Genomic DNA, 144179 nt, shown 5'->3' with positions numbered 1-144179 from the left:
TGGAGCAGAGTTTGGATATTTTTACATTTTTGCTGGCAATAAAAAAGAAGGATGATTTGAAAGATGATGCAGGAAAAACAATGACTTTACAACTAAACCAAAGGAGACTCTTTGAAGCAAATTTTTAACATCTATCCTTCCTGGAATTGTATCCAGGAAGACAGAGCTTGGAACACCAACAAATTGTTCCTTGTATTGTACATGTAGGAAACTAAAGTTTGGGAAAATGATCTTCCGTGAAAACAAAATTGTAAAATAACATGGTATCACTATTCTTGTGTAGAGATGAAAAAGCGTTCAAAGGAAAGTTGGTACGGTAGAAATCGTAAATTTTGGCTCTTAGATGATCAAAAAATCATAAACCTTTTATTCATGTAATATTTTTAATTTTCGTCCTGTATTTTGGTGTCATATATCCATACAGCACAGCATGATTTTGTGAAGTCTGTTGTAAAATTTTGAATTTTTTTCAATTGCCCAATGACCCTCTCCACATGAATTCTGACGTTTGATAGATGCCTGGATTCATCTGTATCATTTGCTACATCCTTTGTGTCTTTCCACGTGTAAATTTTGGGATCTTTAAATATGCTCCATGTTTTGCCTATTCATCTTCAATAAGAAACCCTCCATCTGCCAGATCATAATCACCAGGGTGTAGCTTCTTTAGGAAATCTGAATCAATTGTAATCTGCTTGTCAGAACTCTGCCCCCCCCCCCCATCCTTCAGATAAAAATGTGACTGCACCAGCAGGACTGATTCCAATGACATATTTAATTGTATTATTATGCTTAAAATTTGACAAAGTCTGAGCCCTTGCTGCTAGATTCTTTGGTCTTTCAATAAATATCTCCCTGCAATCAATAATGCAGATACCGTCTCTATATTTCTCCTGAAGGACTGGGAAAGATTTTCCTTGATTTCTATTTTGCTAGGCCACACAATTAAGTTCTTGAGGGATGAAGAGAGTCCTGGAAACCAGTTTCGAAACATTTTTGAGATCATGGTGTTTGTGCAACCAAATCTGTGAGCAATGTCTTTATTCACGAGGCCCTTTATTCAAATAAATGAATTTAATACATAGGTATTAAAGTGCCACTGAACTACTTTCGTGAGAATTTTGACAATGTGTGTTTTCTAATGAGAATGATCAAATAAAAGCTGCTGAATCGAATGGTGTAATTATTTCCTGCATATTGTTTCTATAACAATGTTATTTTAAGCTCTGAAGTGTCGAGTTGCGTGACGCTTTGTGCGAAAAAAAATGCGCGGCCAAAGAGGAATTTGAGGAATGTGTGACGTAATGTGATTTATACATAAGAACACACAGGCACTAACACATAGTTAGTATACAAGAAAATCGCGAACATGGAGGTAACCAAGAAGAAATTTAGAGGCGGGAAAGGAAGATATTGTGTTGCTGGGGCACCAAACGATACCAGCTGTATGAATAACAGTTACACGCCAGGGGTATCGATGCACATCTTCCCAAAGAACGAGCAGCAAAGAAGACAGTGGGTTTCTTTCGTTCGAAGACATCGCGCCGGCTTTACCCCATCCGCAACTTCCGCGTTGTGCTCTATCCATTTCAAACCAACTGATTTCGCCAGGAGGCTTGACATTGATCTCGGGGATTCAAGGGGAAACATCACACACCTAAGACGTCTTGAAACTGGTGCAGTTCCGACAATCGATGCAGCAGGAACCATCCCACCAAAAAATGAAACCGAGAGAGATCGACGTAGAAAGAAAAAGGTTTGTATAATAAGCTTTTAGTCAATATTAAAGTATAATAAGGTGGTTTCTACTAAAGAATTCATCTTAAGTTGACTTTAAAATTTGTGTATTCGTGTCATTTTATTCACTTTCAAGGATTTTTTTGGGCTGTAGGTCTATAAGGTTTATTTATTAGGTTCGTTATTCTGATCGCCACGATATCTTCTTAGGTATTACAAAGAACAATCGATGACGCTTCTATAAAAAAGCCACGGAGCACCGGTCCTGATCGTGAAGAAGCCAGAGTAGACCCGTTCGTTCTTCCATTAGAGCCTGGTCCAAGCGGGATTGGAATTAACGTGGCGGAACTGCCCTCTGATGAAGCGCTTTTGGAAACCCCAACTGATGAATTTTTGACATCAAGACAAATTTTTAGCTGCCTCAAGTGCACCGTGCTTTTTAAAAAACTTGTAGCATGTCAGAAGAGGAACAGTAAATTTAAGAAGGAGGTTGCTGCGCTAAAAGAGAGGGTAGAGGAATTGCAAAACGAGCAGGAATATGTATGTAAATTTCTTGCCTTTGTTTGCTAAAATTTTGACCAGATGATGTTGAAGGGCTGCCCAGGCCCGTCGGAACCGGGGGGGGGGGGGGCTGGGGGGCTGTTTAAAAATGATATTCCTGATAATTGTATAATTATTGTTTACCGTGGGGCTCCTGAAAGCAGGGATTAATTTCCAGTTATATAAAAATTTCAGCTACCAAGCTCTGATGATGATTACGGAGATGCTACTGAAAATGAAAGTTGCTTTGAAGAATTTGAAGATGACAGTGGAGATGAAGATGTCATGTACGATGTTATAGAATATAAGGCAAATTTAGATTCCAGTGGCAGTGATGCTGATAATGATGAAAAAGGATCTTCTGATCCAGAGTCCCCAGAAAAATTTGGAAAGGCTAATAGGAAGAGAACAAGAAATGCAATCAAGTAAGTATTTTTTTTAAGAAAAACTGAGTAAGAAATTTACAGTACCAAGATTTCGATTTGGGAACATTTTGAAACCAAAATTTTCAATGGTTTACATTGAGCCCTTTGTTTTTATTTGCTCTGCCAATGCAAAAGTCAGTTTAAATTCCTTTAAAAAATGGAGAACAATGGACACATGGTGTTTACAAATTTGTTTACAGTTTGGTGATAAAGCCCCTTTAACCATGTCCTAACCTGGTTAAGAATAGAATGAAACTCAAAGTAGAATTACATTCCCATCACTGAAAGCTATAATTGTCAAGCACTCCATCATTTTGATCCAGTTAGCTAATTATAGTCACATTTTTTCTACAGCATTGATGAGAATGTCCCTATCCAAGATGAGCCCAAATTCATTGTATTCCAGTCAATGTTGGTTGCACTATTCTCTTTGTTCTGTTTTAAATGTGGCGAAAAGAAACCAGCTCTTGAAGTCATAAAGTACGGAACAATGGTAAAGGTCATTCAAGCCTGTAAGAAATGCAAAGGGACCTTCACATGGAGCAGCCAGCCGTTAGTCCTAGGGCAGATTCCCGCTGGTAATATTTTACTAAGCTTTGCCACCCTTGCTGCAGGTGCATCCATCAGCAAAGTTCTGCTTATTTTGCGACACATGGGTGTATGCTGCTATACTGCACGAACTTTTTTCAAGCATCAGAAAAAGTTTTTGTTCCCAACCATTCTGAGTTACTGGGACAATTATAGAGAAAACATGTTAGCAGCCCTCAGACCAATGAAGAATCTTATCTGGAGCGGAGATGGCAGATTTGATTCCATGGGTCACAATGCAAAATATGGCATATATTCCATGTATTGCTCGTCCAACTCCAAGATTGTTCATTTTGAACTTCTGCAGGTTTGTTACTGGTTTTTGGTGTTTAAACACAATTTAATCAGATGTTTATATAGCTTCTGTAACAAATTGTGGATAATTTTCAATTTTTATTTTTGTCCACAGGCAAATGAGGCAGGGACCAGCAATGCCATGGAGTTGCTAGGGGCCAAGAAGTGCTTCGAAAGGCTTCAAAAAGAAAACATTGATGTTTCAGTGTTTGTGTCAGACCGCCATACTGGGATAGCTAAATGGATAAAGGACCACCAGACAAGCACCCGGCACTTTTACGACATTTGGCATGTGGCAAGGTCCATTTGTAAAAAGATTGCTCAAGCTGCAAAAGAAAAAGGTTTAGGGAGATTGCAGCATTGGATCAAGGGTATCAGGAGGCATTTGTACTGGTGTATTTTATCAACACGGCGAGGGTTTGGAGCACTAATATATGCCAAATGGACATCTATTATGAGACATGTTGCAGACAAGCATGATGGCCATGACAACCCCCTTTTCCCCAAATGTAAGCATCAGGATTTGGAGCAAAGGAAGTGGATTAAAATAGGTAGATATTTTTTGCTTTTTCTATTTTTCAGACCTTGCATTCATCTTTCAGGCCAAAACACAAATGGTGATGTCCCTTATTTGATGAACTATTGAAAATACAATACACATTAGAGTCATTGTGAATAATGAAATGAATAATTACAGCAGCAAAACATTTCAGTTTTGTGCCATCACTTTATTTTCCTATTAGAACCCTAGCAATGTACAGTACCACTGTTCTGTGTTACTTATAATCTACAATTAAATTTCAGGAACACCAGCATATGACAAGCTGGACTCAATTTTAATGAACAAAAGGATTGTGAATGATATAAAGAAACTTTCTCCCGATTTGCAGACAAGTTGCTTGGAAGGCTATCATTCACTGCTCAACCACTGGCACCCAAAAATGTTGTGCTTTTCATTTGTGGGATCGAAATGCAGGTTTTTGTCTTTTTCACAGTTCTGTTTGAAACTATTTCATTAAATAATTCTCTCTGTATTACATAGTGAAATTCGGTATCCCTGAAGGCTCACAGATTATTTGATGATTTTTGAAAGTCATTAAAATGTTGTGTTCATTTCCATTATAGGCCCACCTTAGTTTTGTGTTTATGTTATTTTATATTGTTTTCTCAACTTTTTCAAGGACAATACTTGCTGTTCTCCACTTCAATGAGAATATTCAACGGGAAAGACGAACAACAATAACAGGACAAAAATCCCTGCATGTGTCCTACCCAAAATACAAACTTGGTGATGAAGTTGTTCGCCAAGTAGCTGTCAACCCCACATACGGTGAGATCTAAATTACATAAAAATTCTGAATTATACTTTCCAGAATTATACTTCTCTGAATACTTTGAAGTAACTTTTGAATCAAGCTTAAAACTTTACCTCCCTTTTTTACAGGCTATGTCAGTGACCTCAGACAGATGCTTTTTTCCATGCCTAAAGACAGAATGAGTTCTGTGATGGAGAGAGAGAGGCAGAACTGATTCCTGATACACTTACAAGTCAGTTCCAGGACAGGGCAACAAGGCAAGAAGCCATTAAAACATGGGAGACAAGACAACGAGCAATTACAACCTTATTTCCTTCAGGTAATCTCAATATTCCTTTCTTCCAAATAAAGTTTCAATTAAAGAATGAACATATATTATGATATAAAGTATATTTGATATGAATCTGAGCACTTCCAGATATATCAAGTATATACTTGTAATCCTAGGAAACTGTATCATTATTCCAGATATTTTTCAATCTCTAGGTATGTTTATGTTGCATTTCAATTAGTCATTGCTTAAAACAATTGCAATCCACAAAATATGTCATCATTTCTTATCACTTATGTTTATGTTTGTGTTCATATACTATGATTTCCTGTTGCAAACGTTGGTGATAACAACTTGGTCACATTTTAGCTGAAGAGCAGGATATTCTGGCAGAACAGCAAACAATGCAAGATTCAACAGAAAGTGTTAAAGCAACAAAAAAGAAAAGTCCTTCTGTCCGTCATTGTAGAAAATGTGGACAGCCACGAAAGGGACATACATGTAACAATCCACCTTCAAAATAAAATTATTAGTTTATTTTGTTTAATTTTGTTCAGCTGCACAATAGGGTGAGGTTCTTCTTATGTTTCGGCTTAGTCGCTAAAATTTCCTAAATGTGGAACATAGGAGAGATAATGTACATACACTTTACATTATATACACAGGCTTACCTTAGAGCCCTTTTACACTGTACCAGTAAAAATTTGGATCCACAACAAAGGTAGAACAGGTTAGCATCCCATTAACTGTTTTATAAATTCTTAAAATTTTGGTTCCCTCTGTCTATGAAATAATCTTGTTCTGTTCTGTTATGAAATAACCTTGACACCAAGCTCCTGATGTTTGTCGTTGGATCAACAGCATTTCTCAGTTTTCGGGTTCCCTTTGTTGTGTGGACTTATAACCTTTTTTGGCTCCTGTTGGGAATTTTTCCCTGACAGATTTATAAATACAAGCCGGAAGAGGTCTGGTGTTGTCATACCCCAGAAAGCCAAACATCCAACGAATCAGCCATCTATATGCAACAGCTCTTAAAAATCTACAAAAAAGATGTAAATCCATTTACAATGAGTTTCAATATAACTATTAATTAGAGTATCATTTCAATGTGACATTTCTTTTGTGCAAATTCTAGACAATCAATATTTGCAACTGTCTAATTGAAGTTGACATTACAATTGACTATTATAATGTTTATACATATAATCATAACAATAATAATATGTGTTGGAGTACAATATCCTTGGAAATTATAACAAAAGTTCTCCTGGTTGAATGTGTTTTCATTTTTTCAATCTTCTAAGACCTTTTACTGAGCTTTTCTTCTTTTGAAATATTTACAGTTTTGGCCGTCAAAATTGAAAACTGATGATGTTATGTCCTTTTCAGCTTTGGCAGCCATAGAATATTTAAGTGCAGATTGAGTTTTTTTATATGAAAGTATTTGGCGAAGGGAATCTGTATCAATTTGATTTGGCAAATGTTTCTGTTATCAGCGGTTTGAGTAATAGGGAGTTTACTGTATTTCAATTATAGCAGATATAGGTCTAACTTTTAGTTTTAGTCTTATTGTAGATTTGTCTTAACAAATAGGCCAAGAAAGAATATTATAAACTTACTCATTTTCTGATTTATTTGCATGACGTCGGTAACGCTTACCATCCCTGGTTTTGAAAAGTGACCCCGCTAGTTTCAATACACCTTTATTTATTAAAGCAGGGAAATCTGGATGGTTAGTGATGCATCTTAACTCCTCTGCAGTACCTTCAAAGGTCAACTGCCCAATAGCTTGTGGTACCTCCCAACAACATCTGTATTCCCTGGATCCAACTAAGCTATCAACTGAGCATTTACCACAATCACACCTAGGGGTAAAAATGTTAATTCGATATTACTTGAGCTGAACCTCAGGATGTTCAAGATGTTAACTTTCTATTTTTAGCACTGTCTCGTCTACATTATACAGTAGTTTTTAATAAAAATGCCTTCAATGGGTTTCTTCAAAGTAAAAAAAAAATGGTGCAATTTTTAAACAACAGGACTGAAATCGGTGTAATATTGAGTCATGATGGCGATCCAGCAAAGTTTTAAAACTTTGTACTCAGTCACTCTGAAACACCATTTTCAAAATATCGGAGAACAATGGCCTGGCCTAGCCGTACGATAAAATAAGACCAAAATCCAAACTGCAAGCAGTGGAATCAACATATTAATAGCATCGTTTAAAGCTCCTTTTTAATGGCTTTGTGTGTCTTTGGACAAAATAGCTCGTAATAGCGTCTCTCAAACACAATTTCATATCAAAACCAATTTATTCTCGAGCAGTAGGCCTATGGCCTAATTTGCAGCGCTTTCCATCAGTCGCAGATCAACTCCAAATTATTAGTATTAAATCGTCAAATCGATGCACCTACCATTCATCTACTGGCATTATCCTCTCGAATCTAGCCTCTAGTGTTTCCAGTGGAATTCCATCAATGTGCGGCTCGTGATCGGCCAGTTCTTCCTCACTTGACGACGAAGCTAACGGCTCGTCTTGGTAGGGCTCCAAACTGGTGGACACGTCACCCAATCCTTCTGCTATTTCTTCACCAATGAGGGAAGACTCTTCGTCACTTATCATCGCAAAGGATGTCTCTGAATTATCCGTTTCAGACATAATATTCTTTCTCAAATTAATCTGCGTTCCGCTCTAACCCTACCAACAACACTAGGTTTCCAAGTGTTGTTATGATCGTATAAATCAGAATGCGTCACTCGCCCCAGGCCTTTTTCGCAAGACCATGGGGTAAAACTACCCCCAAAACAGGCATTTTCCTCCAGCAAAATCAAAAATTAATAACGGCAATCGATTCAGCGATGTTCAATCCCCATAATTAAACCTTAAAGTCCGATAGAGAAATTTTAGGCAAAAGTAGTTCAGTGGCACTTTAAGTTGTATGAAATTTTTTCAACAGGGCTAAGGTAGAAGGTATATCAATATCAAAAAAATGGTATTAAGTTGTATGAAATTTTTTCAACAGGGCTAAGGTAGAAGGTATATCAAAGACTGCTAAGGAATTAAATCTTTACTAAAGACTGTCAGCTTTAAGACAATAGACATTTTGTATCTTCCGTTATTTATGTATCTTTATATTACCAATCTGACCAAAGCTCACAAGTCTTTAACTTTTACTAAATATTTAAAAGAAACTGTTGTGTGAGCCCATAATGTGAGTTTTTTTTAATGGTGGTTTCTAACTTGGAATGATGGAATTAAATGAAAAATGACATGAAATATTTGCCAACAAAGGTGGTGCTGCCAAAACAATGGTCAACTTGTGTTTAAAACAAGAATAAAAATTTGTAAGATTCTAATATGAGATGTTTCAAACTCAATATTGAAAGATTTCTGCATCAAAATCTGCCATGTTGAGGGTTCTCATGTACTATTCAATACCTTTGCAGAAGTGAAAATCAGCTATCATTTAAATATTGATGGAACATATAATTCTGAATAGAAATCAGTAAAGTCTTTTTGCAGCTGAATCCAGAACTGTTCATCAAATACTATTTCTTGAAGAAGACTGCCATGCAGACAAAGAAAAAGCATTTTTGCAACTTTGTGGCAGCCATCTGAATCTGGCATTGGGTAAAATATTTATGGCTTGTTGACAATGTTGGAATATTGTTTTCTCTTTTGATATATGGAAGGTTGACTTCTGGGCTATTTGGTGATAAATGGCGAATGGTGAATGGACACTTGATTTCCAAGCATGATTTTCCACAACAATCACATTCTACTATGCGATCTGGACTTCCACCAACAAATGGGATTTCTTGGCAAAGAAACAATCCACACTCTTTGATGGTCACATTTCTGTGAGTTTTCCTGAAAATCTCTTCAAAACAATTGACAGCATCATTTTCCATAGACCTGCCATATTTCAGAGCTGGCAGATCTGAGTCTATATGTGAATTTCCTCTGACTTTAGCAAAGATGGATGTCAAATCAACTTCCTTTATAGCCTTTCGCACTGTTGCCCTGCGTGTTTTCACATCATGCCCTTCAGAGGCAGTTATTACATGTTTTCTGTAAGAAAACCACAATGGGTTTTCACTTTGGCCTTTTGTGACCTGCTCAATATCCAAAATTTCTTTCCTGGATATTTGGCTCACTGCCTGCAAGTATTCCTCTGCTTCTTTTGATTCAATGATCCGTTCATTGTGTGTTTTTACAATAATCTCTTCTTGTAACGGAGCAATTGAGGCAGGTTTTGGGAGAGCTGAAAATAAGATGCAATCTGACTCCTTGCAAATTGAAGTTACTGCATGTGCAATTTCCTCAAGGCTTAGAGAATAATTGCTTTTCTCTATTGGATTGAATCTTTTCTTTGGTGATGGGTTTAATGTAACCTTTGCTTTACCTCGTTTCACAAAGTCAGTCCTGCACAGTTTCATGTCTTTTATTTTCATTGGTTTGACAGTTTTGTTGTTGGGAAGCCATTCACATGCCTTTGATGTGCATGAAGGACTGTCCAGCCCCAATCGATTTGCTGCTTCTATGCGGAATAAGGCAGCTCCAACATAGTTGCACGTTTGGATCATACCATCCATACAGGTACAATGAGAGCTCATAATTTTTCCGCTCTGTTTCTCTATGCAGACCCATAATTTATGTGGTACATCATTGATTCTTTGTGATGGTCTGCATGTCCCTTTTAGGAGGCAGTATTTGCTTTCTCCGCTTATATTGTTAAACTGCAAGGGTAACAACCATCCTTGTGAAAAGTAACTGTAGGCCTTAGATGTTTTGTAGTCACTGAGATCTCTATTTGCTAGTTCACTTGGATGAAATTGTAAAAAGGCAAATATGTCTGGGTACAGAGTCATTGGCCAAAATTTTATACCCTCCTCCTTACTTAACCATTCACTTTCAAGGCGAAATGAATCTGGAATAACTCGCTCTTTGTCCACATTGAGTTTATGTTGGTAGTCATAATATACTTCTTTCTCCACTTCTTCAGCTGTTTTTACCAACAGGACATCATTCTCAATGGCAACAAATACTCTTGCAACAAGCTCTTCCTTCTTACCATTTACTTTCAAACCACAACGACGCAGAAAATTTTTAAGTTCCTCCACCTTCATGCTCGATATTCTTTCGATATCCATTTTCTTAGGCTTTCCTTGTTCGAAGTGAATGCAATGATAATGCTGCTTGTGGTCCACCAGAGCTAAGTACTGTCAAGAGCTTTAAAAAAAGCTGTTCCAAAGATAGTAGACCACAAGCGACAGATGAATCGTAGTAAAACGCAAGGAGAACTTTGTAAATATACGAGACTAGACGTTTATTTTCAGCACAGCGACGTATAGTTCTTGAGCTCGTACCCAGGCCCGAACGCTAAAACGAGGCAGCGGTTCGTTGAAGTGGTGTATTCTTTATATTTCTTGATATAAAATTCGGAGCTTTGATTTTTAAATGTTTCAAATATATTAACTATATGCAGGAGAAAGCTTCAAATCTATATGTTCTAAAATGTTATTGTCACACTTTTCACCTGGTTGCAAGTCATGCATGTGAGACAATTTCCAAGTCATCAGAGCAGCTTCTTCGTGATGTCTACAACTATTTTAAGAACTCTCCCAACAGGAGAAAATTCTTTCCAGAGTTTCAGCATTTCTTGAATTATGAGCCCCTGAATATTCTGAAGCCCTGCCAGACGAGATGGCTTTCAGTATCTGAATGTGTGACACGAGTTCTGGCTCAGTGGAAGCCTCTTGAGATGTTTTTTACCACAGAGGTCTTTGAGACAAAGCACCCACAGGCAGATCGAATCTTACAATCAATTAAATCACCATACATGCAAGCTACTCTGGAATTCATGCAATATGTCCTAGGTGATCTATCTGGGTTAAATATGTTGTTTCAGTCTAACGATTTCAAGCTCCACAGGTTCCTTCCTGAATTGACAAGAGTTCTCAAAATGTTCTGCAATAATTTTATGCATCGAGCTGCGTTTAAAGATCTGAAGAATTTAGATGTTGAAGACAAGGCGAACTGGGTTCCCTTGGAAAAGGTATTCCCTGGACTTTCAGCTGTTGAGACCATAAAAAGCCTGAAGCCACACGAGAAAGAAAGCTTTCTGCGCAGATGCCGTGATTGGTTTATAGAAGCCATAAAACAAATCCTGTCCCGCATCGACATTGAAGATCCTGTTCTCAAAGCCTTATCAAGCATTCATCAATCTGCCATAGTATGCGGGAAATCTTCTCCTGATGCTGCCTCGGTGCTGCAACAATGCCTTCCAAGAATTGCAGGCGTATGCAAACAAACTGTTGACAGGCAATGGCGCTCACTCTTGATAGACAAAAAAGTAATGGATGGTAATTTAAAAGAAATAAAGATTGAAGAGTTTTGGAAAGCTATAAGTAAAATGGAAAGCTATGAAGCCCTCGGAAATTTTATGCTTGAGATAACTGCTCTGCCTCAGAGCACCGCAGTTGTAGAGAGAACATTCTCTAAAATAAATTGTAACAGAACAAAATTGAGAAACAGATTGGCAGTCCGCACGATTGAGGCCTTAATCTGAGTTGGTGAAGGGTTTCCTGGATGGTTTGAAGTAAGTGCCAGGCTATCGTCTCTCTATTCCAGTGCCAGGGGGTCATATATGGAAAGGTGCAATATTAATGACAGGGAAGACATTGAGAACATTGAACAGTTTGACTGACTATTTACCTGAAGCAACTTTCCCTTTTTGTTGTGTTAATTGGGTAGATTGATTGCCTTTTCTTTGGTTTATATTTGTTAAACTGCTACTTGCATCATATTATTATTATTCTATTAAGGACCTTAGAGTATCACTGATACCCAGACTGATACCTATTCCACATTGGCGCATGCAGTTTAGGGCATTTTGGTTTGCTGACTAAAGCCCCGGTCAAATATCCAACATTTCACCCAACATTTCACTGAACATTTGATTTCATGATTTCATGAGTACATTCAAAGTGTATTTCACTTTATAGCAGAAATAATCATGAGCATTCTAGTTTGGCTGTTTTATTGGAATATGAGTTCCGTCAATGCAACCAACAACCCTTGGGAAGCCAAATTTCCTTTGAAACTGCAATGTGTGCCACGAAGCTCATCTTCTGATGAAGAAAATTTAATCAGCTGTGGTCCAAAAACATTTTTGATGACATAGCAAACCTTGCAAATGGCAGATGAAAGCATATCTGGAGAATATATTACTTGTCATTCGCAAAGAGCCTTCATGTTTTAAATAATCATCGCCAGTTTTTTAACAGAACCAACTGTGTTACCACAAAAGGAATCTTTATTAGGTTTTGCCAACACTGTTTGTTGCGACCTGGATTTTTCCAGTGCAGTGTCTTCTTTAGAATAAATATGTTCCTCAATTGCTGGTATCTGCACAAAGCAGGATTTTTTTCTTCATTTCCAAGAACGATTTCATGACGAAGGTTGTTTACTTGAAAGCAAAATAAAATGAAATGGCAAAACTGAGACTAAAACAATCAAAATAAATTTCAAAATAGACTTAGAACCTTTTCTTCAAATTATTGGGTGAATTGTTTGATCTGAATTTCCCTGTTAATGCACGTGCAAAGCCCTTTGGCTTTTTCAAGCCGATTTCAGAATATCTATGTGAAGGAGAGTAAAATTAGCACACACCATCAAATTTCAAGCCGACCTCAGTTTCAGACCGGCCTGAAATTGTTCATGTGAGGGGTCTTAGAAACCAGCTGCAATTTATGGCTTATTGCTACAGCTTCAGATGGTGCTACGCTGAACAGGAGGTTCCACAAGTTACACAAAGCATTAGATGCTGGCTCAGATAAGGATTATACCACAGAACAATCAACCTTTATGCACCTGACTACCTTCGAGAATGTTGGAGCAAACAAGTGTCTACATCAAAGTTACCTGCTACCAAAGTCTACCAGGTTATGAAAAGGTAATAAAATAGTAAATCCAAATCTTTATAGTTACAAAATTAGTCGTTAAATTATACTATCGTACAAAAATTCTAAGCATTAACTGAAAATGAGTGGTGAAAATCAGGGCATTTTTGAAAAAAGTGCTGGGGTAGGGGGGATGTGACTATTCATGATGAGCTTATCAGTAAATCTTCATTTGGTCCACAAAATCCTTCTTTTTGTCAGTAAATAGATCCTTGGGTAGGTGAATTTTCTTTACCCATATCTCTCTCTGTAAATCTAGCAACTAATAAAGTTGAGAACAGTTATAAAAATATGTTTTGTTTTAGAGGTAATGTAAGTTAGCTGGAATTTTTTTTAATAATCCTTCTTTCTGGATATTTACTAAGTCATTACTACTTTTTCTAGACTGACTATTTATATATTAATATTATATGCAACCAAGTGTAACCTACTTACAAACCTCACTATTACAAGGTAGTTTGTGTGGCGCACTTACATTGAAAAAACTATTAGAACTAACTACTCCCCTTTTATATTTTTTTTCTTTACTCGTTACTGCAGTTTTATTTTGTATAATACAGGCTATCCAGTTAAAAATTACCTAGGTAATAGTGAGATTTGTAATTGTAGTTTTAACTGGAATTCAATAAGAAAATTTCCTTTATTATTTTTAAAGACTGAAGTGATATTCTTCAAGACAGATAGGTCATAGACATTCTTCTTCAATTGATATTCTTCAAGATAATGTAGATATGTTTTCTCTACAGTTGCAGGAAATCCTAGATGACTTTTGCTCAAGCCAGTCATCAACCCAAGCAAGCAGTGCAGGTCCGTCTCAGGCAGAATCTGAATGAAAGACTGTGAATGAATGAAGTGACATGGAGCAGGATATTTGTGAAGATGAGAGACAGTCAATTAAAGAGGTTGAGATGAATAGGAAAGCTTTTGTTTTTTTTTCCGAAACCCCACTCAAAGTATGTCCCTGCCTCTAGCCCTGAGCCTAGTTCCTTGAAGGCTTTGGCACAGTTGAAGTGTCAGATCAGTTCCTTGACCTTCCAAAATCCCTGCTACCAAAGATTCAAGAGTCCATCTCAAATAATGTTGATTTGCAAAAGGAGGTAGCTCTATGCAGAGAAAAACTATGGACCTTATATGGTAGGAAGGATGCTGTGGCTCAATTTGATCCACATACCATAAAAGATTTGTGCATTTCTGCAAGTGCTTTTAAACTCTTTGACACGATAATGACTGCAATGTCTTCCAAAGAAAAGTCATTGTTGAGACAACATCAAAATGAGAAAAAAGCTGTGTCTGTAATATACATGTTTTTTTGGACAATCGCAAAAAGCCAACTGGTTTCAGAAGATCGTTGCACAAAAAACAGTTGGCAAGGGTCTTAGCGAGTCTGGTTTATCAGTTTGGAACAGCACTGGAATTGCTGTATCAAAATAAACCCAATGGAGGCACTTGAGAAAAACTGCAGACAGATATGAAGCTAGGGTACAGTCTTTCATTGATGATGCGATTGACAGAAAATGTCTTCTGGTCTTCATGGTCGATGATTACACCAACATTCACACCAAGCAGCGATCAAAGGACCAGGAAGCATCTTCTGCTAAAAATGGCAACATTACTTCTCAAGAGGTTCCCAACAATTTTTGCTATTTCTTTGAATGAAGAAAGCCATATAGACAAAGATGGTATCAGCATGACCATTCACAACAATTTCATTGAAGACAAGATGCCACAGTTGTTCTTGTCATTTGTCACTGCAATGCCACAGTGGGTCATGTCTTCATTCTTCAATCCTGCGATTAAAAGGCATCGATTGCAAACACACAATTACCAGGAAGACCAAGTAAATCCAAATTAAGAAGAATTGAACACTGCTGTTTTGTAGATGAAATTGAACAACCTTGGAGAAGCTCCAATGATTTTCTGAAAGCCTCATCTCAAGAAGTTAATCTTGGTCTTGACAAGTACCTTTATTCTTTTCTTTTCCCACAACCTGGTGACTTGGCTCAATTCTAAACGAGACAAAGCCAATATAATATTCCTTCAGATGTTCCACTTTTTAAAAAAAAAAATTATTCCAATGATTGGCCCTTTGCATATTCAACATTGGCCCTTTGCATATTCAGCTTAATGCAAGATAATGTCTATGTTGACTGAATATTGCATTTTTTCAGAAGGTGTATTCTTTTATCTTTGGTAAATCTTGCAGGACTCTATGATTGAAGAATTGCTTTATGGTGGGTCGACAAAAATTAGAGATCATGCCATCATTGCATTTTCTAACTCTAAAAATATACAGTACTTAACTCTTCTAAACATTGTTGATAACTATCTGCCACTTGTTTTTTCTATTTATTCTGTCAACTTCAAAACTGGACATACAGAGGAGTATATTGATGCAATTCTAAGGTGCTGGTTAATGTTCTTTTGTTTTAAAATACATAATTACTATAAAGCTCCTTTAGTATGGCTGAGTAATGTTTTATTTTGGAAATCAAGCTATCACCCTCTCCTTCATGCCATCACATGCCTAAAAGCTTTTGATGAGTACCCTTTAGAAAACTTTCACTCTATTTTGAGATCACGCACAAATAGGGCTGATGATGCTGAGCTAATAACATGAAAAAACAGAGCACTTGATGGCGAAAAGGCAACATCTGCAAAAATTACATCTGCTTTTGCAACATCACAGAAATTCAACTTCAGTAGTGCAAAACTAGGTGAGCTAAAGATGAGAACATGTGAATTTATCTTTGAGGTTCTTCAGGGTATCAAAGACCATCAAAATGCTGCAGAATGTGTGCAAAGATGTGCAAAATAGCAGAAAAGTATGACCTATAGGAAACTGATTACACATTTGTTTGGAGACGAAGAGGTAATTGCATCAAAGCTACTCCCAACTGGATTCCTGGGGAAAGAACCAGACCCAATAATGTTAGATTAATTTCATTGAAACTTTTGAACTTTTACAATAGAATATAAAAAATTTTTCTTCCTGGAATACCTTGAACAATTGTGAGAACTAGTTCTGAACTTTTATATTTTTATGCTATTGGCATAATCTTACAAAAAACATTCCACGAAAGCTATACAAGAACATTTCAACTGCCCCTGCCAAACTGATGAAGAAGAAATAGAAAAAAATTTCTTGGACAATTTATTATTATCCAGTTTACTGTATATGCTAGTCAAAATACCCTTCTGCTTTGGTCAACAAGTTTTGGCCAAGGGACCAACAAGCAATCGCCCCCCCCCCCCCCTTTTCCAGGTAAGATTTGTTGGCAAATCTGTGGTTCAGCTTACGAGGGCGATCCACCATCTAACAATATTTGTTAAAAGGAAGTCCTTCAAGACCTGAGGGGAAATTTGGGTATAATATCCGAACGCCTGTCTAACGTTTGAGGAAATGGTGCTTTATTTTCATTTGCAAATCGACCTTTCATATAGGACTACCGTGACTTATAGAAACAGACAAGAGAAAACATGTTTGACCAGCTAATTAAAAATATTAAGATAAGACTTGAAATCAATCAAAGCTTGCTTTTTTAAATTTCTCCTTCAGAGTATGAATCATAATGAATCATAAGACCCCTGCGGGTTTCGCTGCATGAGCTATTTAGCCCTTGTCTACTTGATTTATTGTCTTGTCTGCTCTCAGATTTTTTCTTCTATGTTTTTCTTTAAAAGAGGCCCTTCTTTCTGCAAAATTTATCCTGTTTTTGTCACATGCTAAAATAGCTAAGCTTGTTTGTTTAACTGAACATATGTGAAGCCGTTGCAAAACTCTTGCAAGTGATGATGCACCATCAAAAAAGGTCAATCTCCCTTCCCACCAATATCCTTACCATCTTTTTGTTTTTTCTTTCCAAAACTCACCATCACCATCACCAATAAAAGTGGTGTATCTTATTCCATATTTCTCTATATTTCTTTTAAATATATCCCGTAACCTTTCAACTTCCATGGCTCAAGATGATCCTTTAGGATCTATACTGCATCTGGATTCATGGTGGATCTGCCACTGCATGTAAGCAAGTAAATACTTGTTTAAATCATTTTTCTTTTCAGATGCTTTGCAATATTTAGACTTTACTTCAAAGTCCAAAACTTTGCGAGGATCATTGGAAACTGCAGTAACAACACAATTTAAAGAGGCATGTCTGAACTTCTGTCGTGTACCATCAAAGCTAGCTGTGAAATCTATTGAGCCACTTTGTTCTTTTACTTCATCAACAGCTTCCTTCATGCATGTTTCAGCTTCCTCAAGATAGGCATCATGAATATTGTCAATAAAACTGTTTTAGTTTTCCCGCAACATCGGTTTATGCATATTCATTATCATTGAATAAGTGTTCATAGCTTCTAAACTGCATCCAATGTTCCTGAATGCCATGACCATTCTCACATTGACTTCAATACTTCTTTTTTGTCTTATCAGTCACTGAATTTGAGCTGACAAATTCTTTTTCCCATGCACAACCTTGGCAAATCAAACAAAATGTTACAGCAAATCCTCTTCGTTTTTCTGGTAGTTCCGTTAACTTTAATTGAGTTAACACAACAATTTCATACTTTTGGCAATAATTAATTAAAAGCTCATAAAGAAACTCCTACTAAAATAAACAAGGTCTGTTAATGATGTCTTCTCATTGTCTACAATAATTTTATAAGCCCCCTCATACTATAAGCCACCCTCGTACTATAAGCACCCCCCCCCCCTCGAATATGCCCTCATCCAAAAATATCAACAATAAATAAGCATTTAAGGGGCTAATTCGAAGATTTACACTATGTAATATATATCACATGTGTAATAAAAATATCAAGCTTAAATTTTCACCATAAATCTTGATCTCTTTGTATAAATTCATCAATCAAACAGGTTGTTTTTTTACGGAGCATCTAATTCATTAAAAAAAACTATATTATTAGGAGCTATTGAATATAAATTAAAAATATTAGTTTTGGAATATATATTTATATCAAGTATCTGCATTCACTTACTTACATTAAAATCTAACTTACTTTGAAATTAATAACGGTAGCATGTATTTTCTATAAAAGATGTTTAGTTTCTGAATCAGATTTACAAAATATTCATTATTAAATGGAGTTCTGACAATTATCAAACCTTTAAATGTATATACAATGAAGTGACAATAAGGAGCACCAGATAGTCCCATTGTCATTTGGAATGGCAATGTGTGTAATAGCAATGTTCTCTTTTAAGCTCTGGATTTCCATTTACCAAAGAAACATAAAAGTTTTCATCAGCAATCAGGCCATCTGGGGTACTCTTCCTCTTGGTATTAGGACATTTGATTTCCAAGAGACCAGTACCAGTCTCTGTATTATCACTGACAAGGCCGTCAGGACTAGCAGCAAGCCAGAAAAAATAGGGTTGTACAACAATACCAGTTTCACGTACTGCTGCATCATGCCTCAAATTATATTTCAAGTACTCTTGATACTGCTTTCTGGCCACAGGTTCATACATTATCCCATGCTTGAAGGCATCTTTCACCAGTTCTGTTTCTGTCTTTGGATTTAGAAGCTGATTTGCCAAAGCTTCAAAGTACCGTTTGCGAATTAAAACTTTGCTTGCATTGCTGGAAGTAAGACACCCCATTCGCATTGCATGCCACTTTTTTCACTGTCTTTTTCTATTTGGTATGAATCTGCTTCTGAAATTCGTATTTCACCAAGAAACTCAATTTCTTTCTCTGTAAGTGTTCCCCATTCACTTGGCACAACAAGATGATCTGGTGGTAAGATCTTGGGTAATGGGGTATCAGAATGTGTTGTGTATTCACGATATTCAGAGCAACATATATTTTTGTAACAACTGTAATAGTTGAAAAATGCACAGGTGCTAGTTGATGAGCTAAAGTGGATCCAACTAAAAACTCTCCGAACCTTTTATTGCTCATTTCACTGAGGGAAAAATCAATGTGGTGAGCAAAACCAATTTTTTCATCTTTTTCAGCAAGCTTTGCTTCCATGTCCAATGCTCTCGTCTTTAGATCAGACTTGCTTTCGTTCAATCTTGTATCATATACTATGCATGATATTCCCCTCTTATCCCCCAACTTTTTAACAGTTTTTGTCATGACTGGCTCTTTTGTGACACCATTTTCTTCAGGAATTCCCCAGTCTTGTCTCACCGGTACACACTATCTCCTCTGGCACAATTATCAATTGATTCAACAAGTAATCTGCCAATTCAAAAAGTAAGGCCATAACGTGGTTGAAATATCTGCTCTTTCCGGCAGGACAAGAGCACTTTGATGAAACAACAAGGCCAGTTTCCCGATCCAGCGAAACTTTAACTCTGCAAATTTCTTTTTTCATGCTAGCCTTACATTTCACTTTGACATTGAAGTGGTTTCCAGAAACAGTGGTGAAAACACTATCAGCCGACAGCTGTCTTTACCACTAGATATTCTACGGATCTCTATCTCCTTGATGAATAAAAGTGGCATTTCCATCAATCTTTCCCCCCAAACGATATTTACATTAGATTCTACCTGAGATTTCGCAACTTTTTCGACATTTTTACAAGGAAACTTGAGACAGCTTCTGATATTGTCTTTATTTTATCTGAAAATTTGTATTCTCTTGTATTGTAGTATAACACAAATAGCTTTGATGCAACACATTCATTTTCTCATAATAGTCAATCATTATCTGCAAACAAACAACTCACTTTCGCATCTCTCAGATTTTGTCAATTGCAAATCAGTGTCAGTGTCAGCCAGGCACGATTGATCAAAGAAATGGGGGAAAATTTAACAACAGAAAGGTCAACAGAATGGGGGAAAATTCATGAGAAGCCAGCTTTGAACAAGTATAAAAAGGTAGATTTACCTGAATTATATTTGATTTCTAACATACTTCATGGAAATCAAAAATTATATTTGTAAAGACATGGGGGGAAATGAAGTGAGGGGGCAGTTAACGGTTCCATTTTGGCAACATTGGTAATATTAATCCTAGAACAGATAAATCTTCTGCATGAGTATATGACTACATACAGTGTTTTCTATCTCTCTTAGTGTGGTATGCCTACGAGAATAACTAAATAAACTGTTAAATAGGTGATAACAATAAGCTGGAAAACAGCTAAAATGGAAAAACATTGTTTGTACAAGGTTCTGTCTGGAAAGAGAAGTTTTTTGTTTATTCATGTAGTGCTTCCATTGAGGTTTTCTTAAATGTAGTAATTCGCAGTGGGTGACCAACCTGAAAACTGACATTTTTTGTTTGTATTTACATCATGCAAGACACGCATACAAACCTCACAGTGCAAGAATCAGGGTTGTAATCAACCCAAACTATCCATATGTTGGTGCTAGTGCAGATGCAACAAGTTCATGCCACTGCCATGGAACTGGCTGGGTGGAAGTAAAGTAACCATATACTGCACGGGAAGCCAGTGTCACAGAAGCAGTTGACTACTTTAAACATTTACTGGGGCCCTTCACCTAGACCACAGACACGTTTACTTCTACCAAATACAACTTCAGCTAGCCAGGACTGACTTGGAGTTTACAGATTTTGTTATACCAACACTTGCTGATATTTACATAGAGAGAATATCAAGGAAGAGGCCATAAAATCACAAAAATTTAATGCAAATGCCTAGTCTGCAGAAACAATAGACTTGCAACAGATGGTCAATGCACGTCAGATAAATGCAATCTTGTCAAGTAAGCAAGTTTGTATTGGCAGTAGTCAATCTTGCAAGTAGTCAAATGGTACAATGTCCAAGAATAATGTATTTCTGTCTCACACTGCCTATGACTCTTTCTACATTTGCAATGGACCTTTTTCATTTTAATTTGAACGGATCAAACTGTGACTTTGCTTTTGTGAAACTGGGTATTTTTAAGCATGCACAGAAAAGCACACAGCTGTCCTGAATATTGAAGCCTCGACCTGCTAAGACAAGATTGGCAGGAACATGGTTCTTCAGAATGCTGTAGTGCTCCATGATAAATTTATCTAATGACCGTCATCCACATCCCTTTGAAATGAATGATGTTGCGCCCTTAAGTGTTATACCAATTAGGCCCAATTATTTCTTTCTGCTTCTGCACAGTCCCGCTCTTCACAAGCAAGATATCTTCCATGATGAGCTCTGTCTGTGTGTGCACTTTTCGAATACCAAAATAACCCTTCTCTCCAAGAGCCCCTAAATTCTTTTCTTTATACCCTTGTAGATAATTTTGAAACTTTGCACGGTCAAGTAATCCTTATAGCAACGGTAACTACACCATTGCAACCATATCAAACAGACAGAGCGAAGAAAGCAAAGCAGTCAATTTTTCAAGGGTCATGCTATTTGTACTATACCATCATGCAGTTGTAAAGTGTTTTTCCAAATTTTTGATGAAACTGAAAATAAGGCTTTAATACAATTCAAAGGGTAAATAAGTCACAACCCAGCATATTTAAGAGCAAGAAGGCTGACAACAACAAAGAGAGATCAGATCAGAGATAAGCTGCTGGAGGGCCAACGGCCAGGAAACTTGTATAGAGAGAAGCTAAGAGATATAAAGGAGTTATAGGCAGCAGGAAATAGATCTGGTTGCAGAGTAACTTCGAAAGCATTCCAAAATTATTCTTCTGAAGCCAATTTGGTTAAGATAGATTTAGATTTGCTGGAAATGCAAATAAAAGCCTGTGACAAAAAGATAAGGGATGAGGCTGGTATCATGCATAAAAAGCACCATGCACATACCAAAGGTGCCTGGGTATGTCCAATCCTTTGACATTACTAATGAATCTCTAAGTCTTGTCATGCTACACGAGGGCAGCATACACTTGTACAGAGATGTTGCTCAGAAAGATAACCTTTTTGTAGATGCAACTAATCCATTCAGCAAGACACCACCAGTGCAGGTAGGTGAATAAGTCTCATCTATGCACACAGCTGGTGCTATAAGCAAACTCTTTATAATACTGCAAGAAAAGGAAAGATATGTATTTGGGAGAAATATGTCTTCAGTTGCTATAATGTCTGACTTAAGCATAGCCATATTACCCGCCATAGTATCTTATTTTTAAGGGCTGTCTTTGCCCACTTATTTGAACAGATGCTATGATTTTGTGTTTGGCAAAAACAAAGTCGAAAGCAATAGGGAGCCTTTAACACTTGCATTGGTTTGTGTCACACATCAACTGAAAACGCATGCCAAAAACATGAAAGAGAAATTGCAAAAGCACAGCAAAGAGAATTGTTGGTTTTTGGTGAATGTTGATTGTATTCAAGATGCACTAACCATAATCAAGCTGGCATATGTCCCTTTTATGTGTAGTCGAATAACGTCTCAGTTTGGGGTTGCTCTTCAACAATTAAGTGACACTGTAAATTATTTCAATGTTGAAGAGAGCTGCAATTAGAGTGACGTAAATTTAGATTCATAAGAAAACCTAACTAATCACCTTTCTAAAAATTAGCTCACAGCACATCTGGATTCCATTTTTGATATTGAACTAGAGGATTGCTCCAAATCATCAAAAGCAGATGATAACAATATTCTTTTCAACTTGCATGGAATACCTGTTTCCGTGGACACGCATTATGTTCAATTCAAGCTATAATACAAAGGTGAAGAATGCTTTGTTTGATACTAAAGACATGATAGGCAAAAAATTCCTTGACAGAACAAGTAGTAATTCTTACGCAGAAAATTACGTCAGTTTCTTCAAACAAAGCTTTCAAGATTCATCAGTGCCAGCTGATAGGTGCATCTATCATCACTTTTAAAGATCTGTGAGACTTGAGGAGCCAATGCACAGGTACGAATTAGAAAATTTGTTGCAAGGAGTAAGCCAATTTGAAGAGAACAACGCCAAAGTATCCTGTAGATACAGAGCTTTTTCTTGGTGTTGACAACGTTCTTGATGCAGAGGGAGAAGAGAGGTGGCAGAAGAAAAGATCTATCTTTTAAATCCCAAAAAGGTAGTGAATGTGGATGGCAAATATTAAAAGCCTCCTTCTACACCCACAACTTTTAGGCCTGCAGCTGCCCGAAGGAATTTAAATTTTAGGAGCAATAAGAGATCCCAAGTTTGCTCGACATTGGACAGAATACAATTTCAAGTATTCAAAGTCTAGCAATAGCCATCTGTTTAAGTCTTCATGAAACTGAGAAATGCTTACAAGATCTGCAGAAGAGATTTTCAGAACTATCTGATTGCCAGAAATCCCTGATCACCACACCTCTTTCACATCAACAGCAACGCTGATATTGCATTTGTTGTGAACCCTATAGAGCGACAGACCCATTGATGGTTTAGTGTAATCTTGTGAAGATTGGTACCACAATACCTGCATCGGGTTGGATGATGAATTTCTTTCAAAGATGATCCCTAGGTATCATGGTGACTATTGTATCAATCAAGTTTTTTTGTATGCTTCTAAACTATATGGGGAATCGTAACAAAGAAGAAAATGATGATTCAAGCCATGACATCAAGAAATTTCACAAAGAAATGTCAACTTTCGATAGTGACATACAGGAAGCGATAAAAAATCACAAATTATTGCCAGATGTGGTTGCAAAGTCCAACTTAAATTCAAAAACCTTGAATCATCTTCTTGGAATTGAAAACATGTCCTTCAATTTTTTGCTCAGTTCTATAAACCCTTTAGTGAAAGAGCTTCCAATGTTACTTTATCTCCAATCATTTGACCTAAAAGGATTCACTTGAATTTTATGCCTGCTTGTTAACTCAATACTTTGACGAAATTCCGAGTAAGTGAATGGTTAACGATCACAAAATTGTTTTCTCAGAGCTGTTTCATTGTATTAACTGCAAGAGTTTTGCAGGGTCATGCTACAGTAGCACAGTATTAGATGTATCTGTTCCAGACTCAAAAAAGCCAATCACCTTACCAGATCTAGTCTTGTTGTCAATGCATGGAAATTTTATTGAGAATGATGAGGCCATTACAAAAACTGTCTGCAATTTGACATGCAAACCATCTTATCTCATTGAAACAACTTTCATAAAGAGTTTTCCTACCCGGCTTGTAATAAAATTGAAGAGAGACAAATGGCAATCGAGTAGATGCAGTATCCTCAAGACGCAAGAACTAGCAAAGTATATTATGAATTGTTAAGATGAAACATCATATAACTACAAGTTGCAAACAGCTATTAGCCATTACACATTTACGAATACAGAAGGCAATTACACATGTCTTCTTTTCAACGATAATTCTGTTATGACCTACGATGACAAAACTGTTTTCAAAAGAAGAAATATTTACAACCATCTTAGTACATAAACAATTGTCAGCAAAGGAAAGGACTTCGCTGAGAAGTTTTGGTTTGATTGCTACGTCCAGCTTCTGATAAGTTAAATCTGGACGACACAAGGACAATTTGCAATAGCAATTACCTAAACAGAGATGTAATAACCCAATTTATTTTCGCAGTTTCAAGAAAACATGCGGATGTTCTTACAACATCCACGTTTATAGACCGATTATGAAGTGGCCAGCTCAATTTGGCTCAATGCAGATTGTAGAAAAAGACCTCCTTCAACAACACACAATTATTGCGCCAATTCATTGCTACCAAATTCATTTGATAGCAATGTATCCCCCGTTTCCTTTTGCCTAAATCAACAGAATAAACTCCACCGTGAGCCTCTTTTATAAAGCTACCCCCTGGAATATCGATGTAATAATTTTAGACGTTTTTTCAGGGAAAAACAACTTGAAATCATGTATTACTTTATCCAATAGATTGCAAGAATGAATCCGTTAACCAATAAAATTTCTTCATTGAAGCTACTTCCGCACATTAGCTATACGGGGGAAGCAAGAATTAGCCAATCAAACAGCTGTATATTATGCTTCCATAACAGCATACATTGTGTCAGTTGACAGCGAAGGTTCGCTGAATCAGATATTGGATATGCACGATTCTAAATCTACCTTCAATTAAAATCGAAAATTTCGAAGCCAGAGAAGAAGAAAAAGACTTTTAACGAAAGAAAAACTGTATCTACGCCATCTGAAAGTCAAATGTCGCTTGAAGCCGAGATAACAACACAGCAATTGGATAAAGTAGAGGTAGGTCATTCCTGTTTGACATGGTTAGGTTCCATGTTTTCTGCCATCGTTGTAAGGTTCAAAAGCACAATTCAGAAAATAAATATAAGAACATTTTTTATATATTATAGCATTTTTTCACATGATCTTCTTGTCCACGGGGTTTTCAAAGTTTGATAAACAATAACAAACGAGAAATGACTTAGTTTCATACTGATATAATAAGAGCACATTCCTGAATTTGCCATATTAATGATCAAATCATTTGATTTCAGTTCCCAGCAAGTAAAGAGACTTCTGCCAGTGAGAGAAAGCTGGGTGGTGCTGGTGCTACCTCGACAAATTCAGCGGTCTGAGCAGATTCAGAATAATTCATGTGTCATTTTTGGAAGCCCTTCTTGAATCTGTCGTTTGTCGAAAATGCAAATTTAAAAAAACTCTCCATCACGGAGGTCAGTGCCAAGAAAATGGGCCTAGCATCCTTCTTTGCCTTTCAATGTGACTTTTGTGCAATGGAATGTGAAATGTATTCCTCACCCCATTGTAAAGACTGCAGAACTTTTGAGGTCAATAGCAGATCACTGCTGGGGATGCTTGAGGTTGGGGCTGGCAAAAGAGGATTGGAAGAGTTTTGTGCATTTTTGAATATGCCAAATGCTATGACTGATGGAGCATATAAAAACAATTTACTAAAAGTGAAAGATGCATTGGAGCATTAAGCCAATGAAAGTATGAACAAGGATGCAGTGGAAGAACACTCAGAAAAAGGCTTAGAACCAATTGAGGTCACTGGGTGCAAAGCAATGTTCGATGGAACATGGAGAAAAAGAGGGTACTCTTCTTTGCAAGGAGCTGTAACTTGCATATCTGCAGCTACTGTCACATGCCTTGATTATGAGACCCTCAACAAAGCCTGCATTAGTTGTTTGAGGTGGGCCAAAAAACCTATTCCTGCAGGAAAAAAAGGATGGGAGGCAAACCATGTTTGCCCTATCAATTTTGCAGGGTCTGCACCAGCTATGGAGCCAGAAGGAGTGAAAAGGATTTTTCTGTGATCTGCTGAATCCAGGCACCTGCAATATACTGGATACATTGGTGATGGGGACTCTAAAGCATTTTCCCAAGTAAAATTGCTAAGACTATATGGAGACAAAAACATTACAAAAATTGAATGTGTAGGCCATGTTCAAAAGAGAATGGGAACTGCTCAACGCAAATTAAAATCTGCAAAGGGGAAACAAAAGCTAAGCGATGGGAGAACAATTGGTGGAGCTGGCAGACTAACTGGGGCCCTTATTGACAAGCTTGAAATGTATTATGGGCTTGCCATACACCGAAACAAGGACAATTTGAAAAAGATGCATGACGAAGTTTGGGCAGGCCTTTACAACTCGGCTTCAACAAACAAGCATCCCCAGCATCAGTATTGTCCCAAAGGACCAGATACTTAGTGCAAATTTTACCAAGACCAGGAAAATGGTATCCACCACAGTCACCAAAAAGAAATTGCAGATGCTGTTGCCCAAGAGCTCATCCCCATTTATTCCGAAAAAATGCTCAAAAGCTGTCTTGGTGGCTATTCGCAGAACAACTGTGAAGCTATTAGTCATTTAATTTGGTCGAGATGCCTCAAGAGTGTCTTTTCTGGAAGAGACCACTTGGATTCTGCCATTGCTGGGTCAGTAGTAGTGTTTAATGAGGGACTGAGTGCTATGGGAAATGTCCTGCTTCATCTCGGAATAGAGCCATGGAGTAGTACAATGACTTTCTTCTCGAAAATTGATAGAAAGTGCAAGCGCGAGAGTGCTGCCAATGCAATGATTACTTCAAAAAAAATTAGACAATCGAAAAGGAAAGCAAAGAAAAGGAAGGAAAACATAACTGCAGCAAAAGGAGGAGTTACCTGTGAGGCTGGTGGCTTCTAAAAAGACTTTAATAGATATTTGGTCTTGTTTTTTATCATGTTTATTTTTAAATTGATTTTTTTTAAAGTGCAAATTTGCGTGCATTAGTACTTTTGTGACACCTCTGTAGATTGCATTTTTAAAGATATCTGGATGAAATTTTCAGTAATTACTAACAACACTTGGAAGGGTGCAATGTAATTTCAAAGATTTGATATGTTGAAATAAATTACGAAAATTTTAAAACTATTTCATCTAATAAAATTTTGTTCCCATATTGCATAGTTCTACCCCTGCCCTGTCTACTGTGAGTTTTACAGATAAATGGTGCAACTGTTCAGGCTTGAGAACCGTCACAAAACCTATGGCAATTTCGTGACATTATACATGAAGTAGTCAGCATTTCCAAAAATTTCCTTTGGTCAAGATATAATTAGCATTGTTGTAATTTGGCCTAATTACAGCTTTATAGTGCTTTTGGTTTGAAAGATATTACTTAGCCTAGAGAGTGACCGTAAGTCAGAGAGAAAAATAATTATATCAAGTGGACTAAGCAGATGCCAAAGCCGTTGTGCAATGGCGAAAAAAAGTTAGAACTTCTAAGATTTCTCACGTCATATCTTAAAGCAAAAAAAGTAGGGCGCAAGCTTACAATGCCACTCATCTTCGCGGGTCTTCTAAGACCTGGAAGATTGAAAGGCATAGAATCGAAGCACTAGAAAGTTGCAGCCACAACGTTGCACTGCATGCAGCAAAGTTGGAAAAGCTTGTCATTGTTGTAGCTAACTATTTATATATATTAATTTTTTTTGGTATATGCACACAACATCGTCAATCCACAAAATACTTGGCTGATGAAAGTTGGCAAACTAAAAATGGTTGACATATGATTGGTTTCCAAAAAATGGTTCTGATGTGTGCAGTTTCTTACCTGCTTACCATAGCTTTACAGGATGTGATACTACAACAAAGTGAATTTGCCTCCAAAATTTGGAGATTCTCTCGCTTGAGCCGAGGACTTGATTAATGCTAGAATGTTCATGCAAACCACTGTATAAACTGTATGCTGGTAAATCAGAGGAAAGCCTTATTCAGGCATGATCAAAGACGTTTGCAAAACAAAACGCAAAGTCTAGTTCGCAGTTACTACCTGATTTTAAAAGCTTAGCTCAACATCTGAAGAGAGCTGACCTTCAAACATTTATTTGGAGTCAATTTTTACAGCACAGAGCAAAAGGATGGGTTTGAGCAGATTATGGTTACCACCAAGTTTAACCCGAAAATGCCAAAAAAAACAAAAAAAAGTCTAAGTCAAGAATCAGATTATCAAGCTGTTGACGACGAAAGCTATGACAAAGTTTGAATTTTCAGAGAAGAACCATCAAAGGAAAAAGACAGAGACGAGCTGCAAGTGATCACCCTTTCAACATATAAGATGCAGAAGATTAAAAAAAACAGGAAAGGAGTGATTCAGATTCGCAGACAGAATAAAGTGATGCTAGCTTCATCGCGCTGCCTGAATCAAAGAGTGAAAGTGGCAGTTCAGATTACTTTTTGCGAATTCTCCTTGTCAGTTATTTTCAGCAAATTTAATTCTGTTCCTTAAGTTAGTTACTTGTTTTCAGTTACTTGATGTTCTGTTCATTCTATCAGCTACAATATCTAACAGTTTTAGTTTATCCAGATATTTCACTTAAGTTATGTGACACGAAAATCTTATTTTCAATTTGAAAATAAAAAAATGCTGATTTTGACTTGAACTCAGTTATCTTGTCTTTTTCAGTAGATCAACTGGCCCATTTCAGTGAGATTCCTACTACAAACTCTACTGATATACTGGATATACTGGCTACTCATTTCAATGAAATTTCAACTACAAACTCTATCAGAATCTGTACTTCTCAATGAAACACGATATATAATTTCAGTTGATGACGTCATCACAAAAATTGAAAAGTGGCTAAAAATTAACTTGCTATATGTCATTTGAAAGGTCTTGATGTCCTCTATTCAAAAAATTGAACTTCTGCATTTAGAATTAGATTGTTACAGTATTGTACCAGTCTTTAATGTTCCCAGTAAAGGACTTTTTATCATTAAATGAAATTGAAAATTGATCATTTATAATAAAGACAAGCAAAGATAAAGAAATACCTTTTCAAACATTAAGAAAAATACGAAACAATTGTAATTTGATACCCTAACACGGAAAACATACGGTTTTGATGAATGTTGAAGAGAATGCTATTGCCAACTGGGTAAAATAATGTGGACAACATGGTTTTGGAATGACATATGAAGAGGTTTGTGATACTGTGAAGCAAGTTCTGGGTGCAGCCGGGAGAAAAGTCAAAGTTTTTAAATTAAACAGACCAGGTAGAACATGCTGGGGCAGCTTTATACGAAGACAACCAGGCCTCAACTAGCTTCAACCTAAAGCACTAGAATTGTTGAAAATGTTTACGCCTGGTTTGACAGTTTCGAGGCTTTTTTAACAGGGAAAAAGATCCAATCCCCAGATCAAATATTCAGTTCTTGAAGCTCTATGAAAACCTCAATTACATCATTGCAGTGCATTTCTGCCAGTGGATTTGTAATGCCACCAGCTTTATATTTTCCTGGCAAATCCTTTAATCCACTCTACTGCTTATGCATTCCCAAAAAATATTTCATCGGTTTTTCTGACAAAGGATGGATGGAAACCCAACATTTCTATGGATGGATCGCCAATCACTGTGTGAAACAAATTCCACCAACACAACCTACTGTTGATTAATGGGCATGTCTCCCATACAAGTTATCAAACCAGTCTATTTTGCAAAGAGAAAGGCATTCATCTTTTTAAGCTACCCCCGCACACATTGCACGTGTTACAGCCAGCTGATCGTGGGTATTTCAAGGTTTTGAAAAAGAATGGAAGAAAGCCTGTGCGCAATTTGCAACAGCCAATCCTGGCTTAGTAGTCTCCAAAGGCACTTTTTCCCATGTTTTTGTTCCAGGTTTCGACCGATCTGCTTTTGGCCAGTTAATCGTAGCGCCATCGAAGATTCAGCCTTTGGGCAAGCTAGAACATTCCAGAGCCAAAGCAATATTATTAGCACACCATCAACCACGAAGACCTTTGATACATCAGTCAATGGACCATGCCCCTCAACACCAATCAAGGAGGACAAAAATTATCGCCATTCAGTAAAAAAATCATTTGATGCTCTTCCATAAATGATAGAACCTACAAGGTTAAAATTGTTTGACAAGAGATTGGAGGAATCGTATGATGTAGAAGATGATGCCCAGTATATAGCCTGTAAAATCTTAAAATTAAGAGTCAATGTTATATATAAGGAAATAGACACATTGTCTACTGTAAGTTTCCGTTAAACTCAAAGTTGTTATTTGTCAGTATAATGTTGATGAGGTCGCAAACTGTGGGTGGAGTTTTGAAAGTGCGTTTGTTGAGGTGTAACCTGGCAGCTTGGATACCTTCTGTGTGAGGGATGTTAGTGTATAAGAATGATCCATCAAGGGATAATAATCGCAAAAAACTTAAAGAAGGTGCTATTCCAACAGTGAATTTACCAAATAAAGTTTGCCAAATCAGCAACAAGCATGTAGATCAGAATGCCAGATTGTCAAACATGAAATTTTGCGTTTGACATGTCTATCAACATCAGCTCCATGCTCCACAGATTTCAACACAACTTATTAAAAGAGTGAGTGATTTAAATTTCGACATTTAGATTGAGGCTAGCAACAACATCTGCAACAACAGCTAGCAAAAAAGGATAATCAGTACGCTGATACGAAATTTGAAAATATAGTAGAGGAGGACCTGAGCTTTGCTATACGTGTGTTTAGGTGGTTGTTAAAGCCAAGTTGCAGTTTTCTGAAACAATCAGGATGTACTTTCAAAAATTTAACTCTGTCAGCTCTTAGATCTTGAAACAGCAGTACTGTGCTCAGGAATTAATACAAGAATTGGCTATGGCTATCAAGACAAAATTATGATCAATCATGTTGTTCCCATGGTTTTTTCCCGTATGTCTTCATCGATGGTAGAGACACCTTTAAAGCAACAGGAATACCTGCCTCCAAAATCTTGTGAAATTTTGTTACAAGATGGAGGTCAATGCTCCCCATGTAAATCATATGAATCAAAACAAAATAAGAGAAAAGATGACAAAATTTTCTGCTGCAAAACTTAAAGGTGAACTGACACGCAAAACTATTTTTTGATATAATGCAGAAAACGATGCATGGAATCTTAATTTCAAGTTTTCGGTTAATTATTATTGTCCGTTTTGACGCAATTCCGCTCTAAATGTCATGAAATTATCGTCGAGTGTTCGACCATTGTCGGCACATTGTCATGTGACCCAGTGCGTGTGACGTCACAAACACCATGTTTTTATTCCTTGAATGGAAATCACGCACGGACTGGACAGTTCAGTTCATCTTGTTCAGTTACTATTCGAGGAGATCTACGTAGCCTTTGATCCAAAATAATGAAAAATCGAGGCTAATGAAATATACGAAGGATATGTGCTGGCTGGTACTGCGTTATGTTAGGAGGGAATTTAAGTTTGGAAGGAATAGGCTCTTTTAGCTGCTCGAAGAAATTCTCAATTCTGAAGTCAATCATGCGGACGAATGTAAGAATCTTTTCATTTGATCATGAATCTAGCTTCTTTTTCGAATAAATTCAATATATTATTACTTCGATAGATTATTTCTACATCCATATAAATCATGAAAGTTATTTTATTTTGGGTTTGCAAACTCATCGGTTCACCCGAGTTACAGGAGTGCAGCGGCCTGGGAGTTGAAAATTTTACTAAGTTGTTTTCCTGCAAATAGCGATTCGATCGTACCAGGTTCTTAACCCCTGAAAATATTTCATGTGATTGAATAAAAAATATGCCAAAAATGAGTGACTTTAATTCGAAATCTTTACTGCGAATATTGAAGTTAACCTTGAACTTGGCTGGTTAACCATCAGAAATCTTGTAAGAAAGGAAACAGCCACGCTAACTTACAAATCTCTAAATATGCTTGCACCAGACTATTTGAGAAAATTATTCGAAAAATGTTCGGATGATAGAGAACGGTTTCTGCGTTCATCAGAAACTGATCTTAAGATACCGCTGCTAAAAACAATAAATGGCCAAAAGGCTTTTTCTTATCGCGGTCCAAAACTGTGGAATAATCTAGAAAGGGCTACCAAATTGGCCCCCTCCCTGAAAACCTTCAAAGAACAACTATAGTCGGGGACAACTTTTATTTCATCTTTACGTTCACTTTTTATAGCCTTAGTATTATTAAATATTGTAAATTAGGTTTGATTGGTAAATTTCTTTTGTTACTAGTATTTTAACATAGTGATTAGCTCTTATTTTATTCTTTTAAACAGGTCAGGTCGAAAAACATATGTATGAACCTTTAACCTGTATAAATATTATAAAATGGAAAATGAAAAAATTGATCAAAGACCGAAATTAATTTTGGAGGTGGGTGGGGGGTGATGGCTGATAAATTAGTCTAACAGCAGCCGTATTTAACAAAATAAAAGTATTTTACTTAGGTTTCCAGAAAATGAAAATCCTGTCAATATATTTATCGCTACCATTATACGATATGTTGGCCCGCCACACACTGGGTCCTCCAAGACGGAGGAAGGGCCTCAAACGCGTTGGATAATACGATATTCTTGCAAATCTTATTATGAACGGTTTGTAAAGGAGTCATAATCTGTTTTCCAATTAGGTTGTCGAAATGGAGCCAAAACCTTCTCAATTAATGTATCGGTGCACATCCGAAAAGTCATAAAAGTATGCCCTTTCAGACTGTCGTGTTGATCAAGTGATGTGAACATGGTGTTTGTGACGTCACGATTATGCGGAAGGCTCGGGCGAACTCGTCCGTGCTCGGAAAATGCTCGGTGGCTAACTTTGACACTCAATAACTCGAAAACTGTGTTGGATATTTAAAAAATAATAATGTATCAGGTATTTATGCTCGATATGCCTTCATTTGAGGTCAAGTTATTTTTGCGTGTCAGTACACCTTTAAAGCATCCTTATCAGCAACTCATCCAGTACGCATCAAATTAGCTCTCCTGGAAAACAGGATCAGATGCCAGCAACTGGAATTGCAGCTTGAAGAAATGAAGAGGGACACCAAGGCAAAGCCTGTAAGCAATTACCTTGGAGATGATTTGAAAGAGTTATTCAGATCTTGAAATAACAGAAATATTCCCCCATTTATGAATCTTTTCTGGGAAGAGCAATAAAAATATTTGCAGCAAAGACCAAGCCAAGCTAGATACCATCCAATGATTATTAAGTATTGCTTGGCACTTGCTGCCAAGTCTACATCTGCCTATAAGGAAATGAGGTTGATGAAAAACATGGAAGTGGTGTATTGATTCTTCCAAGCCTTCGTACTCTCAGAGACTATAGACATTACATTCGCCTAAAACGCGGTTTTAATGATGCTGTTGTCAGTTAGTTGGAGAAAGGAACAAGAGAATTCACAAATGTTGAAAGATACATTATACATCGCTTTGATGAAATGAAGATACAAGAAGATCTTGTATGGGACAAAAATTTAGGTGAATTGATAGGGTTTGTTGATTTGGGTGACCCGAAGTTAACTTTGAAACCCTTAAAACAGTAGATGAAGTAGCAACCCATGTTCCTAGTTTTCTTTCTGAAAAGTGTTGTAAACCCACTGTCCTATCGTTTTGCAGCATTTGCAACCACAGGTGTCACTTCCCCTCAGCTTTTCTGCTGTTTTCGCGAGCAGTTGGCATCCTTGAACCTGCATGTAATTTATATGTAATAGGAACAGTTGGAGATGGTGCATCTTCTAATCATTCATTTATTCACATGCACAAGGAAATTGAAGTTAAAGCACAGAATGGGATTGTTTACCGTGCCATGAATATTTATGCATTTTGTTTTTGTCATGGAAATTGATTTTGTTATATTTTGAACCAAAAAAACTGGTTAAGTAATAGTCTCTCTTTATTTTATGACTAAAAACTTCATCCTTGTAGAAATGTGCTACAGTATAGGGTTCATTTTTTACTTTAAGTTTCAGGCAAAATGTTAAGTGGATCACACAAAATTACAAAGAGGGCACATATGTAGACCAGAGAAGTAGAGTGGCAAACAAAACAGGCTTAAGAGTTAGAATATTTTCTTGATTATATAACAAAAGTTTCTTATGAAAGTTTCAGTACACAGAAGTTTAAATTGACAACCAATAGATAACATACAAGCTTCTTTTCCAGGAAAGATTATTTCCAGCTATATATATCCACTGGAAAGTATATCAGGCTGGTCTCCTTAGAGCACTCAAAGACGAAAGCAATCCTGCTGTTCTAGCCGGAGATGCCTGCCATGACAGCATGGGTCACAGTGCAAAATATGGCACTTATTCGGTTTATTCATACTCTCAGTCGGCTGTGATACATTTTGATCTTGTGCAGGTAACAATTTAATAAAAGACTGTTCTTCAATTTTTTTTTGCATTTATATATACAACATATGAGACAGGCGATTCAGGCATGCAATACAGGAGTATCTACTTCGAATCATCCAAAAATACCCATGATATTATACTTCCTGTGGTAATACAGAAAAGCCCATTTTAATACCTTGTACATAAATTACATTCCAGAGAAATCAAGCTGGTAGCAGCAGTGCTATGGAATTATATGGATTCAAACTCTGTCTAGAGACTTTACTGAGAGATGTCTCAATTTCCAAATTTGTCTCAGATCGCCACATAGGCATATCAAGCTTTATACAAGAGAACCATCTAGAAATAATTCATCGTTATGACATCTGGAATGTTGCAAAAAGTATGTTTAACAGCTTTCTTTGTATAATTGCCTTGCAAACGTTTTCAAAGGGTGTTTTATTTTTTGTTTATTATTATTCACAACTTCCTTCCATTATTAGCACAATTGCAAATCTTACCATTTTTAACACAATTGCAAATCTTATAATTTTTTATTTCCGACTTCAGAAAGGAATAAAATGTTAACAAAACTTGGCAAAGAAAAGGGTTGTGAAGTCATCAACGAGTGGATACGATCATGTGTTAATCATGTGTATTGGCGTGCCACAACAACGATGGATGGGAATGGTGATGTGATACTTGCCAAGTACAAAGCTTTTTTAAGCCACATACTAAATAAGCACGAGAATCTACCCGACCCATTATTCAGTAGTTGCAGTCATGGTCCAGATTTAACAAAGCGCAAATGGTTGTTCAAAGGTTAGTTATGAAAATTGCTAAATTTTTAATCATTCGAAAGTAGAAGCTCATTCAATGTACAGTACTCATGTCATGTTATCAACAAGTCATTTAACTGCAGATTCTGATGCATACGAAAAAGTCTGCAAAGCCCTGACAAAGCCAGGATTCCTAAAAGGCATAAAGAAGCTTTCAAATGATGGGCAGACTAGATGTTTGGAAGGTTTTCATTCTGTAGTCAACCAATTTGCACCAAAATGATTTGTTATTCATATGTTGGAATGTACTGCAGGTAACAAATAAATATACTAGTCAGTTTTGATAAAGATTCAGAGTCCCTGAAATCAAAAGGTTTTTTTACAAATATTTAGAGATTTGAAAAAAATTATATTAGCTTCATGAGATGTAAATAAGAACTTCAAATAACTTTGTATATACTTTAAAATATCAAAATTGGATAATTCCAGGCATGCTCTAGCTGCAATACATTTCAATTATAATGTCAACCGTGATGTAAAAAGAAAGAAGAATGGGTCTGTGCAGATTAAAGTAGCCTACCCAAAATTAAAAAATGGTACAGCAACAGTATGTGATGTTCCAGTGGCACAAAATTTTGGTAAGAATTCCTTTCTTAAATTCTCAATTAACATTAAACTTAATTTTCTGAAAGTTTTCTAATTACACATTTGCTTTTTCAGAATTTCACTTTGACTCAATAAAAAATCTAATACAGCCCTGCTGCAGTTAAGGTTATAATTTTGAATTAAATGAAAACAAATGGCAATAGACAATCAAAGGAAATTTGAGCTTCAGAATAAAGGATTCTCGCATTCTGTATTAAGGAAACTCTTACTGAATTATATCCACAGATTATGTGGAAGACATTTATCAGACCATCCTTAATGGCATCAAGTCACAAACAATGTTACAGGATGCAGTAGATGAGTTGAAGGATCAAACACCTCCACCCATGAACTCTACACTTAAGAAACAGCCACGAATTCTAGCTGTTGAAAAGCATACTGCGAGAAAATCATTAGTTGCTACTGATGTAACGCCAACAATGCCAGGTCAGCAATTGTTTTATAACCCATTGATCAAACATATCCTTGGTTAAAATCATATTATAATGATAAAAGCATCTTTCTTAATCCATGCTGTATAATCCTGATTTGCAGAGCAAAAATATGTTACAAACATACAATCAGATACATACAATGTACCTCTTAGCATTAAGAAACTTCTTCTTTTTCATGACAGTTAACCAAATTGTACAAACTGCAACAAAGCAAAGATCAAAGCCTCAATGCTCTGTTTGTAAGCATCCGATGAAAGGACACAAGAAAGTCGACTGTCCAACCAATAAATAACATTAAAATTGTATGGTTGAGAAAGCTATCAAAGTATCAGGGAGAAGAATTTACTTTTGGAAACTTAGATTTACTCTGAACTATTACTCTCAAACCCCTTTGCATTTCCTGCCAAAACTGGAAATTCTTGTCGAATTGCATTATATGCACAGGCCGGCAAGGGAATTCTTTTGTTTCCAAGACGACCGTGTATCAACCTCGTGAAGGATCTGTATGAGATACTTCATAGGAACCTGAAGAAAAAAGATAACACTGAATGGTGTTTATTTTGTGATGAAAACTCACAACACAGTGAAATATATTGAACCATATAAAAAACCATCACACATTAGATTTAATTTTAAAAAAAGGAAAAAAATCTATGGTACCCTTAACAGCTTTAGCCTTATGAAAATAGAAAATGTGTTAACTGTATATAAAACTCTGTTAACTTTGGATACGTATACTTGTGAAAGTGCAATTTGTTGTTTAAATTTGAAAAAGATGCACTTACTTATTTTCAAATCCAGTACGCTTGTATCTTGTTTTGTCTTTTTTCAAAGCTCTATGCTATCACACCTAAGGACCATTTATTGAGGCACACGTTTAAACCCAGGGTGCTCAACCACACATGTTGGAGTCTGTTCGCCAATATCTTGCCTTACTTCTACAGTTGTCAATGATGATATACAACCTTTAATTTCAGTGCAGCATTTGCATTCTCTAGCCTTGGCAAGTCTGTCTATAGCACATTTGCACCTAAAGAAAAAGGCATAATCCTTATAGATCTGAGGCAGTTATCCGTAACTATTTAACATAAACATTTATATTACTATATCTCTAGGTATTCACTTTTGGATTATGTAAATTACGTACAAAAGGGGAATATGGGTCAATCAAAGACCCACAAGTTTTAATTTTCAATGGGCCCCTTCAACCAGTTTGTTATTTGAGGTTTTAGTTTTCGATAAATACTTTGATTTTGATGTAAATTGGTTAAATTTGCACCTCATATTTCGGTATTCAAGTATTTAAGGCTTGAATGTAGAATCTATGAAAAATAAGCCCTAAGATGCCAACGACTCATATATTCAACTTAATTAGATTCCTAAATACATTAATATGAGATGGAAAACACTCATGCCCACATTCGAATATATCGTCATTACTTTGGTCTGTGCCTATCTATTCCGGTTTGTAGAAATACGGTCTCTAGGGATAGAAAGTCTTTGACTAAAAACTCACCAAGAGTCCAGTTGTTCGATGCCTTCAAAATGTCTCAATAAGATGCTTTCTTCTTCTCAACTTTCCTGAATAGCCCTTTCATAATTTCGAACAAACTCTTCGTCCGCAACGGGATCGTATTGGAGTAGGCCATTATCATCGTCCCTACTTGAATCGACTTTAGCGGCCGCGGCGGCACCTATTTCCTCGTTTCCTGCAACCTCTATAGCATAATTCTTTTCAGACTCATAATCATAACTAGCATTCGCATTAGACACATCGCTTTCGAAAGAAGACATGGTAAAATATTGGAAATATTGAACAAAGTACGCGCAGACAGGGTCTTCGTCCAGATACGATTCCAATATGGGTTCATGGTATGACGTAGCTAAGGCTCATTCCCAGTCCACCCTTAAAATGCGGTACTGCATCGCGAGGGGTGTGAAATAAAACCACTATATTTCTGAATTCCTTTGCAATTACACAACGAAAAATGGTTTTGTAACTTCCTATGTACATTGGTCTTTTGTTTTCATAAACTCCCTCCAAGGTGAAGGGGCACTTTAATATCTGGGTTATGTCTGTCTACTCTTGAGCATCAAAAGTTAGCTTCTCGATGAAATGTAAATGTGCTGACCACACAGTTGACCTTGATAAACAGCAGTTTCCCCAATTTGCACAAGGCACTGTCTATAGTACTTGTGGTTTTTTTCAAGCATATATATCTCCTTCTTGCCTTAAGTAAGACTGATGCCAAGATCCACTTGAGAAATGTATCTAATCAATGAAGGGCATTTAACTTCTAGGCTGAGCACCCTGCCACAGCTACATGAGACGATTCTTTCTGGACTACGACCAATGAATGGTATCTTTTTGCACAAAAATTAATTCATATCCTCTGGTTTGTGCATCTTTTATGATAGGTCAAATATTTGTCATACAATTGCTGAGCAGCTTCTACTTCCATGCTATCATGCTTTTTAGCAAAAATGTTTTAATGTAGCTCTGCCTTTCCAACTACATAGAGTCATGATCCCCTTATAAGTGGATTTGATTTTTTTGTATGAATTCTGACAGTGCCATTTTAAAAATTATTATGAAGGAGTTGGGGTTTGTTTATTTTCAAAGAGCACACAAAATTATTGTGCTGACAACATAACTCATACTTTTGCTTATAATCGTTAATTCATTTTATTCATAAAAGCTAGGGGAATCTTCAAGAAGTAAGTAGAATGTAAAAGAAGTGAGTAAAAAGTAGGCCTTTGACTTCTCTTGCTTCCCCCTGTTGGTTTTTTTGCCAGAACAAAACAAAATCCTACAACGTTTCTTTGTCTCTCAAAAACAAATTTTAGTTGAAACCCAAACAACAGCTCGCACAATTTCCATTCAAGCGGTTTTTTGGAAACACTTTCATTTGCCTAATGGCTTCCTTATGGAATGGTGGGCTGCCTGTTTTGTTGCTTGACAAATTTTGAGTGGCTGAACGTGTGTCACATGAAAAATTATCTTTCAAGTTTGAAAACCAAACTGGGGGTAACTTTAATTTTTCTTTACTCTGACTTTGAGAACAATTGGCTCAATGAAAGTCTCATTTGATATTGACATATGATAAAGGTAGAAAGAAAGAATGCAGATGATAATTCCGGATTTTCTCCATTGTGCACTTTTTTGCAAGACTAAATTTGAGTTGTCCTATGAGGATCGATTGGCCTAAGTTTTTCACCAAAATAAGTACCGGAAATGTACCATGGCAAATATTTGACGTGGTAATGTGAAATCTAGACTGAATCTCAATGCTTTTAAAAGTATATATAAACCGTTTTTTGCAAAATAATGATGAGTTACAGCTTTTTCACATGACAATGTGCATGGTAATAGCCATTATTGTGTACCACCATCGACTTTTTGATTATTTTATTAAAAATTCTTCGGCCCTCCTTGTGGCAAACTACAGATGATACATCCTTGTAAGACGCTTGGGATCCTTGGCATTTGGAAAACTGTTTGCTCCAACACTTCAAAATGAATTGAGATTCTGGACTGTGCCACCGTTGTGTATCATTGGATGATTCTTTTGGTGGTGTATCTGCTGAAGATGATGCTGAAGCTGCAGAGGTTGATGCTGAAGTTGATGTTGAAAATAATGCTGACGTTGATGTTGAAAATGATGAAGACGTTGATTCTGAAGAAGATTTGGAAGGTGACGTTGGAGGTGATGCCGATGTTGATACTGTGGAGGATGCTGATGCCGTCGTTCCCTGCTAAGATATGAATAGATATGAGCACTCTAATCTGTCCATTCTTCATTTGCATCTTCTGCTGTTGGCAAGCGGGCTAAGTGAAATCGTTTTTCATCTATACTCTACACCGAACCTATGATATGAGCTCACGTTTTTGCCACTAAACTACTTCTGTAGCTTAATCATTGAAGGGTAAATATGAAAATTGATATCAAACCAATTTTATGAAAGGAGTACTTCCCTAATTATAGGTGGTAGCATCTGCACCACAAATTAGGCAAATGTCACTTATTGCATCTATGACAAAAGACAGTCTAAATGTTTTAATGGAATACAAACAGAATATTATTTTGTGATGTACCAATGGGCCTTCAAATATATTGAATAGGAATGGACCTTCCATAGAAATAACGTATCGTCTACTGGAAAAATTCTCTTATACAGTATTTACATTATTGAATTATTTGCAGGCTTTTAACAGACTTGACATAAATTTGATGTAAATTTCGAAAGGCTCTTTCACTAGCGCTGGGTCTGCCAAATAGCGGTATAAAAATTGCAATTCTATCCACAAAAGACCTATCAATTTTCATTGATTGGGCAGAAAAAAATTGCTTTTACCCAATATTGATGTGGTCAACTATTCTAAGTATTCTCTAATCAGGCTTCTAATATAGATTATATTTTGATTTTTATGTTTAAATTTGATGTCAATAATACGATGGTAAATATCCATGTCTATAATACCTGGAAATGTTATGAGAGAGGTGCCAAGTAGATTTCTTTCCCTTGTCGCATCGATGCTTGTGGGAAGAGTTTCCTTCCGAGGATAACATCAGGGTACTACAAAAACGTAGAATAGTATTCTAGCTTTAAAATTGATTTGAGGAAAAACATATGCATTCAAAAGTGGTATATGTACACAAAATAGATTATGATTAACTGGTTATTTTCATTATCTTCTATTTTGCAGCATCCATTTAAAGAAACACTAAAATGTAATAAGCAATTTTCAAGAAATGAGATGCAAAAGAACGAAAATGTATTTCTCTGTGTCAGCAAAGATTATGAGGGCAGTCAGATTATAAATACATACCTTTAAGCAATCAATTGAACAAGAATATGAATCTTGCTCGGAGCGAGTATGAAGTTGGGCTTGCAAATAGCCATTGGGCACTGTGAGGATCACACCTCGCATTGATGCTTAACCTAGTGTGTGCAAAATTTCAACATTAACAGTCATATAACAACTTTGTAAATGTTTTATAATTTAGCATAAAAGTTACAATACTATGATAAAGTCGACAATAAACTACCTCCATTCAATTTTGGTCTCTTTGAGTTCTTTTCTTGTCGCTTGACGTAGTGGGTCAATGTAGGTGACTTTTCTGTTCCTCGGGTAGATCACCTTGAAAGAGCATGACTTTTAATACAAAACAGGTAAAGCTTTCTTTCCAAGACTACAGAGAATATACTGAAAGCCATTTTCATTTCTCAGTGCAATTAAGAACAAAGTTGAAACTACTCACAAGTAATACCTGGAGGTCTACCAGCTTTTCCTGGAGTTGCAACTGGGCAAACTTGTCTGTTAGAATGAATAACAGCGTCAGCTATCTTCAGGATGAGCTTCAGAAAAGATAACTGATTTCTTCTTCCAATACCCTGTTCCTTGCAATGTCTCTTGTACAGCAACCAGGCATTCACTTTTGCGATGTCAATGCAATGCCAGAAGATCTTTATGTACCATCTTCTGGTCTTGACAGTGATGCAATAAAGGCTTATCAACATGTCACAAAGATCTACACCTCCCATATCTTCATTATAAAACAAAATAAATTTTGGGCATGCAATTTATTTCCTTACTTTGTTGTAAGTGCACCATCTCTCAATGCTGGATGCAATATGAACACAGTTGTTATCTAACCATGTTGTCACAACAATCCCTGAATTCATGTCTGACTTATAGTCCATTGATCCACGACCTGCCTTTTTCATCTCTTTATTGGATTGCAATGGGCTGCCAATCTCAAAACAGTGTTTGGGCAAAAAAGCGATGATGCAAGTTAATGCAGAGCTATTTTCCATTCCAGCAAGAAGCCCTGACATGAATCCGATGGAGAATGTATTCTCAATCGCAAAGATAATTTTGAATGATGAGGCCATAGAGAAACAAATTTGCTGTGAAACAATAGAGGAGTATCATGAGAGAATACTAAATGTATTACAAGGAATTCCAGTTGATAAAATTGACAAAATTGATTATTCGATGAATCACAGAATGCAGATGATTGTCAAATCTAAAGGTGAACAAAAAGTATTGACTCATCATAGGTAGTAAAAAGGGAACAAATCTTTTTTGTAATGTTATGATAACATAAGTAAAATTTAACAAAATATTGTAGAATCAAGACTTATTTTGTTTGAGTGTGCTATTCTCATGAAGGTTCATACAATAGAAACAATGTCTCTCAATCATTCAAAATCTTTACAGAGTTACAATGTGAAAGTTTTAAAGAAAATTCAAGTTCTGATAAGGGTTTATTTTCATATGCATAAAAAATGACGGATCCCACCCGAGTTCCACACGGGTCCCACTACAACTGCATATGACCAAGTATGGATATGCACGAGTTCCAACGGGTCTCACTGATAAATTAAAAATATATAGTATAATTTCTATTTTATAAGTTGGGACCTGTTGAAACCCGTTGGAACTCGTGTATCTCAATACTTGGCCATATCCAACTATAATGGGACCTGTGTGGAACCCATTGGAATAAACATAACAGCATAGAGCAATCAATATGCGATTGTAAATTAATTAGTATTAATTAAAGTAACAATCATAATGATAATTATATTGATAATTAAAATAATAATTACAGTTATAATAATAATTATCATTACTTTCATTATTATTATCACAATTATGATAATAATGATTATTACTATAATTATCAGCATCATTGAAGTTATCATTATTACTCATTTTTAATTGATATTATTGTTTTATATAAGCTACTAAAGTAGGAAAAAGTTCACATCCATTGATTGGATTCTATTTAAAATTGTCTTTTTTCAGTCACTTCCAAGTATAACCAGACGAGCAAAACAAACTGAGCAGTTTGCCAAATCTTTTTGTTGTTGCTCAGGCATCTGGTGGGAAAATTGAAATACCTTCCATCTGGCAGCCATTATCTCGTTCTCTCATTCTTTTGTCGCATTGTATCTCCCCAAGAATTTTATTTGCTCCTTGCCAGTAGCCAAAATCAGAGTATCCTTGTCGAAAAGGATGTATTGGGCATATGTAGACTTTGGAGCAGCCAAGTGCACAGTTTGTCCCTTCAAAAAACATAGAAATTCATTCCAGGCCATTATTTCGGTGCTATACCGAAAGTCATTGAGCAATATAACTTGGGCTTTCTCAGCTCCCAACCAAGCAAAGATAGTGTTAGCAGGGTTTGTGAACGTTTCGAAGAGGTCATTCAGAGGATTCAATAAAAATGTTTTCCCGCAGTTTGCAGGGCCAGTGATCATTATGTTTCTAAACTTTCCTCTCCCCTCCTCCAAAAGATTACACATTGCATCGGGAAAAACATATTTGTTTACTTTATTGTTGTGCAACACTTCCACAGCACATTCAAACCAGAGCCCATTACAGCTGCTCTTGCATTCTTTTGCCACCTCTTCTTTAACCATTTCCATTCACGACATTTTGGCCTTTGCTATAGATGCTGATGCACCATGCATTTTCCAAGTTGTAGCTATGAGCTTTTTCAAGGCTTTAGCAGATCTACCCAGTACATAATTGGCAAGTTCAAGCCTGCCCTCTTCTCTCTGGGTGCTTGCAAGAGCTAATAGTTCTTGGCCTTTTCAAGCAAAACCTCTGCCAATTCTAAATTGGACTGTCTCCGACGCTTGGCCCCTTGAGATGTTCCTGGCTGTGCATCACTGTTGCATTGTTGCTGCGACCCCCTTTGCTTCATCAGTGCTTTTGTGGGTTTCAAAGTTTTTGGTGAAGCCCCCAGCGACAAGTCTGGATATCCTTTACTAAGAAAAGCGGCCTGTCTTCCTTGACTATGAATCGGTAGGCATTGTAATAATTGTAGTGTTTTTGTTCTGAGAAATGAACAGATATTCCATACCTCTCCAGCAAAAACCATTTAGCTGACAGCCAACGGCAATTGCCAGAAAATTTGATAGCCATATGCTAGTGAACACCGCTATCTTTGAGGGCTTTTCACTGCGTACCCAATGCACAGCAATTTATTCAACTTCGTCATAGAAAAGGCTTCCAATGTTGCATCAGCAAATGATTGGCGAATTGGAAATATTTTTGTCTGCTTTGCTTTATGTTATAAGGTAACAATTTCGATTAGCCTTGTCATCCAACTAAACAAAACCATCATCACTGTCCGTCTCTGTGACTGTTTCTTCTGCTTTTTCATTCATATTCAGGCAATTGAAGCTCTCTATAGTTATAATATTATAATTTGAAAGACGGAAACCGATGGTGCTCTTCTATGTGAAAAGAAAATTTGTTTTTCTTCTAATATTTAGGCCATTATATACATATCTAGTGAATAGCTAGTTAAAAATAGCACCTCAATCACATACAGTCACACACTCTGAGTGCAGGGAATCAATTTTCACAAGTGATTATCTGGGTGAACAAGTGTTCAGAATTAGCTCAAAATATTCATAACAGGAAATAGACATATTTATGATCATAGAAAGTGAATTTTATTTTCAATCCCGTTCGTTTTGGCACAAATATCATTTTTACATTGGTTCTCAGTGCAATACCCTTAAACAGACAATCCTGGACAAAAGGTTATGAGACAATTACTTTGTAAGTGATCTTCTGCGTAATTGCCTTCAAAAAAGTGGTATGCCCCTCCCCCCAATGTCAATGTTGGTGGTGGGTAATGGCAGTTGATTGTGGATGCCAGAAAACCTAAAAAATCAACATCAACATTGATATTGGGGGTTAGGTGATTTTGCAATAAATGATTATAACAGAAAATGTCTCCTAACTTTTGTCCAGGAATGTGGCTTGACTTCATGCCTTGTTCGACTTTCCAGGTCGATACCATATGCCCCTCTTTTGTTAGTTGTTAATAACTTGATAGCGAAAAGGTTAGAACTTGCACCATCACATACAATCACACGAGTCTCAAACCCAAAGTTATGGAAGACTCTCATTGTCTCAAACAATGTCTCAATCACAGTGTTGTGGTCAATGGTGGTTTTGAGGCTAAAGTAGGGACCAATTATGTCATATGAGGATGTCAAGTCCCTCCAAAGATACTGCAATATATATTCAGCTGGAACTGCACTATCAGATATCAATACTTTGTAAATATCATGAAGATCTGTCCTCTCTTCCTCTGTCATATCAAACCCCAAGAATTGTTCACTTTTCATGTTCATTGCAATTTTGGCTATGACTTTAACCTCATCCAAGATCAAGACTCCAAGGCTTAATGGTTTTTCTAGACCTTTCCTCGTTGTTTCCTTGCAAAACAATTGGTATTCTTCCTGCTTTTCTTGCAAGTATCAATTATTGCAAGTATCAAATTCCAACTGCCCTTTTGGGGTTCAGGCCCTTAAGAGTTTTTACCCCAGTTAAATGGCTGATATGATTTCAGTAGCGAATCTAGCATTAAAAATCTTGGGGTGGGGCAGGCCAGAAGCCAAACTTTCAGTTATAGGAGCCAATGCTAGCCATGACTTTGCCAACTGGTAGGATGTAAAGCAGTGGCGTCGTCGCTCAAAATTAGCTAAAGGCACCGAATTTTAGCACCCCCTAGATAAATATGTCTTTGGTACACCACTTATGTTAGTAATGGTGATTCTTCTGCTTATGCTGAAGTTGCTGATACAGTCTTTCAAAAATATGGAGAGCAATACCTTGTGCTGAAAGAGGACTGCATTGGTCATATCCAGAAAAGGATGGGGGCTGCTCTACGCAATTCAAAAACAAAAATAAAGTGAGAAAATTATCAGATTGTGGAGTCTTGGTGGCCGTGGGAGACTAACTGATGCTGTTATTGACTCTTTCCAGAACTACTATGGTTATGTTATAAGAAGTAATAGCAATGGCATTATGGTAATAAGTAGATAAGGGCAGTGTGGACCATATATTATCACTGTATAAAAAATGATGGAGAGTCTCTTGAAGTTCAGCATCGTTTATGCCCAAGAAGAGTATCTTCATGGTGCAAATATAAGAAAGACCTAATGAAGAAAACAAACACATGATCAATCAAAATGTCTTCCTTCTGTTTTTATAAATGAGTCGAGATCAATATTTGAGAGACTTTCTGATCATAATATTTTGCAACGTTGCTTGAAAGAACTGACGCAAAACCAGAACAAATCATTGAACAAAGTTCTTTGGTCAAAATGCCCAAAGCGAGTTTTTGTGGTAGGAGGTAATTAGAAACAGCAGTTTGTGCCTTAAATTTACAGTGGAATGTAGGTGCAGCTAGTGCAGGGAATGTGCTCTCAAGGAGGGGTGTCCAAAACATTGGAATAAATACCTTTATTCCAATGTTTCTGTAAGCAAATGACAGAAGAATAGAGAAAGTGGCAGACAAATGTAAAGAGAAATACAGAAAAAGAGGGCAGAAGCTCAGACAGTCCAGAAAGCAGAGCATAAAATCTGGGAAATCCTATTTATTTGGATCATTCAGTTTACACATTTCAGATTTTACTGAAATAGAACAATTTGAACTCGACGATATGCATTTTCGTGTAAAGTGGATAAGACCACCTTAAAGCTGTCTGTTGTGGAGTTCATGGTCATACATTTTGATTTGAGTGTATGATCGATTATATTCTGATACGTGACTGCACTGTACCACAGCAGTGGAATCTATTATTGAACACTACAATATATGTGGTAGCGTACATTTCCTTAAAGGTTGTACACTCACTATTACAAAAGATATTATTGAAATTGACAATTTTTAGATGCGTACAATGGATTTTGCCCTATAAGGTTTCAAGCAGATCTTCAAAGGAACAGTAAGTGTACGCTAGTTTTATTTTCTTTTCAAAAAAGGTATACAATGGATTATCCTGTACAAGGTCCACCCTGATGTTTTAAAAAGTACCCCAAACCATATATGATTATTTAATTGTTTTCTTATTTTAATAGATATAAATTTCGCTTAATTGTCAAGGCTTTGGCCTTTTAAATTTTCTTGTTTTAGCTAGTGCAGGCTGCAAGTTAGTATGCTGTTCAGAAGATTGGTGTTACGCTATGATGAAGTCCGCATATAAAGATTCAAATGAAGTTAAGGAGGGCATTATTGGAGTCTATTTGACTTGTATGTGTAATAGGAGGGGGAAATAAGGTTTTGAATTTTCCTGAGAGCGTCATTGACGACATTGACAATCTTGCTTGGTTGCTTGCTGGCTTCCTTGCTTGTTTGCGTTTGTATAAAATATTTTGTATTTTACTTTTAAAATTCTGTTACCTATAATCGATGATAGAAAGTACAAAGTTTGATTGAATTATTTAAAATAAATTGAAAATTTGGAAAAAAAAATATAAAATGTATGAGAGAGATAGAGTGTATGTACTAAAGAGTAGGATTAGGAGTAGAAGATTAATAGATTGTTCTTTTTATCAAAAGAAAACACAGAAAAGCCATTTTTAACATTTGTCAAAGAAAGACAAATGAGGATGGGAAAGAAAGCCGGCTTGGTTCCACTGGGAAAAACATAGAGGAGCCATTTGAAACGACACCACAGGATTATACAAGTGGGAAGATACAAGTAGGAAGATGCATGGAAATGAGAAATGTAAGTTGTAAATAGTTAAATATATTCAAGTTTTTTTCTTTTCTTCATTTTTCTTTTCTCGCAATATCATGAAGTACATCAAAAGTACAGTATCCTTTGTTACAGTATTTCTTTGAAATATGTTCCTTTGAAAATTGGGGAACTACAAGGAGAGGGCTGGAAAAGAAATATGAAGAGATCGTATTAATTGTTCCAATTTTTGAAAAATCTTCCTAGGTTGCCTACCATAACAATTAAGGAAATAAGACGTGAAGAGAATCAATAGTTGTGAAAAGAAATAGAGAATTAATAGTTGTGAAACTTGAAATATAAATCGACAATGGTCTTCTGCTAAACAATCCCCATATATACTTAATAATGTTTTGTTTTTCATAATACATGCTTCTATTACTGAGTTATCCATGATATTTTTTAAATAATGCATCATTAAAAAAATAACGAGCAATTTAAAATATATTCAAAAATTTAAAACTATTTGTATTTTTTCGTTAAAAGTTTATCATGACCAGAAATTATGTGATGTTTAATTTGTTTTTTTCCAATTTTGGATGCCTTCCTCACAGCCTCTTTTTCAAGATTAGTAATTATTTGTTTTGTTTTCAGTATTGCAGCTCTCTTACCATGCTGTTTTAAACTGCGTTCTCTCCTATTTGTTTTTCAGACAAAATTTTTCCAGCTACAAATCAATGTCTTTTGGCAGCACACATTAGGCACACACTAGGTGCAAGAAGTATTGCGCAAACCTTTGAGAAAATAATGTTGCAATCCTCTTCAAAAAGACTGGAACTGTTTATGCAACGAGACAAATGACCTAGCAAAAATTAGTGGTTTTCAAGCGTGTTTAGCTGCCTTTGCACAAATTTCGGAAAATTTTAACATAAGGCTGGTTCAGTGTTTTGTTTAGACTGTTTTTTAAATGCTGGTCAAAAAAAAGTTTCACTGAACATTTACTACCAGAAGCCAACTTGACTAAGGTAAATGATAATTTTGCAGGAAAATTATATTTATACTGTTATTAATATTTTTATAATTTGCTTAGCATCCATCCATTGATCTTTATATTGCAAAAATCTTGTTATCTGATTTAAAAGCTACCTATTCACAGTAATAAATATCACTGATACCTCTCCCTACCTCCACTACCAACCCCCCAAAAAAATTTCAACATTTTTAATCCCTTTGTCTTTCATTAAGAATTGCCAACAACTATGAACAACTCCTAAATATCCCAAACAGGAACCTCATGTATCCTTAAATTATCTATATACACACAGAATAATTTTGTATTAACGCAAAAATTTGTTAAAAGCAATGTTGTTGAGCAAGTGTATAAAGCTGTCTCTTTCTTGTTGAAACTGTCCTAACAGCTTGACAAAATACTTAAACATCAAATAGACATTGTCAGCAATGAAGCACTAGAAGAATTCCATTACCAAAATGAGGTTTTTTAAAAATGGTTTCACTGCATACAATGATACTAATATAAATAGTTAATTACATAATAAGTATATAAATCAGATTGAAAGAGCAGTGCAGGTGAATACACATCAACTGTAAAGTAATAAATATCAAAACTTTAACTGACAGGCAGGCATATAGAGGGAAAATGACAAATGAATGCACTGTTGCTTAGTACTCGGCCTAGTCCAAAAATGGGAACATCCTGTTGCTACACTAATAGAAAGATTTACTAATGTGCAGCCCTCTTTGTCATATATCTACCTGATGTTTCCTGGTTTAAATATATCTAGTAGTCTCTATTTGTAAACCTGAGATGCTTCTGTAAATTTGAGGTTCCCTTTGTACTTAATTACTTTCTTCAAGTTATTAAAAACAAAGAGCCTGTGAAAAAGCGTCCACGTCACGATAGAATATTCAAAGACTTGGCTCAAGTCAGCAGTGATGTTGGCTTTGTATGGTATAGTGCTGAAAACAGTTAGTATATCGTTCCAGCAATTATTTTGGGGCAGCTGCAACTAAAACATGCACCTCAAGAAAAAGAAAATAAGCTTGATATTATAGCCAACACCAAATTATCTAGCATTAGAGGTGGAGTAAAGAAGGTAAGACAACATCTCTGGGAGAATTTAGGTTGTCCAATACTGCTTGCAAATCCATCAGTCTTTACACCAGCTGATATGCAAAGCATTTGCAGAAAAGCGGAGGTGCCTAACCTACTGAACACCATAAACTATCTTTTGTCAGCCACAGAACAAAGCAAACATGTAGTTGAAAAAAATTAATCAAGAGCTGCTAATATCCTCCACATGTTAATGTTTGCCCAGTCTCAGAAGTGCAGCTGGTTTCAACATATAAAAGGAATTGTTTCTCAGAAGACATGGCCTGAGTGAAAGTGGGCTTACAGCTTTATGGCAAGAGGGTCTTACAGTTCATCCAAGAACAGCACCTGTCATAGCAAAAGATGTCAGCTTCCGCTATGAGTCGCTAATATAAGTTTGGATAGAGCAGGGTTGTCCAACACTTGGCCCGCGGGCCACATCTTGGCCCGCCATGTTGTCTGTTGTGGTCAAAGTTGTTAAAAGTAACATAGTAGTTATTTTTGTTGCAAGCAGGGGGAGAAGTTTACATTATTCATGGGAGCATTCACGTACACGGCCTAGCCTTAGATGAATCCACTGATAATAGTGACAATGCTCAGCTGGCGATTTTAGTTAGAGGTAAATGAAGTTATTTCTACAAGATTTTATGAAATATGAGTATATGGCTTTTTCTGATACAAATTTTTTGCAATTTTTCAAGTCCCTATCTGTTATCATAGATTTCATCAGTGATTTGATCAATTTATTAAAAATTTTGCTTGTTTTCTTAAGGTACAAACAAGAAGTTTGAATTGTTTGAAGAACTTTTGGATTTGCGTCACATGAAGGGTACTGTGAAAGTAGAGGACATATTGAGGGAGGTAAAAGAGACTTAAATCAAATTTGATCTCTCAGAAGACAAAATCTGTGACATCACAACTGATGGAGCTGCTGCTCTTACTGGCAGAAATAAAGGGTTTGTGTCTTTGCTCAAAAACTCTATTGGTCATGATATAATTTCATATCATTGTATAGTTCACCAGCAACAACTCTGTGCAAAAGTGCTTGACATGAAAGAAGTACTTACTTTTGTTGTTGAAATTGTCAATTTCATATGTGCACGAGGCCTTAAACACAGACAGTTCAAGAACCTGCTGAAAGAATGTGATGCTGACTATGAGAATGTTGTCTATTTCTCTCATTTTATGTGGCTCAGTAGAGCAGCCACATTTAAGAGATTCAGGAATTTGCTACCCGGAATATAGCAGTTTTTGGTCATGAAGCATAGGGACATTACACTGCTTGAAAATTGTGAGTGGCTCAATGACCTGGCATTTTTGATTGATATAACTCAGATGCTCTCTGACCTTAACATCAAGCTTCAAAGTAAAGACCAACTTGTCCACAAAATGTTTGAGCATGTGGAGCCCTTCTTGGCCAAACTAATGCTGATTAAAAACCAGCTGCTGTCAAAGAAGACCACACATCTCTCAATTTTATCTGAAAGGTTTCTGGAAGTATTGATCATGCCAAATACTGTGTTTACTTGAGAAGTTGAAAGATGAGTTTGAAAATAGGTTTCAAGACTTCAAAACAGCAGAGAGCTGCTAGTTGGGAATTTAATTAGATGTCTAATCAAGCATTATTGTAACAAACATAGCGGTATCAATCTGAGGTTTCTATTAATCAGCTACAGTTCTAAATATAAGGGCATGAACCTTTGGGAACAGCTGCTGTTGTGAGATAGCTATTTTAGTGTGAACTTTTTGTCATATTTGCTAAATAGTTCTAAAGTAGTCGAAAATTTACTTAACAGCCAACAAATAAATTTATTTAAACTAACACAGTCTGTCAGCATTCAATAATTTCATAAGGTGTAACACTGAAACGTCTAACAAAACCACTGGTCTCCTCTTTCAAGCAAAGCTAAGGTTGTCTTGGTTTTTGCTTTCCTTCAGCAATTATGCTCTCCTTTTTTACAAGTTATGACATAAATCTGCAGATAGGGTTTGCAAGTTCAAATTTGGCTGTATATATTATCTCTGACATAACATGCTACAATCTCTTTGCCAAAGTCAAATCCAAATTCAATTCCTTGTCTTATCAACATTGCCATGTTCCTCAGGACCTGTTGCCTTATTTTTTCTATCTAGAATTTTAATCAGTTAATGTCTAATGGCATTGTTTGGCCAAATTTTCCCCTACGATTTCTCTATGCCATCAAAGTTCACTTTCAACTCCCTTGCAGTTTTCTCCTGCTCTTTCCCTGCAAAGTTTGTTGTGAATATAATTTTTTTCCATGTTGTATCCTATATAAACCAGCAAGAATTATTTCTTCCAATCCTTAAGCTTTACACATTCTCTTGAGTGCCTTCTCCTTTCTATTTGTGTTTGACTAATGGAGTCTATCAAATAGAGCTAGCTCGCAAAAATTAAAGATACAAAATTGAATAGAGCTGATAGGGCAGGTCTAATGTCACAAGCATTATTATTATTATCAAACAAAGAAATTATTAAATGTCCTTACTCTAGTATATTCAATATTATCTGTTGTGCTTTTAGCTGTTGTGCTGTTGTGCACTCAGAACACAATCATTGTTAACTTCCCCTACTGTATTGGATGCTACACTGGTGAACATACTGCTGATGATTTTTCCTCCTTTCACCTAAAGAGTTCTAAGCTAATTCTTTCTAGAATTTGGTTTATTGATGCGTCCTTAAACTTTTCTAGGGAGTTAGGAATTGAGACACTGACCTTGCCTTTTTCTCCAAAAGCTCTTGTGTCTAGTCTCAAATTATAGAGCAGGCATTGTCAACTGTAGATTCGTCAGTCACAGGCTATTAATATGTAGTTGTTTGATATCCAGATAGATACAAGATGTTTGATATCCAGGTAGAGGGAACCATTTTTTGTAATTCATTTGTCCCATGTCCCAATCGAAAGGTAATTACCTGCGAAGTTCTGCATAGCTGAAATGTTTTTTGAATTTTTTGAGATATGAGTCTAGGAGCTATGAATAAGTGTTCTATAAAAACAGGTAATGTGTGTGTTAGGCTTACCAGCAGGTTTATTGGAAAACTACTTGCAAGCCTTTTTGTAAAACTAGTTGCAAGAAAAGAGCTTTCCAGAAATGAAAAGGGGTGTTCAAAGTTTTCCTTACTTCTATAATGCTTTCAACAAAACTCCATCAAATGTAGATTTTAAAAGCATCTTGATTTCCAGACCATTAAGAATGCCTTTCTATGGCAGAACCTTTATAGAAGCAATGCAGATGCATTGAAAGTGGTTAGTTGTTGCTTCTGAAATATAATTAGGACTAATCTTACCTGGATTATTTATTCTACCCTTATCAAAAATGGGCATAGAAGGAATACCATTGAACATTCTACTGTAAGATCTTTAGAGCCAGTCGCCGTGTACCAAAGCCCTGCATTTAGTTTTTGCCACACACATCCTCTTAGCTTTGATGCTGCTGTTAAGGGATCAAATTTGTGTACAAATATGATCCCATCCAAATAAAAAGCCACATCATTCAACTAGAACTGATTGTCATACATCTTAAGACCTTCTTTTGCAAATTTCTTCTGGATGCACCTGTCTTTATCTGATAGCAGGACCTTTTCTTTTGGAGCCAGTTTCTTGTACCCAGCCATAATTTTTTGATATTTTTATACCAAAAACATGAAAGTATAAACTATCAAGGAGATTTATTTTTTTTGCGAAAAATAAAAATTGTGACTTACAAAAGTAGATATGAATCCAGAAGATCCGTTTGAACTTAAAACAATTGATTTGAACTGTCTAAATTGGATCCTTCCACATTTTATCTCATAAAATTTCCTTATGCTGTAGAACCTTTTTCTCGTACATGATTATTTGTAAAAAGAAGTATATCAATGGTGTATTGAGAGGTTATTAAAGAAAAAACCTTATTCAAATTATTATAAGTGAGTTTTTCTGATTCTTCACTTGGTGACTTCAACATAAAAGGGATAATAGATACATCTTGTGGGAAATATCCTGATGTATCACACGGTCATGCTTATCCTTTTACATTCATTTTGACAAAAAGCTACATTTTATTCCACAGAAAAATGTTTTGTGATCCCTGCAGTAGAGACATGAAAATCAAATTACAATCCTTCGTATGAATTTTAGGAAAGAGAAGTATTGATTGGATATTTTATCTAGTAATGAATATCCCTAAATAAGGATCCACTGATTCTCCCCCACCGTTCTCTCAGTTGTCCTTGGTTACTTATATAGAATCGTTATATGAAGACTCTTGTTATAAAAAACAATGTGCTCAAATTGTACACCTTTGAAGTGGCAAACATGGAAAATTTTGCCTGAGAAGTGTTGAAGATGACTTGCCAATTTTCAATATTACAGCTTCACATTTTCAGAACGGGGAGATTTGACTTGAATTTGACAATGAAATGTCCTCTTTCTTTATGGTTTGGTACCATTTAAAAATATATGTGGTTTGGAGAAAAAAACTTGACTCCTAATAGAATAAGACCTGGATTTGAGCGAGGTCCATTATCAATAGTATATGATTCACTTTTGCAAGAAGGGAACAATTGCCGAGGAAAAAGGAAGGTTGTAACAATAAAAGATCCTGTAGCTAAAACTACTGATTTAAACTAGTGGTGCCTGAACAACATTTTGCTGAACTTCAACCAAATCCACGACCTCCTGGTACCAATTAAACTTGAATGATTATTATTAATGGTAATTTCCTAGAATTGAAAAAATAAACAGGAAGTGATTTTGATTATTTAAGTTTATTGACAACAGAATTCAGAATCCAGTGAATTTTTTTAATGCTGGAATATCAATCTGTACGCAGATAATATTGTGAAAGGTGGGAATCATGTTCTTCATTCATTTGCTCTGGTACTAGTGAGAAGCGAGGATTTCTGTTTGCAGACCTGAACGGAATACTGCCAGGTCACTTAACAGGTCTGGCCACATTCTTCCATTTCTTGCGAGGAACTTGATCTCAAGAGAGAGCTTAACAAAAATAACAAATCAGTGTCAAATTTGGAATGGTAACATTATAATAGTAGCATATCAAAAAAAATTGGAAGTAATGGAATAATTTAGCTTGAAAAATTGATGACTGTTAGTTTGTTTTTACAGAAAAGGAAAAGGTTGCTTGCGGTTGTCTGTCTCGTTAGGAAGGATCTGGTAAGAACTTGCCTTTATAGTTAGAGTTAGGGAGTGTGTTAAAGGCAAATTCCATTACAATAGTGGCACCAACACTGGGCAGATGATTTATATTCATAGAGCGAAAACCTAGATTTGTATCAAGCAAATCCAATGACCAAAGAATGCTTGCTTGTGTTGATTTTACAAAATGTTGAGCAAGTATGGATTACATCAAGGATATAGTATTGCACAGTCTTGTTTGTTTTTTCACAAACCAAATGTTGCTGCTCTTTTTAAAGATATTTTTGAATTTAATTTTGTTCTTGTAATGTGGCTTTTTCAAAGAAACTTGAACTTTTGAACGATGCATGCATAAAACGCTTGCCTTGCCTTGCTGTTTTAAAGATAAACAATAACATCCTCTTTGATCAGGCTGTGCAGGTTGATTGAAGCTTTGTGAACTCACTATGTTCTGTGCGACCTTTTTAAATTCTTCCCTGATGCACCATTTTCTGCAATTTCATAGAATCCAGGGTGACGTTGAAAAATTTTAAGGAAAAACAATAGATATGGAGTCACATGCAATTAATTGAAATTTCGAGTAAAATAAGCTTTAAGAAACTCGCTTTAATCATAAATTTTATCTTAACCCTTTCAAGGCTGAATATAGGTTCATTTGAAATAAAAAATAAATAAGCATGTTTTTTAGGCAAACAGACCAGGAGAAGTTGAATTTCAGAATAATTTTCTGGAAAAAACTAATTTGGGGGCAAATCTTGGGGCTGGCCCTCCCAGCTATTCAAGGATCAAGGATAAAATTATATCTTAACCCTTTCAAGGCTGAATAGTTTGAACGATAGTTTTTCGAATGAAAGAAATAACTCATGTAAAACTGCATATAACTAGCATAAACAGAGTACAAAATCATTCCAAATATTTCATTCTTAATCTATTTTTGGTAGTCTTTGAAGCAGTTTCTCTTCTCTGTCAAACACAAGCCTTTTTTGCACTTATCACATCCCATTCTGGTTTTTCCCCACAGTGAAAGCAGCGAGAAGGATCTGGCCTATGAACAGGACAATGATTGACAGAATCAGTACCAACATCTGTCTGTGGTGCCATTTCAGGTGGTGCCTCAATGCTTGGCTTCTCTCTCCCATTTCTTTGAATTGTAGCCTCTGCAAGTGAGTGTGACACTGAGCATGTGAATTGAAAAAGGTCAAGCTGCTTGGCAATGGGCACACCTGGTTGCTTCATCATTCTGCGGTATAAACACCATGCATTTATGACAGCGCTGCCCAGAATCCGCATGTATCCTTTCTGACATTTGTGATGGAGACGGTAAAGAGATTGAAACATTTCAAACAGGTTTAAATCTCTCATTGCTGCATTGTATGTCATGACAATTTGAGATCTTGGTACCTCAACATATTTGTTATCTATCTTAGACCACCTCTGAACCACAACAGTTGGCTGGATGTAAACATAATTTGATGCTAGCTGAATCAGCTTTTTATTCTGTTTTCTTTTGGGTCTGGGGCACCTTCCATCTGAAAATCGTAGCAGAACCCACTTGGACCATTTCTGGAAAAAAGTTTGAAGCCCCATTTATTTGGCTTCTTTGGGAGATACCTTCGTAGGCTGCTTTTCCCTTTGAAAGGAATCATCTGCTTATCAATAGAATTGATCTCTTAAGGTGACACAGCCAAGCAATTTTTTCTCATCATTTGCAGCCGTGGTCTTATCTTGTACAGCTTATCATAAGTATCGTCAGTTTTGCTTTTGAGTTGTCGTTGAAGTGCAGGAAGCCCTTCAATTTCTTAAAGCTGTCCTTGCTCATTAAGCTAGCAATTGGGGTGTTCCTGGTTTCAGCTTCCCAATACTTTGAATATCTAGGCATTTGGACAATACACATCTCGAGAAAGACTGAGAAGAGCCGTTCTATCTCTGTTTTTTGAAGTTGCAATGCTCCCTTTGGCAACATCACACTGAATTGAATACAGATTTGTTTGATCTGCAATCAGCTGGGTCATTTCATCATCCATAAAGGACTTGAAGTAATCGATAGGATTGTGTAAACCCGTTCATCAGCCTCTAAATTTCCTTTGAATTCACACTCATCTGAGGAGGTGGTGGTCTATCTGCTCTCCAGCAATAAACATGCTCTGGAACATCGTTCTTTGCTACTTCAGACAAAGGAATCAAATCTGCAAGTGGCACATCATCATCTGAATCTTCTATTCCTGCCCCATCATCACTTGAGTCAGTTTCCTGTTCGGGGTCAATAACAATTCCCCCTTTTTCAAAGCTTACTGCCATAAGGACTGAAAAGGAAAAATTTTAAATGTTTGTTGAGAAACAGAAACAATTTCGTAGTAAAATGCTGAGCATTATTTGTGAGAACTGCTTAGAATCAAACACTAAACATTGGTTTCGTTTACACCAACTTAGGCTCATTCAGTTCCTCTAATGGTTGAAAGGGCCTTATGGCCCCGCTGCAAAATCCAAACAGTTTTGAATATTTCTTTTACTTTTTGGCAAATATATACGAATAAAAAGAGAAGCAAAAGCCATAATTTTTTTAAGGTATATAAAGCAATATAAAGCTTTCTTGATTTTAAAAGTAAACATAAAGCAGCCATGACTCATTTAGATATCATTCAGTAATCCAGGAAGTTTCACTGAACATTTTCATGCACCACAGAGACCAGTCCAAAAATAATGGAAAATCTTATGCATCTTATGCAGGAAAAAGATATTTAAGAAGGATATTCATTCTCCTTCTATAAAACTTCTCTACTGATCAGATTTATTTCAAATGGCTAGAATATTTAGTCCTCATCCATCCATTTCAAATTGACAACATCATCCTAATCAGTAGTCAACCATAAGGGGATTGTTAGGGTACTGTTTTTTGCATCAATTCATCAAGCTAGTTGGGAAAATTGAAATGTTTATTAAAGGCAATAATATTTAGAACATGCTAAAGCTTTTATTTAATGCTCGAGCTTAGTTAGCTTTATTCGAAAAACATTGTTAATTTCAACATAACAGAAAGACAACAACATTGATGGAAGTGGAAATGTGATGCTCAAACTATGGCAACTTTTGCTTTTGTTTGACTAAAATTAGCTAAGTATTGTAGTTCAAGTTTCCTTGAAAAAAGTGACATTACAAGAACAAAATCAAATTCGACAACATCTTTAAAAAGAGCAGCAACATGCTATAATTGGCTTGTGAAGAACAAACAAGACTGTGAAATTCCTCTTGTTTCATTTCCTTTGGAGACAATCTCTAACCTTCTAAACAAGTTGGTTGCAAGTTTGCAAGAGTGGACTGCAAGCTTCCATTATTGCTGCAAGATACCCCTTAGCTCCTATTTATTCTGATTCTCCAAAGCCAAGGAAGTAAAGGGGATATCTGCCATCCTGGTGCAGAACTTTGGCTTCCAGGTGGTTATTGTGTTTTTGCAAACAATCAACAGCACCATTGTTCTCATTGATACTGCAAGACTCTGTTGCAATATTCCTGCAAGACTCTGTTGCAATATTTCTTCAATATCAGCCTTAATGATAAAGCCTGATAGAAGTTCTGCATGACTTCCAGGAAACAGATACCCGAAATCATCAGGAGACAAAGAAAAGTCATTCATTGTCCAATTGTTCTTCACTAATCATTCAGATTTTATATTCAGATAAAGATAACAAATAGTTATTTCAAAGCCAAAAATCTGGAATTAAGAGTTTGTTTCATATAAACATGTCTTTAATTTCTTCAGCTAAATAAAGCATCAGTTTACTCCAAGAAAGATATTTAGCTACAAAGATACAAAAGCCTACTATGTTGTTGAATCATATGATGACTTTAAAGCAAATACAGTTCTTGCTATATTTATTAAATGACTTAGTTTGCAATTGCAAATCACATAATCTACTCAGTCTCTGAAATAAAAATGGCATTCCATCATATATCAGATAGCTAGCACATAAAAGAAATACTGTCAATTGAATCATTATTTACAACCAACCACGAATTGGCAGAACTCTCAGCAATACCAGTACATTCACCACATGTACAATATACTCACCATATAAAAATGCAACTAGGCATCAGAACAGGTCTCCATCCATGCCCCTATCCTTAATCTCTTTCGGACGAAGATCAGCCAAGGAATGGTTTTTGTTTATGTTGCAATTGCCTTCATAAATTTGAAGGAAAGTATTAAGCCACATCTAACAGATTCCATTAACCACAAGAAAAACCTGTAAGCTGAAGAGCAAAGAAAAGCAGAAAGAAGCTTGCTTGAAAAGAAGAATGAGAGAGCTGATATGAATTTGGGGAGGCTGTGGTTGCCACTAGTTTGAAAAGACGCCCTTACACTGACTATGAAGTTGATATCCTGGTGGAAAGGAGGAATGGATCAATTGCTAGGGAGCTGAATCATTCACAAAAATTTCCAGCAGCATTTAGGCCTTTTGTTAGCAGGTCATGGCTTGGAGAGTTTCCACATTCATTGGCACAAGCCTTGTCCAGACCGGATATCTCCCAGCTCTTAACATCATTGCAGACAAAGCAACTTACAAGCATCTTATTAGGCAGTTCCTATCTTGCATTACAGTGGTCCCTGGTGCAGACGGACTGCTTCGAGTGATAGGTTCTGGCCAGCCCTAAAGGCCACAAATGCATTGAAATAGCAAAAATATAAAAAAAGGATTTGACAAATTTAATCTCCAATCAAGTCAGGTAGAGGGAGGATTATTTGATGGTCAGTATTTTCATCTTCATGTCGAAGAAGAACGTGAATCAGCAGCTCTTTATGATATACAGCCCAAAAAATATTCTCTGCGCTTGGGTTGCCTTGCAGAAAGCGGTCTTGTAGACACCTTTGTAGAGAAGAGAGGTTCAAATGGTTTGCGGATAATACTTATGTATGTTCTCAGCTTTTTAGATTATTCTATTTGTGTCAGAATTATGAAAAGTTGGTTGAAGCATCCATGCTTTAGAAACTTTTTCTGAAAGACCTTGTGAAATTTTCAGAAACAAGATTCGCAAACAGCTGCTGACAAGGATACATAAATATTCATCATCACTTGCAAGCCCCTGTGACATGCCTAGACAACAAAGATGCTCTGTTGTATCAAAATCCATTTTATGGGAAATTGAGAGAAAAAAGAATGAAGCAAAGAAACTTTTAGGATAATTGCTAAATGTACAGCTGGCTGCGCAGATGTCTATAGCCAGTATGAAAAAATATTTAATGTGGCACAAATGGTCAAACATTTGCCACATGAGAACTTACATCTTTTCGTGAAGAAAATAAATGTTCTTGGAAAGATGAAAAAATGTCTCTGATGAAAAAGCTTTTTTGTGCTGACCGAGATTCTCTGCAAATCAAAGGTGAAATTCAAAAGATTCCTGTTGTGAACTGTGCGTGCGTGCAAAGTGCGTGCATAGCTGCAGTCTGAGAGCCCGGAACGTAGACACAGAAAAGCAAGTCAACAAAATATTGAAGATGCTAATTGCTACATTATATTTCCAGTCTAAAAGACAAAGTATTTAAGGCAAGGGTCTGGTCCAGATTCTGAAAATTCTGTTTTGCATGCAAAGAGAATAATTTTCAGACTTAGACCCCCCTCACATGAACAATTTCAGGCCGGTCTGAAACTCAGGCCTTCTTGAAATTTGATGGTGCCTGCTAATTTTGCTCCCGCTCACATGGATGTTTTCAAACCGGCTTGAAAATGCCACAGGGTTTTGCACATGCGCATTCACGGGGAAATTTAGATCAAAACAATAATGGCGCCCAATAATTTGATGAAAAGGTTTATTTTAAATCAGTTGTTGAAATCTATTTTGTTTGTTCTAGTCTTGGCTTTGCAACTTCATTTTATTTTGCTTGTTCAACTTATGTTAAAACTTCTTCAACATGTACCGTTTCCTTATTCCGAGAGTTTTCATGACGTCCAACAGAAGCCAAATAGATCTTGGCAAAATAAGCACAGGCTATTCAATGGTGAAATGGCTCCAAATTTATCAAACATGTATTCCAGAACTCTGAACTTTCAGACCGACCTGAACAACCGAAACGAATTCAGGTTGACCTGAGTTTCGCAGACTGAAATGAAGGCCGGTCTGTACTCAGATCGACTTGAAATTTCTCATGTGTCTTATAATCAAATCAAACCTTCTGATTTCAATGATGAAGTCAATTTTTTATATAAATAGCCATTTCCATGGTAACAAGGACACAATTGATTTTTTGTGGCTTTTTTAGTGAAGGAAATATTTAGGACTAAGACAAGCACACCAAGCCAAGGTTAATTTTCTTAATACTTAATGGGCAGAAAATGCAACTTTGGTATCAGTTTTCCATAACCTGTCTTTTTATTTCTCTTATTTATCATATATTTGCAAATAACATCTTTTTTGTAAGTTCTCCCTACTTTCAAGAAGGTAAATGTATTGATGGAAAAAAGATACTTGAATTATAAATGCAAAGTTGCACTCACTAGTTCTTGCTGATTCAGATGATATAGACATAGGATACCGTTGATAGTTACAAAATATTACTTTCACTGATAATGTGAATTTGGGCTGATATTAGGAAATGAGAAAAGCCTTCTAAGTTTTTGCTCATAGAGAATGCATTTATTCAAACAGAAAACATTGAATTAGAAGGGTTAAACTATTTCTACTCTGTTAAAAGTTATTTTTTGTGTTTTTCTAAAAGTTTTTTAAGGATAAGCATACTAATCAAAACTACCGGCCTTCTAGGTTTCACCTTCCCTTTTTCTCTTCTCTTGCTAATTTTTGTTTCTTTAATATTTCTTTCTCTTTTGTTTTTCCTCATCTGTTTGTGCCACTTCAGTCTTCATTACTTTTTCCCTGTCTCTCTTGATTGCATTTTTCATCAAATATGTACCCTGCAACAGGCCAAGTGTGCGAGATTGTGTCTCTTGAGCTGTAGATCCCATTGCAAACCGATGACCTTGCCATGTAGACACCAATCTCAACCATTTTCTTGCACAATTGTTTCAATAATGAATAACTGCCCCTTATTCTGATAACACTCCTCACTGTCGAGACTCTTACTTTATTTTAACTCTGATATTTCATTTCCCGAAAAGATTGTCCATAGAATTTTTGAAAGTTCCTTTCACAATATTCAGTATACGACTTCTTCCCATACTTATGTAGGTAGTCATCTGTTCTGTGTTATCTGTAGGGTCAAAAAGATTGGTTGGTGGTTTTGATAAAGTGTGAGCACTATATTGGTGTGTGTTTCACTACCAGAATCGGATATAATTTTTACATCTTTTTCAGAAGGCTGCCCCTACTGTCCATAATTTTATACAGTGGCAAACTAGTCAACACAACTGCTTTTTAGCATATACACAAGAATAGGATATGCTCCAACTGCTGGATTCAAACAGCTATAGCTCTTGTATACTGTAATCTGTGTCCGAGGCTTTGGCAACATCTTCCTTATTGGTTGGCTAAAATCAGTAGAAAAGAGAGGTGCAGGTATGACATGTTTCTTTAAAGATTTTCATGCACATAACAAGCTTGTCGACGCTGTTGGCTGGTTCAAACAAAAATGGGCTGCAGCTTCAACTTTAAACAAAAGGGTAGCTATATGACTGCAAGCTGATCCTAGCCCAGCCACACATGTGTAATTTGCTGTTTAGATCCAGCCATGCAACTTGTTAAAACAAACCCAAACATTGTACAGTGATGTCTAATTGCCTTGTCTTTGACTAGGTAGTACCTAAACTAAAAGCCATTCCATAATTGAAAAAAGCACCAAACAGCCTTCTCAATCGTTGCTTTCTGTTAATTCAGCATTCTCAATCTGTTAATTCAAGGGCAAACTATCTGTTGGCTAATATCAAAATTTTGCAATGTATTAAATTGGGATCTAGGTCATGCTTGTTTGGTATTGATGGATTGCTTGGTAATTTTCTACCTGGCCTTTGCTGGTTGGCTGAAGTATAGTTTTCTTATCAACATAAAAAATATGATGGAATCACAAATTTCTGTACATCATCATTAAAAGTTTGAAACAAGTGAAATGTTGCTCTTTGCTTGTGGTTCAATACAATAGAATTAGATGAGATTTTCGGCATCAAATCAACAATACCAGAGAAAAAATAAATATTTTAAATTAAAAATCCTCGTCTGTTCAACAAATTTTTTTCTGCAACTGAAATTTGAAGTGTTTGTGGCACAACAAGACTGGTTGATGAAAAGTAATCATGGCGGCCTTTGATGCAAGAATAATTTGCATGGTAATAGCCATTATTGTGAACCACCATCAACTTTTTGAGTATTTTTTTAAAAATTCTTCTACCCTCTCTGTGGCAAGCTACAAATGATTCATCCTTGTAAAACCTTAGGCATCCTTGGCATTTCGAAATCCATTTGCTCCAACGCTTCAAAATGAATGGAGATTCTGGACTGTGCCACGGTTGTGTATCATTGGATGATGCTTTTGGTAGTGTATGTGCTGAAGATGATGCTGATGTTGATGCTGACGTTGATACTGAAGATGATGTCGATGCTGATACTGTGGAAGATGCTGATGCCGCTGTTCCCTGCTCACGTATGAACAGATATGAGCTGTCAGTCCATTTTCCATTTCCGCCTTCTGCTCCATACTTGATGGCAAGCAGGCTACGTGAAATTGCTTTTTGTTGATGCACTTTTTACACCAAACCTATAATATAAGCTCAAGTTTTAACGTTTTTTCCAGTAAACTACTTTTGCAGCTTTATCATTGAAGGATATACATGAAAATAGATATCAAACCAAAGAAAGTACTAATGGAATCATTGCTAGTAGCCTCTGCGTCAAAAAATAGGCAAATGTCACTTACTGCATCTATGACAATAGGCAATCTAAATTTTTATATTCGATATAAATACAGAATATATTACGAGATGTACCAATGGAACTTCAAATATATTGTACAATGTTAACATTATTGCATTATTTTCGTTCATTGACAGGCTTTTAACAGCCATGACACAAATTTTAAGTAGATTTTAAAGGCTCCCCAACCAACACTGGGCACAACCAACACAACACTTTTATTTTCCTCGTCATATTTTGTCCAAATGAAATAATTTGACTGTACTGATGAAGGAAACTGTACCGATCAGCTGATGTGGCTGTATGACAAGACTTATTACCTGAGCTGTAGTTTTGGCTATTGAATTAAATTCTAGGTCATAACAGTTTCAGTTTGCGAATGTGGAGTAAAGGCAATACATCTAGTGAACGTCTTATAACAACATAAATTCAACCAACACAGGGTCTGCGAGAGGGGGAATGAGCTGAGGGGGATTGCTCTTCCTTTTTCATTGACTAAACAGACATTTGCTTTGACTCCCTTTCCTTTCCCGTTTTTCATTTTTCATTTCTTGCTTTCATGCCAACTTTCTTTTACTTCTTTGTACTTTTGGATTTTTGCAACCAAACCAGCTACATAGCAGAAGCTAGCATAAAAGGAAAGGGGCTAAAGCCAATTTTGTCCTACCTTTGGTGTCACTGATGTACGAGTGTTATGAACTAGTTGAATAAAATTCCAGAATATTCTAGAGACTTACATTAGTAGGCTTCGGCTCTTTTTTAACAACCTTGATGTCACACTTCCACTGACACTCTTCACAGCAACTCACCTTTAATCAAAATTGAATGGAGATGATTTATTCAAATAATTCACAATATGCCTAATAACTAAAAAGGCCCTTTCTCACTTAGTTCAACTAAATATTGAATTTCCTACCCAATTTCTTACATCCTTCCAAAGTCTTGGCCAATAGTATCGTTCAGCGATCGCATTTCCTGTCTTTGTTTGGCGAGTGTGCCACCCATGAGGCTTGAACTAAATGCTCTGAACACTTCCCTGGCCTTTCCTTCACTTTTCACGACCTGCCTATTCTTATGAAACACTTGCGTGCCTTTGTTTGCTTTCGAAGTGGCTCTGTATAATAGCTTCTCTCCTAAGAAATTAGAAAATCTGTCAAGTTTTTCTCTATAAAATTGATAGTGCAGGCAGTAACATTGAATTGTTTAAATCCACCTTTAATGCATAAAATATTGCCAAGAATGAAGTATAACTTAAGAAATTCCCAAGAATTTAAAGCAAATGTAATTATTATGTGACTATATAATAATTACAAAATAAATAGATTAATATTTATAATGTCATATATGTCATGTAGTTTCAGCCCTAAAGTCTAAAGTTATTCAAGAAAAAAATCTCAAATTTGTCGTCATTCAATTTTATGTATGACCTTAACAAGAAATACATATGTAGCATTTACTTTGTATGATTCATACTATCAACATATTATGCAATGGTAAGTAAAATTAATTGATATAATTAGCTTTTGTGTCACAAGAAACGTGTATCCCATCTTTGAATAAATAAAGAAAAAAACTGATTTATTTAGGAAAGCACAGGGGGCTGTTCCTAGCAGAATTATTTGATCATAACAATCGCGCTCATCTGAGCATATATTACTTCAGCAATCAAGCTGCTAAATAGCATGTAATGTGATTTAAATTTTATTTTTATGAAACACTATAGTCTCAAGTTTTTAGTCTCAATATTATCAGAATTTAACAGCATATAATCCCTAAATTTTCATCCTAAAAAGATTTTCTTTTGTGAAGTTCAACGCCTACAAGAACATTGTCTCTTTTGAAAATCAGCAGTATCAAAACATTTGATACATAATTTATTGAAACATTTTGCTAAAATTATACATTACCTTTCTTTTTGAAGGAAAGCTCAGCGTTTTTTCTAGAAATAGTTTAGAAAATAAATTAGCAATACCTTGAATGACAAGATTTTTGCTTCCTCTTCTGATTGATCTTTTTTCATCCTGGGAAGCATTGACTGGGAAGCAATGCTTCTCAAGATATTCAAAAATCTCTGCATATTTTTTATTGTTCATCTGGATTCAATAAAAGGATTCTTGCGAATTTTCTTCAAAGATAAAGAAACTAAAAAAAGATTGAAAACACAAATTTTCAATGAATGATCAGTATATCTTTCATAAATCATATTTTTCCCTGAGTCCCACAGGCTTTTATATTGTTTCAAGAGATTATCATGACAGCCACCTTCCTCATTGCCGACCTTGGTTTTGGTCACATAACTACTGCACATACAAATTCTTATATAAAACTAGGCTTTACGTTTGATGTATGCATAGATGCAGCACTTTGAAGTATGTTCTTGCCTTCGATTTGAGAACCCTGAAGTTCAAGCAATCAGAATTTCTAAAAGTGTAAGATTTTGAAATTTGTGGGTTGCTACATCAACAAGAGAGTGCCATTTTCCAACAGGGACAATTCGACCTTGACTGTTGTTTCCAATTATAGTAATATTGGATAAAGTCTAGTAAGTTATAGAAATGTAATATAGGATATAGTCTAGTAAGTTATACAAATGTAATATTGGATGTGTGATACTTGAATGTGAATTCAGGATCTTCAGTTGTCAGCTTCACAGACTAAACTTCACACAACACCCGTGTCCTTAGAGCCTTATAATAAAATCCAGAACCTCACAAGTAACTAACATAAAAGAAAAACGATATCACTAGCTTAGTAGTATTGCTTTGCTGTGAAACTTGCGTTCTTCTCCGAATTCACATGCCCCTCGCAGCTCCAAGGATGACATTTTGGGAGGATAAAAGGCCAGAAGCCAAACGCAGGATAAAAAAAATGGGTTGACTTTGTTCAACGAAAACGTGTGAATTTTGTTCTGTCGCAGTACTCTGCTGTCTGTTCCGATCATTTCTGAGAAGAGGATTTCCTAAGAAAATTCACAGCACTGCTTGGACCAACAGAAAGGCTACAGGCAGTGTTGAAGCCCGATGATTTTGGCATCCTTGTCTTTACGACAGTGTACCCTATAGCTTCTTCAGCACTGGTTGCGACTGGAGAATCTACACTGCCTAAGCCAAAGAGGTCTAGGGCACATCTCCAGGTAAACAGTGTTAACGTTTTCAGAAATGTAACACTTATAAAGACCTAAATTCGCGTCTTAACGGCAGTTATCAATTTACATGATTACATGATTAGCTGTGGTAAGGTAATTTTCAAAAGTTCTAAAATTTGTCAGACCATTTGAAACATATTCGGGTCCATCGCAACGGAAGAATCAGCCACAGATTTGCATTGTCCCAAGACGGCAGAAGTTGAAGAATCTGTTGAAATACCCGAAGATTGTAATGTAAGTGGATTCCTCAATATCATGAAAACCTCACTATTTAACAACTGGATCTTAATGTATCTTAATTAAAGGTATCTTAATAACCTAGAAGATCTCTTGAGATGTAAGTTTTTTTGCAATCACAATTGATATCAGCATTATGAGAAATTATTTTTCAATTTATCTAATGTTAGAGCATGTCTTTTTATACAACTCTTTATGTTTGTCGAATTTTTATTTTAGCGTAATGCAGTTGGTAATAGTCCGGCAATGAAGTTTGAAGGTTTCAAGCGATGCTTCAATAACACGGAGAGTGCTGGGTTGAAAATATCAACATTTGTGTCAGATCGACATATGACAATAAGGAAAGCTATGAGAATAGACCACAAAGATATCAAGCACTATTTTGATTCATTGCACCTTAAAAAAAGTTAGTTGACTAGTTCTTATGCAGTTTATGTTTGAAAGGCACACATTTATCCCAGGAGAGATTCAACAAAATCATATATTTAAGTTTTAATGGAATCTGAAAGCAAGTGTGAAAGGTTCTTTGAAGAAGAACACAGTTAATATAAATATAACAAATGCATTTGATTATAAAATTGCTTAGATTTGATACACATCACTCAAATCTGGTTCATTAAACTTTATTCGGAAATTTCCATCCACTCTGAGTCAATTTTGTGGTTATTATTGATTATATTATGTTTTTAGAACTTAACAAAGAGCTGCTAAAATTTCTATAGATAACTATAGAAACTCTCTCGATGATTTCTCTGATGTAAGTTCAAATTCATTTTGTGTGCGAATGGCAGTAGAGATAAAAAACTCAGGGTGAGGATCAGCTTAAGGATGCTTCGCAAATTGGAAAAAAGAGCAAGGGGATGAACATCAAAGAAATAAAGCAGCAGAGGGAGTAGGTCAAAGGGAACCGCAGAGAAGGCTACATCTTACTGAAGGTAAGTTATCAGATTTCAAAGTTGGCATCAGTACCCCCACCATACAGTTAATTGAAAGAATACATGCATTTTAAAAAGGAACTGTGAATCTTAAGAAGATGTTGCCTCTTTGGCACCCCCCCCCCCCCCCCCCCTCCTCCTTATGCAGTTATGGCTCGTATCGGCCAACAACTTCAATTAATGATTGAGGAAAGATGACATCCATATTCATGAAATCACAAATCACTGCAATGCCTGAGAAGGGATCTACCTTTTTTAAAAACTCTTGATTTTTGATTGGAGCTGAAAAGGAAAGACAACAGTTAATTGTATCCTGTCCTATATTTTAGGGGATCCAGTTTGGCAGAGCACTGGTGAACACAATCTGATAAAATTCTTTTGCAGTCAGTTTAAAATAGAAACTAATGTGCAGCTTTAATGTACTTACGGACAGAACAGACATGATATAAAGGTGTGCCAGAGGTAATTCTTTACTTTCAATTTGTATCATTGCCTCGTTTTTGTAACAACAGTAGTATTTTGAGGCTTGTGTATGAAATATGCTTGGCAATCCAGAATGTTTCAATAGCATGTATGCAAAATTTAATTTTTCCCAATAACATGGAGATAAGGATACAAGAATCTTGACGGCTATAAAGTAAAATATTATGTGGTTTTTATTTGTGAAATTTCAGGTGAGCACCAATAATCATCCAAGTTGGAAAAAAAGACCAACAAGGCTGCAAGATTGGCGAAATATTGGATGTCCTGCAAAGATCTTTGTGTTATCTATAACAGTGTAACCAGATTATGACATATCTGATAAAGCCAAGACTGAAAGTCGCAGACATGTAAGTACTTCAGATTTTTTAAATGAGAATGTTAAAAGTAACTGTGGAATATCAACAGTAGTTGTTGAAAGCAAAAGAATTACATGGTAAAAAAATTTCTATGACAGAAAGCATATGCCGGAAAATATAGTAAATCGCTGCCAAACAGTGCTTTCCAATCCCAGTCAATTTTCAAAGCAACAGAGCAGCTGGATTCTTTCCTTATCTCTGTAAATGGTACAGGTTTATCTTTGTTTTTTCTCATTGATTTAATACCCCCATCTGAGATCTAGTGTAGAATATATGGCAAAATAATATACCTTTTCTCTTACAGGTGTATCCAATGTCCAGACAAAGAGAGAACTGCTGAAAGATTTTGTCCTGAATTATATCTTTGCACACACCAGCAAAAAACCAAATGTACTTCACACCCCACTCTTTGCAAGAGACAGATGCATTGCAAACCATATGTATATTGCTGCCACGAAACATAACCTTAGCTGTAGGGACCAGTTGAATTTACAGCATAGAATCAAAGAATTAAAGAAACAAAACCCTGAACAAAAATTTTCCTTCCAAGCATGTAAAATTTGCGATGGTGGAGAAGACAGACTTCAAGAAGATTTGAACACAGTTGTGAAAATTCAAGGGAAGATAGCGATTTCAATCCGCACCAAATAAAATCCAGACAATTTGAACAAAAGCTACTATACGTCCAACAACAACCATAGCAGCAAGACCTGTTGAAAAACTATGGAAACAACATATGCTTGGTGGATGCAAGATACAAAACAACAAATATGCGCTTCCACTTTTCTTTGTCATTGTAAAAAAAAATGCTGGGTAGAAAGTTGCAGGTAAATTCAATTAAACTATGTGTAGGCTTAATTCCCAGCTCTCCGACAGTCAGTTTACATAATTTTGAACATTGTCCCAACAACCACGATTGTGATGCCATTGGTTTATCTTTGGTTTGCACGGATTCGTAATCCTTGCAAAAGAGCCCAAATTCTACCCTTCCAAAAACATGCATAGTTGCATAGTGGGTATCAAATACATAAATCTGTGCTCTCTTTTTGTTTCAGTGGAATTTATCACTCAAGAAGAGAACAGAGAGTCAGTTGAAGAGGCATTGCTTGTTTTAAAGAATTGGAATCCAAGTTGGAAACCATGATTCTTCATGTGTGATATTTCCAAAATGAAATAAGTGCTATTGAGTTGGGCAATGAGAGGTATTCTCATTTTTTGTCCGGATGCCTTACTCACCCAAAGTATCTCAACTTCATCTTCAATTGGAAAGGTTTCATAGTAAAAATATAGAACCCAAAACATTAACACCATTATAAGTATAAGTATAAAAGGTATAAGTAGTATTGATACTATTTTATAGAATGACAGTATTCTCAGAATGTTGAGGTTGGACAAACTGAAGGAGTCAACATTAAGTCATAAAGTAAAGAGAGAGATACTGGGATACTTACATGCTGTAGCTGATGCCCCAGCAAATGATAAATAGAACGCTAATCCTTTTCAACTTGCCGTTGATAACCTTTATCTTCCAATGTTCAAAACCTAACATTCTAGAGTACATTAACCATTGGTGGCTGCTTTGGCCAGAGCATTCGGAGAGAGCAATATAGACAGAAATGTCAACACAAACAATGGAGCTGAATCTAAACCAGCTTTTAAAACATAAGTTTCTCAAAAAATCTGCAGAAAAATCAGTCTGTGCTATAATATCACTTGTAATCGACAAATTCCTGCAACAAATAAAAAACATTTGGGATCTTAAAGAGAGAACTACCAATTACCCTTCTACCACATGCTGATGATATTGTCACACTTTGTTCAGCTTTGTGTAATTTGTTACCTGCTCTTAGTGTATAGTTTTAATGAAAATAAGACCGTGGCAATTTAACACAAACAAACGTTATCATAGAGTGATTTCATTGCTATCAGTGGTAGACTTGCCCCCTCAAAATCTTCTAAAAAGAGCCCCAACATTGAATATATAATATACAAATGATCCTATCATGTTGCAACTTACTTTCAAGGACTTCCCTAGAGTCAGCATTAAAGTTTTTGCCAACACACATACAGACAAACCATATTTTGCAAAACCCACATTGTACACTTTCTTTGCTGTCTCCACTCTCAAACTCATCACGTTGCAAACAAGCCTTCTCGCAAAGCATAATGGTCTTAAACACAACAGCATCCTTTGAACATAACCTTTAAAAAATATTATTAGTTTTGATATTATATCTTGTCACATATGTTGATCAAAAAATATTTTCTCTATTAATTGTTGACATTTCAATGTCCAAACCACAAAAAAGTTGTTTGATATCCTGTCACTGCCATTTGGTCTTTTACTTGGAAAAAAATACTTGTGACTTTGTTTCAATTGAATTTGTCCATCAATTTTTTTCCAGGAAATTAGTCTTCTCAAAACCCTCATCTACTGTGAGATCTTTAACTGAGTAATGGCACTTGTATTCAACACAAGAACTGTCACAACAGGAGCATGAAAATATGTTATCAGAAGTTGCACCAATGTAAGGATGGGCCTTTCAGTATAAACAGACGACAAGTGTGCATTTTGGGATTCTCGTGTACTTTGCTCAAGGTTGAAAACAATGCTTTACTAGCATATTTTTCATGAAGTCTTCCCCACTTGATTGCTGGGATGTTGCCCAAGTCATTAGGCTCAATTAATTGGGCCAAAAGGGGAGTCTTGACTTTAGTGTACACAGTGTGGAAAGATGCCAAGCTATTAAAATAACAGCTCAATAATAAAGATGAGATTTAGTACTGACAAAAAGTTCAAGAAGAAAAGTATGTCTATCAAAAATTAGATAGAAATTATCCCTGTTAAGCACATTGATACTCAGACATTTAGTGTAAACAAGTTATGAGATGATGAAGACAGAAAATGGAAACAAATACCTTGAATCCTCAAATTGGTGTTCCCCTTGAAAAAGCCCCCCTTTGAATAAGCCCCCACCCAAGAACTACAAATTGTCAAAAAGCTCCTCCCTCGAGAAATGCCCCACTGCTACCGAAAATTCTTGAATTGAACTCCTCCATTAGATGATTTTGTCATGTGAGGTTGTCTATGGCATTTTATTGATTATCTCAACAGATTCCTACTTTTGGTAGTAATAAATTAAAAGCTGATAAAGAAATTCCTACTGAAATAAACGAGGTCTTTTAGTAATGTCTTATTAATGTCTACATTCATTTTAGCACCCTAGGGAACTAATTCAAGGGTACACGGTATTGTGTCTTTACTACTATTATGACTTTGCTAGAAAACATTTGAAACTTTAATAGATGGCTGTGAAATTATGAGATTAGAGAGTTTACAATTTTCCAAGACAACTTTTCACAAGGGTCCTGTAAACTAGCACGGTCACATTGTCCCAGTTTTTTGTTTTTGTTGTTACAAAATCACAATACGAGGACTAAAAGTCAACATGGCTAACATAGATCGAGTTAATGAAATTCTCTATGCCTACAACAGTCTCATTGATGTTGGAGTTGGATGATATGGAGTTACTTCTCCTGGCAGATAGAAATGTCCGAAGGAATCTGTACTTCCCTTACTGGCATTACGCAAGGCTTGATTTGGAACAAAGGAAGATTCAAGAAGGAAGATGTTTACACCATGATAGATGCACTTCATCTGCCACCAGAGATCAGAGTCTACAATGGTGTTGTTTTTGAATCCGTTGAAGCACTTTGCATTCTCCTTTGTCGCCTTTCATATCCTTGCAGATATGGCGATTTAATTCCAAGGTTTGGACGGCCTGTTCCCAAGTTGAGCATGATTTCAAACAATCTTGTTGGGATGTTGCAAGCATGATTTGGTTATCCTCTCCGGAACTTAGACTAACCTAGGCTTTCTAGGGCCAATATAGAGGCTTTTGATGCCATTCACCAAAGAGGTGCTGCTCTAGATAACTGCTGGGGATTTATCAACAGTACAGTTAGAACCATATGCAGGCCAAAACGGAATCAAAGGGCTGAATACAACTGTCACAAAAGGGTCCATGCAATCAAATCCCAATCGGTAGTTGCACCAAATGGTTTGATTGCCAACCAGTTCGGTCCTGTAGAGGAAAGATGTCACAATTGTGCTTTGCTTGCAATGTCTGGGCTTTAACCTAAACTGGCAGAGTCTCCCCAGAAGGTCAAGCACCATGTCTGTATGGTGATCCTGCATACCCCCACCGTGTTCATTTACAACGCCCATTTCCCAGAAGACCTAACCTGACACCAGAAAAGCATGCATTCAATCAGTTCATGAGCTGAGTAGCTGTGTCAGTTGAATGGATTTTTGGGGATATCATCAATAGTTTCAATTTAGGTTTATGAATATGGCAAAGGAGACCAGCAAATTTAAAACCAAAAACAAGTTTTTTAAAGACTTCCACTTGAATAGTGATTTCAAACTCAGTTATGCACACGGTTTTGACAATTTTCATCACTACATTTCATCTAAATAACAACTTACTTTAGTGCATATAACTGGAGACCTCCAAGTTGCAACTCCTAGTTTCAGTCAAAAACATAAAAAGTCCTGTTGATATAGTACCAAGAACTCTTATGACAGCCTGGTGCACATTAATTTTCATAAGTAACAACACAGCAAAAGTCAATAGATAGTCAATGTTGTTCAGGCTAGAGCATTGTTATTTACAAATGATTTTCAAAAATTTTGCTATTTCTTCTCGGAAAAAAAGTACTTTAAAAAGTTTGAGCAGGCTGAAAGTTGTGAAGTGGAAAAATATAAGAATATTGGTAAATTAATATGTTTTCTCAAATAGCTGCTGCTCTCAATAAAAAGTGACATTTTATCATAAGAATCATGTTTATTAAGAAAAGAGAATTAGCAGATGGATAGAATTTTCAAATGGAAGCCACAGTGATTTAGCCCTTGGTACTGAGGTTCATTGTAGGCAATTGCATTATTAGAGAAACCCAACAGCGCAGCAACCTTTAAGCCTTGTATGTACTTCGAAAAATATGGTAAGAAAATGGAGACAGCAATGGTAGACACTCAATTTTCAACCAGTTCTAGGCTTTCATTTGGTGGATAATTTTTAAATATTCAAATTTTATCAATAAAAATTTTTCAGAAAAAAATACCTGAAAATTATTAGTCTGACGAACTTTGGTTAATTAAATTCAATATTTTAGCATTTTGCTCTTTGATCTCCTGCAAAAAATATGGTGCTGTTGCTGCTGTTGATTCAAAAAATTAACTTTCTCATCAAGCTGCAGCAGCATATTATTTTACCATTCCTCGTATTGACAACAATGCAGTTCCCCCCCCCCCCCACTTCCTTTTCTTTTATCTTCAAGGCCTTTTCTTTGACACCCAGTTCTCTTTCTTTCAACTCCAATTTCTTTTCCATAAAATGCTTCCCACTTTCATTTTTTCTTTGAAATACTCAATTGTGTCTGAGCTATAATAGTGTCTCTTTATCTTCTTTCCTTTTCCTCCCTTCTCTCTCTCTAATGTTTCTGCTAATGTTTCCATCAACCGTTTTCTAACAGTCTCTGAGACTTGCTTCTCATTTTCCACCTGCTTTCTGCTTCTCCCAGTTTTCACTGCCTCCTCCATTATTTCAATTATGTTTTCTAGGGCTTAATCAAGCTCTGTCATTTCAGGGGGTATCCCACTTACCTGTTCCTTGCTAGCCATTTTTTCCCAAAACTTTGAGAATTGATCTCTTACTGCCCTTTGGTCTACCAAAAACTTTGGGTAACCAAGAGAACTCAAAAATTCTGCAATTGAATCCCAGCATTGGGCCCTTTCTCTAGTACCCACTTGAAATTTATATGGCTCCAGAACAAGAATCTCACAGCATAATGCAACATCATGTGCAGTTGCCCAACTCATCTGGGCCTAAGTGAAATTAAGCTTTAGCTTCTGCCAGTAACATTTATAATTCTATACAAATTCTTTAAAAATAGTTTGAACTATACTCTTTTAAACCAGCAGATTTAATTTATGAAAGGTGTTAGTTGCAACTGAAATTTAGGTGATCAAAAATAAGCTTCTGAGCCAAAATTTCCTTAGTAACGCCCTGAGCAACGTGAAAACTGCATTTTATTACCCCGAATTTCCCCCACCAGTCGCAGAATGAGCTGTCAATTGAAGTGAATTGTTCAAAGAAGTGGCCAAGTTCAAAAGAGGCAGTTTAGTTTGTTTTAAATGAAGTACTAGACTCCTCTTTAGTACGTTTTGTTACTCGTGTTTCTCTCTTGTTGTGTTTCTAAACAAATTTTGAAATATAACCATGAGAAACCTCAAGAACAGAGCAAGGACAACATTTAGAAAGCGAAAAAGAAATCAAATTGAAGTAGAGATGGCAGAAGAAGCAAAGTTGGTAAAGGAGATAGGATTGCTGGAAGAAGCACTGCCATGTTCAACTGCTGAATTTGCAGTGGGCCTAGCCCCAGTTGTTAGCACCATTCCCGTTTGCCAAGACAAAATGTAAGCAGTTCATCAAAGAAGCTTGATGATGTAGCAGTTTCATGCATCCACGAGGAAGATGAAAAAGGCGGATTTGTTATTTTTAGTGTTGATGTGCTAAGAAGTCTCTTCTCAATTGTATCTTGTCCAGGATGTAAAAGCGATGAAGGAGTAAAACTAAAAGAGATTCCTAGAAAGAAACAAAGACTCGTTGCTTCATTTCAAATGCAATGATAAAATTGTTTCTGGAAACATGAATTTCTTTCTAGTAACTATGTCAAAGAAGAGGGAGAGAAATCAAAGAACCTTTGAGGTCAATGTGAGGTCAAAGAGCAGTCATGGCTTTTGTATGCATATGAATATGCAGCAGCCAATGACAAGGAATAATTACAATAAATTGATTGACTCTCTGCATACTGTTTATATGAATGAGGCTGAAGAAAGTATGAAAAATGCAGCTGAAGAGGTGAAAACAAAAGAACAGTCAACAGATATTATTCCTAGTTTTGACGGCTCTTGGCAGAAGCCAGGCCATGCCTACCTAAATGGCGCTGTATCTGCCATCTTAGTAGCAACTGGCAGGGTCCTGGATTTTCAGGTAAAGTCAAAAAATGTAAAAGCTGTGAAGCTCATAAAGATATGGATAAAACAAGTACAAAATATTTGGCTTGGAAACTTGATCATGGTTTGGTTTGTGAAACTAATCTTGTTGGATCATCAGGGAAGATGAAAGTTGATGGAATATTAGAGATGTTTAAAAGTTCTGAGGAAAAACATGGTCTTAGATATATATCCATTGTAGGAGATGGTGACTCCTCCACATATCAAACTGCCCTATGGAGAAGAGATTACCATTGTCAAAAAAGAGTGTGTGGGGAATGTCCAGAAAAGGCTAGGCACTAGAGTAAGAAAATTGAAAACTGCCTACACAAAATGGAAAGCTATTGGTGGAAGGGGTAGATTGACTGACAAGATGATAGATATCATGCAAAATTATTATTGCCTTTCCATCCGCAAAAATAAGAATAACTTGATTGGCATGGCCAATGGTGCCAAAGCAGGTCCCTACCATCTTGCCTTCTTAGACGAAACCCCACAGCACCATTTGTGCCCAAAGGGCAAAGATTCTTGGTGTGGATGGCAAAGAGATGTTGGAAATGAAACAGATCAGTATCAGCACAAGAAAGGCCTACCAAAAGCAGTTGTCAATGCTGTCATACCAATCTATGATTTACTAGCTGATCATACTCTGCTGTCACGATGTCTTGACTGTTACACCCAGAACCTGAATGAGTCATTGAACAACCTGGTGTGGAAAAGATGCCCCAAAAGATATACCAGGGAAAGAAGGTTGTGGAACTGTGCACTGCAAGTGCAGTAGCCACTTACAATGATGGATTAGCATCAGTTGCCAGAGTTTTGGGCCAACTTGGAATAGTGTCACACTACAATGGCGATATTGAAAAGAAACAACACAAGAATTGCCATCGCTGGAAATCAACAGAAAGAGGAAAGCTAATGAGAAAGAAGCTGAAGGCTTTCAAAAAGGGGCTATGGGACAGAAGTAAAAAGAAAGAGGGGCCAATTTATGAATCTGAGGCACATAAGATTTAAATGATTGACATTTTCGCAAACTCGAACATTGTTTTGACATTTTCTCAGTTTTTCAAAACCGGACAAATTTTAAACTTGTGGCAAAGATTCACTGACATCCCTTGACATATAGATTTGAAACTTTCAGGATTTGTTTATTACATGTAGCTCTAGATAATGAGTGATTTTGGACTGCTCAAAGCTCTTACAAAGAACTCTGTTATCAGAAGAATTTATATGCCCACAACAAATTTTAGGTACAGTAATTTGAACCATATCTTTTTTTCGCTGCGAGTTGAATGTAAAGCCTAAAATCACTCATTCCATAGCTCTATCTATATAGATTTAAGTTGCAAATTTTGAGCTTGATGTCTCCACCACCGATTTTATGTTCCAATGATGCAAAAAATCTTAGGAAACTGATTCTAGCTTAAAAATAGTTTAGAATTTGATCTCTATTGTAATTTTTTGATATTCCACATTATTTGGGGTAAAATTGGGGGCTGGGAATTAGAGGTTAATTTGGCAGTTTCTTCCTTCCTAGCTTTATATCTGTAATCATTTTGCTAAAAAATAGCTGCATAATAAAATAATGTCAAGATCAGTCTACTGCATTCCTGGGGGAGTTGAATGTATGGGTGGGGCTGGGTGTGGCAAATTAATTTGCGTCAAAACTTGGAAATTTACGGAATGCCAGAAGCAATAGAAACCAAATATAATGTGATCTCACAAAAGAGTCAAGTAATTGAACTAGATGAGCATTACTGTAAAAAGTTAACTCAACATGTATAAGGGTATATAAGAGCCCAACTTCAATTATTGCTGCTCTGTTTTGGGCTCCTGTTGAACTACTAAGCTAAGTTAATTACAATTGGATAATAGAGCTGCACGAATAGTGACAAATAGCCCAAAAGTGTTACCCTGTATAAATAAATAAATAAATAAATGAATAAATAAATATCATTCACTTTAATTGTTAAAAAATTTGCTAGCATGCTTTAAGTTATTGTTTTTTAATTTGTGTCTTTGTAACAATTTCTTGTAGCTGTGATACAAAGTCAAACCCTACATTTGGTGCACCCAATCCTTGTTTTATCTCTACATTTTGAGCACCTTGGTCTGTCTTGTCTATGTTCAGGCCAATGTTGGGGGAATCTTGTGGGGGGTCTTCTTGGCCTTTTTGCAATGTCATCCTATGTTGGCTTGTTCTGCCTCGTTCTGTTTTTGGCAAAAAACTCCTTACCAACGAGGAGACCACCTGTGCTGTGAAGTGCAGCAAATCTGTTTGCTCTGCTCGGGATATGCCACCCTGTCCACTGAGTCACCTGTCCACTGAGTCACCGGTAGAGGCACCAAGCATTTATCAGGCTTGTTCCCAGGATCCAGAAAAAGATCTGCATATAGCCCTTTTTGCACCTATGGTGAAGTCAATACAGTGCTTGAAACATATCAAATAGATGGACTCCACCTATTCCTCCATTATAAATTTGCACAATTGCAGGCCTTTCAACATCAACATACTTCTTTTCCTTGGTACTCCATCTTCTGACAGCTTCAACTGGTGCTGTGAAAGCATAATTGGAGCCAAGCTGCACCATTTTGTTGTCATACCACCTCACCACAGTCAGTCCAGAATTGAGGTCAACTGCACCATCAAAAGATCCTCTGCCTTCCTTCTTCAACTCATTTTCTGTTTTCAAGGTGCATCCCTTGATTTTGACGCAGGGTGCCTACAGCAAACATGCCCCATTCCTTCAACCTTGACAGTAAAACAAGGTGGGAGAAATAGTTGTCAAAGAACACCTTGTAATTTTGATGCTTTGGCAAACTTGAACACATTCTCAGAACTATATTAGCTATTCACTAGACATGTATAAAAAGGCCTAGTTGGCTAGCAGAGCAATTGCTGTTCTATAGTAGGATGGGAGTACCTTTGATGTACACAACAAATCTGATATCTTTAGTATGTCAACATCATTAACAAGCCCTTAAGTACATCATAAATAATTTTTATATATTCAAAAAGTGTTAGGCATCAAAGATATTAAAACAGAAATGATAAGACATTAACAATTTTCTATGCTCTGGAAGGAGGAATGGTTGCCTTTTGTATGTTTATAATTACCAGCTGAAACATGAAGCAGAAGTCATGATCTTGATTTCAAAAAGAGATACCACTGCATATATTGGAGAAACTTCACCTAATTTGACTTTTGAGCACGTGTAGCGGCAATCACTTGGCAAAGTTTCTGCTCAACTAGACATCAAATGAGTGACATTAAAGTTACGCCCTATTTCAAGTGAGGGAAGAGACACAACCAGGCATTTGAAGCGCAAAAGAATCATGACGTGTTTGGCAAAGTTTTCAAACTGTTCAGTTGATATTTTGAGATAAATGTCTAGGCCTAGTGCCAAAAGTAGAAGATCAGCCAAGCAAAATCACTTGACAATTGGTGAATAGAGTTCACAGCATCTCTACCCTGTGTCAGGATCGGCAGTTGGTGAACGACGCTTTGTTCCAAAAAGCGAAACTACCCCCTGTTCCATTCAAGAGAAGTTGCAAAAGCGCTGCTTTTCCAAAAGGTCTGCTGCAGTACAAGCAAGATGAGCAATAATTGGTAAAATATTCATGATTTTTACATAACGTGTATTTTTATGTAGAAAACTGGGTCAGTATTGAAAGTTTGTTAAATTATCAAATTGCGTAGTCCAGACTTCTCTCTGTAGTCTCAATTTCAAATTAATGGCCGATCATATGGTATAAGAAATAAAACATGTGGGGAATCATCTGATTCTCTCCTCTAAATTATTAACCTTTCTTTGTTTTGAGGGTTTCCTTAAGGTGGAACAGGCATGCTTTAGACACAAACTTTTTCAAATGTAGTTTTGGGTGTAGATTACGAATTTGAATGTGGATCAAGTGTTTGAGGGGGCGTTTATGTCAAGTACTGTTTGCTTATGTGGTGATAACAATGTCAGTTAAAACAGAATATTATTTAAAATTAGCTTTATAGAAGTGAATTTGGTCATTAAGAAACCTTTCTTGTGGGGCCTATGAACTTTCAACATTTTATCTTATGGGAAGAACAACCTACAAAATTTGCATTTTCAAACATGTGACCAAAATGTATTTTCAATGATATAGAACTAAAGGGGCCCCAAACTCTTCATGTTACTCTACCAATAAATGCTAAGGGAGGAAGTCAGCCTTGCTCAACAGCAAAATTAGCCAAGTTACTTATCATTGGTGTCAAACCTGAATTTATTTGCATGTACACTCTGATCTACCTAAAAACATTGTTGAATTCCTTGTAGATATAAATGCACTAAATTACTGGAGCGACTTTCGCACAGACATGAACTGTGTATTGCAGGGCTCTAGGAAAAAATAATTTCTCTTTGAGTTTTCAGAAGGCAAAGCTTTTAATGCTGATAAGAGCAATAGCACGCATGTTGTTACAAGACACTTTTATGTTGACAAACATAGTGATTTCCATATGGTAATTGTCAGGGTCAAGCATTTGGAATCTCGTAAAATTCTACCACTCTTTTATGTCCAATACTACTTTGATACTTTGATATAACAATACTTTGATGATGGTGAGCATAAGATAGAATTCGATTTTTAACATTCTGGAAAGGGCTTCAAGAAAAACATAAGAAAAAAGAGTTCGCTGTTAGGGTTGAGATGAAGTAATTGGCTCCAGAAGTACTGAAGGGAAAAGCTATTTTTGATAGGCTTTCTAAAAGTGCTGATGGATTTGAAAATGCAAGATCGAGTCCAGATTTCCTTAATTCTACTTAACAGATATACAACATAGTGAGAAAAGAGGTGGCTGTAAAGAATGAGGAAGTATAGATAAGGAAGTAGAACTAATAGAGTTGTACAACGAGACCTGCTAATAGTCAAATGCATTTGTAAAAGAAGTTAGAACAGCTTGAAAGTTAAATGCTCTATTAGCAAATAATCGACAACTGAATGACATATGCATATTTACCATCTTTAACTATTGTTGAAGTGTCTTGGGAATCTACCCAACTTCCAACATCTCGATTACAATGTTACAGTAGTAAAAAACTACACCCATTTGCTATACAGGGAGGGAGCCAACATATTTCCTGTGTTGACTGGTCCCATTCAGATTAACTCACACTAGACATACGAGTCATACTTTAGCCTACCAAATATGATGGTGAGTCTTGACCCAAACCTTGCTGCAATGAAGACATTCAGATGGAAGATGAAGCAAATTTCTATAAAGCACTGAGTGCTTGCTTTTAAAAGGTGAACCACTTCTTTGCTGGATTCATGTACAAGTTAGAATAAAGAAGAAGCTTTTACAACAAGGTGCTGAGGATAGCAATACTTATATTTAGGAAACTTTTATTTCAATGAAAAACATTACTGCTATTTTGTTGATAGTAAGATTCATAAAGTTAAAGTATCTTAAACTACTTCTTTGAAAGTCCTTAACTTGCCGTAAAGGAATTGTGGCTATTAAACTTTTTTTATAATTTTTAAACAACGCTTTTTATCAACTTCTTTAAACATACGTTGTTTTGTTTGGTAGCCTAATAAAGAGGTTCAATTCATTTATTCTGCCATACAAATTCACAGAAAGTGAACAGCGCAAAAAAAAATCTGCTTCTGCTTCTTGTATTTCACTGCCTAAACTTATCCTTACTGGAGTTCGAATTTCAACAAGAAATCAAAAAAGAGATTGTCCATTGACCACCTGACAGCAATTTGTATATGGTTACCAACAAACGGCAATCATCACAGCCTCACATGGTAACAGATGACAAAAACAGAAATAAGACAATTTGTCAATTTGCTCTTTTCCCGATGCACTAACTGTTTTATTTTATCTAAAAGGAAGCTACTTGCAGAAAGATGTAGTGGTTTTTCTAGAGTAGAAACATTTTAGTGAATAGTAAACCTTCTGAAACTTTTTTAAAATCCAGATCAGGATTTTAAATTTTCCACAATGTTTCAGTCTCAAATGATAAACATACTGCCAATGCAGAAAGGGGCTTTAACCGCCTCCCGCAATATTTCTAACATGTTCTTAAAACTATAAAAAATCACCCTTTCTTTGGATATGAGCATGTTTAAACCCCCTCCAAAAAACGTTTTAGCCCCTTCAATCTTTAATAGGTTGTGCGGTCCTTGTGAAACATACCAAAGGGAGTGCAGCCATTCCTGCCTCTAGAACATTGGAAAGTTCTAATATCTTGCTATTAATTTTAAAAATTTAAAATGAAAACCATTATATGTATGCTTATATATTATCAAACAGGGACATTATTAAATTATATTTGCAAATTTAAAGTTTAATTCTATGATTATGTTTATTTAACCTCTGGTTTTACCATGAAACTAAATATACCATTATGACATTTGCTATATTTAAATAATTAACATTTAGCAATACACCCTATACTTCAGGTTACAATGCAAGAAACCACCAAACCATTCTTTCCAAACATCTGAGCCAGAATGCAGTCAACTCCAGGAGCCACAACATAGGAATTACAATCGTTTGCCGACAATACAGTGATGTTTCAAATATGATCGTGGTAATAATTGTGCCAAGTCTCCAAGGAACCTGAACCATGAATTTAAAAAAAGAGCAAACAGAAATTAAAAAGCTTGGCAAACGGTGGCCAAATAAAGTCTAGGCAACTGGCAGCAAATCCATTGTCTTTATAGTCTGTTGTCAAGGAGCTCAGGAAAAGGAATTTCATCTCTGAAATTTGGGAAAACAACTGCAGCAGACTCTATCTACTGTTGCATTGATGAAGAGAATTCCTTTCGGAAAAAACAGGAGATGATGCAAATATCCAGCCAAATTGGTAGGTTTCTTTTGCTTTAACCTTGCCCTCCCACACCAAGCATAAAATCCGCAGATGGTACAGCAAAATTCCAGTACAGGCTGAAGAAGCAGCTGTTGAGGGCAATAGGGTAGTAATTGCTTTAGTGCTGGATGAAATGTCAAGTAGGGAGCAGGTTACATAGAATGGTAAAAATTACTCATGTGCTGGTGCTGGAATGCACTGCTCCTTTATGGCAAAAGTTAGATTGCTTTTGATGGGCCTTGGAAGGTTTCTTTTGCTTTTTTTGTTGGTTGGCTAAGTGACATGAATGTGCTAACCTTGCTAAAAGCATTCGACATGCATCAGTACAGCAAATCCAAAAATAACTCTATCAGAGCAGTGGCATTTGAAAGGAATTTAAACTACTCACGTGAAACACTCCAGGATTTGGCCGATTTGCAGAACTGGATAAAATATTCACATGTTTTCCTCTGTGGGCAATTCAATTGGTCAACTGCTGGGGGTCAAGTGGCTGTAAGTCACTTTTTCCTTTGTCGAATGCCTTTAATGTATGTATCCAGAGATTGTGGGGTACTGGTGCTCATGTTTATCTCTGTTACATTTGATGGACAATGCTGTTATTTTGAAATGACTACAGAGCTTGGTGGATCTTTGCGATCAAGTTTCCCTCATCCCTAAGAAATACAACAGCTAAGCATATATATGAGACACAAAGGGAAACTGGCTTTATAGGATTTCTAGTTGCAATCAGAAGAACATGAAAGTGTTCAAAAGACTGGTTGAAGATGCAGCTGCACCATTAATATTCCTTCTGATGTAAAAGTTCAGCCAAGATCATTCAGAGCAAAATCATATGCGATTCGTGACAACAGCTTTCAATCACAAATGTGGCACTGATAAACAAATATGATCTTTCCGAATGACCTGCTTTCCAACAAGACCACTACTAAACTGACACACCAAATATGTCTTGTTGTCAGAAGAAAAAGAGACAGTAATTTCATACACAGCTGGTTTTATTATCAAGATGGTTCAGAAATTGAATGCTTCCAAGACATGCTGTGATATAATTGGTTCTATCTCTGGAAACCCACCAAATAATTTTATGAAAACTGAAAGACAGGGATGGTCTCTTTAAATCTTTAGCCAGCACAATTTGAATATGCAATGAAAGAGAGGGCTCTTTTAAAAAAATGCTTGCAACAACAAAAGGGAACCTTCCAGTTCAAAAAGGAATTTCTGATGCCATTGATTGGTCTGTTCTGTAAAACCTTTATATTTTAAAAGATTTCAGGAAATTAGACGACCACATGCTTGAATGCTCAGTTAGAGATAATCATGTCTTTGCATTAATTTAAGTGTTAAGTACAAACTTTCATTTTTTGAGATGTTTTAGACTTGTTTACATTTAAATAGTTGTTCATCATTAGACTTGTTTACGATTTTTGCCTTTGTTTTCGAATTGTTTTGCATCTTTTGTTTTGTTTTATAAATGCCCCTGTAGACTCAATTGCCTGTGGAGTCGTGAGATATTAACTCCTTTGTTGTTAAAAGCTTCTTATAGTAGAATCGTTTATACCTTTGAGAGTAAATTTTATGTATAAATATGCGAGTAGTTTTTGGTAGAGGCTATGTTAATTTCTTAGGTTTATTAACTTCTATCTTTGTTGATTATTATATTATTGATTAATTCTAGTTAATTGATTGTTTCAAAAGAAAAGCTATTGAAAGAAAGCCTCAAAACAAAGTGAAAGAAAGAAAGTGCATATAGAATTGAAACTATTGATGATGCGAAAGATGGAAAACAAGAAATTGCATTTTCTGTAGACTGCAATATTTCCCAATGTAATGAATGGTGGATTGACTCTGGTGCTTCACAGCATATGACACCAGAAAAGAAAGGACTTTGTGATTATATTATCTTTAAAGAGCCACTAACAATAAAACTGGCTGATAACAGCATTTTGCTTGCCTATGGGAAAGGAAGTCTTCATGCACAGTCTACGATGGCACAGAAAAGGTGGATGTGGTTCTGAAGGATGTTTTGTATGTACAAAAGGTACAAAATAAATTGCTTTCATTGCCATCAATGACAGAAAGAGGGGCTGAACTTCAGTTTAAAGGACCGTTCTGTAAAAGTCATAATTGATAACAAGTCATTTACAATTGGACATAATCATGAAAGTTGTACAAATTGAACTCTGAACCAGTACACACATCTTATCTTGGATCTGCAGTTGATAAAGGTAAAAGTCAATTTGGCATTGTCGTTTTGGTTATTTGGGTGCTGACAATATGAAAAAATTGTTGACAGAAGAATTTGTTGATTGTATGGATTGTAACATAACTGATGATGTTAATGAGCAAGTATTTGAAGGTTGCCTTATTGGAAAACAACATCGTAATCCATTTCCAAAAGCATAATTTAATCGAGCATCAGAAGTTCTTGCAACAATACACTGTGATGTATGTGGTTCTATTAATGTGGAATCACTTGGAAAGTCAAGATATTTTGTGACATTGATAGAGGATGCATCTCGATACACTTATGTTCATTTCATACAGCACAAGAGTGAAGCCTCAACAAGTTCAAAGAGTTTGTCAATTTGTCAACCAACCAGACTGGAAAGAAAGTCAAGAAATTACGTACAGATAATGGTGGTGAATTTGGCTCCAACGAGTTCGCAAAAACCTGAAGGAAAGGGGAATTGTACATCATACAACAACACCAATGAATCCAGAACGGAAGAGAGTTGCAGAGCGTATGAATAGAACTATTGTTGAAACAGCTTGTTCTATGTTACATTATGCTAATCTACCAACCTCATTTTGGGCAGAAGCAGTGAGCACAGCAGTGTTCTTGAGAAACCGCAGTCCAACAGTTCCTGTTAATAAGAAGACACCTTTTGAATGTTGGTACAATGCAAAGCTGAATGTTTCAAATCTTGAAGTATTTGGTTGCATAGCATATGTACATGTTGCAGACGAGAATTGTCACAAGTTTGATGCGAAATCCAAACAAGTGGTATTCGTTGCATACCCATAAACTTTATGATCTTTAGACAAAGAGCTTCATTCCGAGTCGTGATGTCAAGTTTCTTGAAAGCACCTTCAGTAATAATGGTATGTTTGCATTTGAAAAGAGAATCAAGGATGAAGATTTGTAGTGATTTTAATATTGTAAAATAGGCCACATTCTACTCCTTCCTCGATCATGCCATCACCATGACATCCACCTATATCATTCATGGCATCACATACCACAGGGCATTCTCTTCAGCATTGTTTGCAGCTTCGCACATCTATGTCATGCTGAATTCTTCCCAAGTCTAGATCTTTCTTTCTCCATTGCCTCATCATTACATCATCAAAACACATCTGCCCAGACAATTCCTAGGGTTTCATGCTCTGTCTGTGAATATTGTCATTCTGTAGGCATCATACGCAACTACTCTCCTTTGTTTTGTTGGCAAAAGTTGCGATAAAGTTACAGAGAGGTCTACAGATGATGCATCGGTCATGACTTATGTTTTTTTGTATAGATCAAAATATACCACGACAGTGTGACTTGTCAAGGCTTTCTGAAATTTATCAAAATTATGCTGTTGTTTTTCATTGTGTGTTTTTGTGGAATTGTCTGTTTTTCTTTACAAGTTCACATAGTGAGTATATATTAGCACCAAAAGCCGCAATGAACTTTGCACAATATGTAGCCATTCGAAGGAAACTTCAGACTTTGCTAGCTGATTGAGGTGTAGATGCATTGTGGATTGACTTCACTTTTTCCAGATCTGAGAAAACATCTTTGTCGGAAAAGATGAAACCAAAGAAAGTCAAAGACTTCTGAGCACACAGACATTTGTTGCGATCCAGAGTAAGTCCAACTTTTATGAACTTCTCTATAACAGCCTGCAGTGCAATGTTTTGTTCTTCTGGAGTTTTACCATAAATAATTATGTTAAGGAATCAAGGTCAAGGAATGTTTCGTATTTTATCACTGATGACATGTTGGAATTGGCGTGCGTAATCACAACCCCAATCATTTCTAATTTTGGGTCTTCAATATCTGACCTATGCAAATGTATGCATTGACAAAATTTTCCTGTAAATAAAACCTCTCAGGAGTTTTAATCAGGGTATCCTTCAGGTTTAATGTACATGGGGTGTGTATTGTTCCTGTTTGCACCATATTTTGCAAATATTGAGAAAGCTAATACTCTTGCTCTATGGTCAAATGAAAGCAACTTTTCTGCTATAAAAAGTGAAAAATGTTCTGGTTGCTTTCCTGGTACTTTCAAAGCAGCTATACATGTGTTCATCGGCTCAACATTCTTTTCTTCAATTGCTGTCTTTTTCAATTTTGGGGCTGAATTTTGACTTTTGGCTGACTTTGAGACATCACCATCTGATGTCTTGTCAAGTTCTGGGTTGTCATTGTCAGTTTCATCGAGAGAGCCTTGTAAACTGTCTCTGCTCTTTCCTTGCTGAAGCACAGCAAAAACTGGAGCCTCTCCAAATAATTCCATGCTGATTTGTATGGTTGATCAGTGCTTTGGCCAGATTTGGTTTTATTTACTTTGCTTATCTCTCTGCCAAGAGTTGAGATCTCAATGTTAGAAATGTTGTCTTAATTTCTGCTGGTGAAGCATCCAAAGAACCACTCATCTCAGACAGAGTCCTTTCCCTATGTGTTTAAAATTGTATGATTTGTCATAAACATTCCACAAACAAGCTTTTTTTCTAAAAGATCGATCAGCAATACCACATCATCATTCGACCACTTCTTTGTTCCTTTCTGGGTTTGCTTTCTTCCTACTGTAGCATCTGGTTGGGCTTGCTTTCCTACCATGTTGCTCTCCTGAATGCTGCAAGTTGCATTTCCTGGCCTTTTATCAGCACTGTGTTTCCTGATGTTACATTAAATGATGCCAGGATGGACTGATCCCGAATTCAAATGTTGTAATTGATTCTCATCATCAGAACGAGACGAAGCATGACAAGCTTTTCCATCTCCAATGTCTGCCGAAATGAAACTAATGAAAGATTTCATGAAAGAACTTGAAATCATCCTCGACAATTTGTTTCAAAATACAGAAGTGTCTGTTCATAAAGAGATTGAGATTCATCATTGCATTTGCATAGTTTATGATGAGTCCTGCAATATTTTCGAAAGTGCTCTGGACTGGGGAAAGGATCTCACTCGCATACCCATATTTACATTGAAGGACATCAAGAATCATAGACTTTGAAGTGGAAAATTGAAAGGAATTTCAGTTTGAAAGACTTTGCTGACAGATAAAAGGTCAAAGATGAATGCAACATATCAGCGGACACATTTTTCAAAACTTTTATGAAAGAAAGGTTCAAAGTTAAATGTATGTGTAAAGTTCCAATAAAATTTGGAGAAAAAGTTCGAAAGTTTCATTTGCAAACTGTTCATGTCTTGCAGGAAAAGGCATACTGTAACCATTTTATGGTACTTTTGCTAGAATTGGTAGATTATTCCACCCAGCTTCTTCAAACTGTCCCTGGAGAGGTGGCTTGTACAAGTCAGCTTACACAGTGGGTTTGCCCAAGTAATAAGGGTTAAAGGAAATTTTTTTTTCTCATCGATGATTCAATATGTTTAGAAAAAAACTTGAAAACTTCAATTTTATTTTATTTTTTACAACAATTTTAATTAATCAATCCAGGATATTGTTTCTACAATTTCAATGTTGGATGTGTCAACTTCAACTTTTGTTCACCTATTCCTGGAACCGCATATGCATAGTATAGCACTACAAAGAAGTTCAAATGACAACTTTGTGCGAATTCAATTAGTCACCAGTGAAATTGAAAGATCACGTTTCTCTGAAATCTTCATAGATAAAACCGCTAAAAACTTTTCAGTTTCTCTACTTGAACCACCACTGTGAGCGAAAATCAATGGCGTAAAAGAACCATGCTCAACTTGTAAAACCCTTTAACTGTAGGTGCGTTTCTTCTCTCTTTCATTCCCTGCAAAAGTGTTGTCTAGTTTCTGGTTTCTGTACGAAGGTGTGAATAGGTTGAATACCCTTACATCAAAAAATGCACTTTGTTCCTTCTGCCAAAAGCCAAGTATGCTGATGTCAAGCCTTGCCTCTTTTGATTTGTTGGAATTCTTTGGGAGATAGAAGAGGCATAACTCCAATTGCATAAACAGGCATAGCAAATGGATCCCATTGGGTCGTTCCTTTGGCAGATGGTATTTCTTTACCTCTTGTGATAAAGAGACGAGATGCTTTTCCATAGCAGTTATTTACATATTGAGTGCCTCTCTATTTAAGCTATTAAAGGCATTTGATGCTTCCACTAGAAGGCCATCAGTTTCTTCCTCTTCAAATATATCTTTCATTGCATGTATCGCAGCCTCGAAGGTAATCAAGTGCATGACTGTAGATATCAGGCTTAATGACACTGATAATTGATTTTCCAATGATCTGTCTCAATACTTCGCCAATACCAATTGATCAAACTCCAGGATTCTTGTCAAGAGGGACCAAGTGGCATGAAAACAAATGCTTCAATCTAGCCTTTGTTTGATATCTCTTGTGTACAGTATGCATGTGAATTTTGCTAAAGCTGTTCTCAGTTCCTATCAGTTTCAGTTCCCAAAATTCGATCCTATAATGAAGAAACTAAAACACTGATCAGAAACTTTCAACCCAGGATTTCCCTTCTTTCAGAAAATTATAATAACCCCACTGTTCAAAAGGATTTACAATATTTCTTAGAGGTAGCATTTAAAGATTTCCTTCAGGAATTATCTCGACATATAACGTTGGGTAATTATAAATTCTCAACCATAGTCACAGTGGGTAATTCTTACACACAGCAACATGTTGGGTTATTTTTACGCATGCCATTAATTACGTAATGTGATTGTTTTTTTCTAAAAAAAACTTCAGTCCATCTAGGGTAGTCATTCCTCTTTCTGTTGATGTGAAACTTAGCAGTAGGTATGGACGACAGTCTTTGTGAATACAATTGGCAGACATTAATCAGAATTTACCTAGGTACCTAAGTTATCAACAATACTCATCAACTTTATTGCCCTGGCACAATAACTAATCCTTTTAAACATTCAAATGACCCTTTTGTGGGTCTCCCTTGACCTACTCAAGTGCTGCTAAGAAATACTTTTCCGTCTTTCGTTAAAGGATGTGCCTGAATATTAGCTGAGGCCTATGAGGTAGGCGTTTAATTTTTACGCCATTACTCAAGGAAGAACAGGGTTTAAATTAACGATGCAATCTTTATTTCATTAATTTAGAGAAAGAGTGAAACTGAATTTTCATTAAAAAATGTCTAAGGCTGCTAAAAAAAGTTCTAAAAATTGGTCGAGTAAGGATATTGACCAAGCTTTGGCTGAAATTCAAAGTGGACAATCAATTAGGAGCACTGCATCAAAATATGGGATGTCTGAAGGAACACTTAGATATCGTTCTAAATTGTTAGAAAAGGAAACTCTTCAAAAAGGGCGTCCAACTGCTTTTGATAAGAAACTGAAAGGAATCTTGCATCTTGCATTGGAATTATGTGCGAACTTGGTTTTAGCCCTACCCTTTAAGAGATTCATCATATAGACGGCTTGCCGGTTGACGTCATAAGGAAATGTAAACAAGCTGCGCGCGCATCCGTGTAGTCAGAAAAACATCGATTGAATTGAACGCGCTGTGAAAACAGGTAATGCACAGCTGATCATGTTTCGGGCACACTTATTCTGAGTTTGCAAACGTGTTAATTACAAGTGAACACCGTTTAAGTTAAACATGGTGACAGGTATTCAAAAGAACACGCAGTAAAACACGCTGTGGAACCAAAATCCTCACAGCTGATGTTGTTCTGAACCCGCCAATGTTAGGCCTATATAAAGAACTGTGTTTTCCTGTTAGCTTCAGTCTGGTGCCAAATTGATCGAAACATGGATTCTGTTTATTTAATGAGCCTCGAGCCAGAGGACAGAAATCACTATAAATCAAAGTTACGGCTTGAAACTGGCGAACAGCTCCCGGATCCTTTCGCACTGACTAGCGGCTGGAGCAACGACATCACATTATTACCAGATTTGTCTTGGAGAGACGTGACTGAGTACCTTATCGACACTCCGAGCAAATTTACAAAAGAGGCACTAAAAGCGTACAAGTCTCTAGAAGCATACGACTACTTCATATGCAATCATGTGCATGACTGCTATTACCATGAAGTTTCAAAAGACAGCGAGTTTTGTTTTATCAAATCGGAGGTAAGTTTAATCTGTATGATATTTTTTTGTATGAACAGGGTCGGGAATAGCCAGCCCCTTGCTACTTTGATAATATGAAGACAACATGGAAAATTATGCCTTTTAACCTCAATCTGATTGTCCTAGATGCATGTTTCTACAGGAAAAGTATACCAAATTATTTCTCAAACAGAACAAGATATTTAACGTGACAAGTTAGATTTCATTGACAGCAACAAAAAAGGCTGAACTAAAGCTTTCCATTATCACTTGTATTTTAATAATTGAGAGAAAATACTTTTTAAAATATTTGAAAGCTTCAAGCATAATTCTCAATTGACTAAAACTTTGCTTTCTCATTTAGGTACTGCCAAGCCAACGCCAAGGAGAGAAAACCACTTTGTATAAAGTATGGGTGTGTTTGAACAAGAAATTTGGGTGGGTCCTTACTGGAAACTGCACCTGTATGGCTGGCTTAGGGTCTGCATGTAGCCATTTGGCTGCGCTCTTGTTCAAACTCGAGGCTGCAGTACACTACAACCTCAATGAGAAAACTGCATCTACAAGTCAGTTATGCTCTTGGAATGCAGCCAGAAAACATGTAACACCTGCCCCTGCATCTGCCATTGATTTTTCAAGGCCAAAGAAAAGAACATTGCCAAAATCTCATGAAAAAATAAGGAGCAGTACAAATTTCAGTTGTGAAGATCCAACGATTGGAGAAGGGGCCATCCCTATTGAAAAATTTTCAGAACTATACAACATTTTTCCCAAGGCTGCTGTTTTTACAAGTTTGCCCATACATGAGTTTACAAATGTTGAAGAAAACAAAAGGGAGAACACAGCTGCTCAAGAAATGGAGGGAAGTGACACTGATTCTGATATTGAGAGTGACCCAAGTATTATCCCTGAGCCTTTGACTTCTCTTTTTGATCCTACTGCTGTCAACATGGATGATTTTACTTTGGATGAGCATGCCAGGAAACAATTTAATTTATATCGGGAAAATAACTTTCAAAGGGCTTTTGATAACCTTAGAAAATTGACAGAGAAGCAATCGTTAAATCCAGCTTGGATGATGCACAGAGCAGGAAGGATCACAGCATCAATCTGCTACAAAGTTTCTCGTATGAAAGACAGTAAATCTTTGATTTCGAATATAATGCAATACAATGATGGTTTTACATCAAAATTCACAGATTTCGGAAAGACCATGGAACCCTTGGCAAGAAGCAGCTTTATCAAAACTGAGGAGGACAACCACGCCAATTTTAGTGTTATTTTATCAGGTCTAATTGTTAATGCTGAAGAACCATATCTTGGAGCTTCTCCAGATGGTATTGTTACATGCAGCTGCCATGGAAAAGGAGTGCTCGAAATAAAATGTCCCTTTAATTACAAAGATGGTTTTGATGGTTGGCAGCACGATAAGAACTTTCCACTTGCAAGCCTTGGTCCTGGCTTTATCATGAAAAAGAACCACCCTTACTACTACCAAATTCAGCTACAAATGGAACTATCTGGAGCAGAGTTTGGATATTTTTACATTTTTGCTGGCAATAAAAAGGAAGGGATGATTTGCCCTGTAGGTAAAAACAATGACTTCATAACTAAATTAAAGGAGACTCTTACAAGCAAATTTTTTACATCTATCCTTCCTGAAATTGTGTCTAGGAAGACAGAGCTTGGAACACCAACAAATCGTTCCTTATATTGTACATGTAGGAGACCAAAGTTTGGAAAAATGATCTTATGTGAAAACAAAGATTGTAAAATTAGATGGTACCACTATCCTTGTGTAGAAATGAAAAGGCGTCCAAATGAAAGTTGGTACTGTAGAGATTGTAAATTTTAGCCATTAAATTTCTAATGTTCATTAAACAGTACATGTAAATAAAATCAAAACATGTTCTATTTGTTAACAACACTTTGGTTTAAATTTACAATACCGGACACAACAACCATTATTTTATCAATTAAATCTACATGACTTATAGGTAAAGTGTGTTGTAAAATTTTGAATTTTTTCAATTGCCCAATGACCCTCTCCACATGAATTCTGACGTTTGATAGTTGCCTGGATTCATCTACATCCTTTGCTGACAACTGTGTCTTCCCACGTGTAAATTTTGGGATCTTTAGATATGCTCCATGTTTTGCCAATTCATCTTCAATTAGAAACCCTCTATCTGCTAGAACACAATCGCCAGGGTGTAGCTTCTTTAGGAAACCTGAATCAATGGTAATCTGCTTGTCAGAAACTCTGCCCCCCCAGCCTTCAGATAAAAATGTGACTGCACCTGCAGGACTGATTCCAATGAGATATTTAATTGTATTATTATGCTTATAATTTGACCAAGTCTGAGCCCTTGCTGTCAGATTCTTTGGTCTTTCAATAAATATCTCACTGCAATCAATAATGCAGATACAGTCTCTATATTTTCTCCTGAAGGACTGGGGAAGATTTTCCTTGATTTCTATTTTGCTAGGCCACACAATTAAGTTCTTGAGGGATGAAGAGAGTCCTGGAAGCCAGGTTCGAAAAATTTTTGAGATCATGGTGTTTGTGCAACCAAATCTATAAGCAATGTCTTCATTCATGAGGCCAAGCTTAAGCTTCATCAGCACAATTAGAACATGGTCCTCTTCTGACAGGACAGAACTGCACTTTTTCAAATTCCTTCTTACCAAAGAAACAACCCATAAGAAAACAGCTACAGTTGGTAGCCCAGTAAAAAATTTTAGATCTTTATTTGATTTCTTTAGTTTTTCAAAACCGAATCTCCCTTTTTTAAGTTTTTCATTTTCTTCTCTCAATTTGTATACCTCTGCATTCCTTTCCCTTAGTTCTTCCTCCAGCTGAGACACCTTGGTTGTTAGTTTTGCTATGGTAGATGTAGCCAAAACACTTTCATCATCTTCCTGGTTTTCCTTGTTACATGGAGGCACGACACCATCATTTGATGAATCGGAATGCGGACTTGCTTCTTCCGATGACACCCTTCCAGTTACTTTCCAACTGACATGAAATCTCCCCCTTTTCTTTTTAAGTGTTTCATACCTTGCTTGTTTTGCAATTTTGTTTTCAACTTTTGCGATATCTCTCGCAGATGTGTGCTGGAATATTGTAGGAATCCAGTTGGGATCATCAGGGTTCTCCGATCTTTTACCTGGTGAATTAAGACAATACTTCGTTTCATCTCAAAATTAAATTTTTTTGAACCTACACTGTCATCACTCGGGGTTGTCTCTAAGCATCAAACAGGGTAATAAACAGTGAAATTCTGTTCAAGGTTCTGAAGAAGCAAATTAGATTTAAAACTAAAAAACATGCAAAAAGTCACAATCATACAGTTTAACAAACAGCACAATCATCTTATACAGTTCCATGTTATATGAAGTTCAATGTTCTAATTTTCATACCGAAGAACAACCAACCTTCTTGCGGTTTGCAAAAGGTTTTTCTTTCGTAATATTACAGGGCTTTATTTGCTAATGTGGATATGATTAACCATATTCGCAATGCAGTTTTTCCAGAAGCACTAAATGCTCAAGAAAGCATTTACAGAGAGCATTTCGGAATCACCAATTTTGGCTGGCGTCTTAGGCCTATATGTCAACCACAACATTGATATAGTCCGAGCTATCAATTACATGTATTTACGCTGGTCACGGGGAAAACACATATAATGACTAGTAAATCAGAAAACTTGAAAACGAACCTGAAATGAAATGCTCCCCGCAAATGAAAGCATTTGATATTTTCTCCTCGCTCCACGATTTCCAATCCGCCCGCCTTATCGCTGTCATCCAATCTTGCCTTCGACGTTTCTCAATTGGTGTCGATCCTTTAGGCATCTTATAAAAAGGAACATCTTTCTTTTCTCCAATTTTTCTGTTCGTACAACCGACCGCACAACAAGTTCGAGGCATTTTGCTAAACGCGAGAGATAATTTTCGATGCAACAAGAAGTAAATCAAACCCGATTGTAAACATAAACAAGGTTCTTGACTACAAGGATGCGCGCGCATCAAAAGAGGCCACGGAAATAGTAAACAATGGGAAACCGTCTATTGTTTCTTGTTACTTGTCCGCTAACAGCTTATTGTTGTCCTCATTCAAAACTAAGAAACCTGGCAAGGATTGGTTTTACGTGTTTGCTAAGAGGAATAACCTGTCATTGAAGAAGGCTGCTTTAATCAGCTCTGCTAGAAAGTCAGCAACAGCAAACCCCTTCTTTGTTTATGATTTCTATGACCAGCTGGATAAAATCATAAAATCTAACAACTTTAATGATGAACAAATCTGGAACTGCCATGAATCTGGCTTTTCAAGTGACCAAGGACACTGCAGAGTAGTCAGTGAAAACGAAAAAGTGGCATATAAGGTTACTTGTGGAGCTGGGCGTGAAAACAACCATGTTAGCTTTCTGCAATGCTGCGAGAAAATAGTTAGGTCCTTTCATTATCTTTACTGGTAAAAATCTGCAGTCAACATGGAGGGAAGAGAGGGCTTTACCTGGAACGTGGTATGGGGTATTTCAGAATGGATGGATGACAACAGAACTGTTTGAAGGATGGTTTAAACAAGAGATAAAAACAAGACCTTTGCTGTTAATCTTTGATCTGGCCCATGTATCCATTTCTGTGATCGAAAAAGCCATTGAAGAAAATGTTATTCTTGTCAAGCTACCCCCTCAAGTAACTGATAAGCTACAGCCACTTGATGTTTCTTTCTTTGGGCCTATGAAAAGACTTTGGAAGAAAACGCTCCACAGCTGGATTAATGATTATGGTCCCCGGGAACCTATAAGAAAAGCCCAACTTCTTAATAAGTTGGGGGATATTTGGCACAAGGGTTTGTCCCCTGAAAATATTACAGCTGGCTTTAGGGCTACAGGTGTTTTCCGGTTGACAGAAAGCAATTTCTGGTTGAGCATTTTGACGCTCATCTTATTAAGCCTTACGATGCATGGTTACAAGCAGGTCAACCGAAACAGCTCTTAAATGACCTTGCTACTAGGGTTCGTTTACCCAAAAAGGCTAGCTCGCAAAAAGGAAGATCTTTTCTCAAGCAACCCATGGGGCCACAAGCTACATCAATCCCTTCAAAAACACGTGTTTCCAATAATGATTGTCACTGTTTTCTGGCACAACAACTTGGTCCTTTTCCTTGTCTAGCCCCCTCTGGAAAAGTATGGGTCCTAATATGACACCTACAAGTTGAGCCTTTGCAGCAACAAAGCCAAAACCAGATTTTTGAAGAACTTATTCTGGAAAAAATGAAAGGCCAAAAAAGAAGCACTGCAAGAAAGATTTGACGACAAAAGGTATTTGCGACGAGGACTATTTGAATGCAATTAAGGAGAAAGAAGAAAAGCAAGGCAGCGAGATATGGAAAAGAAAAAGAGGGCAACCAAAAAAGCTGAAGGCTGACGACAATTCCTCCCAAATCCAAGAAGAGGATTTTCTGAGGCAGAAAAAGAGAGAAGTGATGATGATGTGAGCGAAGGAGATCTTGAAACAAAACCTTCTTTCCCACCCACTACTCAATGCCAAGGGACAATCTACTTAAAGGAATTCTAGCAGTCTCTGTGCCCCCAGAGGAAGAAGTTGAAATTGTTGGGAAATGGTATGCTGCGATTTTTTTGAGGAAAAAGTCAGCAGATCTACAATGCAAAGTCACAATGAAATTTTTGGCGGATGTGGATGGCGCCAGCAAATGGCATCAAACTTGATTGTTTAGAGGCATGTTTTGGCAGTGGGACGGTCTTGGAATGAATTCCATCACATTTAACTGAGGGAAATAGACCTCTTTGATATTCAGAATGTTTTTGCCAGCCCCTTACTTGTAAAACCAGTAAAGGGAAACAAGTAGGAGGTCCCAGATTATGTTAAGTAGGCGTTTGACATTATTTCAAAAATTGACCGCGAACACGAATATTCGTCAAACTTTTTACATTTTAAAAACAATAACAGTGAAACTATCTAAATTGTTCTGCTGATATTCAACTTTTAGTATTTTAAAACCAAAATCATCCACATAAATTAAATTCTGCCATTTCAATGTTTTATATCCATAAAAATTGGCATAATAAAACAGGCTTGACTTGCATTTTTTACAAGTAGCTTTATTTTGCTGTACTCAATGTTTGTAGTCAATTTTCAATTGCATTCAACCACAATATTTGGTAGTGTTTCTGGTTTTTGATCAGAAATTGATATGCGTAAAATATAACCGATGCCACACAAGAATTTATGGAAAGGTCGGCTAATATTTATGCAATTAAAATTAAATGAATAATTAGTAGGCAGTTTTGATATTTCATCACCTGTTGTTGTCTGCTAATTAAGTATTAATTATAAATTCATCAGGTATAGTCAGGTCATCAAATTACTTTGTTATTGCCCATAAATTCAAAGATGATAGAAAATGCGTAAAATTTGCCTGCCATGACTATACTATTGCATTCATTTCCATTTTTCTAGATCATTCTTAAATAAAGATATATTTAAAGCTCATTTGCCAGTTAACTTTACACATCAGACTGCTACCAAAGTTTGTTACTTGTCTCTTCACTTTGGCAAATAGCTTTTGTCAGATGACTTTCATCTTTGGCAAAATGAGCCAATGTAATATGCTTTGGAACAAATTGAGCAATCCTCTCCAAATATACTCCGCCATCACCTTCAGCAATGTATGAACACAGTTGCAGTTTGCGTCATTCTATCTGCAAGCCTGATACTGCCAGTTGCATTTATTAAAAGTAAACTGAAGAAATAATTGAGTGTTACATTTAGACATGTCATGTATAGTTTTGATGGTTTTGCCATGTTTCATCGCCAATTTTGCTGAATGAGTACATCACTTTCGCTGGGTACATCACTTTCAGTAATCAGTAAAAGCAAATTACCTTTACCAAAGGAAGCTTTACTAGAACTGTTGTCTACACTTTGTCAAAATATCACAAGCACTTCATCACACCACCCACATCGCAAATATGACTTCCTACATTTGCTATCACAACAACATGTAGACATAAATGTAGAGTTTTGCTGAGTTCTAGTTTTTCATCTACTGTAACATTATCGCTGGAAATGAAGTACGATTGAAAATGACAGAAAAAAGTTGTAGCATTCTTTATGAATCAATAAAGACATCAGATAACCTGATAACTGCAAGTCAGAGTACTCTCGAAACGCTTATCGACTGCAAGAACATTCATGTGAGCCTAGGCGGTGAAAATCATCATGTTGAGCAATGCAGCAAGATTCCTGACATGAGAAGAAAGCTCAGATTTCTTCTACCATAGAAAATGTTATCAAAAGTTTACTTATGCGAGACGCTGATGAAAAGAAAGAAAGGTATAGATGAAGGGAAGGAGGCAAGAACTTGAGTTCAAAGAACTGAGAGGAGCACATCTTGGAGTGTGGATGAAATATGGCCAAGGGGATTTTTTCCAGATCTATGCATGATATGTAAGAAGAAAACCCTTAAAGTCAATAATAAGCGCCAGCCTTTCACGAAGATTGTAACAAAATCTGCAGAGAGAATTACAGGTAAGTTTCAAAATGTGGTGAGGATCAGGGATGAAAAACAACGGATGGATATAGGCCTCATGTAAACAGGAACCACAGCTTTCACGATGTGAACACTGTTTTGGTGAACTTGTTTTACTTGGAGAGAACTTTTGAAAATTTAAAATCCCAGTTAACCCTTTGTATTTACAGTTAACCCTACGGTTAACCCTACAGCTAACCCTTTCAAGAATAACAGGCCATGCCTACAAAATGACGATTAACCTCTCTCAGAATTAAAAATAAATCAACTTATTTTAAAGTCAAAGAGTTAACTAAGGTTAACCATTGATTTGTATTTTAAAAGCTATTGTTTATATGGTTAACCGTGGGGTTAACTGTAGGGTTAACCATGAAACCTCCCCAACAGTACTACTATTTCAGATTTGTTTGGTATATGTTGAATCATCATCTCAACAAAACATTAAAATACGCTGTGATTTATGTGCAATAATGTTGTTATAAATTGTTATTAGTGATCCTTAGTTGCTTTTCAAATTGTTATATGATGCAGTTTTCTTTTATTGGTAGACTAATTATTCATAGACTTGCCTTTTGTTTATAGTAGAGTGTCTAGATTTTTCATGTATTTTGTTCGCAGATATTTGATACTTGTTTAGATAGGACAGAAATATCGAATACATGTCTTCTCATTGGTGCCATCATTTTTCTTAGTCTATTTATTTAGATTTGAGAACGGAAAAACAATGATTTCAAAGTATTCAGTTTTCTCTTAATAAGTTACAGAGATGATATACATAAATACATACACTTTATAAAATATAAAAACAAATAATTCTCAGTACTTCAGGCGTTCACCCTTGCAATCTACTATTAGCTCAATTCTTCTGTTCATACTTTCTTTTATACTGTTTATTGTGGAGACTGATATTTCAATCAGGATTCGCCTAATTCTGTTCTCAAAAGCTCCAATGCTTTAAACAGTAATGTTATTGTCAATGGCATCTTGACCAAGCATTCTTTTTGCAATGCCGAAGAGATTTTCTTTCGGATTTATGTCCGGACTCCTAGAAGGAATTGATAACAATTCTGAGTTTAGTTCTCTCATAGCATTTAAAGCCAAAGCACTGTTCTGCGACGGGTCTCCATCCTTAATCCAACATCTAGAGTCTTTTCCTGCTGCAGCTACCATTTTGTCAAAATTATCAAGCAAAAAGTTTTTGAAAAATGCCCCATTCGTCTTGTCGTATCTTTGGCAGCAGACCACGCCTTTATCATAAGGAATTGCCATTATCACCTTGACATACTTGCCAGCAGTTCCACATGATCGCCCTTTGGAAGTACATCACCGCATTAACCCTTCATGTTTAGCCCTCCACACTCTCCCACCAGGTGCTAGCGCCTGATCTTTAGGATTTCTCTTGTACACAAAACCAACCCCATCTAAGTAGAATGCCACTCATTTAGTCCAAATATCTTCATGATATTTTTTGATCATCAATTCCGCAAATTTTGTGCGCTTCTTTTGTCGTCATTACTGAGCAGTCCTTTTTCCTTGCTTGCAAATAGTTGTACCCAGACAGGTTTTGGCTGCGTACACACTGAGAGCCAAATAGCGAATTAGCGAATTAGCGTTAAGATTGTTTGTACTGAAAACAATACGCTTGTTCACATCAAGACAGAGCGATAGCGACAAGGAGCGACACAATTACTTCTCATGTATTTGATCGCTGCGAACGGAAAGGAAAAACAGCAATGGACTTTGATTATATCGTTGCCATATAACCGATTAGTTACTGGGAATAGTCTGACGATACTGTTTTTCAACCAGACCAGTATTAAAGTACCTGGCCTAATATTTGGGAAAGAGGGTGGCCCCACTAACTGCCAACTGTACTTTATATTTGAAGCAAAGCAATAGACATCCCCCCACCAATATAAATTTATTTCCAACGACACTGCAATAACAAGGCAAACATAGATGAGTGCATTCTGAATCTGAAATAGACTTGTCATTCCTCAACTGCGGCACCAAATAAAAATATCCACCAGTTAAGAGCAAATATCTACTTTTAATAAAAATCAGTTCGTTCCTCTTTTTATTTCTTGAACCCAGAATCATCTTCATTTTTAAAAAAGAGAATATTTAACAAATCATCTTTCAGATAAAATCATTCTTTGCGTTTCAAATCAGCCACTGCGCCATCAAACTTCACCCTGCAAAACTGTTTGATTCGCGGTTTTTCGCTCACAGCATGTTGTTCCTTTACCTTCTGTTGGCTCCTGTTCTCTTCGCTTTGCTTCTCTTTTTCGCTTCAGTGTGAACGCGGCCTTAGGAATGTTGAGACACTACATTGCAAAACATCTTGCACATCTGCTCTTGCCATCAGTCTTTTAACGGTTTAGTCTGCACCTTCTTTTCTCAAAACCTTTATTGTTCTTATTAGTTTCACATTCACTCCAGTTTCATTATGTGTTCTTTTTCTAAAACTTCCTTAAAGTCTTGATGTTATCAGAAATAGCTGATTTTTTCTTAAAAAACTTCAAGGAATGCAATCCTATATTAACAAAAATGAGCTCATTTACAGTTTTTCAAGGTTTAATTCTGAATCTGAAGATATTTCATTTAAAGTTTATTTTGTTAGTTAGTTCCAGTTTATTTTATCTGTTTGAAAGAAGGTTATATTCTGGTCCAGTTTGTTTTTTAGCATAGGGTTAAAAACATTAACCAATATAAATACTTTTATTTCATAGGTATACATGATCATATATGTAGAAATTATCCTGCCACAGAATCGCAATTAGTGGTCGGAGACAGAGAGGTGACAAATATATGACACTCCCTCTCCAACGCTGACTAGTTAGAATCACCAAAAAGTTCAAAATTAAGAATCCAAAGATTCAAATTCAAGAAAAGAGGACTGTATATAAGTTAAACTAAATAGATCGATAATACTCTAACTCGTAAATATCTAGAAAACAAGAAACCATCAATTAAATAGAAGAATATTAAGGAATTAAGAAACTAAACCCAATCAAAATAAAACCGAAACAATGTCACCTGAATATATTCATAATACGGTTCAAGAGTTATTGGGTTCGTCTTTGTCTTCATGCTCGTCAGAATAGAATGTTCCTTTTTCCCTTTCAACGTCCGTGCGTCCTTCTTTCCAGATCCAGAGTCATTCGAACAAGTGTGGTTAATAAAGAGAGGAAACTCTGTTAGGATAACAGATCAAAGGTTCTCACTTTAGAGTCCCTGCTATGACCAAACTTTCACTTAGAGTTACATTGCTCTATAATTCTCAGTTTCATAAAATAGCTCCAGAGGCTATGTAGCAACAAATCTGATCAGAATATAAACTGCACAACCTCTTGCGAGGTCTTGAAATTTAAAAATGGAGTAGAAGCGAGAAATAAGTCAAATTTTGTAAAATTTCTTGAAAATTAAACTTTCAGACAAATATATTCTTTGTAATTAAAAATTCAGAAGGAAACTCTAAATATCTTTGTTATTAAAATGTAATTGTTTGCTTCTTCAATAGAAGCCTAGCACACGCTAGTGCGTTCCTGCAAATATTTCGGGAAAGTTTATGTTGACCTTCACAGGCATTTCAAAGACCAGCATACAATGACCTTAAGAGACCACAGTTGACTGAAAAGACCAACGGATGGGGAAATAGTTCATTCCTACAAAAGCTTGGACTATATGAAATATAGAGCTGCTGAGCAATGTCAAGTTGAGTCCTGTAGAGAAAAAGGAGTGCCAATTTGTGACCTGTCAAGGCATTTGCGCAAAGTTCATGGCATGTCACGTAGCTATTATAACAGGTAATTTATCTAGTTTATCTAAAATTAATGTTATATTTGGATATATGTGGCACATTACCACGAAATGTCTCTAGAAGAATCTTCTATTCAAAATGTTATTATAGTTATATGATTCCTTTGTCATAACAAGGACAACATTAACCTTATTAAAGAGAGGTTACAATGACACCATCCCAGGTAATGTGTTAATAGTTTTTATCTATTATTTGCAAGAAAAGCACTAATTCTTTGTCACTACAAAGTGATCTATTAAAGAGTTGCAAAATCTTTGAAGATGGGAGCTAGGTTCTACTGTAAATTTTCTAGCAACTATACAAAATTGGAGCACGAGGCCATTGTTACCCAAGAGGCAAGCAAAGCAGTCCTTTCAGTTTATTTGCAAGGAGAAAGGCAATTCTTGCCAAAGCCTGATATTGGACAGTTTGATGATTTTCCAGGTATGCCAATTTATCCATAAAAATTATAACAAGTACAAGAGTGTCTTTTTCAATTAGTGTTTTCTATGGTGCATTTTAACAATTAACTTCACTTGCACATAAGCAGTCCAAATGCTCACAATAAAAAGTGTTTCCAGAATTAGAGGGCCCATTCCTGAGTTTAAACTATAGGGGTCTTAAGACAAGAAGTTTTTGTTTTAAAAGCATCACCCTCTGACCCCTTCCCCTTTGTTCTGTTCCTATATAGATTATTCAATCAACATGTGAAATGTACCAATGCATATGACAACTGAAGGGAAGCTGAAGAGTGGCTGTCATGAAAATATGGCATCACTGTCGTGACAAAAGAGGCTCAGTTATGAGTGTTTATATAAGTAGCCACATTTATTTTAGTTCCATGGCTGTTCCTTCAGTTCAAAGCTCATTGCCTGGTCGTTTTGCTAGTTCTCTCCTCATTCTGTGGTCATTCAACTTGTTCCATGCACATTAAACTAGTTCCTCATTTTAGCAACATTGATTTGGGAGTTTGATAAAAGAGAAATCTTGATCACAGCATTTTTATTGCTACTAGCAAAAGACTGGTATAGCTTTTAGCGGTCTTTTCCATTAAATACTTATATAACTTTTATTATGCATATTAGAAAGGAAATGTGTTCAAATGCTGTCTCTGTAAAGAAGTATCTACAGATAAGTTTCCAATTTAGACTGTTCGCACTAAGATTTATCATGACAAATACTTGCTCCTTATCATGTCAGTATTTTTATTTTACCTCTTAACTTCATAATTTCTTATATAATTCTTCATAATTATTAAAAGTAATTTTAAATAATTTGAAATCCTCATTTAAAAATTCAAATTTGAACACTGGTTTAGCATGGTCATGTTCTTATTTAAGGGGAATATTGGAGCTTAAAGTTCAAATTTTTCATGGTACTACCAGTGGTAGTGTCTTTAAGCCTGATTTACACGAGACAAATTTTTTGCGGGAAGCGAATTTTTCGCCACGAATTTTTCTCCTGCGAATTCGCTGCGAATTCCAAGTTTAATTTCCACTGGCAGAATTTCTTTTGCGAATTCGCCGCGAATAATGCCAAAGAAAATGGCATCTGTTCGAAGATTGTTGTTATTGAAAAAAAGCGAGCAAAAAAGCAAATAAATGGGTACTTGGTTCGGAAAATTTATTGAGAACGTCTGCAGAAGGGGGAGTTTCATCTTTTGGTAAGTGACTTACGCTTACATTGTCAGGAATAATTACTTTCGAATGTCGCCAACTACATATGAGGAGCTTTTATCGTTTATTGCACCAAAGACGCCTGTTGCTAGAAACGTCCCATTACATTGTTTATGTTATAGGTGCGGGATTTTCCCAGCATTGTTTAGGCCTAGTCATAGGTTACTCATTCTTCACCCATGTTGTTGTTTGAACCATTGCGTAGTTTTCTGTCGTTTTGCATACTTTTGATTTAGATATGTTCACATTGCGTAGCACCATTCGGCCTAGCCCTTCCTTTGGGTTCGTGTCAGATCTCTTCAATAGCTGTTCTGATTGGTTTATTTTACATGGCGAAAAAATTCGCAGCGAAAAAGTAGGAATGGTTTCTACTTTTTCGCAGCGAATTATTCGCTGCGAATTCGCTGCGAATTTTCTAATCTCCACTTCTGCGCATATTTTTCGCACATTCGCGGCGAAAAATTCGCTTCGCACGAAAAAATTCGTCTCGTGTAAATCAGGCTTTAGTTACAGTCTACTTTTAATTGCACTGCAAGTAATAAGTGAATCTATTCTGAATAATATCGGGCAAATGGAAAAGCATTAGTCTTCAAAATCATCAGCCAGACATTTCTTGAGTGTTTCATTGGAAAATGGATGTAGCCCCATCTTAATGTTATCTGTTATTTTTTTCAGAAATACCCCTAAAGTGTCCGATCATCAGTTGGTCTAGTGATTCTAGGACAGATGAGCAATTGATCGATAAAGAGAAATGTAAGTGGTTAAATTCAAATTTTCCATGCAACTTTATGTGACTACCAAAAACTCTTTGACTTAAAAACCATTCAGCTTCGTGCAAAATGACACACAATACCCAAAGAAGGTATTCATCAGTTTTGAAACGGAACCAACCAAGGAATTTCTTGGAACTGAAGATATTTTTACAGTGACATTGAAAGCAGTTTTTTAGGGTTGTTACAATTACATCGGTACAGAAAGAGCTGTCTTCTCCAGCTGAAGAATTTTATTCTTTTCAGGCTTTCAAAGATTCTCATATCAATTTTAAATTATTTGGGGAAAAAATGTCTGGTTTCATTTGTAAATATTGTAATTTAATCCATACTACTAGGCTTCTCTCCCATCAACTATTTGTTGTCTAAAAGGTTCAATGTAAATAGTTATTTATTTAATTGATGTGATTTTCTTGATTTATATATTTTCTGCTTAATAACATATATAAATAATGAGCTGCAAATATATACTTTCGAATTTCTTTCTTCCCACTGGCCATGCAAATATATACTTGTTAACAGTTTGACATTGACAAAATCAGATACTTGGTGCCAATGACAACAAGGGAAAGTCCATAATCACTCAATTCTATCCATTTTATTATCAAGCATAGTACATATACAATCAAACATATACAAGTAACATGATAACTTGGTATAATTTAACTGGCAGGCAAATGTAGACATTAGGAAACTTTAGTAGAAATAATTGTTACTTCAATTTTTTTTAGTTGCTTAATCTCCTCAAATTTTTGCCCTAGAAATAAACAACCCTGCTACCAAAGTGTTAATTGTTAGCCAAGTACTCAATTGTTTATCATAAATTTTCATATCAATACATTTTCATATCATTATTATTTTAATCAAAAATCTAATTCAAACAGCAATAATTTTCTTTAGACCGGTAATGAGGGAGAACTAAGGCACAGGCAAAAGGTCAAGGGAAAAATGTGGAAAATCCGAGCCTCTGAGAAAACAAATCACTACGAAATCGACCTACAGAAGACACCAATGACCTGGTAAGCATAAATTGACTTTATTACTTTTGAATTAACTGTGTATTTTACAAGTTGGATCTCCAACTAAGAGACGCAGCAAAGGCTGTTGGGAAATTTCATAAATAATGTTCACTTTCTCAAAGCTTTCGATTGTTAATTGCTTTCAATTGATATTTTCGCATGAAATTTGCTATAACGACTCTATGAGTCTTGCAGGTAGCAGTATTGTCTGACTCTCAGCTGAGACCACTTGTGCAAGGAGATGTGCAAGTTCCGCAAAACTGGTATGTACTGCTTTGGGCATGTAAAAGAGGAGATCCTTAATGCCAAATTTTCAGATGGCATGCAACCTGCGACCGTGGTTCTCCTTGTTGGGAAAAATGATTTGTCTCCACACATCATCATGGAAAGGGCAAGAAGAGACTTTCATGGTCTCCTTCGCACAACTAAGAAGAAGTTTTTGGATGCTAGGGTAACTAATCAATGCTTCCATATAGTTTAAATGACACCAAATGTGCATAAAAGTGCAATACAATTTCGAAACTGATCAACATCATTCATTGTTAAATTAGTTTCTTGTCGCCTATTTTTTGGTGTATACATAAACCTTTGATTGAAATTTCTTTGGCAGTACTGTTTTGGGGGGATCTAGTGGGCCATGGCCTGATGTCACTGTTGACCTTTGCTTTCACTATATTATAGCACTACATTTTGCAGATTCAATCTCTCATTTTTTACCCTTTAACACAGATCTTTGCTGTCTCAATATTGCCTCGGCTGGACGAATATTGGATTGAGAGCAGCAATACCACAAAATAATGTCTGAGGGGTGCAAAAAACTAGACGTTCATTTCCTCAACGTTACCCCCAACTTTTATATTGGCGTCTGTGGTCTTGGAAAGACGGCCTCCATATCAGTGAAGACAAAGGACTGCCTTATCCAGGGCAAAAAAAACTGCCTTATCCAGGGCAAAATTTGCTTCCTGGAAAGCAACAAGGAAACTTGACGGATCCCTCCCCACCCCTCTACCACCACCCCCATCAAAGACTGCATGCCAAAAGTCGATATGGAGGAAGCTTCAACACCATCGTTCTGAAGGTAGATTGGTTTTTCAGATTTATAATTATTTAGGAAACAATTTATTCCATTTTGGTTACATGAATTTCAAAATAATGGGGCAAAATATCTTTTTGGAACGATATGAACCAAAATAAAAATAGGAAACAAATCGAACATCAATTTTATTAAATTTTTATTACAATTTAAATAGGTCCGTTAAGGCATGCCAAGGAGCCAGCTCCACCTGAAACGAAAAGGGAAAGAGTCTCTCTCCATCACAGGTAACAATATTATTCATTTGAGTAAACTAGAAATTAACCAGGCCATTCTACTACTTCTTAATCAACTCGATACTGCACTAATCAAAAGTTTCTTTGTTTGCATCGCTCACACAAACGCTAATCCTCCAGAATTCTTTTTTGTTTAACTTGTTCTATATACATAAGTAGGAGGAGGAACTCTATTAGTTTAAGCATCTTCTTCCTTGTGATGTCAAACATGGTTACAAGCAAAAATTTGAAGATTTAATGCTTGTTTTGCTACTACCAGCTGTGGCATAGTACATGACAACGATGTACTGACCAAGATAAATCCCAGTGTTTACAAGGTAAAGGTTTTGCGGGCGAAATTTTGCAAAGCTGCATCTTTTCAATATTTATCCGTTTTGAACAGTTAAAGATGATTAGAAATTTAAACTTCTGATTTTAATCCAACTCTAGAGTGGGAAAATTGCAGTGAAGCCTCGTTCTGGTTGTGGATCCTGTGAGCAAACAGCTAAACATAAGTTCAACCATCACTGTGTTCTTTTAGAATACCTGTATTTCCTTACAGATGCGTCAAATTAGCGTCGGGCATGCTTTAATAGTTTATAATATAATGTGAATGACCCAACTCCATTAAATATATCAAGTAAACAATGAATTTTCAAAATGACAGGGTAGGTCCAATGAATATTCCATAACATTATAAGGAAGAAGCCACGCATTAGCCCCATCATGTATAAGAAGTTCAGCACCAAGGACCCATTGGATCTCATCGTAAGTATCATGGATCTGTATCTTGGATAAATTATACTACAATTCTATAAATGAAAGAATCTAAATACCCGGTAACCTGTCACTGGCACTCATTGTAAGTTATAATATACTTATTTATAGACTAACTTTTCTTTCAACAGAGCTTGATGGAAATTGTTCAACAAGTGTGGAAAACAGGAATCTACCCTTGCAGGTAACTTAAAGAAATAAAACCAAACAACCACATGTCTTTTCATTTTCAGGTTATTTATTACATTATATTCACCGGCAAGCTTCTATAAATCATGATTCTGTTTATGCAATAAGTTGATATTATTACTTTGAAGGAAAAAGAGTCAAGCCGTCAAAAGAGTCAAGTCAAACCCAAAACCTTTGGCTGCTCTTATGCCACTGTAGTGAAAGGAAAGAAACACATCAAGGTACGATCATTGTATCCCTGGTTCCTTTTTTGCAAAAATAGGTCAAGTAAAGTCATTCTTAAGCAAAATGTTTCATCATCAGTTCTTTTTTAAATTCAGAACGATATGATGTCCTACAAGTTGCCTGCTGTTGTGGAATGCCATGGTCGAGAGGATAGGGTATGTTATACTTTTTGATGAATTTTGTAAGTTGTTACCATGGTTGGATGATTCTTTTAGCTGACTGTTTTTTCCCACAATGTCTCATCTTCACTCCTTTTCTAAATTTATTTCTTAAGAATGATAAGAATGATACAATGTCTTGCAAGTTGCCTGCCGTTGTAGACTCCCATGGTCGAGAGGAAGAGCTATGTCATACTTTGTGATAAAATTTGCAAGTTGTTACCTTGGTTGGGTGATTCTTTTTGCTGACCATTTTTTCAAACAATGTCTTATCTTCACTTCTTTTCTAGATTCAGAATGATTACAGAGATGACAGTAGCTCTTCAGAAACAGGATCTTCAGCTGAAGTTTTTGTACTTTTTTCTTCTTGAGTATCCTTGGAAGTGATAGGGAAGAGATGACAGTTGACTCTTTTGTTGAAGTGGGTGGAAAAATTGAGATGAAAGACTTCTAGCAGGGAAAAAAGGTATGTAGTTCGAATTTAGATCCTATATTAATTTCAATGTGCTGTTACATTTAATTGCTATAATTAACATAATCAATATACACAACATAATCAGGCTGTCAATGTAATTTAATAACTTGATTCCAGAATGGATTAGAACTCGTTTATTCAAGATTAACATATTTCTATGACTAATATTTATGAAGATATACTGAAGATGACAAACAAAAACTTTCATTTTTAGGTGTTGTGAAGGTAGTTGGCGACAATGTGTGTGGTGGTGGACAAGAAAGGAAAAGTGCCGTCTTCTTTGATGTTGAGTGTTTTGCTGTAGCCGAAAGCCAACATTGTTGTTTTGACAAGGAAGCCAAGGTCTGTATTTCGACTGGGTGTCTATTTTTAAAACATTTTATGGCAGGTCTCGTGTCAATCATAACAATGCCTTGCAACAACTTCATGCCATGTACTTTAAAAATAAAGCCAGCATCGATAAAATAATTTGTCAGGTCCTTTCATCTAATGACAAAAAATCAAAGTTCTAATTTGATAAAAGAGGTAGATAAAGCACATGGGTTGGAAACGCAAAGGCCTAACCAGCAATGTCATTCTCTAGAATTGAATGAGTTTGACAAAAATTTACCAACAAATGCAACTGAGTCTTTTGATTTAGGTGCATCTGACGTGATACCAAATAGCACCAAGGTTCCAAATAAAAGTCAATTTTTCTGCTACCACAACCGCAATAGTTGCTAGTACTCCCCAAAATCAAGACATTGCCTATAATGCTAGCTTTCTTTTCAAAAAAATATAAAACGAGTTTGAAAAAATTTCAATAGATTCAAACGGAAAAAAATTAAAGAAAAATATCCCAGTCTTTCTAAGCTGCAAAAATAGTTAGTGCTACATGCAATACACATACTAGGCTTCTTGTTAAAGAAATAAGAATTGTCATCGTTGAGGCAGTGTCTGTTTATGCTCATCTTGCAATGAATCTGATGAGAGAGAGGAAAGTTCCGATTAAAACTCAAAGAAATAAGTGAGATTGAAACTGCCTATGAATTAGAAATCTGAAGCTTTCAGCATATTTAGTTTTGTATAATAATAAGTTTATCTTATTATAGCATATAGCGAGTAACTCAAACATAAGAAGCCAAATAATATGAAATTTATCACTATCAAATTTTTTATTGAAAAATCAATTAAATAAATTGTTTTTCCCAAAAGTCAGTTTGCCACATTTCAAATTAATCATTTACAGTGGCTCCAGAGACTTTCTCAAGCGATAACGATCAGAGACCTCGATGAGGGCCCTCCATATTAGAATATGTCAATTTTTATTGAAAAGTTTTTAACTCATGCACTTCTTACTTGAAGAGATAAAGCTCAGCTTCAAAAATTCTAAACTTTTTTCAAAACGTTCTTTACCATTTGTAACGTATTTTTGACTAGGATTGACATCTAAAAAATACTGGCTTTCGAAGAACAAACCGACTTGGTTCTGGCCTGTGTCCATAAGATTTTGTTCACCGAATTGTGGCCCAAATAGAATGAAATTCGAAGAAATAGATGTCGTGCTGGAGGCCTGCATTTCAAAACTGAAAGAAAGCAAGGCAACTGGAATTGAAGAAATAGAGAAAGTGGAAGGAATGGAGGGAGAAAAGAAATTGAGGGTGATGAAGGAATGGAGGGAGTGGAAGAAACAGAGGAAAGAGAAGAGATACAAGAAAGAGAAGAGATAAAGGAAAGAGAAGTGATGGGAGACAGAGAAATGACAGAGGACAGAGAAGTGACGGAGGACAGATATGATGCAGAGAAAAAAGAGGAAAGAGAGGATAGAGAGAGCAGGTCTTTGAAAAACACGTTTTTCCTGTACCATAAAATTGAAAAGATTATTCTTGTATGAAGACTGTCAGTTTTATCTCTTGGAAATGTCGCAACTTTTCTATGGCTAGTATCATATTGGCTTTACTGGACCTGTCCGCGAATATCTAGGAATCTTCTGCACAAAACTTCTAGATTCATAATAAGCAATGAAACTGTAGGTGTTGTATGTCGAAAATGAACAAAATTTGATGCAGTAAAATAATGACTTTTTACAAGAAATGAATATTTGGTATGATGTTTTGAGCTTGACTCTTCATTGGGTGAATAAAGAATTGAAGGAGAAACGGTTAAGAAGAGAATAGAACAGTAGAATCAAAAGATTAACTATATTGAAGGTAGTAGAGTTTTGCTCGAAATGTTGTACCAAATATTCATTGCTTTTACAAAGCACTTTTATTGCAACAAATTTTGTTCAAAAAATTCTAGGTCTACCAAAAAACAAATTATTCCAAATCCCCCAACTTTTCCTATCTTTAATTTTTTCATTGTGTCATTGCACACACTGTTGGTAAATGGATAGGATGGACCAGATATATCATCTCGGATCATCAGATAGATCATCTAGGTTATTGCATACTTTTTATCAAGCACAACTTCTAATCATAGATCTGTAGATGGAATGAGCCCAACCCAAACGATGTGCAGGTACTGCTATGGAGGTGCTATGGAGGATGACTCGTTTTTTCTGGAGACTGTTGTGCAATATATCCCAAAACACATGGCATTTGGCTTGCTAAAGTCCTGTGACACAAACTATTGGTAACTGCCTTAAACTTTTTTAGCATCTAGGTATCTTCTAATTAGATGAATTAGTACGAGTTTGTTTTGGAAAACAATCACATAATTTTTCTATCATGTCATATCAATACTGCTCAGAATCATTAAAGAAGTTGATGCTTTTCTTCGTCTTGCAGGCTTAGACATCAAGTACCATCGAGTGTTGCCAAGAATGTTGATCAGTTTCTTGTCTTGCAAGATGGTAACAGACTTTACAGAGCTGCGTCATTGGCTAAATTCAAAATATCAGATTTTTTGCCAACTTTGCGCTTCTTGTCCATGAAGTATGGCATAGAGAAATTTGAACAGGTTATGAAGCATGTGATGTACTGTCATGATGTGTTTTGTGCCGTCTATTTCACATAATTATTTGTACATATGGGTTCACTACTAAACAGTATTACATGGTTGTGATAGTCATTGCCTCCTCGATTATTTGTTACCTGGATTTGTTTCAAAGTAAACTTTAACCTTGAGTAAACTGTGTGCAAACAATTTCAGATAAATGACGTTGGCAGATAAGAATTCTCTGCAAGGCAGTCACCTGAAGATATTGAGAAACGATTAAAACCCCAGATTCTGCTTACCACATTGCCTAACTATAAATGCAGTAAGTTTTATATTTATAAATTTTCTATGGCAAGGTCAGTCACGTGAAGATATTGAGAAACGATTAAAACCCCAGATTCTGCTTACCACATTGCCTAACTACCAATGCAGTAAGTTTTATATTTATAAATTTTCTATGGCAAGGTGCCATAAAAAGCTACAATCGAAGCAATTGTGGTGCAATTGGTAAGCACGGTTCCTGATTTCTGGGAAAAGATTCAGGTTCTAATTCTGATGAGTGCAGCTTCTAAGGTTGCAAGCCTACATGACTCATTTTAATATTTATTTTGACATTTGTGATTGAATTTCTCTCGTTGCTCTTGGAAGAAGACTGGATCTTTTCAGATAAAGCTACCAATCATGTTTCAGATATTCGAAGTTTTTGAATGTTACATTATTACTTTTACAACTTCTATGCAATCTTACTTAGCCCCTCTACACTTCTACTGTCAATCCCGATGGATGCCACTATCAACTGCTAGTCTCCAGCAAGAAGTAGAAATTTCCAACTAAACCAGAAGAATAGCATGGGTAAGATCAACATTCTTTTGGGCTGTGGACTGAAATGGACAGGTCACAGGCAGGGTGTACCCATTGCTCCATCATGGCTGTGATGAGAATCTTCTTGACAGATGTGATGCTGGAATGTACTGCCGAAAACAGGAAACAGCAAGGCTTGTCAACTGCAAATATTGCCTCCAGAACTACAGTCCCCTTTGTCTTGGACTTGATAAAAAGGAACTATAACCAGGCAATCAAAACTGTACCTGTGGCTGTCATATTTCACACGCAGACCTTTCGATGTAAATAGTCAACTTTTTGTCCTTAGAACCATAAGTTATTAAAAATAGATCTAAAAAGTAATTTTTGAAATGTTTTTCAATTTGCATCCTTTCTTCTGTAGCATGATATGCTCCCAGTAGTTTTTGATTATCTCTATAATCTTTTGATTATCTCTTCAAGAATAAATTTGCACTGAATGCGAAAATGGTAAGTTTTTGATTGGTGAAGCAGGTTAATCTCATTCGGAGAGCAAGATTATTTTTGTGCAGTACAGTACAACTGTCTGTGCTAAAAAAATATTCTCAATTTTTCAGTGTTGACAGATTTAGCTCAAAAGATAAAGTCCAGCCTCTACTGGAATCATACTTTGCTGGAATCAAGGTATAAATTTTAGAGAATGCTAATTTATACGAAGATAAGGTAAAAATAGACAAAATAGCTGTTACTGTATTTTCCCTTTATGGTTTTTGATGGTAGCTTACTATTTTGATAACAAGAATAACAGTGAAGCCATAGTAAGAAAAGCAAAGTAATTAGAGTATTATTGACAATTGTGCGCCATGTTGCCAATGTTCTGAAATTTCACTTGGAACCAGCATCTAATAGAGGAATGAAAATTCATCACAATACCTGCTTGTTGGAAACGCCCCTGCAGAACCAGCAAAGATAACAGCGAGTTGTTAGTGAGAGTTCTAGGCAGCATAAGCGAGTACATTGCAAAAGGAAGCCAAATGAAGGAGCTAAAGAGGATGATCTGTTTGGGCACAGCGTTCGAAAGCAGCTCAAAGGTCTAAATGACTGTCAAAAAGTCTTGCAAAACTGAAGATTCAGCAGATTCTGTATGAAATTAAGTGGAACCAACCAACAATTGAATAGAAATGTTGATAACTTTAAATATTGACACAATTGAAATCAAATTGTCTTTTTACATCACATAAGTTTTTAAGTCATATTTTGGTCTCTCTTTGATTTTTATCTCAGTAGCTTTAAATGTCAGAATTCATATACTGTGTCCACAAATAATTTAATTTAAAAGATCTATTCCTTGTATTAGAAATAACTCCTGTTTTATTGAGAAAGCAGTTAGAGGCTGCATAAATACGATAGGCAAAAACATCTTATATAAGCCTATGTGTTAGCATTATGTATATGCAGTTTCAACTGGGCAAAAAGCTGCAATTAATACGATGGTGGCTTTATCATCAAGAGTTGTAAATTCTTCTGTAGCTCAAACAAGATTCATTGTTTATTAATGGAACTAAAAAATTAAATTCCAAAAGTATTTTTTCTCCATTCTAAAGAGGTTTTGTGACCAAAAGATGTAAGTCCTCAATCTACCACAAATGGCAAAATTTTCACGCTAAATCAAGGAAAATCTTGAAAACGGCTAAGATTCACATACCAAAATATACCCTTTATGTAATGTATAGGTAAAGCCCTATCAGAATAATTATATTTCACATTGTAAAAATAAGCCCTTTTTTAAAAAAAACATGAGAACAAACTTTGACCATTTCTTATTAAAATCATAATATGGTTATGCAATCTATATTGATATGAAACCGAAATGTGCACTGGGAAATTTTTCTAAGGACGAAATGCTGCTATTATTATAAACTGATGATAACATTGGGTATGAACTCTTCATTTCATCCCCAGATATTAAGATAGTTGCCCAAAAAAATCCTAAATTTATGCTAAAAGAGGCCTGGAACAGACTTCATGGCCGCCATTTTATGCAAAACATCCCAATATTGTAAATTTTAACTTCACTTTGTGTGACTATACTAGGTTGTGTGACTATATCCAATATCTAGCCCTTAAAAGGGCTGTATCTAATGAGTGTCATAGGTTGTTTCACTATATACTATTTGTTACTGTTTTCTGATACCATACACTTAGAAAACAACTGGTTTGAGTGACATATGAGCCTTCTTTTGAAACTGAAGAACTAGGTCTAACACCTCACTAACCCTGTCCTACTTATGCATTCAATTCATTTAAATTATCCCCCCATAGAGCATGGTAAATTTGGTATTGTATTTTTATAAAATATAAGAAATTCAAAAGTTATTTTATGGACGGATAGCATTGCATTAAGGTAATTCATTAAAAAAACTATGTGTTCTATTTTGAGTTATATATCAAGAAAACATTGCTTTGCAATTGAGGTAATTAATAAAAAAATTAACTGTAATTGAAAATAATTTATCAAGAAGACACTGCACTGCGTTTGAGGTTTGTATATATAGTGGAGTTTGTGCAATAAAATCAGACAGGAGTGTGTATAGATTGTTGAAGTTACAGGAAACCTTCTGCATTGCTGAAAGGGTATATTTTCTTCGCAGAAGTTAAAATTTCTGTTTAGGTTATCGAAACTCAAGTCAAGAATGGCATCAAACAATACAGTGCACACCAGATAATTGATATAATTATTCAAGCTGCTAATAGTAAAACAAAGCCTCCCGAGTATATCTTACACAAACATGACTTCGCAATTCAATATAGAATTAGCAAGACTGATGAGTTTGAGAAATTCTTCAAGGCAGCCTGGACACACTACTCCTGGTTAAAGACAACTCATAAAGGGAAGTGAATTTATTTTGAGTCTTACTTCAAAAGTAGCTATAGGTATATAGAGGTGTATAGAGGAGACAAATCATGGACCAAAAACGTAATATCAGAAGAGTTCCAGTAACCTGGGAGATCAAATGCGGAAGGAAAGGACTGACATCCTATTGGGTCACATCAATGATTTTATTCAAACAGAATGCCCCGAGCTTTCAATAACTCATTTACTTGGATATCTGGTACACCACATTAATATTCAAACAGAAAAAAGGACTGCACAGATTGGATATTAACTGTTCACAGAAACAGCAGATGCGCGTCAGATATTTTATATTTATGAAGCAGGAGCCTTGATACATCTTCAACATTGAGTAAAGATCAGATGCGAAAGTTGCAAAATATCATGGCTTTCAAAAGGGTATTTACTTTCCTACCAATAACGAACTATTGGCAGCTAAGAAAAAGCTCAGGCCTGTATACTACGGTGCTTGATGGGAAAGATGTTCAAGTGCAATAAAAAGAGCTTGTGAAGATGACTGTCAAATTGGTACAAAAGAAAACTGTGTAGAAAAAGCTAATAATGCTATTGAGTTGGTTTTCAAAGATGGTTGAGATGGTGCTGAACAGCAGTTAGTTTGGAATAGCAAAGGTATGATTGGGAGCAAAAAATTATGTTTCAGTATGGAAATACTCCTCTTAAACTGATTAGCAGAAAGGAAGATGAAACAATCAAGCTACTGTGGGAAAATCATACTCCAATTTCATGCAGAACATTAAGACCATTGTTCTTAAAAAGGGAATCAGAAACAGACGGAGATCCTTTGAATTTAGTAATTCCAGCAACAGATTTACTTGAAGACAGGTTTAGTGACGATGTTAATCATGCAGCCTTTCATCTTTGAACAATAGAAGACAAATGAAGAGTGAAAGAAAAGGAAACATCCAGTCAGAGGAAATTCTTCGACGATCCTCATGCTCACATTCAAATCCCTGAAGCTCAAGGATGCAATGTTGCCTGCCATCTTTATGATCCAAGAAGACTGAAAGTTATACTCTCAAGCTGCCAACAGATGTTGTTATTGCTTGGACAAATTACAAAGAAGACAGAAATTTCAAAACTCACATTTGACTAATGGGTGAGTGGCTGCAAAAGTGTGTCAGAATTTTGGAGAAAGCATATGTCAAACAGCTGAGTGAAACAAGACTCAAGCACAGCATACATGCAACACTGAGTAACAGCAGTAGATGTGATACACCAAGTTCAAAACAATATTGGTTATGTCAAGAAGATCATATGATTTAGCAAATGTCAAATGTTTCAAAAGATAGTAGTTAGCTAGTGATAACCCCTACTACCCCCTGAACAGATATTGAATTAATTCAAATATTGCGCACTCACTTTGTATATTCCATTCAGACTTTCATTTTGGTTTTGTGTTTAACCAAGCAAACATCGTTTCAGTAGATCATCAAAACTCAGCCTAGAGAATATTGGCTCAAGCTCCTTCAAAAAAACTGCAGGCAGTCTGTTTGCTCCCTTGTATGTCTTGGCTCCATTAGCTCGGTCTTTCTGAAATCCTCACCAAGACTCCTTTCCTTTTGGGAAGTACTTGTGTTGAATAGCAAGACTCATTGGTAGTGTTCTATAGTATGATGCATAATTGTATTAACAGCTGCTTTTATGCCTTGTAGGTCACCCTTGTTCTGCCTTATAGCAAGGCCATAGTAATTTTGAGTTTTCTTTATGGTATCCAGTATCAGTCTACCTGCTCCTCCTACACCTTTTCCTTCAGCAAGTTGCTTGCCTTCCATGTTCTTTTTGTATTGGAGAAGAGCAGAAGGCATTCTCTTTTGAATATGGCCTACACACTCTTCATGTAGGAATCGCCATAAATACTTTTAAATTATTCAGCAACCTTTCCAAAAGAGCTACTGTCTTCATCGCCAATGAAATTTGTGTACTTCAGCCTCTTTCTTTTATACTTCGTTTATAGATTGCAATAGCACCTTCGCTCTCCATGTCTCCTGATGAGCTTAAGTGGTTTATTTGACATTGGTCTGCATGGCTTGCTTCCCATTCTTTGAACTCAAATGAGGCCTTATTCATGTTGCTGTGAGAGATACATGCCTGACAAAAGTGAGAGAGAACCTCAAAATCAAGGACTTCTCCAGATCTAACAGAGAGGACATAAACAACCCCAATCTTGAGGTATGTCCCCTTGTTTTGCCAGGTCCCATCAACAGTGACTGGTATTTCCCCAATCTACTGTCCATCCTCTGTCACTATAACTCTTTCTGGTTCTTCTACTTTCGAATTATTCAAAATTCGGTCTTCAGCTTCTTTCATCCTAACTTCTGCTTTAAGTTTCAATTCTTTTTCAATCGATATCCTTCAGGTGGTTATTATGTGACTCTTTAGTAACAGGGGGTGGTAAATCTATTTTTGCACAGAAGGTTTGGAGTTTTGCTCGACTTGGGCGTGCTAAAACTGCCTTTCTGTTCTCTTCAAATGCTCCACCTTTTCCAGATATTTTCCTGCTGGTTGAAGAATTTTGTTTTGCAATGTGTACATATTATAAATAAAAATTCTGCCAGCTCTTTTTTGTTTTTGGTTACCTGCTTGATTTTCATCTTTGACTTGGCACTTCTACAACTTGAGCAGATGGCAAACTGTTCTAAACATTGACTCAGTATTGAGAAGTCCTGGATTTTTGTTCCATGGGCGTCTTCAATGCAGTGTGCTCTTTCGACCCCTAATCTTTTGCTCAAACTTTTAGTTTTCATTTCTCGTCCATCTTTTTAAAATTGCCGTGCTTTAGCTTCTCTGACGACATATTCCTCATAGCACTCAATCCTTTTTTGTCAGCGAAGGCGTACATGGCTTAGGCCTAGTGGTATCATCCTGGCTCGAGGTTCCACTACTGGTACTTTGTTGTGGATTTCTCTTACACCCAGAAGACTCTTTCAACTGCCATTTCGGTACCCCATGAAAACCTTTTCTCTTTTTGAATATTCTAGGCATTATAAAGAAAAAATAAAAAGATAAACTACATAGTTCAATTTGCTGTTTTTTGGGACACCATTTTGAATGCATTTATTGAAAGTAAGCTACATCGATTCGGAACAAATGTCAGAGCTATTTTTCAGCACTCTTGCGGGTATATTTCCAAAGGTTGTCGCCTTTTTAAGATTAAGCCCCTCAATTTCAGAGTGCATCTCTTCCAAACTAACCTCTGTGAATTTAAAGTAGCCATTAATTTGAGCAAAACTGCAAAATTTCCTAATGCGTGGGTGTTTTGAATATTTCATTATAGCTTTTTCCATAGGATCTGATAAACCATTTGGACATATGATGACCTCCCTGCTCTCTGTCAGACCTAATGAGTCAGTAATCGATATAAAGTAATCGTTCATGGTTTCTGCAACTTCCTTATCATTGGAAATCATCATATTATTATCGATAAGGGTAATATTTGAATTCAATCGACTTTTATCAGAAAGGGCAGGTTTTACAGTTTTCCAAAATTTCTTCTTGTCAGTAATATCAGAAGTACTCAAATTTCTATAGAAGTTTCTTTTTTTCGTTCTAAATAATTTGACACACAAATTTGGCTGTCCACCAAACGCTTCCCAATGTTCAGCTGTGCGGCTTTTATTATATCTATCTTTCAACCTAGAATATCATTTTGTGAAAGTCACAGACATGTCTCGAAAGTGATGGTATATTGGAAGCTCCTATATCTGTTCATTAAGATTAGGTCAATACATCATGGATTGTCAGTCTTGAAACAGGTTCATTACCAGACGTTCTGAGGTCATAGCTATTCATAAACGTATGCATCTGTTGATCTTTCTCTACTGTTTTAAAATCCCCAAATAATAAAAATTTAAGATATTTTTCACTGTAATGACAACTGCTTTGCAAAGATTTTCGAAAAAGTGGTCTTGTGATTGGGACGGTGGTCAGTAAACACTGAAAAGAGCCCACTCATTCCCCCTTAAATTGATTTAAAAACAAATAAATTTTTTTTGAAGTTCAAGCTTGAATGATTTCAACTGTTTCATTGTGATGTCACTTTTCACATAGACCAACAGACCGCCACCCTCACAATTTCTGTCAAGCCGCAGTGGATCAGTATAACCTTCAATATAGAATTGTCCTTTGGGAAGGAATCATCATTTTTGGTTTTGGCGACCATTACAATATCAAGATTCTATGAAACTATCGCTCTTTGTGCATCAAATTTATTTCTAATGGACTTTATATTTAGATACCTGATAGTCATATGACCTATGTTCTTTAAACGCAGATTATGTAATGCTGATTTTGCATCACTGTCATCAGTGGGGTAATGTAGGTCAAGCGCAGTAGTTCCAGCAGTAACCTCAACTGCTGGTCTGTTACAAATACTGGCAGTGGATAGCTCAGGCTTCCCAGGTTATATGCCGATGGGAAGCTCTTTGTATGGTTTTAGCCCTTCGATTTCTAGTCAGTATTCTAGATTATAAATAAAATTGTTAGCTAAAATCGTGTTTCTACGGTCATTTTGATGAAGCCTGCTACGGTTAAGATGTATGCTGGGATCCATATTCGAGTTGTCAATGAACTTCAAGTTCTTACTTATATCTGTTTCAGCAATTTGTTTACTTTAGTGGCCTTTCTATTTAAAGAGTCGCCCCAGGGTACCAACCCTGAAATCATGACCGAATTACTCTCGGTTTCCAATGTTCTAGCTAATTCGATGATATCTCTAGCGATGTTGCAGGCAGGTTTAACAAAGTACCCTGAAGCTTCGTGGAAGGTTTAATAATTTTCAATAATTACCAGATTATGAAACTTTTAGAATATGTTGGAATCCTTTGGTCCTGCTGGTTAACTTTCGAAAACAACATGCCGAAATGAATCATGTCCTGAAAAATATCTTTATATGCAGATGACACTAGTATATTTCTTCATCAAACATTTCAGCACTCCAAGAAACTCTGAATGGCGATCTCAAGCTTTCTTTGCAAGTGGTTTAACAGCAAACTAAGGCTCAATACAGATAAGGGCAATTCCATATGTTTTTGCAGCTCAACCAAGCTCAGCACTTTTGATAGTATATCGTTGGAACTCAACAGCCAATCCTTTGACCAGAAAGATCTTTTAAATCTTCGAGTGTGAAGTTAAACATAAACATGACCTGAACTGATCATGTAGACATGTTATGCAAAAAGATTGCCAGAGACTCTTTGAAATAATGCATTACAGACTAATTGAAATAATGCATTACATATTGGACCAGCCAAACTACTTTTCTGCTACTCAGGCTCTTCAACACTTACACTGTGATCCTCCTCTGTTATTCGACAATGCCATCATTGTACTGCTGTCTAATCTAAAAATGTCTATAAAGACTATTATAGACTATAATTCCCACTTTACTAAAGAGCAATCCACACACGATCATAACACATGCTTCCACCAGGACTTACATTTACCACAAAGACGCACAAATTGGGTAAAACAGCAATTTATGTTTCAGGCAGCCCCTGATTGGAATAATCGAAGTTATCCACCAGACAAGCGCCCAACATTTATGCTTAAAGAGGACTTATAAGAGAATTTGTTTCCTTTTATCCCTACTTCACAAATTATTGTAAATCTTGAAAACTTTTTTCTAGGCACAAATTGGGTAAAACAGCGATTTATGTTTCAGGCAGCCACTGATTGGAATAATCAAAGTTATCCACCAGACAAGCGCCCAACATTTATGCTTTAAGAGGACTTGTAAGAGAATTTGCTTCCTTTTATCCCTATTTCACAAATCACTGTAAATCTTAAAAACTTTTTTCTAGGTGAAAATTGGGACATTTACAGACTATTGTAAATATTAATAACTTCTTTTAATTTTAAAATGACATCATTATTTTAATTTCTTGTAGTATTACCCCTTAATTACAACAGGACCTATCTGAAAAACACTGCACTGATGAGAGCTTCCAGTGTAAACATTGTTTTTATCATTATTACTGTCAAAAATTTTGATTTATGTTGGCATAAATAGAAATGCCAGCAAAATTATATCAGCCAACCACATAAAACAGGGTCCAAAGAGAAGCTATTTTCTTTAATATAGGTAACACTCCCCATGAATTAGTCAGTTTTTCTTAAAGGCCAGCTGCAAGCTCCTTTTTTGACACAGAAATCGCCAAAATCAGAAGAATGAAGTTCCAGTATCAAGATCAGCTGATTAGCCACATTGAAGTAATTAAAATCCTATATGTTCTCTAATTTTCAGGGTCATCCATTAAAACAACTTAATGGAAAAACTTAATTATTAATGTTCAGCCCTTATTTCACATACTGAAATTACAAAAAATCTCAATCAACTTGAGTTACATTTGTTTTTTATTCTTTTAGTTTCAATATGCAAGTGTGAAGGTTTGTAGTAAACAACTTGGGAGAGAATATATATGGACCAAAGAGAGAACAAATAAATGAATAGAGGACCACTAATGCAAAGAACTTTATTTCAAACCTATTTCTCAAAATAAGAAAATGAGTTCAAGCTCCGACATGAATATGCAAAGGGTCAGGTTACAAGACTTGCTACTGGTACCATGTAATCCAGTACAACCTGTTGCATGTAACCCAATGCCTTGAGGGTAAGACAAGAGAAGTCATAAGGCTAAGGCAAAAAAAGCCTGACAAAAAATCTCCACAGAATCCGGTGGGTTAGCCTTGGATGGTGAAAGCATGTCGGAAGTCAGCGACTAAACCGACTACCCTTGGATTACTCTAGGGACTGAGTTCTACTGGGAAGGGGTATTGCCATCCCAGTAGGATCAAAAACAAAACACACAAAGGGGGAAGAACCCGGAAGGGCCAACGGCCTGGCAATAGGAGATGGTGTCCTCTTTAAACACACCCAACAGAAGGCAATGGCAAACCACTGTTATACTTGCCAAGAAAATCATGGTTATGCTCAATTTACGGAAAACCCCGAACGGCGTTAAGGGGCTCATGTCCACTGACATTGATCCCTCGCTCGGTAAGGTTGACTATGTGCGACAGGTAGCACCTGACTGTTATCATGCAACTGTCTGCAACAACAAGGAAGACATCAGAATTGGCACATGGAATGTACGGACAATGTTTCAGAGTGGAAAGCTAGAGAATGTGAAGCAAGAGATGGGGAGATTGAAGATTAACATACTCTGAGTCTGCGAAACCAGGTGGAAGCACACTGGTGACTTTCAAACAGGGTGACTATAGGATGATATATTCTGGCGGGGAGAAGCATGAACATGGAGTGGGAATCATAATGGATGAAGAGAGAGCAAAGTGCGTGAAGGGATACTGTCAGCTATCTCACAGAGTAATGCTGGTGAAGCTGTAAGGTAGCCCCTTTAACATCTGTATACTGCAGCCGGTGTGGTGGTGCAAATCACTGTAACAGCTGGGGAGGCTGGGGCCACAGTGCCCAGAACTGTGCAACTACCGCTGATATTATGTACTCATCATTTACTCATTTTTTCCAAAACTATGTCTGAACGCCATATGCACTTAACTTCAGTTTTTGCCAGCACAACCTGCGAGTTGAGGCTTCTAAATGTTCATTTGGTGCAGAAAAAGTTGTCTATTTAGGCCATACTGTTTCACATGAGGGCATTCATACTGACCCCGGGAAGATTGAGGTAATGAAGGCTCTATCTGTACCCTCCAATTTGGAAAGTTTGGGCTCATTTTTGGGCCTGGCAGGATATTATCAAAAATTTATTCCCGATTTTGCCAGTCTCTGCTCCCCTCACTGAATTAACCAAATAGGGTGTTAAATTCCTGTGGACTGACCAACAACGGAATGCTTTTAAACTCTAGAAAACACATCTGCTCTGCACCTTACCTTGCATACCCTGACTTTGATTGGCAGGAAAGAGTCACAGCTTATGCAAGCTACATTATCCGTTCTATTTACTGCGGATAAAGTTGTATTATAACTGACAATAATGCTTTGCCCTGGCTCCATTCACTTGAGCAAAAAGGGCGAATTGCATGCTGGATTATGGACCTTCAAGATTTCAATTTTACATAGAGCATAGGCCAAGAACCTCCAATCAAAATGCTGATGCATTTTCACGCCTCAACCACAACAAAGCTATTTATATAATCAGTCCAATGATTTTAACTTTAGACACTAACCTATAGGAGGCACAAAAAATGGCTCTGATGTCAGGAAACTTATAGAAATTGAGGAGCAAGTTTCTAAACCCCCACCATGTGTATGGAAGGACAACTCCATTTTACGCACTTACTGGAAGTGCTGGCACCAACTTTCAAGACATTTTCCGAGGCATTCTGTTGTTATTCCTAAAGGTTTAGTATCAAAAGTTCTTGAGGGTTTGTACAACAGCCCAGCAGGGGTCATATGGCCATCACTCGCACCATCCATAGAGCTAGACAGTGTTTCTTTTGGCCTAAAATGCGTACCTCTATAGTAAATTTAATCCAGCAGTATGTGAATTGTAGCCAAAGTAAATATCAACACCATCAACAAAAGGTGTGAGGCTATTTTCCAGATTTGGGCCCCCGTCCTCATCCATTTAGACCAAGAAAAAAATCTTGTTAGTATCCTCATGGATGGAGTCTACAATATAATGGGTCTTAAGAACACACACACACACAACGGCATACCACCCCCAATGCGACAGAAAAGTGGGATGACAAAATCGCACTTTAAAAACCATTAATAACTTTGTTTCAGACCATAGCTTGAACTGGAAAAAGTGGCTTGACCAAGCAGTTTTTCCATATAACACCAGTGTAAGAGGTTCTTGGTTTATAATGGACCAGTGAATCAACAGGCAAGTCTTGAGATAAGATGGCATTTGGGAGGCCAGCGAGAATGTTCATTGAAGTAGAACATTGTGTACCCTTGCAAATTCCCTTAGTCAGTCAGACTACAGCCAGTCACTACGAAAAGCTATCGAATTAGATAAGGTAGCACAGAAAAATCTAGAAACAGCTAGAAATAAACAGGCTAGTCAGTATGAGCAGGGCCAATCTAGCTGGACACCATTTGTAGCGGGGCAAGCAGTGTGGCTGGCTCGTCCCAAGAAATGGAAATTTGGGAAGTATTGGATTGGCCCATAAAAAATTTGTAGCCAAAATGGGGTGCAAACTATGTACTGCAGTCCAACACTGGGAAGAGTATCATAGCTCACCGTGATCAGCTCCGGGCCTGCCCTATTCCATTGAAACCAGGTTTCCCTAAACAGCAATCTGTGGAAACCCCAGGTATTGTGTTTGTAGAACCTAAGGTGGCAATAGGACATGAGGTACAAGGTGTTGCGAGGGGTAATGTTAGTGCCCCCCATCTTCGCCAGACCATAAACCCTCCCCTTAGCTTTAGGGATTTTGTAACACATTAACACAAATTTGCACCCGTACCAACCAATTGTAGAGGGGACAAGGTGTAATGTCGGCCCTAACTGGGTTTTGGTGCCATGTCAGTATGTGACAATTTATAACTTTGATTCGCTGTCCTGTATCTATGTTGTCTAGCTGTGTCTGTAGATTTTGTGTTTGCTATGTTATGTCCTGTTGATGCAATTATTGATATATATATATTGATTGATGTAAACCAGAATTACATGTTATATTCAACGTTCATGTAAATTGTATCCAGTCTGTAATTTAGTTTGATGCACATTAGCGCTATATGATAACTTGCAGTATTTCTTGGCCTAGGTCTTCGGAACCAGAATATGCCACAACATCATAAATCTTTTAATTTAAAAACTACAAAGTAATTTCACCAATTTAGTATCTGGGAACCTTTAGCGCGATCAGAGGTCTGGGGAGAGTTATTGGGTGAAACTATTCCCTGTGTTGAAGCTTTATACAGATGCCACTACGAGATTGGAGAGAAATGACAAATTTGCGATATATTCGTAAGGTTTTCTTCTCATTTTCAACTCTTTGCATAATACCTTGCCCTGGCAAGCAATGTCATTCATATTTCCTGAGATTCCTGGTCCTGCTCAAGATGGATTTTGATTTGGATTGCCATACCTACATACAAAAAGAAAATCTGCTCTTGTGTAGACAGGAGTTCAACCTCTTCATCGCCTCTTCTCTGTATTGAGGCTCACTGTGCAGAACACAGTTTATTACGTTCTGATTAGAGATGTATTCCTATTGGTTATTCCAACTTGCTCTTGACAACAATAAATCAAATTTACATATATCATACCAACACGCACCCTATTTCGTCAGCTTTTTCCAAGTGCCTTTTCAACTCGTTCGTCGAACAGCAAAATGGACACTGCAGACAATATAACTATACCAGAGGAAGACCTTGCCACATTGAAATAAGCCAAACCAAAAACTGCAGGGACCAAGAGGAAGTTTGTCCCACAGACCCAATTTGATGACCTTCAATCGACGGTTGTGGAGATGAGAAGCGAAATGACCACCTTGATATCACTAATCAAAGAGACAGTGAGCCCAAAAAATAAAAGGGTATGTAGTGAAAGCGAAAGTCAGTCGACTGCCGCTAATGTTATTCCCTCAGTGGTAGCAAATGGGAAACAATTTCCCAGCTTTTCAAACTGCAATCAGTTTGCCACAACTTCATTTGGAGATCAGTTCTCCTATTTACAAAACTTAACGACGGAAATGGAGATGGGTTTACCTCCGGCACCTAATTTATTTTTTCAGCATTTGTCACGAATGGATCCACAGATGAAAAGGGAGGCCTTTACTCAAGATTCTCAAGAGAGGGTTATAACATCTCACAATTGCATAATTCATAAGTGATAAAAGAGCAAAAATGATAAATATTGAATGCATGTCCGAGAGTCTATAAAATGCGACATTTAGACCATGACCATAATAACTTGTGAGTGCACCAAAATTTTATTTCCTTTTTCTATTATTGACAATCAGCTGAGTACAAAATTGAGAACAGAACCTCTATATGCTTTCTCAGTTTAAAGTTATGGTGCCTCAAATTTCACGATTTTGATAGTTTTTGTGCGAAAAAATTGTCCTTCTGTGACGTCACAGTTATGATCAAGCAGAGATATCGCAATGGCGTCTAATAGCAGGAACACGAAACATAGTACAAAACGCGGCGAAAGATTTTGTGTTGGAGGAGGACCTGGAGGCCAGAGCTGCAAAAACACAGTTTATGAAAGGGGTTTCTATACACACTTTTCCTGAAAAAAATTCGGATTTGGGAAGGTACTGGAAGTGGGTGCGCTTTGTTCGCCGGCACAGGCCAAAGTGGCACCCTTCGTCATCATTGATCCTCTGCTCAGTTCATTTTGGAGATAACTGCTTCGCGATGAATAAAGATATCGCAAAAGAACTTGGCATAAGGAACAAATTAAAGTTTGACGCTGTTCCCACCGTCGACATCACGAATTCTGTTGAAAAAAGTAGCGAAGAGGGCTCTGCCTGGAGTACCAGACAGGTGAGACTCATTCATTTGCAAATGTAATGCTAGACATAATGAAGGGATCGCAATCTGAACCTCAAAGCAGAGGTGCCATTCAATATAGAATTACCCTTTAGCACAACTTTTGTACTTTACTGAAAACATTTCACCTCTCTTTTTTTCCAGTTTTAATGTATCTGTAATTTAAATGCATACTCATAAACTATCCACTATCAAGGAGAAGGGGGTAAGATGCTCCAGCATACAAGGCCCATGGAGCATATTTCAGATTGAGGGGGCTAAAACCTTGTTGGGGGGCTAAACATGTAAAAAACCAAGATCAAGGCATCTTTGTATAGTTTGAGGTACATTTTGGAAACTATTGGGGGATGGGGGTAAAGCCCCCAAGCCCCCCTTCTGAGGTTCCTGTCATCGTATCTTTGATTTTTGTTTTTTGTAACTGGACACTTTTTCAGATTTTATAAAGTGCTAGGACTGCACCAGTTGCCATTTACAGAAGTGGACAATTATTTAATTGTACCCACATCATTAACAACTGTATATAAAATATGAAAAAATTAAATTGTCTGTTACATATAGCATGAGGAAGAAGATTATTATGATGAGGCATGCATGGATGACACAGAAGACATTAACATGGAGGATATGGATTACCATGAATTAGAAACTTCAGCTCTTTCTAATAACATAGTTTGGTAAGTAGATTAACTTCCCAAGATTCACTTTCCTTTCAGTTCACATCTAATTTTTCATTTATCATATCAGCATATTATCAAATACAATGAACTACAATTCTTGTCTAAAAACAGGGTAAAAGGTAATTTAATGATATTTTTATTCTAGGGTTGACAGTGACACAGGGCCTGCGGATGAACCAAAATTTGTTGTTTTCTACAGCATGCTTGTGCAGATATTCAGCCTATTCTGTTTTAATTGCAAACATGAACAACCAAAAGTTCAAGTGCTGGCAAGAGGCTCAATGGTAACAGTTGTGCAGGACTGTCTTACCTGTGGCAAGGTTTACAAATGGCACAGCCAACCATTTATTTTTGGGAAGTATCCTGCAGGAAATGTGATGATGAGCTTTGGTATTCTTATGTTTGGAGTTCAAATTAGCCAAATACTTCTTGCTTTCGAGCATATGGGTTTATCTGCCATTTCTCCAAGGACATATTTTTACCATCAGAGGAAGTTGCTGTTTCCTTCTGTAATCATGCAATGGAAAAAGTACCAAAGTGATCTGATCAAAAGATTGCAAAATCTCAATGACATGACATGGTCAGGTGATGGACGATTTGATTCCATGGGACATAATGCCAAATATGGAACGTATACTATGTTTTGCAATAGCTTCTCAAAATTGGTCCATTTTGACTGTTACAAGTTTGTACAAACCAGCCATTGTCACTCTACCTAGTTTTTCTTCTAAAATGCTTTAATTGAGTAGTTAAATTAAAACTCTAAGAATGACAGTAAATATTTGGCAAATGATTATTCATTAAAAAAATCTGTGCCACCATTTCATCCCCATGCATATATATTTCTCATTTGCATCTATTTATATTTTGAATGTGGTATAATGATATAAATGGTTTAATTCCTAACTATGCCTCTAATTATCTATACAACTAAACATCTTAACAACGATTCTATAAATTTCTTTTCAGTTATAGTTTCATTATCTATCACATGATTTGGAGATGTATCCTTTAGGCCGCCGATGTTGACACAAAGAATTTCATCAATTACCAGCAATGCCCTCTTTTTGGCACAGTTTTCTCAATCTGCCTGAGTACTGAGAAGTATTTTGTTGCGACAAATTTCCTTTAGTTTTTTTGCGTGATGCTATAACACTTGGATATACAAAGTCGTTTGTGGGATGTTTAGTAATCACAACTGATGTAAATGAAGAGATGGATGACCTTTTGAGCAAAAGGTAGGTTGAGGTCGAGAAGCATTTCCACCAGTTGTAACAAATTTCTTGAAATGATGTTCATTGATTTCTGCAGTTATCAGCTACTTTCCTTACAAAGAGGAATTCTCACGTATTATCAACGATAGCAGTGATGGTAAGTTACCAAAAGGCGAACCAGGAACTATGAAGAGGCTTAAATTTTAACTGCCAAAAGGCTTGAATTTGCAAATTTTTATGAGCGCTACTGAAAGAAGTTACAGAAAAGCCATTTTTACAATTACTGTTGGAAATGAAAAGAAATTTGTTGGCGAGTCATAAAGGGCACATGATTTGTCTAAAGCATTGCATTGGCTTCTAATTTTATAGCTATTTTTCATTTTGGCAACCATGCAGCCTGAGAGGCACCCACATTGCTGATCGCCAGCAGACAACTAAAGATTCATTGAAATGCAGCAGATTTCACTGAGCTGATTTTGAAACTGTGTTAATAAATTGTTTTTTTATATGTATTGCGTTGCAGATATTTGCTATGGATTTCAAGTGATGGAAGCACAGGAGTAAATAAATGTGCCTTTCAAAATATAACAAACTTGCTTTACAAAAGGTATCTTTCAGTCACTTTTACTTTCAAAAGTTCTTCATTTCTTTTTGTAGTACGTTGTCATTTTGTTATGAAAGTAAGAATGCAGGATCAACAAAATGTTGAGTTAAGGCATTAAGGCCTCTAAGCAGTAAGGGATAATCAGAATTCCTACTCATTAAGGCAATTATGAATTCGAAGGGAAAGTTTTTGGACCTTTTCAGCCCAAATGATTCATTGCATTCATATATATATATATATATATATATATATATATATATATATTTATGTATATATAAACTTACATCTTTTTAATTAAACTCAATGAAAGTTAATTTCTTTGTATTTTTAGCACAAATGGCCATTAAATATGAAAACTGCAGCAACTTGCGCAACTATACACTTAACAGAGATCCAGGTTTTTCAATGGGAACATGTTCATTGTGGACAGGTTTCATTGGAAAAACCATAAAGGCAAGTAGCTGGCTGAGGTAAGTGAAAGCTTAAGCTATGGCAATATAATGGAAGGATTTATAGAATGACACTTTTGGCAAAGCATCTAGTTGGCAGGCACATCAACTATCAGATGGATACCTTAGGTTTTTTTTGCTACATCTCAATCTGGGAATTTAATAATTTGCTTCAAGGAATTTGTAGCTATCTCTAAATGTACACGTTTTTTTATATGAATTTAGAAGAAAAAAGCTCCTTTTGCCATAGGCATTTAAAGAATAAAAACCCTTTTTCCCATAGGTTTTGATGTTAGAGAAGGCTGAAGGAAAAAGAAAGAAAAGCAATTTGTCTCATTGTATGTTTATGATATGCCTTGGTATCAAGTTTACATCAGGTTCTTTCTCTTTTTAGCATGCACGGAAAGCTACAATCTTAGACATCACGCATAGTTTAAAAAATTTAATTCGAAAAATTAGTGAACAACAGGATTCAACATTCAAAAAGCTTAAGGGCTAGCTGTCTTATATGTCCAAAAAAACTTCGTCAGCCACTTCAAGCTCCTTTTTTGACACAGAAATCGCCAAAATCTGAAGAAGAGAGTTCCAGTATCCAACATCAGCTTATAAGCCACATTGAAGTAATTAAAACCCTACAGGATCTCTAATTTTTAGGTTCATCTATTCAAACAACTTAATGGAAAAACTTAATTATTAATGTTCAGCCCTCATCTCACATACTGAAATTACAAAAAGATCTCAATCAACGTGAGTGTCATTTGTTTTTTATTCTTCTAGTTTCAATATAAAAGTTTTAAAAACCAGCAATATGTCTTCATCATTTTTCACATCAAGAAAATCGTTAGCAGCAGACTCTCCTTACCAGTGGGCATAGATAGGAATGTTTATAGCACTAATACATTATGGCAGTGACAGCACATGTTCTCTTCGCCCTCTTCATTTTTTTCTTTGCTTTTCAAGTATTCGGACCAGAAATCAAATGTTTCTGATAGAAACGATTAGAAGGAGAACTTTCTTATGAATGGGTGTTCGAATGGAAAGAAAGTTTTATATCGGAAGGCTTGGAGAAAGTCTAATCGAGAGGAGGGCCTCTTCACTTGGTTTGGAAAGTATGGACCCTTGCTTTAGTTTGCTGCTTTGTGGGCTGACGAATTCTTCAAAAAGTACAGAAATGTAGCAAGGGATGAGACTCCTGATATTTTGGAAATTTTACTTCAACTTGAGAAGAAAATTGACGATGGCCAAAAATGCATTATTGAAAACCAAAATCAGATGTTGGCATGACTTTCAGGCATTGAGAAGGAAATCCAGTATTTTAAAGTGGAAATTAAAGAGATTGAAACAAAGCAATTGGCCTTAAAAGAAAGAGTTACCTCAATGTTGGAGAATATTGCTATAAATTATGACCATGGTCGATACCTACAATTTTTAATGGATCGTCATGAACAAAATTTGCAAAAATAATTCTGTCAGGATAAGAGGAGAGAGGAGTGGCGGAGCAAAATGGAGATGACATTGAGATGGTAACGATTGATACCTTGAAACAAGAACTTGGTGTTAGTATTGAAAAACCAGAAATTGACATAGTACATCATGTAGGGCGCCATCCGGACAACAAACCTTGTTCGATTCTAGTTCATGAGAAGGTCATGAGAGCCAAAAAATGCAAAAAATGTTTTGTTATTGATAGGTAGATTAAAAATTGTAATTCGCTGTAGTACTGTAAGCAGGGCCATCTCAGCCTAGATAATTGAATTGCAACAAAAATAAGGTATTGGGTCTTTTACATTTGGTGTTCTTATATAGAAAAAAAATGTAAGAAGCACAAGTTCCAGAAAAGATGAGAAAAACCTATTATCGTAGTTTGAGAACAGTGTTGGTTGAATATTTATAAAATTAAAATGAACGTCAACCAGCAACTATTAAAAGATTGATAATTGACATGTCTTTATGGGTTGGTGTGATTAAATGGAAAGAAATGTAAGAAGCAAAAGTTGCAGAAAAGACGAGTTATTTTCTACAACTCCTGCTTTTAAACAAACTCATTAGTTCTTTTCAAATACAGTTAAGTATATTAGTATCATTAACAAACCAACTTAGAGTACAAATGTATAAAAACAATGGATAAAACCTGGTAGCAAAGACATTATGTTGCCTGTGTGCCTGGCATCAAAAGGGAGACCACAGTAACAGTATATAATTATATATATATATGTCAATTATAAGAGAGTGTTTACTCAAAATATGACTTGAAAATCTGACTTATTCTCTTTGCGCTAACATCACTGGCTGAACTGTGTTACCATTTGGTTGACAACTAGGTTGTGTGCTGTGGTCATGCTGCCTGGCAGCAGCTTCGCTTTCTCTTGCAACGGGTTTATTGCACATTTCACAAATATTATGCAGCACATAGCATGCATAAATGACATTAGGGAGGTCCTCTATATTTATGTCAACTGGGCGTCTTAAGCTTCCCCATCTGGCCTTGAGCCTTCCAAAGGAACATTCAATAACCATCCTTGCTGATGATAATTTCTACCCAAAAAATTGTTCCTCTTCTGTCACACCACCACTTGCAAACTCTTTCTTTAAGAAAGGCAGCAAAGGGTAAGCAGGGTCACCAAGTAAACATATTGTAACTGGATCCTCCCTATCTTTAATGATTTTAAAATTTTGCGGGATTGTCCCATTCTTTAACTTCTTAAATACCATTGAATTTGAAAATATCCTTGCATCATGCATGAAACCCAGTACCATCGTTGTGCAATTGCAGAAGCTTCCTTTGCAATATGATCCTCTGCAATGAAGGACTATTTTAAGAATGTGAAGAAGAGACAAATTGTGAAATAAAGAGGATAAAAGCTGAAACTTTTGAGCAACAGAACTCAAAAAAACGATTAGAATAAGAAGCTTGTTGGCCAGAGATACAATGGTGCTTCAAATAGGAGTGGTTGTGATAAGCGCCTACAAGTTTAATCATACAGGAGATTGGTGATAAAGTTGAGTTTGTCCATTCTTATACACAGGTATTGCACTTGGTACTGCAAAATGTTTTAATCGACTACAAAGTTTGTACTTACGTTTTCAAAAATTAAGATGTATTTAAAAAAAATCACAGAGTGACCAATATTGATTCATCTCTCGAACAAATCAATACAGTTGGATGAAACGCTAGCCAACTTGCATTGGAAGTTTACAAAGGGGTTGATAGTGTGGAAGAGGCCTAGATGCTGTTAGCACTGTCATGTCTTTTTATAGAGATAAAACAGTAAATGCTTTAGGTTAAAATATAGATTATAAACATTGTAATTTTGAGACTCTGAACTTGTAACATAATAAAACTCTGGCTACAGTGGAAGCACAAATATGAATTTAATTAAAATGTTAAGAGCAAATCTGTCTTACCAAATACACCCAGCAACACAACTAATAGAATTAAGAAAACAGTTCATCCCTCTCAGAAAAGGGTCATCATGAAAGTTCCTGTAAATGGCTGTAAATTGCATTTCTCACACTAGCATCGGTTGCACAGTATCTTTCTACTACTTACTGTATATTAACCTTTAAATAGGTATTATGTACAATAGTTATTATGTTAGTATAATTAAGTTAGAGAGATTAAAATAAGATAATCCTCCCTGTAGTCACAAAACATGTTACAAATCACAACCTAATTTTGCATCCTGCAAGACTCTTTGATGGCGAAGAACTTCTGATTTTTGACAATGCCAATAGAAAAAATAATCTTCATACATGGTATCATATCAAAATTTCGTTTATTTGTTTTAGAGGACATGGAAGACAGTGAATGATTTGTTGAGATTCGTTTTAAGAAGGAGGATATATATAACGAATACTTTACAATGGGCATAAGAGAGTACATGCGATAAAGTTTAAGTCAGTTGTTGCCTCCAATGGTATAATTGCCAATTTGTTTTAACCATTTGAAGGAATTCGACACGACAGTGGGATGTTGGAATGTCTGGTGGAGAGGCTAGAGATATTATTTTTAACCAACAGGTCAGCCACTGTGCATGTAGGGTGATCCTGCCTACCCCTACAGAGTCCACCTCCAATTCCAGTTTGCAAGGAGAGTTGTGCTATCCCCTGAAGAGCAAACCTTCAATTAATCTATGAGCCAGGTTAGTGTCTCATTTGAATGGGTCTTTGAAGACATCGCAAACCATTTTAAGTTTACCGATTATAAGAAAGACCTCAAGATTGGACTCATTGCTGTTGAAAAGTTTTATATAGTGTGCCCTTCTTCATAACGCAATGACATAATTGATGTTCAACCTTCAGCCCTTGATTGATATTTTAGAAGGAAGTTAGTCCCTTTATAAAGGTTTACCAATTAACCACAAATAGCTTTTTTAAAATCTAGTTTCACACAGTTCCCCACCCCTCTTTTCCCTGTCCTCCTGCTGTTTTTCAAGAATAGCCAGCTCTTTTTCTTTTAACTTAAGGTCATGCTTCTCTAAAATAAACATGTCATTATGCATCCTTTCTTCAAGCTCTTATTGTCTCTCCCTGATTTCAATATCCAGCTTTTTTTGGCTTTCTTCTCTGGTTTCTTTTCATGAAAATAATCAACCATGCTAATGCCAGATCGCCTCTTTTCCTTTAAACTTTCCATCGATATTTTCCTTGAATTCCCTGCTGCTCCTCTTTCTTTTTCAGACTGTTTATTCTTGCAATTTTTGGATTCCATCAGCTCCTTTTTTGCATTGTCAAATGACTCTATTAGATTTTCGATGGCTTTATCAAGCTTACTTGCCTCAGGGCTTATTCCACTTACTCTTTCTTCCTCCCTCAAACGTTTTTTATAGGCCTTTTCTAATTATGCAAATCTCTCCCTTACAACCCTCTGATCTACAGTGATTCTTCTTTCTTGCACCAAAGTTAATGATTCAGCAACTTTATCCTATGCCTGTCCTCTTTCCCTATAGCCAAACTTGAAATCAAACGGCTTGGCTACTAGAATTTCTCTTGCCAACAGAACATCATGCTCTTTAGTCAACACCATTTTAGGCCTATAGAAAGATAAACTTGAAATTTACAATTTGGAGCTAACTCACATGAAGACAAGAATATGAACCTTTTGCAATCTGTTATCTTCATGTCCTAAAAATATAGTCTTTACTAACTCTTTTGGGAATTGGTGTCACATTGCCTTTCCTCTAATCGTTTGGGATGACTAATCGTTTGCCTTTGTCATTTTGCTATATGGACACCAAAGTTCTGTCCTGGAATTGAAATAGCATACAACAATAAATTTGAATCATCCATTCTAAGATGTATGATCTGCAAAGACAGTTCATAGCTCCTGAGATTATAACACGGTGCATTGAGAATGCAAAGATACAAGAAGGTGAAGAAGGTAAAAAAGAAAGATGTTAATGTGTACTGTTATTGTCAGCAGCCCTCTAGTGATCAAATGATAGGTTATGACAATTCTTTGTGCAAGAGGAAATGGTTCCATTTCAAGTGTGCTAAAATAGAGAGACCCCTAAGGACATCTGCAAGGATTGCAAAAAAGAGACTCAAATAAATGAACTGTTAAGTTTTATGTTAACATATCATTTTCTTTACATAAATATCTAAAATTGTTTTTAATGCTGCTGTTTTTATCTTTGTAAACAATTTCTGTTGTGAGATTGACAAGAGACCCACAGACTGTGACAAGTTTGTCAATATTCTTCCAGTGCTTCATTTTGTTGGGACTTCACCATGGCTAAAGGAAGGGTTCCCTGTAGAACTGAAATCTTGTTTTTCATCAGACCTATAACTCTTGCAATGTGGATATGCATATTTGCAATTTCTTGTGTAGTTTCTACTTCCTTGGGTAAGAGCTGTTCCTTTCCTTTGGTGAAACTTGGGATAGTCAGTTCTGCACCACAAACTGCAGCAAACTCATCCTCCAATGTGAATCCACGATCTGCCAAGATTTGATCTCCATGCAAATGGTACTTGGTGGTTATGAAGCCTGATGAATTGACTATTTGAATGTCAGTAGCCCTTCCACCCTATCCCTTTGATAAGAAGCTTACTGCTCCCACAGGATTACAACTGATCAAATACTTAACAGTACTATGCTTTTTATAGTTTGAGTAAACCCGGGCTCTTGCATGTAGTCCATATGGTCTCTCTTTAGATACCTCAAAGTAATCTATAATTGATGTGAGCCTTGGAAAATTTTGCTTGAAGACTGGAGAACACAAAGATTTATTGCAGTAAGGTAGGTTGAAGCATTGCCATTCCCTGAAATCACTATTGGATCATAATTTGCCAGAAGCACCTGCCAAATGGAAGAAAACTTTAAATTTTTTGAAAAATGTGGATGTAGATTTGTCACAATCTAAGTGACTAAAACAAGGAATAAGTGACTAAAACAAGGTTTACAATAACAACTTACTTAAATTGCAGTTTTAATTGAAAGGAAATATCATGATCAGACACAGCCTTTATGATTCTTCAGTCTGAGGTGTATATCAAAGACAGCTCGGAGGGATTTACTCCTCAATCTTCTTTTGAAAGACAACTCTTTAGCAAATTGGAATTTTAGAATCTATTTAATTAGCTTTGAAAACTAACCCTAAGTTCAAAAGAAACTACAAATGAAGAAATTTGGTACCAGTCTTTAATCTGTGAAAATGTACGATAACAGCATGCTGAAGAAAAAGGTATTTCCCTCCATAAAGAAACAAACCATACCTGTTGTTAAAGGCAGCTGATTTTTGTCAATAGTGTTTCCCTCTCCTTTCTCAGAAAGTTGACTTCTAATGATTCACTTGGTAGTGCTTGTGGTTGAGCCCGTACATCTGCCATTTCAGTACTTTGGCCAGATTCATTACTTTCTGGATGTTGAGATGTCATTCCCTGATCTTCCACAGTCACCAAATTCTTTGTGTTAATTCTCTTTAAGCCTCTTCTTCATCAATACATCCTCTTGAGGCTTTTCCATAATGATGCTCCAAAACGAAACGCTATATGGTGCGATGCGGTTGATAAACTTTTGCGTACCATGGCATATGATTATTTCCGACATTGGTACGCAATCACAAAAGAAAGGTAAAAAACACCCTAAAGGTAAAGAAAGGTAAAAAATTCTTGAATGTTCATTAAAAACGATTTTTTGAAAGTTTTAGGTATGTTTTGATCTATAAATTGACAGCATTTGACCATTGGTTGACAAAAATTATGTGCATTCACATTTTCGTCGAAATTTCATTGTGCGGAAAAATTTCTAAACACCAGCTGTTGGCTTCCGACTAACCTAGTACTGGAGAGTCAGAAAAAATAAAGAGAGTTCAGTACTCAAAGCGGAAAAAAATCTACAAAATATTAAATCGTGATAAAACTGAGAACAAGAAAAAATTTGAAAAATCCAAGAACATGATTGCCCTGTTGGCCTAGAACTTAATAGATAGGGAATAAAGATAAACTTCCCACATCTAAATACAGTATCAGGACAGAAGGGAATCTTTTGACGTACATTTGTGATTGAACAGTCATGAACATTTCATAACATACCATAATTTCATAACAGTAGAAGCATCGACAAGTCTAATCTCTTGTGAAAACCCCTCTATCTTATGTAATAGTTCCAAACATTAACAAAAATTTCTTCCTAGCATTAGAAATTAAATATAGGCAACCCAAATATAAAATTCATGACATCATAATTAAAAAACCCTTCAAAAACAATGCGTATTAAAATTTCCAGAATATTAAGAAACTGGAGTGCACAACATCGGCCTTTGTTTCATATTAAAAAAATGAGTGTCCACACATATATTCTGTGGCTATATTTATAGCATATTCAGGACAGAATTCATATGGCGGAATTCAGATGAGTACTGTCAGTACTTTCTAATTCAAAGGTAGGGGCATGGGTTTTCCCATTTAAAAATATTGTACAAAGGAAGAAATGCGGTCTGCAAGAGACTATGCAATAATTTACGCACAATCAGAATGTTTTTACCAAGGTAGGGTAAGGCATATTTTATTAATTGTTTCAGAAGTAAATTATGTTTTATATAGTTTTAAGTAAACAAAAATTGAGCATTTTGGAATTTTGAAAATTTTTTATTATTGTAAAGGATATAAATCTATAGCTACTTGGTACCAGAAATTAAAAAATGTGTTTTTGCTAAGTGGCTAGCTCCACATGAATTCAGAAAGGTAGAAAGGTAATCTTCCACCATTTCTCGGTTTGTTGGACACTACATTGCCTTGAACTTTGCTTTGGCCCTCTGCCACATTGCCTCCACTCTGTTTGTTGTTACCCCTATTCAGGGTGGGGGGCGAAATTCGAGGTGTTGTTAACTGTGCCGTGAGCAAGCCCAAATTGTGGCCCGATATGCTTCCCACATATCCGTCCATATCGTTGTGTTGGGTTCCACCCATTGCTGGATGATCAGCAAAAATGTAGCTTGGTCCCTTGCAGGAACCAGTACCAGGAACCCTTTGTTTGTCTCTGCCTTGTACCCACCCCAGTATCCACTGCTCTCTCACAAGGATCAGCAAAAATGTAGCTTGGTCCCTTGCAGGAACCAGTACCAGGAACCCTTTGTTTGTCTCTGCCTTGTACCCACCCCAGTATCCACTGCTCTCTCACAAGGTTATCACGCTCGTACTTGTGTCTTGCAAACAGACTTTCATCGATTTCAACAATGTGTCCATTTCCCCCTAGACGCTTTGGGTGATTCACAAAATGCTGGACAGCCATTTCTCGACAAAACTGATTCCAGTCAACAATTTTGTGCTCTCTGTATATTTCCAGTTCCCTCATTGTCTGCAACACAGACAGCCCCCTTGGACAGCCCGCACTTGTAGCCCACAGCTATGTCAAGCCGAAAACCTGTCACAGCTTTAAATGGGAATGCTTGAAAAGCTGCCTTTTCGGACGTTTATCGTTTTTCTACAATTTGGACATCTCCAAATCACGCCATCGTTGCCCCATCTGTACAGACATTCTCTACAAGGTACCTGGCATACATTGCAGTCTTGTTCTGTCGCACGCAGCCAATGTTGCCTGCACCATGCAATTGTAGCCTTGTCATTGTCTTCAAAACAGAGCTCAAATGCCATCAAGTTGAAGGACTTGAATTCTTGTATTGTTGGCAGTCGTGGAACCTGAGCTTGAGCCATCGTGATGTAAAAGCACTGAAGTATACTTGCAACAGACTTTATATAGTTTGGTGTCTCTATGAGTAGTCTCCAATCAAAGGAACACATTTAAGTGATGTCCAGGACGGTGGTGATTAACATTTTCAGTATGTTTCATTAAAATGAATTGAAACTTGGCTAATCAGGAAGTTTGACTTAATTGCTGACATGCTTTATTATAATAGTATGTGTGGTACCATACTAATAAATCTTACATTGGCAGTGTTAATAATGTTTTAGATATACTTCCATCCGATCTCCAATGATTTAAATTACTTTTTCCGTGTTATATATGATAAATCTATCAACGTAATGAGCTGAGATTGCACGAGCTAATTGTGGATGCACGCCAATCTCCAGCTTCATGGCTGCAGCTTTGGACCATTTTATGAAAATCACTGTAAACTGTAGGCATGAATACTTTTCCAACAAGATATGAAGGTGGTAATCAGCTTACACAGCGAGTTTAAGGTGGGGGATAGGTTGAAAATCTAATTTCTTTACTCTTACAGTGATTGCGCAACCGGCATGCTCAGCAGCAGTTGTCCTGAGAAATTGACTCTGTTCTGTATTTTCGCAGTACCATATTAAACCGACTCTTTGAATTATAGTTGCAAAGTGTGTCGGTTGCGCAAGAGCCTTTAAAGCTAGCAAGCTGCAACCTGATACAATGTTGAATTAGTTTCTAAAAATAGCTTTTGGTTTTCATGGAAACATGAATAAAATGGTAAAAAAAGGTTTTCTTAAAAAGAGTTAATATCGTTTCCCACTACAGATACTCAGTTTTGCTAACATGCATGTCATAGGGAATTTGTTGGTCGATGTAGATGAATGTAAAGTGTAGCTATAGCCACTTTGGTTTTTTTAATTTATAAAGTTAAATTTTGTCACCAGATTCTATTGTTTTCCTTTTCAAAACATTACTGTCTATTGTTCTTGCTATTGACTTATTTCTAGCAGCTCTGCACTCTCCAATTGTTGAGGAGCAAGATGATGTATAGGGTGTCATATTTATATCTCTAGTTTCAAATATTAATGCTTCTAATCGTTAAAAAAATTGAAAATATAACAGAATATGGTTTGCTTATCGGAATATAGATTCATTGTTCTTGTGAATCGAAGCTAATTCCAATTATTATGAATGTAAGGAACGTAAGGAAAATAGTTATGTGAATTTTAATGGAGTTCTAGCATAATTGTTCCCTTTAAAAAAGATTTTATCTAAAGAGTCTAGCCTGGTTCTTTTTTTCCTTCTTTCGTCATCTTGGCTTTTTCCTTGGAGGTTTTAGCATATTAAATATTTTCCCCTCTCACCTTTGCCTTGGTAGAAGATGCTTTCCTAGCTTTTTTGAGTCTTTCAATTGACTGTTTCAATTTCCTTTCAGTCATGTGGTGGCCAGGCTCAATAACTGCAAACTTAAAAAGAGTTAGGCAAGAGGTTGCACCCTTTCTAAACTGACATAATGCCATTCATGCTGCAATTATCACCACCAACATTGTTATTTTTCTCCAAAGAAGACCATGGAAACTTTCGTTCGGATTTTGCTTTTTGCTTCTGATGCACCTTTTTAGAAAACGTTCCTCAGTAAGTTGCTGAAACATTGGAATAAGCTTTCTTCTTACATCTTCTGTGATTGTTTCTTGCTCTTTATGTGACCCAGAGCTCTCATTTTAGGATGCTGCGCATTGTCATAAACACCAGGAATTCTCTTCTGGTGGGCAGTGGACATGCTTAGGGTTTTCATCAGTGGAGGTTAAATGAAACAAGATTGCAAAAATGAGCTTTTTCATCACTGCAACACCATCTGCGTTGTCTTTAATTGCACTTCCATAATAGTTTTGAGTTTTGAGCATTTTTGCTTTGGCCAGCTTCCCCTTTTCTGATATGGAGTTTTTTTAAACATTGCATTCTTGCTGGAGGTTGACTAAGGCAGTTCCCATTCTTTTTGAGAAATGGTTTATACATCCCTCTTTAACATCCCTCTCAAAAATTAAATAAGCACTTAAAAAATTACTAAAATATAAAATAGAGTTTGAAAATCTCTTCACACCTTATAAAGGGATAGGCAGGGTCACCCAAAAATACAGACACCATCTCCATCTTTGCCATCAGCAATGATTTTTTAAAAGATGGAATACTGCAGTTTCTTTTTTCACCCTGGTATTGAGCACTGAGTTTGAGAAAATATGTGCATTATGTATGAATCCAGACCACTTTCTTCACAACATAAAGGAAACAGTATCAGAAATCACATGTTGCCTGTTTTCTGTTCGATTAGTCAGTGTGGCTTTCAGCAGGCAGTTATATAAAGACATGGGTTCCATATACTGCACAGAAGCACTGAGGAAACCCATGGTGCTTTAGATAATTTGAAGTCAGAAACTCAACTTGAATTTTTAAAATTCTTTTGAATATTCAACACAAACCTTGCTAACAACCTTTGATACTATTGCCCTGGCAACACCAATAGGAAATTCAAAACATTTCTGTACTTTTCTTGTCTCAGAGGTAGTGAAGAGTTAAAGCAACTTTCTTTTAAAAATTTAAGATCTTATGCATATTGGTATCTTACCTTTGTAAAAATAACCTTGTAATTCACATAGTTTCATGAAACATTATTCTGACATACGAAAATTTTTATACCATTCTACAATGTTCAGCACAATGTTATTAACAAATCCCCTTCACCATCCTCCACTCCTCCCTTGCGTTGTGAAAAACCTTCCTGTTTTTTCGACCACAACCACCACGTTTGAAGTGGTGGATACCATTGCAAGCCAACCTGAGCTGTTGCAAGTTGGTAAAATAGTGGTAGCAACCATTTCCTGTGATGTGCACAGAGTACACCAACTGCTTGCAGCAATGAAGCAACTTTTGTTAATACAAAGGCAAGCAGAAACAAAGCTTGAACTGGCTTGGGCAGCATTTGTTCTTCAACTCTTGGTAAAACAATTCTCATTGATAATCCATCAGGGAAATAGTTGACAGATTTCACTTGAGGATTGATGCTTACAATTATGTGCTTTGAAGTTTCTTTTAAAATTTTGTACACAATGTCTATATCTTGATTTAGATCATCTGATATGAAGCAAATGGAGTGATCCTTCAACTGACCATTCTTCTTTGTGTACACAACATACAGTAGTTTTTGATAAAAAAAGCGGTGAGATAGTAGGATTTACGAGCCTTGGGGATAAGAAGATGACAGAGGCATCCATGGGAAAAGATAATATTCTTGCCAGTCATGCACTTCTTTTCTCTGTTAGAGGTATATCTTCTCACCTTCGCTTTCCATTGGCCTACTTTGCTACCGATGCTATTATGAGTACACAACTTATTGCATTATTCTGGAGATGTGTAGCTACAATGGAGCTGAACTGTAATCTTTGGGTTGTTGCTGCTGTGTGTGATGGTGCTGCTACCAACAGAAAATTTTTCAGCCTCCACAAAAACCTGGACAGAAATCCTACAAAGTCAGATGCTGTTTATCGTACAGAAAACATATTCTGTCGAAGCCGGTACATTTCTTTATCAGTGATGCACCTCATTTGATGAAAACTGCAAGAATGTATGTACTGAATTCAGGTTCAGGTTCAAACACGATGTATGTGGTTCGATGGCCAATTTATTTTGTGGAGACATATTACAGATGTCTACAATAATGACTTAGAACTTCAAACTGGCCAAAACCTAGCTATTTTTTGTCCTGCATGAAGTTCAACAGAAGATTTGGACGGATCGAGAATTCTCACTGGTATTATCCGCTCAGAGGCTTGACTAATACTGTATGCAGTAATATAAGATAATTCAGAATCTTCACTGAGGCTACATACCATACCTATTTGTTCTTTACAACTCTTGGGGATTTGAGCTTGTATAACGATTTCTGTTCTACCTGGGATGGATATATCAGTGCTTAAGGTCACAAAGACAGGCCCATAGTCTGATGATTGGACAAAAACAGGTATATCTTCCTTACAAGATGAATTGACAGGGGCAGAAAGACCTGGGGGTGGAGGTTGGACAGGAAGAGACAAAGGGGTCAAAGGTGTGCTGCCATGGGGCCCAACAAGGCAATAGGAATCCCCTACAACAGTCAACTGCAAAGAATAAAAGGTCAAAAAATCCCAACCAAGTACATATTGCAGAGGGGCAAGCACATTTTCACATACCAAGAACTCTCCTACATACAAAAATTGGCTTCCTGGAAAGGACAAAGAAATATCGGCTGAACCTGAAGAATTTAACAGCTGTCCTGTAATAGAAACAAAACTGTTGGATATGCTTCGAAGTGGAGGAGGGGCTTTGTTTTGGTGTGCCCAGCGTGCAGAAATACGCTGAAAGACACTTGAACTAAGCAGGGATTTCATGGAACCAATATCAATTAAAACTGGAACCTGCACACCTTTAACCTCACAAAATAGCAGGGTTTGACGAGAGGCTAAGGTGCCGTCTTTGGCGTGGACAGTGCCGTCTCATGTGGCCCACTTCATGGCACTCGAAACAACGAATTTCTGGCCGTTTGCTACTCCTTGATTCACCGATAGCTGCGATCAATTGGTTCTGGCCCTCCACAACTTGGGTCAACAACATTTGCAGGTCATCGCGTGACTTGCATTGTGGCTCATTGCAAGGAAACTGCGGAGAGACGGTGTGGGTGGTAGTAGCACATGCAGGATTGCCGGAGGGCAAA

At 36.4% G+C, this 144179-nt stretch overlaps 8 protein-coding genes, 1 non-coding gene and 1 pseudogene across 35 annotated transcripts; 6 read left to right on the top strand and 4 right to left on the bottom strand.

Annotated features, from left to right (window-relative positions):
• The first annotated feature begins 1369 nt into the window (after positions 1-1369).
• LOC135693461 (uncharacterized) lies at positions 1370-5695 on the top strand. The gene is made up of 9 exons (XR_016145042.1): positions 1370-1756; positions 1948-2277; positions 2473-2702; positions 3057-3597; positions 3700-4135; positions 4389-4560; positions 4766-4914; positions 5029-5219; positions 5541-5695. It is a non-coding gene; the product is annotated as an uncharacterized LOC135693461 (transcript).
• A 343-nt stretch (positions 5696-6038) lies between these two features.
• On the bottom strand, positions 6039-7830 carry LOC148957802 (uncharacterized). Of its 2 annotated transcripts, none has more exons than XM_089114485.1 (3): positions 7586-7830; positions 6791-7036; positions 6039-6210 (listed from the first exon to the last, which is right to left on the bottom strand). In XM_089114485.1, the coding sequence occupies exons 1-3, from the start codon at positions 7828-7830 to the stop codon at positions 6039-6041; spliced, it is 663 nt and encodes a 220-aa protein (XP_088970611.1). The 2 variants fall into 2 exon arrangements, with proteins under 2 accessions (XP_088970611.1, XP_088970612.1); XM_089114486.1 differs by having other exon boundaries at positions 6075-6210; positions 6936-7036.
• Positions 7831-34178: 26348 nt separating this feature from the next.
• Positions 34179-41991, bottom strand: LOC148957801 (uncharacterized). Of its 2 annotated transcripts, XR_016145087.1 has the most exons (3): positions 41709-41991; positions 41496-41587; positions 34179-41388 (listed from the first exon to the last, which is right to left on the bottom strand). XR_016145087.1 is itself a non-coding variant. In XM_089114552.1 (2 exons), exons 1-2 carry the CDS (start codon positions 41989-41991, stop codon positions 41550-41552), a joined length of 321 nt encoding a protein of 106 aa, XP_088970678.1. In that variant the 3' UTR covers positions 34179-41549. The 2 variants fall into 2 exon arrangements, 1 of the variants encoding a protein (XP_088970678.1); XM_089114552.1 differs by having other exon boundaries at positions 34179-41587.
• On the top strand, positions 34462-56495 carry LOC148957800 (uncharacterized; annotated as a pseudogene). Its single transcript, XR_016145049.1, has 7 exons — positions 34462-34593; positions 34785-34968; positions 35136-35387; positions 35488-35658; positions 35834-35982; positions 36236-36436; positions 36627-56495. The product of XR_016145049.1 is annotated as an uncharacterized LOC148957800 (transcript).
• On the bottom strand, positions 55921-66168 carry LOC135687135 (uncharacterized). The gene is made up of 2 exons (XM_089114548.1): positions 66032-66168; positions 55921-65192 (listed from the first exon to the last, which is right to left on the bottom strand). The coding sequence occupies exons 1-2, from the start codon at positions 66150-66152 to the stop codon at positions 64984-64986; spliced, it is 330 nt and encodes a 109-aa protein (XP_088970674.1). The 5' UTR covers positions 66153-66168; the 3' UTR covers positions 55921-64983.
• Positions 55921-95383, bottom strand: LOC135693863 (uncharacterized). Of its 6 annotated transcripts, none has more exons than XR_016145047.1 (4): positions 95074-95383; positions 64976-94521; positions 64797-64868; positions 55921-64685 (listed from the first exon to the last, which is right to left on the bottom strand). XR_016145047.1 is itself a non-coding variant. In XM_089114438.1 (2 exons), the coding sequence occupies exons 1-2, from the start codon at positions 95381-95383 to the stop codon at positions 93263-93265; spliced, it is 1569 nt and encodes a 522-aa protein (XP_088970564.1). In that variant the 3' UTR covers positions 55921-93262. The 6 variants fall into 6 exon arrangements, 1 of the variants encoding a protein (XP_088970564.1); XR_016145048.1 differs by having other exon boundaries at positions 55921-63904; XR_016145045.1 differs by having other exon boundaries at positions 64797-94521.
• LOC135693491 (uncharacterized) lies at positions 91052-93206 on the top strand. Its single transcript, XM_065211997.2, has 2 exons — positions 91052-91372; positions 91716-93206. The coding sequence occupies exons 1-2, from the start codon at positions 91052-91054 to the stop codon at positions 93204-93206; spliced, it is 1812 nt and encodes a 603-aa protein (XP_065068069.2).
• A 7204-nt stretch (positions 95384-102587) lies between the features above and the next one.
• Positions 102588-106201, top strand: LOC148957799 (uncharacterized). Of its 2 annotated transcripts, XM_089114542.1 has the most exons (4): positions 102588-102721; positions 103028-103158; positions 105066-105143; positions 106061-106201. In XM_089114542.1, the coding sequence occupies exons 1-4, from the start codon at positions 102600-102602 to the stop codon at positions 106066-106068; spliced, it is 339 nt and encodes a 112-aa protein (XP_088970668.1). In that variant the 5' UTR covers positions 102588-102599; the 3' UTR covers positions 106069-106201. The 2 variants fall into 2 exon arrangements, with proteins under 2 accessions (XP_088970668.1, XP_088970667.1); XM_089114541.1 differs by lacking the exon at positions 106061-106201 and having other exon boundaries at positions 105066-105184.
• On the top strand, positions 104734-113849 carry LOC135687133 (uncharacterized). Of its 17 annotated transcripts, XM_089114535.1 has the most exons (12): positions 104803-106630; positions 106909-107257; positions 107430-107499; positions 108396-108448; positions 108582-108674; positions 108774-108833; positions 109207-109302; positions 109526-109653; positions 111772-111924; positions 112080-112263; positions 112444-112552; positions 112982-113841. In XM_089114535.1, the coding sequence occupies exons 3-7, from the start codon at positions 107442-107444 to the stop codon at positions 109288-109290; spliced, it is 348 nt and encodes a 115-aa protein (XP_088970661.1). In that variant the 5' UTR covers positions 104803-106630; positions 106909-107257; positions 107430-107441; the 3' UTR covers positions 109291-109302; positions 109526-109653; positions 111772-111924; positions 112080-112263; positions 112444-112552; positions 112982-113841. The 17 variants fall into 17 exon arrangements, with proteins under 17 accessions (XP_088970662.1, XP_088970665.1, XP_088970661.1 ...); XM_089114533.1 differs by having other exon boundaries at positions 112444-113840; XM_089114536.1 differs by having other exon boundaries at positions 104734-106630; positions 109127-109302; positions 112080-113845.
• A 41-nt stretch (positions 113850-113890) lies between these two features.
• On the top strand, positions 113891-136844 carry LOC148957798 (uncharacterized). Of its 2 annotated transcripts, XM_089114488.1 has the most exons (4): positions 113891-128044; positions 128193-129868; positions 130197-130335; positions 130598-136844. In XM_089114488.1, the coding sequence occupies exons 1-2, from the start codon at positions 127962-127964 to the stop codon at positions 128764-128766; spliced, it is 657 nt and encodes a 218-aa protein (XP_088970614.1). In that variant the 5' UTR covers positions 113891-127961; the 3' UTR covers positions 128767-129868; positions 130197-130335; positions 130598-136844. The 2 variants fall into 2 exon arrangements, with proteins under 2 accessions (XP_088970614.1, XP_088970613.1); XM_089114487.1 differs by having other exon boundaries at positions 130197-136844.
• Positions 136845-144179: the final 7335 nt, after the last annotated feature.

The sequence above is a fragment of the Rhopilema esculentum genome, chromosome 20 (genome assembly GCF_057945365.1).
Source record: "Rhopilema esculentum isolate cy_ngs chromosome 20, ASM5794536v1, whole genome shotgun sequence".
NCBI classification, from domain to species: Eukaryota; Metazoa; Cnidaria; class Scyphozoa; order Rhizostomeae; family Rhizostomatidae; genus Rhopilema; species Rhopilema esculentum.
Note: the sequence above shows the minus strand (reverse complement) of the source record. Positions and strands in the feature narration are given on the sequence as shown.

Coding starts and splice junctions, on each gene's coding strand:
- LOC148957802 (XM_089114485.1), bottom strand. CDS start 7,830: ATGTCTGAAACGGATAATTCAGAGACATCCTTTGCGATGATAAGTGAC. Junction 7,037..7,585: donor ATAATGCCAGTAGATGAATG/GTAGGTGCATCG, acceptor TTTTACCCCTAG/GTGTGATTGTGGTAAATGCT. Junction 6,211..6,790: donor GCAAATAAATCAGAAAATGA/GTAAGTTTATAA, acceptor TCTTTTTTGTAG/ATTTTTAAGAGCTGTTGCAT.
- LOC148957801 (XM_089114552.1), bottom strand. CDS start 41,991: ATGGGAGGTGTAGATCTTTGTGACATGTTGATAAGCCTTTATTGCATC. Junction 41,588..41,708: donor TAGACCTCCAGGTATTACTT/GTGAGTAGTTTC, acceptor TGCTCTTTCAAG/GTGATCTACCCGAGGAACAG.
- LOC135687135 (XM_089114548.1), bottom strand. CDS start 66,152: ATGAACAATAAAAAATATGCAGAGATTTTTGAATATCTTGAGAAGCAT. Junction 65,193..66,031: donor CAAAAATCTTGTCATTCAAG/GTATTGCTAATT, acceptor CTAATTTCTTAG/GAGAGAAGCTATTATACAGA.
- LOC135693491 (XM_065211997.2), top strand. CDS start 91,052: ATGGATTCTGTTTATTTAATGAGCCTCGAGCCAGAGGACAGAAATCAC. Junction 91,373..91,715: donor TTTGTTTTATCAAATCGGAG/GTAAGTTTAATC, acceptor TTTCTCATTTAG/GTACTGCCAAGCCAACGCCA.
- LOC135693863 (XM_089114438.1), bottom strand. CDS start 95,383: ATGCGCGCGCATCCTTGTAGTCAAGAACCTTGTTTATGTTTACAATCG. Junction 94,522..95,073: donor CGGGGAGCATTTCATTTCAG/GTTCGTTTTCAA, acceptor TTAATTCACCAG/GTAAAAGATCGGAGAACCCT.
- LOC148957799 (XM_089114541.1), top strand. CDS start 102,600: ATGAAATATAGAGCTGCTGAGCAATGTCAAGTTGAGTCCTGTAGAGAA. Junction 102,722..103,027: donor TCACGTAGCTATTATAACAG/GTAATTTATCTA, acceptor TAAATTTTCTAG/CAACTATACAAAATTGGAGC. Junction 103,159..105,065: donor ACAGTTTGATGATTTTCCAG/GTATGCCAATTT, acceptor TATTTTTTTCAG/AAATACCCCTAAAGTGTCCG.
- LOC135687133 (XM_089114526.1), top strand. CDS start 111,785: ATGAGCCCAACCCAAACGATGTGCAGGTACTGCTATGGAGGTGCTATG. Junction 111,925..112,079: donor TCCTGTGACACAAACTATTG/GTAACTGCCTTA, acceptor TTCGTCTTGCAG/GCTTAGACATCAAGTACCAT. Junction 112,264..112,981: donor TTGAACAGGTTATGAAGCAT/GTGATGTACTGT, acceptor AATCTTACTTAG/CCCCTCTACACTTCTACTGT.
- LOC148957798 (XM_089114488.1), top strand. CDS start 127,962: ATGGATGACACAGAAGACATTAACATGGAGGATATGGATTACCATGAA. Junction 128,045..128,192: donor CTTTCTAATAACATAGTTTG/GTAAGTAGATTA, acceptor TTTTTATTCTAG/GGTTGACAGTGACACAGGGC.